The 144179-nt window shown below is 40.2% G+C and overlaps 6 protein-coding genes across 8 annotated transcripts; 4 read left to right on the top strand and 2 right to left on the bottom strand.

Moving 5' to 3' along the window:
* The first annotated feature begins 29047 nt into the window (after positions 1–29047).
* Positions 29048–83632, top strand: LOC117401950 (neurogenic locus notch homolog protein 2). Its single transcript, XM_059007214.1, has 34 exons — positions 29048–29344; positions 31454–31526; positions 50101–50243; positions 50673–51008; positions 53506–53628; positions 54260–54493; positions 55081–55236; positions 55576–55761; positions 59052–59165; positions 60472–60585; positions 62636–62869; positions 63189–63299; positions 63492–63684; positions 64571–64716; positions 65077–65190; positions 65334–65453; positions 65860–66012; positions 66325–66553; positions 66990–67191; positions 68127–68280; positions 68555–68739; positions 69436–69568; positions 70123–70374; positions 70933–71045; positions 71131–71675; positions 72982–73305; positions 73868–74022; positions 74136–74361; positions 75571–75661; positions 76313–76481; positions 77220–77524; positions 77787–77934; positions 78200–78297; positions 78415–83632. The coding sequence occupies exons 1-34, from the start codon at positions 29284–29286 to the stop codon at positions 79936–79938; spliced, it is 7464 nt and encodes a 2487-aa protein (XP_058863197.1). The 5' UTR covers positions 29048–29283; the 3' UTR covers positions 79939–83632.
* A 4618-nt stretch (positions 83633–88250) lies between these two features.
* On the top strand, positions 88251–101094 carry LOC117402043 (protein GPR108-like). 3 transcript variants are annotated; one of them, XR_009310156.1, is made up of 19 exons: positions 88252–88528; positions 89077–89196; positions 89806–89856; positions 90343–90428; positions 91149–91228; positions 91338–91456; positions 91533–91607; positions 92245–92349; positions 92513–92646; positions 93512–93587; positions 93786–93859; positions 94578–94695; positions 95209–95339; positions 96137–96180; positions 96504–96553; positions 96849–96932; positions 97437–97558; positions 98613–99670; positions 99704–101094. XR_009310156.1 is itself a non-coding variant. In XM_034002861.3 (18 exons), exons 1-18 carry the CDS (start codon positions 88427–88429, stop codon positions 98689–98691), a joined length of 1641 nt encoding a protein of 546 aa, XP_033858752.3. In that variant the 5' UTR covers positions 88251–88426; the 3' UTR covers positions 98692–101094. The 3 variants fall into 3 exon arrangements, 2 of the variants coding, with proteins under 2 accessions (XP_033858752.3, XP_033858751.3); XM_034002861.3 differs by having other exon boundaries at positions 88251–88528; positions 91149–91219; positions 98613–101094; XM_034002860.3 differs by having other exon boundaries at positions 98613–101094.
* Positions 101095–101216: 122 nt separating this feature from the next.
* LOC117970875 (retinol dehydrogenase 8-like) lies at positions 101217–107703 on the bottom strand. Its single transcript, XM_059007223.1, has 8 exons — positions 107304–107703; positions 106658–106721; positions 105591–105707; positions 104888–105049; positions 104337–104516; positions 103256–103349; positions 102825–103008; positions 101217–102138 (listed from the first exon to the last, which is right to left on the bottom strand). Exons 3-8 carry the CDS (start codon positions 105685–105687, stop codon positions 101908–101910), a joined length of 948 nt encoding a protein of 315 aa, XP_058863206.1. The 5' UTR covers positions 105688–105707; positions 106658–106721; positions 107304–107703; the 3' UTR covers positions 101217–101907.
* A 217-nt stretch (positions 107704–107920) lies between these two features.
* LOC117402004 (shiftless antiviral inhibitor of ribosomal frameshifting protein homolog) lies at positions 107921–118421 on the top strand. The gene is made up of 9 exons (XM_034002794.3): positions 107921–108221; positions 110348–110483; positions 112649–112698; positions 113147–113191; positions 115210–115257; positions 115960–116115; positions 116795–116898; positions 116993–117141; positions 117717–118421. The coding sequence occupies exons 1-9, from the start codon at positions 108192–108194 to the stop codon at positions 117965–117967; spliced, it is 969 nt and encodes a 322-aa protein (XP_033858685.3). The 5' UTR covers positions 107921–108191; the 3' UTR covers positions 117968–118421.
* Positions 118422–122715: 4294 nt separating this feature from the next.
* Positions 122716–127157, top strand: LOC117402091 (heme-binding protein 2). The gene is made up of 7 exons (XM_059007224.1): positions 122716–122826; positions 123804–123860; positions 124766–124841; positions 125541–125661; positions 125754–125893; positions 126273–126436; positions 126957–127157. Coding segments are annotated over exons 1-7 (642 nt in total). The 5' UTR covers positions 122716–122824; the 3' UTR covers positions 127039–127157.
* Positions 127158–142775, bottom strand: LOC117966884 (intercellular adhesion molecule 1-like). The gene is made up of 8 exons (XM_034913745.2): positions 142595–142775; positions 141430–141702; positions 140813–141136; positions 134859–135125; positions 129698–129970; positions 129077–129403; positions 127944–128231; positions 127158–127396 (listed from the first exon to the last, which is right to left on the bottom strand). Exons 1-8 carry the CDS (start codon positions 142644–142646, stop codon positions 127296–127298), a joined length of 1905 nt encoding a protein of 634 aa, XP_034769636.2. The 5' UTR covers positions 142647–142775; the 3' UTR covers positions 127158–127295.
* Between the last annotated feature and the right edge of the window lie 1404 nt (positions 142776–144179).

The raw sequence follows: 144179 nt of genomic DNA, 5'->3' as shown, positions 1-144179 counted from the left end.
GTTTTCAATAGTTTTCTCTACCAACCTATAGTTGAACGACCATATATCCTCAGTAATGTGCTTTCTTACTGTCTTGCAGAGCTCAAAGTATTCAATCTTTGACTTCAGAGCTGCTGTTTGTTTCATTTCCCTTCTTTTCTTCATGAGGTCTTTTGGTCGTGATCTTCTGGTCATATTTTGTAGTCTGTGTTCCAGTGATGTTTTTTGCTGTTTCTGCAATTACTTCAAGAGTTGGAAGATGAACTTGGAAGAATCAAGTGGGACATCGTAAGACTAAGTGAAGTACGGCGAAAAGGACTACTAGAACTCAAGAGTGGACATCTTCTCTTCTACCGAGGCACTACAGATGGACGAACAGGAGGCGTTGGATTCATTGTCCACAAGAGAATCAAGAATAACATAGTAGAGATTGACAGCGCATCAGAGAGGTCCGCAACACTGATAGTGAAAGTTTAATGGAAGTAGGAACTTCAGGTCATCCAAGTATATTCACCAACAACAAGCTATTCGGATGAAGAACTTGAAGATTTTTATGAAGAAGTACAAGTACTAAATGAAAATGGGAAGAGCCACTATAAGTTCATCATCTGTCAATTCAACGACAAAATAGGAGACAAGCAAGAAGACGAGAATTCGGTCGTCAGATTTGGACATGGTGACAGGAACGAGAGGGGTAACAGACTTGTCGAATTTGCAGAGAACAAGAACTTATTCATCAGGAACCCCTTCTTCCAGAAGAAACCCATCAGGAAATGGACATGGAGAGGACCCAACGGAGTGAAGAATTAAATTGACTACATACTCACCAACAAGAAACACACCGTACAAGATGTCTCAGTACTAAACAATTTTAACACAGGAAGTGACCATGGACTTGTAAGATGCAAAATACACCTAAACACAGCACTGGAGAGAGCGAAACTCATGATGATGAAATCCAACACAATCAACGTAGAAATGCTCCAGAAGCAAAGCCTGGTGTTTGAGCTGGAACTGAAGAATAGATTCATTGCTCTTCAAGATCTGCAAAAAGATGAAGCAATCGAGGTAAACAATCCATGAGGAAGTGAGGCAAGTATATATATATATATATATATATATATATATATATATATATTATATTTATATATATATATATATATATACTATATCCTGTGGGATTATATACTGATAGTATTCATGTACACAACTTCCCCAGCATTACAACAGATTAAGCCGATTGGAAAGGGATATAGAATCATTGTACAATAAATGCGGTATCAATCTGGTATCTCTGGTAACAGAACTGATTCATATTTCTTAAAAGCAGGAAAGAGTCGAGACAATCGCTTTTCTCTCATCTGACTGTTGGTGAGCTTTGGGTTTCTATACTTTTACAAAAGCTTGCATCTGTGAGCCACGCTGACAAATCTCAAGATCGGATATTCTGGGTCAACAGAACAAACAGACGTGTTTTGTTTATTTTGGCTTTTAAGCCTTTAAGCAAATAGCAGGCGTTAAATTGGCCTTTTTAAAGAAGTGGCATGCCAAGACTGAGACTTTAAAAGATCTTTGGAATTACAGTTCGGGTAAATTATTAACACTTTCAAAGCACTGTCTGCAGAAACTCCCAAATAATCCTGATTCCTCCCTCTATTCATGGCAACTGTCCCTGAATTGCGTGGTTGTATGAAACACCACCAAAAGTTCAGAACGCTCAACTAATTTCCCTTCCAAGTTTGCTTTGAACCTGGGCAATCCACTTAGTTATTTATGGATTTTATTTAATTTTATTCACTGGAAAAGCCATACAGGCTGAATTCAAAAGCAGCAAACAGCTCTCCATCCAAAGGGAATCAGGACACTCATCAATCACTATGTTACAAACAGCTTGTTTACAAAGGCGTCCCAGGATAAGGCAGGTGCAAGTTACAGCTGCACACAGTACAAGCATACAGCAAGCACACAGTTTCACAATACATGTGTCATTGTATTCACATCACATCCCGTGCAATCACAAGGCTGGTTCAAATGAGCAAACAAGCTCTTAAAATGAGAAAGTGACTCTTCCTTTAAAAAATTATACAATGTATTTTTGCACAGTATTTTTGCAGTGTTCCCCCATGCTTTTCCCATGGTTATACTGTGCATTTACCATAGTTTACCCTGGCTTGCCATGTTTATTAATATGCTCTACCATACCCTGCTATTCTTTACTATGCTTACCTATGCATCACCATGCTTTCACTGTGCTTTATTATACTTTACTGGTAAATAAGGGTTGGCAAAGGCAAAAACTTGTAAAGCACAGAAAAGAAATTATGCCTTCTGGGTTTTTTTTTCTTTTCTAAGCACAGGAATGCACTCATTGACAACAATATGCAGCAGGCAGGCAGGGAGGGAGGCAGGCGGGCAGGGAGGCGGGCAGGCAGGGAGGCGGGCAGGCAGGGAGGCAGGCACAGGCAGGCACAGGCAGACGCCACAGTGGGTTAGGTGTTGTTTTTCCCTGCCCTGCGAGGTGCCGGGGGGCAAGTTGTTTTGCAGCACCACTGCTCTGTTTGGCTAAGGCACGCAGCAGGCAGGCTGTGACAGGTGCTGTTGCAGGTACATCCACCTGACTCAGTGCGCGAGCGTGGGAAACGATCCTGGAATCAATAGAGCCAGAGCACAAACACCAGAGGGCTTTCTTAACTGCCTTTCTGTGTCAATGAAGATTTATAGGGCCAGGTTTACTAAGCTTTTACTCAGGTTAAATTGAATAGGTAAAAAAAAAAAAAAAAACATTAAAGGTACAGTGTCCCATTAAGTTTTAGAGATTTTTTGTACAGTTCAGGTAAATTATTAACAATATATATATATATATATATATATATATATATATTTTAAACAGAGAATTCAAAAGCAGCTCTATATCCAAGGAAAATCAGAATCCAACAGAATCCAATCTCTAGAAATACTTCATGAAGAGGAAAATAGTGAGTTAGCAGTTTAGCAATTAATTTTCTTCTTCATTACATATACCATATACATCTATGGCTGAAAGTTTTGCATCACCTACAATTTTAGGACTAAGACATAAATATATATATATATATATATATATATATATATATATATATATATATATATATATATATATATATATATATAAGTTTGAGAAAAAGGAAAACGGCTGTGTACCAAAATAATCAATAAGAAAAAAGAAAAAAAGAAAAGGATATTTCAGGTACTTAAAAAGGTAGAATAATTGATTACAAATCAATTATCAGGACGTTTCGGCTGAATACAAAAAAACTGTGCTTTAAGAAGTTGATAAAAAACAAACAAGTAGTCTTTTAAACAAAATTACAGAATGTTGATGATGATGATGATGATGATGATGACCTCAGAATAGAATGTTCATTCCAAATGGCTCCAAAGTGCCGAGTTTGAAAATAAGTTCACATTCCTTTTGTTTCCTGACAGCATTAGCTCCATAGCATTGAACCATCCCACAAATTGTGATGTCTTCTATAGTGTGGTCATTTCTGTTAAAATGTCTGGCGACAGGAAAGGTAGAGGTGTTAATTCGTATACTTCTCAGATGTTCCACAAAGCGATCAGCCAAGGATCGTTTTGTTTCACCGATATATAGCTTCAGTTACATTTGATGCAGCCAATGTAACAAGCTATTCCTTTACTAATGCAAGTAAAAGTATCATGGATAGTAAATGAGGATTTTGCTCCCTTAACTACTGTGTTGCTGTGAATGTATTAACAGGTTGCATATATATACAGGAACAATGTACCCATATAAAAATGTTTTGCATCTGAAAATGTATTAAGTAAAGAAAAGTAGAACAGAACAATAATCAGACAGTTAGAAGTATGCCGGACAAATGTGTTTTATTATAAACTCAGGGGCTAAACCTTAGATTTTATGGCCAGGGCAGCATGGTTGACACTAAACCATCTCCTTTACATGGCGGTCCCTTTATGACTGGGGCGGTGGGACTCAGACACAGGGGGGGGTCAAGCTCCTTTCCTGAAGGTCAGAGCAGGGGTTTGACCCCGGATCACTCTGCTCCCGGCCTCTTTGTTCTAACAGTATCGCCCCGCCTCCTCATAAACACTGCTAATTATGCGAAGTGGGCGGAGCTGCCCAATTTGGAAAAGTCATCTTGGGTTGTTTTGTGGTATTGTTTTATTCAATTGTGTAATTGCTCATTTGGCATAACAATCCACTGTGGAAACTGCATAACAGCCTGTTGCCTGTTTTCTGTCGCTTTTGCAATGCAGACTAATACAGCACTGCTGTCTGCACTAACAGGTGGGGAATTGATCAAATGTAGCACAACAGACTGACAAAGAGAGAATATACTGTGAATACTGTGAATAGATTAGGCATATATAGACATATAAATATAGATAGATACACAGACAGACAGATATACTAGATAGATAGATAGATAGATAGATAGATAGATAGATAGATAGATAGATAGATAGATAGACATTCACTTACATGATCATGTGACATCAACACACATACTGTATAGATAGATAGATAGACATTCACTTACATGATCATGTGACATCAACACACATACTGTATGTGAGGCATCAATCTTCAAATGTTGTGGAGGAACGGCAAACTTGCATCGTTCTCACATTGTAGCAGAAGGTACATCCGCATTGCGAACAAGAATTTGCTGTAAAATAAATATCTGCAGTGTAATTAAAATGAAACTCATGAGGTGTAAGCTACATTACATCATGCCGGTAGTATCAGCAGACCACGGGGGGGAGAGAGGATGGAATGACGTCACGGGTGACGTCTTGCTTATCTGTTGGTGTGATCTCTTTTACTTCAACAGTGGGTTGCATTCTCACTTCAACTTAATAAAATATCAGTCGATAAATAAAATATCTAAATCATGTTGAGATATATATATATATATATATATATATATATATATATATATATATTTTTTTTTTTTCTAGGTGATGCAAAACTTTTGGCCATAGTTGTAGGTTCTATATCTGTGTATATCGGTTTTGTCTTCTTTTAGTCCTGGTGCAACGATATTGCAGTGAATTTTGCAGTCCTGTCAACACCACGCTCTTCACTTGCAGGGCTTTTATATTTGAGTACAGTACTTCACACCGACCCCCACTGCTTCCACCCACATTCGGACAGGTGGCTCAGTGAGCACTGAATTCCCGTTTCCTTACAGCTTGACATGACATCGGGTCAGGATCAAAGCTGCAGGGGGTCGACATTACACACACTGCACAGGCCAAACAGCAGCAGCAAACCTGCAAGCTCACACTTGAGCCGCTGATGAGCAGCTGTATTCCTGCGAAGGTTAATACGACCAGTGCTAAAACAAGAACTTGAAAATGAGAATTCTGAGATTTTTATATTAGAATGGGGAGGGGGTGCTCCGTAGGGTTAGAATAAAGTCCGCCGGACGTAGCTCTGTGATGACCGTTCGGGGATTTTGGGAGGCCAGGCACAGCAGATAAAAACCAAATCAAAACTAAATATAAGCATCTAGTTTCTTCCCAGAGACTTCGGAAGGCTGTATCACTGTTTAGTGTTTTTTAATTTTCTTGCGACAGTGTCCAGCGATTGAATCACATTCGCGATTGTCTTTCCAGTGCCTGGTCAGTGGAGATAACAGGTGCTGTGGACATTCAGAAACACTACAGCTGGAACTGGGGGCCTACAACAAAGGTACTTTGTTACAACCCATTAACTCGCAAAGTATGGCAGATGTTAATAGCAGTTAGATTTCCACTGGTGCTATGGAAGCTGATTTTGCTGCTGAAAACAAATTCTTAAGAGCTACCCAGTCCCCTTTCTCAACACTCAAGGCCAGTAAAATATAAATATTTGTCTTTCTTCTGCCCTGATGTTAAACTACTGTCAGCAGTGGCAGCTTCTTACGAGGCTTGCCAACTGGCTCAATAATTCATGGATAGCAACTACAGTACAGATTTATTAGTAGGAATGGGGATTTAAAACAAGTTCTTTGAGATGTTTCAGATTGCATTAGGCTATGACTCGATAAACTCCTAATTTTACACAAAATGCCACTGTGGATCATTTCAGTGTGCCTGCGTTGGTTTATTTGTCTGTATCAAAATTTATAAAGATTGTTAAACTACTGGGAATGGTGTATTTTGTCATATTCATTAGTGGCTAACCTAATGTTCATTGAAATGCTTCTTGAATTATCTTATGCTAAGCGTAGGGTACCAATTGTTGAAGATGACACCCTGGGATCCTTCAAGAAGCTGCTTGATGAGATTCTGGGATTAATCAGCTACTTACAACCAAACGAGCAAGATGGGCTGAATGGCCTCCTCTGGTTTGTAACCTTTCTTATGTTCTTAATACATTAGTCTGCGACTGTAAAACACACCTACAGACAAAATATTATTAAATAAAACTCATTAATAATAACTGCTCTGGTGTATGGTCATCGTATTGTATTTTTCATTTAAGTGTTCTCATTCACCCCTGTTTTACAGTAAGGCTTTACGATATTACTATCTGTGTATAGGCTGTGTTACACAACAAGCTATATTAGGAACCTTGATTCAAACATTACAACTTAATAACAATTGCAGTGTTTGATTTTTTTTTTTCTTCTTTTTCTACAGTCTTGAGTCGACAGACAATAGATGAAAGGAAACGGATTATAGATGATAAAGCGGTTTCACGGGTGTCCATGTAAGCAGCTGTTGCCTGTGTTCAGAGGCTGGGTAGGCCTCAGGTCTCGGCCTACTCCAATGTTAAAACCAGCTGTCTTAGTCTTTAGAGTTTTGGGGCTGAGTTGTTCCCAGAGGCGGGGAGGAGGGCATGAGAACTGTCCCCTTGTCTCGGGATAAGGGGAGGGGGGAGGAAGAGGGAGAGTCCCTAAAAGTCTGTCTGCTTTGCACTCAATCGTTTGTGATTGATGGGCTGAGGTTATTAAAAGTGGCTGAAACTTTCTGCTACAAAACAATCGGGTCACAGCTGGGGTAATTGGGGGTTTGTTGTGCATTGAGATCGCTATTATCCACCCGATAGTTTATGCATATTTATGTATATGTAGGTATAATTTGTCCAAATGTAGGTCAGTAGTCCCACATTGATAATTAATTGGTTTCAGTTTAGGGTCATATTTTTTTTTTTAAGTTTAGGTCGATTTAGGCCTAGTTTAGAATAAGCAGTCTTTGTAAATGGTCCAGTTTATTGTTTACAGGCCATTGTCATGCATTCTCATATATACTGTTGGCCAGAAGTTTAGCATCACCTTGAATTTTAGGATTGAGACATAATTTAAAATATATATATTGGAAGCCATAATAGTAGTCCAGTATTTCAGGTTATATTTCGAAATATCACATTTTACAATTGTTGTCAGTTTTTTGTTGGAAAGTATATATGGAAAACTACTATGTAATTCAATATGTTAACGTAACATTATTCTGCAGGTTTCATTTGAATTTATGATGCAAACGTTTTCTGTAGCTCTCAATGAGACTTCTGCACCTGTTAACAGGTAGTTTGGCCCACTCTTCCTGAGCAAACTGCTCCAGCTGTCACAGGTTTGATGGGTGCCTTCTCCAGACTGCAAGTTTCAGCTCTTTCCATAGATGTTCGATAGGATTCAGATCAGGACTCATAGAAGGCCACTTCAGAATAGTCCAATGTTTTGTTCTTATCCATTCTTGGGTGCTTTTAGCTGTGTGTTTTGGGTCATTATCCTGTTGGAGGACCCATGACCTGAGACTGAGACAGAGCTCTCTGACACTGGGCAGTACGTTTCGCTCCAGAATGCCTTGATTGTCTTGAGATTTCATTGTGCCCTGCACAGATTCAAGGCACTAACTGAACTAACTGAAATTAGTTCATTCTATAGGGTGATGCAAAACTTTTGGCCACAGCTGTAGATCCCACAAAGGTTGTTGGCTGTAGAGGCACAAGCTTCCTCCCCCTGTCTGCCTTCTCAGTCACTAAATACACAACCCCTGCTGTTACATGCTGCAGACGGTACATTCAAGCTCTGTTCTAGCTCAAATAAAAAATGATGCTGTCTTAGACAATCCAACAGGATAAATGTAACTCTTTTTCAAGAGCTTGACTAATTTTATTACATATTTTCAGGGGGTTGTTTCTAAAAATAAAGGTACAAGATCTTATCACACCTAATATATCCTGACATTGATCTTTTCCATTTGCAAAAATGTTTTTAAAAATTGTAATGTTCTTAAAATATATCGTTACAGTACACTTTTGTCATTCAATTCACGGAACAAGAAAGCGTTTTTTTTTTTTTCCTTATGTATATTTTATTAGTTTTATAGTTATTTTTTGCAACACAAAAAGGTACCGGATCTGGGATCCCATTCGTCCTGACACAAATGTACCCCGGCTTATTGTTGCTTACATTCTTCAAAGTACAATAAACCAACCTCGGGACTTTGCTTATTCAGTGGAAAACTACTTGCTGTTAGGAACTGGATTCATATAGAAATTGACTTTTAAAGGAGCCACGAGGCCTACATGAACAACCGATAGGACACCCAACTTTATATTTTTCTCGTATATCTTGGCAAAATCAAAACAAAGACAATGAAAGCATGTTAAAAAAAACAGAGAAGCTTGGCAAAGCCATAAAAAAAAACATAAACTGAGATAAAACTTAAGTAAAAAGTTAGTAGACAAACGCTTTGGGAAGTGCCTTGATGAAATGTATTTGCTTACGATTGTAAGTCGCCCTGGATAAGGGCGTCTGCTAAGAAATAAATAATAATAATAATAACAATTGATGAGTGTTCACGGTTGAGTGTGTAAGTACACTTGACTTCCTTTCTTCTAAGTTTCGCCTTGTGTTTTTGACGTTACGCATGGTAAACGCAGAGAATAAGCTCTGAGAAACTGCTCAAATGACCACGCAACTATATGGCAAAAAAAAAACCTTGTTAATAAAAACAGTCGTCCTTGCTGCCTCGTATAAAATGAAAGGTCATAGATGTCCTGTACAATACTGGGAAAGAAAAACCAAGACAAAGGTTAAGTGACACTTAAAAGAAGAAGATGAAGAAAACAGGCCCTGGCGATTCTCACAAGCCACCTCCTTATGACCCACATGTACTTCCATTGCCCTGAGGCTGCTATTTATCTGCTTATGTTTCTGCTTCAGGTCTAAGATTGGGTTACACTTGTGAGTGTTGTATGACGTCACACGATACGACCACCTCATCCCTCACGACACAGCTCTCTCCAGTGTGACACATACCCACCTTAAGGAGCGTCACATGGCCTTTCACACATGACTAATCCGCAACACAACCCTGCAACGATATGCAAGCTTTCACAAGTCGTCACCACGTCATATTCAGTAATATATATGGCGTCCGGCCGGTCAGGCAGCTGTTCCAGTGGTCTTAAGCAAACATTTCACACGGAAATAGAGTAACGCGCGTGCTCCAGCAACTGGGGGAAAGCTTAGTGACTGCCGGTGCTGGCAAACCTGCAGCAGAAAGGATTTAATGAACGAAAGTGATGGAAAGCTACGTAGCAAACCCTTCCATAAGCGAGCCTCGCAAAACGTTTCTTGTTTCGGTGCAAAAAATGCCCGAAGCAGAACAACAAAAAAAAAAAAAAGATTACATAAATCATGACCAATTAAATCAATTTAAGATTGCCTTTGTATACCTTGTCTAAGTCAGAATACATACATTTTCTTAGTGGAAATATTTCACCTGTGTCAAAAAGTTGAGTAAATATGGCATTCATCACTTCAAAAAGCTCAATCACAGTTCTAAGGGAAAACTATAAGTCAAGCAGACTACTTCAGTCTTCATTGTACCCTGAAGCCCTTAGAGAAGTTTACCGCAGTAAAATCATAGTGTAATAAAGCACAGTGAAAGCATGGTAAAGCATAGGGAAGCATTGTAAAGTGATAGATAGTAATGCATATTAATAAACATGGGAAACCCGGGTAAATGGTAAATGCTTAGTATAACCATGGGAAAACTGAAAAAAAAATACTCTGGTAAACAAGACGAGAGCAGGGACCTGCCAAAACGTTTGTCAGCTTCACTTAGTTTCTTGCACTGGCCCAGAATGTAAATTCAAGGACTCCTACAGTGCATGCCCTTTATTTTTAGTATTACAGAGCACACTCCTTGCTGCATGTCTTCAGATGAATGGTTTGTAAAGATTTCTTCCACAGCTCCCTCGTCTCTTTGTTCTCCTCCTCTTCCAGGCCCCGTTGTTTACCTTGGTCTCTCCGGAGAGGATCATGTTCGGAGCTTGCGTGTTTCTGGGCAAACTACTATAAAACAGAAGAAAACCGATCTCCGCTGCAAAGCCAGGGGAAGGTGGCGGATGAGATTGATGATTTCACGGCAGGATCCATTACAGGGAAGCCAGACTCCCTTTTTCACAAGCCAGGAAGCTCCCCCCTGGGTTTAAAGAAGGTTTTTTGTTTTTTTTTATCTGGCACCTTTAGGAAATAAATTATAAAAAACGTCCCTCCCAACTGTCCATCATTTGCTTCAGATATTCCGCAACCCTATAGAATAATATAGAAAGTCCCTCAGCTGAGTCCATCTATTTATTGCTAATAATAGAATAAATATTGCAACTGGTGTATATCCCCTTTGGTCACAATTGTATTGTTTTTAGATTTTCTTTAAAACAGTTTTTGTGAACTCTAAGGGGTTTGAGAAATGAAAGCACACATTAGCCAAAACACAGTATATGCAGCTATGGGCAAAAGTTTTGCATTGCCCTTTAGAATGAGCTCACTTTGCTTCGTAAAGTCGAATGAAACCTGCTGAATAATGTTACGTTAACCTATCAAATTGCATACTGCTTTGTAGTTGTCCATACTACATATGGTTTCCAGTAGATTTTGCAATATCCTTTTGTAGTTTATTTGATATAAAAAGATCTAAATTATGTTCATATAGTTTTTTTTTAGGTTTTTTTTTTAGATTATGTCTCAATCCTACAATTCTAGAGGGTAATGCAAAACCTTTGGCTGTAGATCAAGCTGTAGGTTGTTTTGTATGCTGTATGACAAGGTAAAATAGCAAAAGACTAGCCAAACATATTGCTTGCATGTTCAGAAGCAGAGAAGTGTTGTAAAGCATGTTAAAAAACACAAACACACAGAGGGGTTTATGGCGGACTCAACGTACAGCCATGGGAAACTGGAAAGCTATTATTAAAATTCACTGTTATTTGGGTCATTAAACTCTGACTACAAACAAGGTCATTCAGTAAGAGATAGATTAGATTATTTGAACCATTGTGAAAAATAATTACACAAGGTGATGGCTTTGAGTGTCTGAATTTGAAAATGGACCAACAGTTTTTCATGGGAACTTCATTTTCATGGGAAAGTATCGACGTTCAGCAATGGATACACAAAATAAACTGCTTACATGTGTTCTTAATAAAACAAATTGCACTGACTTGCCATTTCATAAGCAGTACATTCCTTATATGTATATAGTAAAAGCATAGCAATGTATAATCAAGCACAGTGAAAGCATGGCAAAGCACTGGTAGGCATTGTAAAGCATAGAGAGGTATAGTCAAGCATATTAAAAAAAAACATGGCAAACCAAGGTACACTGTGGTGAATGCATGGTATAAAAAATACCATGCAGATTTACCGTGGTAAACGTTTCTAGGGAATGCTACATGCTGGGTGACACAGTGTTGTGCAAAACTTGCATGCAGCTATTTAATCTTGCTGTCTGTTTTAAACTTCTGCAAGCTAACTTTTTCACACAGGTATTTCTACTGTATGGGACACAGCTGTTGACCTTGATTCTGCTGCTAAGTCACTGCGTCATTTTTGCAGCTCTGAATTTTTTTTTTTTTTTTTTTTTTTAAAAAGGTGTTTTGTTCTATTGATAATGTTTTACCACATACAGAACAGATCATTTAAACTACTTTAATATATATATATATATATATATATATATATATATATATATATATATATATATATATATATATATATATATATATATATATATATATATAGCTATGGCCAAAAGTTTTGCCCCACCCTATAGAATTAACAAATGTTGCTTCATAATGTTAACATATTGAATGACACACTGCTTTGTAGTTTTCCATATACTTAACGAAAAAAAAAATAACAAAAATTGAAAAATTTGACATTTCGAAATCTAACTTGAAATACTGTACTACTATTATGGCTTCGGGTAGATTTTGCGATATCATTTTGTAGTTTCTTTGATTACATGATGTCAGATAAGGGGCACACACATACGCACGCACGCACGCATGCACACACACACAATGCCTTTGCTACATACTCATGCTACATACTCTCTGGGTATTTGTTTAAGTGTTTCCATACATTCTTTAAAAGCGCTCTATTTGACTGAGTGAAACCTGTTAAACCTTCAGTCGAACGCAGCGAGATTAAGGTTGCTCTTCTACCTTAGTAATTGGGTCAGGCATGAAGAATGTTTATTCTCAGAGGAGTGTATTTTAATCATGTCCTGGGACTGGGAAAATCAAACACATTTCTGTCAAGTTAGTCATTCATTAGGCTTGTGTTCCAGCTCCAGTCGTTTTTACTTCATCACTTAGACACAAAGGACAACTCTTTTTGCGTTACCCAGACCCCTTGCTTGCTAAATACCTCGGTATCCTAGGATAGATAATCATTTTCAGACGAGTGCAAAATTGTTTATTTAATAAGCAAACCGTCCCGGCGCAGTGGTACCCCCCCCAAAAAAAAAAACAATCCTTAAAGGTATTATATAAACTCAGGTGTTGGTTTGATCAGCCTGTAACCCACTAGCAATAGCCACAGCTGGATATTTTTTAGAGAATTTTATAGCACCAGGGAATCCACCTGGATTGCATTCACTAGCTTTTGTTTGAGGTTGGGAGGTGGTTGGTGCAATTCTGGGTGATTCCACAGCGCTGTAAAATGCTCTATGAAAATCCAGTTTTCATTGTACAGTTATGCCCAACAGTTTAGCTTCACCTAGAATTTTAGGATTGCGACATTGTTTTTATGAGCATAATTTAGATTTTTTATTTAATATCATGAAATCAAAGAAACAGCAAAATGATCTCGCAAGTGTGTATCGCAAACCATAAAAGTAGTACAGTAGTATTTCATGTTAGAGTTCATTCTACTTTATGAATAGCAAAAGATTAGCTGAGATGAGTCTCTTCATCTGTCCGAATGCATTTACAGAAATATGTGATTTTGCAAGAATGCAAAAGTTGTGGTTAAAAGAAAGCCGGACCGTGCTTACCTTCTCACAGGGCTGCTATTTTCACAGATGATTGAATGAACCTGAATCAGTCTCTTGCAGACGGATCTCTGGAGCTTCTGAGGGGTACACAGCATAAGACAGCTTTGTATCCATCTGCCAACGATGAAAATAATAATAATAAAAAGGCGAAATGCTATAGACTACAGCCAGCAAATGTAACCTTCCTGTGATATCATCCATTTGTACAGAATCAGACCCTGTGATGCTTCCAAAAGTCCAGCACTGTCTAGAATGAGTATTGCATCCTCCCAAAGTCATATTATTAAGGATTAGTAAAAGCCCTTTAAAAAAAATAACAGTAACTTAAAAATAATTACATGGAATCCAAGGTACAACCCATAAAATATGGATTATCCTTATAAAAATTTCTCATAGTGCAAGCATGGCAAATTGTAAAAACAGCATTGCTAAAGCATGGTAAATCAGAGGTAAGCAAAGCCCAGAGAGGTATGGTAAAGCATTTTAAAAATGAAAAATAAATATTGCAAACTGTAAACTATTGCAAATACATACAAGCATGGGAAGACTGCAGAAATGACTATGGCAAATTTTTATAAGGGATTGCAAGTACAACCCTATAGATATGCAGTGTTGAAGTCTCCTAATGCTCAGTGTCTATGTCAGAGGAATTAGCTGTGTCTGACAGCTGCATTGAATCAGACAAGCACAGCATACAGCTATGGACAAAAGATTTTAGGTTTGAGACATAATAAATAATATATATATATATATATATATATATATATATATATATATATATATATATATATATATATATATATATGAACATAATTGAGATATTTTATTTAACATCAGGTGATCAAAGAAACTACAAAATGATTTTGCAAAAGTCTACTGCAAACCATAATAGTAGTACAGTGTTTCATGTTCGATTCCGAAAATGTCACATTTTTAAATTGTTGTCAGTTTTTCATTGGAAAGTATATATGGGAAAACTACAAAACGGTATGTAATTTAATATGTTAACGTAACTTTATGATGCAAATTTAGTTCGTTCTATAGGGTGATGCAAAACTTTTGGCCATAGCGGTAGATCCCACAAAGGTTGTTGGCTGTAGAGGCACAAGCTTCCTCCCCCTGTCTGCCTTCTCAGTCACTAAATACACAACCCCTGCTGTTACATGCTGCAGACGGTACATTCAAGCTCTGTTCTAGCTCAAATAAAAAATGATGCTGTCTTGGACAATCCAACAGGATAAATGTAACTCTTTTTCAAGAGCTTGACTAATTGTATTGTTTATTTTCAAGGGTTAATGTCTAAACAAAAGTCAGTTTTTCATGAAGTATATGGAAAACTACAAAGCGGTGTGTAATTCAATATGTTAACGTAACATTATTCAGCAGGTTTCATTCGACTTTATGAAACAAGATTAATTAATTCTGTAGGGTGATGCAAAACGTTTGGCCATCGCTGTGCAGGAAGTGAAGTTCAAACTGGTCAAGGTGATAAAAATGCATTAGAATTGAAAGGTTGCATGGTAAAGAACAGTAAATAAAAACACATGGTAAACTGCAGTATTAATGTGCAGATTCAACTTTTATGATGGAATAAAAGGGAAGGACATGGATTCCAAAGCCTTTATGACCAAAAAAAAAAAACTTATTTAACCTTGGTCTGTGTTTTTCACCGGGAGAGCGGATTTCTCCAAAAATACAAATATAAAATAAACAGCAAACAAAATAAACCTGCTGTTCCCTGTCCTTCTTATCACCATGGGAAAGTTCCCATCCTTGGAAAAGTTGGATCTCAGCTGATCTTATCCACGGGGTGAGAATTTCCCATACTGTCCATGACAGAAATAATAGAGTATTGTCTTTGTTATCTCCATGAGAAAGAACAGGATTGTTTGGGACCGGTGATGTGGGTGCGAGGTTTCGTCTACGCAAATCCCCCAGGTGGTTGAAATGTGATGCGCTGTGATGAAGATAGCAAGGTGGCATCAGTGAATTCTGCGTATCCTTCTAAAAGTTTCATTTTACAATTGTCCGATGCCTGTACACATAATTCTACAATGCACTTACCATAGTTTACTCTGTTTTTTGTAATATGCTTTACCATGGCTCTTTGGGCTTTGCTTTCACTTAGCTTTATTACACCTTGCTTTTATAAGGAGGAGCCCGCTTGTACTGTTACGGTTGCTAGTTGATATTAAAGAGTAATTTCAGTGTGATTCCAGCGCTGTTTAGATCAGGGGTCTCCAACCCTGGTCCTGGAGAGCTGCAGGGTCTTCTGGTTTTCATTTCAACCGAGCTCTCAGTTACTTAATTGAACCAATTATTGGCTTAATTAGTTAAGGTTAACAGGTGTTCCAGATCTTTAGCAATTGGTGACGTAAAGACACCTAGAAAACCTGCAGGATTGGAGCTCTCCAGGCCCTGGGGTGGAGACCTCTGGATTAGATCAACTGAAGACAGTCCCAAGTCTTATAACTATACTTATAGCTATGCTTTACCATGCCTTAACTATGCTCGATTGCACTTTCCTATGCTTTTACTATGGTAAACTTTTATTATGGTGGGCTCACATTTCTTATCACCTAAATAGGTTCAGACTCATACAAAGAAACTAAGAGAGACTATGGCATCTTCAGTGCATGGGATAAGAATATCCAAACCCATTCTGCTTCTGTGCCAGGACGGAGTCAGGCAGCCATTAGCAGTCCTGCCCAACGCTCAATGAAGCAACCATCACAATATATACAGTAAAACTATTTTGTTGTCCATTGAAAAAGGAATAAACCTTTTCTCTGAAATAAACGCTCTGGAGCACTGCTTGCAGGCAACCATGGAACATAGGGGGATAATAGTTTTGCAGCTTCCGAGAAGTTTCAAAACTTTTGAGGAATTTCAAAAAAGTTCAGTGCAGTGCAACGAGAAGGAGGGTTTTGATTTTAATGCACCCAAAAAAAATAAGTGTAACATTCACGGTACAGTACTTTTACTGTGCTTTAATTTTAGCCAGCAGTTTTATATGGACAAGCCATTATACAAATTTACAGCAGTATTTTTGCAGTTTTATCAAGCTTTTCCCATGCTTATACTAGGCATCTACCACAGTTTACCCTGGTTTGCCATGTTTATTAATATGCTTTACTATTCTTTACCATGCTTTGTTCCACTTTGCTATGCTTTTACCATAGTAAACTTCTACAAGAGTTAGTTTATCATGGCTTGTTTTTTTAATATGCTGTACCATACCTCTCTGGGCTTTACAATTCTTACCTATGCTTTATTCCCTGTGCTTTTATTAACTTTTCAGGGAGTTGTCGGCACTTTCATTGGCCATACTGTAACTGTGAACAGTCTGGTGTTTGCAGTGCCCAGCGCTGCACTGATGTGGCTGCAGAGTAAACGGTGTGGCCTCTCCTGGGTGCGTCTGGGAAGCCCATTGCAATAGGAGAGCTGCTCGGAGAAGCCTGTTGCTTTGTACAGTCCGAGGCTCCTAATCCTTTTTGCACAGTGTGTACTTTCGGATCTTGCATTCCCACATAAATCACTGAACTTCAATGGTCAAGTCATCGCGTCCAACATCCTGTTAACACTTTCCTTTTTTTAACTTCTATTCTTTCCCACTGGCCTGACCAGCCTCTGTATGCAGAGAGTCCGTGATTGATAGAAAAACACATTTAACAAGTCATGTGCTAATATGTACTTAGCAAGCAATTCATCAAATGGGAGGACAAACTAATTATGGAACACTGTGGTCACATTAATAACATGTATTTTATGCTAAGTTGTTCTCCCAATCATATAACTTTGTAAATATGCATGGAAAAAAGTAATCTAACAAAACTGTGGTGTTGTTTTTATTTTATGATTATTAACTCACATTTGTACTTTCAGTATTTCATCTCTCAAAGGAGTTAGGACAGAGGGAAGGTGAGGGGGTGGAATGGGTTACCTAGTCATGTTGCTGAAGGAGACTCTTCTTCACACAGAGAGTGGTGAGGGGATGGAATGGGTTACCTAGTCATGTTGCTGAAGGAGACTCTTCTTCACACAGAGAGTGGTGAGGGGATGGAATGGGTTACCTAGTTATGTTGCTGAAGGAGACTCTTCTTCACACAGAGAGTGGTGAGGGGATGGAATGGGTTACCTAGTCATGTTGCTGAAGGAGACTCTTCTTTACACAGAGAGTGGTGAGGGGATGGAATGGGTTACCTAGTCATGTTGCTGAAGGAGACTCTTCTTCACACAGAGAGTGGTGAGGGGATGGAATGGGTTACCTAGTCATGTTGCTGAAGGAGACTCTTCTTCACACAGAGAGTGGTGAGGGGATGGAATGGGTTACCTAGTCATGTTGCTGAAGGAGACTCTTCTTCACACAGAGAGTGGTGAGGGGATGGAATGGGTTACCTAGTCATGTTGCTGAAGGAGACTCTTCTTCACACAGAGAGTGGTGAGGGGATGGAATGGGTTACCTAGTCATGTTGCTGAAGGAGACTCTTCTTCACACAGAGAGTGGTGAGGGGATGGAATGGGTTACCTAGTCATGTTGCTGAAGGAGACTCTTCTTCACACAGAGAGTGGTGAGGGGATGGAATGGGTTACCTAGTCATGTTGCTGAAGGAGACTCTTCTTCACACAGAGAGTGGTGAGGGGATGGAATGGGTTACCTAGTCATGTTGCTGAAGGAGACTCTTCTTCACACAGAGAGTGGTGAGGGGATGGAATGGGTTACTTAGTCATGTTGCTGAAGGAGACTCTTCTTCACACAGAGAGAGGTGAGGGGATGGAATGGGTTACAATCTGCATGGTGTTTACCATAATTTTACCTAACGCTTATAAAGTTCATTCACAGGGCTGGGTCATGGTATAGCGCACAAATGTTTTAAAACAATGTATTAAATTCTTATTTTTGTACATACAGGATTCAGCCTGATGGACGAAACCAAGCTTCGAAGGCCACTCTCGTTTCATCTTTCTTTTTGTATGTTTTGCTTTCCCTGAGTGGGCCTGGGATGTTTGTCACTAGCAGTGTTGAAATAAACACCAGCCAGGAGAAACACTGTGGGATGCCTTTACCACTGCCTTCTCTAAACAAACCTTCACAGAAACCCCAGAGTGTTTTCAAATCATAAAAACGCAGTTTTCTCAAGTACTTTAAAAGCAAATAGAGCGCCTTATTATTCTAACAGAGGGGCCAGTCGGCTATATTTCACACAGAAACACCGGGAGCACAGCTTGGGTATGAGACACAAGATGGACATGTCTTAACATGTTTTTTTACGTAAATGCATGTTTTTTTTCCCTACGTGGATAAACAATATTTTGTAGTAATAGGTTAAAATCGAAGTGAAATGTATTTTATTTTATTTTACATTGGTGCAACCCATAGGGGCGTATTGTCAAAGCGTTCCCTTGTCTTTAATGAACCTTTTCGAAAGAGGTACAGCACCTGTTCATTTGACAAAACCCGAACTAAAGAAAGTGTTTCAGGTTGTTTTAAGCACTCTCAGGGTGTGTTGTTTTTTGTTACTGTGATTTTCTTTCTCATTTACCAATAATAGGAGTTAATTAAAGGCCCTTAATATTTAATACAATGGAACTATACCAGATGTTTCAAAATAATGTAACATTACAGAATTAAGATCGAACATCTTGAAACATTAAGCGCTTGATTCTAAACGCTTACTCCAAATTGACATTATTTATACATCAAGGACAATCAGACCCAATAAAGTTGTTTTGGGGTTTTTTTTGGGTGTCAGTTTTGAGGAAAAATAAAATCATTGGAACAACAAGCGTTCAATTCCTTGTGGACCTGAAGGAGTTAAATGAAAAGCATGACCAAGGAATGGAATTCACTATTAATCAAACAAAACATAAAGTACATTTGCTTTTGTACTGTTTGCTTGCTTGCTTAAAAAAGGGTGTGAGCAAACACTGTATGAGGGTTATCGCTTATTACAGAAGAAATTCATTAGTGTATATATATATATATATATATATATATATATATATATATATATATATATATATATATATATATATATATAAAATGGCAGGAATTATTATTATCATATTTTCATTTTTGAAAGAATATAAAGGCCCGGGGCTTCGCAAATGCTTGAGATTTCAAACCAGGGGGGGGGGGGGGGGCTGGCTAATTTATCTTTTTTTTTTAACTGTACAGACAATTGCCTTTTCTGATTGAGCTGTTCCCTGTTTCTTACCCCTGTCTGATAGCTTCAATGGAAGCCTCATACACAGGCCTTTGTTTACGTCATGACACTAAGGCCTGAAGGATTTGGCCTGGGCGAGAATCTAGAGGCCTCAGACACAAACCCTTTTCCTGGCCCCTGTCATTCTGAAACCTGACGCTAACTTGCCGTGGCTGTATGGTGGCCTTCTATATATGTAAATAAGTCTTCTTTTCTTTTGTTACAAAAATTATAAAAGAGCAGCCATAAACTATGCAACGCAGTACAGATTCGAAACAATATCACACCCCCCCCCCTCACCCTTGTCATCTCCGGTCTTTTTGGTTTATAAACCTTACTGTAGTATTTTTTTTTAGAGGGGTGGGAGTGTGGGTTAGTACTGGGACCTAGAAAGCTGCATCCCCCACCAATACATTAATGAGTTACAATGAAAAGCTCAACGTGCTTTTAAATGGATATAATCACTGCAAACTAGAGGTTATAATACCAAAGGCATGATAATGCAGACACAAGACCTCTTAACCATACAGAAGAAAATGACCATTGCAAGACGAAAATCAGCATTACACCTGTTCACTTCTGTGCACTTTATTACAACAAGAAATCCCTCTGTAAAGTTCTTGAAAAGTGCTTGAGGGCTATTTATATTACGCATACATGCCAATAGTCTCTATATGGTCAGGACACTCCCGATTTCTTAGCAAATCTCCCGTGTCCCGATGCATAGGAAGAAAGTCCCGATATTTACCCATAGGAAGAGAAATCACTTATTCTGCACAGTAGAGTTAGTGAAAACCACACGCTGTGCTCTTCATGCGGCTGGCACATCTGCTGATCACTAACTTACCAGTACACAAAGGTAAGAACACTTCATTGTGTCTGTGTTTACTGTCATGCTGGTCATGTGGTGTTGAGTTGAGGGGGTACGTCTATTATTATATGATAGAGTGTTTTTTGCGTATGACCCCTCCCATGTGTATGGTGCGTATACCCCCCTCCCCAGGGGACAAGCGTCACGCTGAACACTTTCCAAATGTTGGCAAGTATGATTATGGCACAACAAAGTAGACAAATACTGTTCCTTTGTTTTTGGAAGGTTCAGAGTAGCAGTTCAGAATACAGTGCATTCATTTCTATGCATTCCAATGTGAAGAAATCTAGTTATCTAGTTATAGAATTTAGACAAATGTTTCTAAACGTTGCCTATCAATTCCATCCAGTATACTCTATATACCACAGAACCTAATTAAATGACCATTACATAAAAGCAGGTGAGCTCTTTTTTTAAATCACCCTGGAAAGCTAAAAAGAAATGAGAGTGAGAGGGAGAGGCAGAGAGGGAGGGAGAGAGAGAGGCAGAGGGAGAGGGAGAGGGAGAGAAGGAGGGAGAGAGAGAGGCAGAGGGAGTGGGGGAGAAGGAGGGAGAGAGAGAGAGGCAGAGGGAGTGGGGGAGAAGGAGGGAGAGAGAGAGAGGCAGAGGGAGTGGGGGAGAGGGAGGGAGAGAGAGAGGGAGGGATAGAGAGAAGGAGAGAGAGGGAGAGGCAGAGGGGGGAGAGAGAGAGCGAGAGAGAGATAGAGAGAGAGAGAGAGAGAGAGAGAGAGAGAGAGAGAGAGAGAGCTTATTTGCTTTGTTTACACTGGAACAATCTGAACTGCCTGCTTTTAATTTAATGAATTCTGAAGCTGCGTCCTTGCCCTATAGTTCAGGGAAAAGTTCCACCTTTCGCTAATAACCTGTAATTGTGTAAATTACACCCCCCCCCCCCCCCCTGTCCTAAGCCCTCTCACTCAACAGAAAGAGAAGCTGGGTGACACTTGTAATTTGTACAATTATTTAACAGAACCAAAAACAACACTCGGTGAGAACAGAACAAAAATAAATAAATGAAAGCAGTCAGCGGTGACACCCGAAACCTACAATTGCACAGCTGACCCCAGAGCTATTTACTGCCATGGCTTTAGTTCTTGACTCTTTATTACTTATTTTAACCATACACTGTATTAACCCTTTAAACAGCAGGCCCCTTTGCTGGGGGTGAGCTAGCAGTTTTTACAGTATTAATCTATGACCCTGTCTACCTAAAAATTCCTGTGTTTTTGGGATGCATTATTCTGGGAACTTTATCATGCTATCAAGGCTATAAAATACTTACCAACAAAAAAAGAAGCATATTACTTATTCAGTAATGCAACACAGTCACTGACTCAATAAATGATACCTTGGGAGGTGTAGCACCATTGTGATTGGCTGTAGTTCTAACTTTGTGGATTCCGATTGGTTTGCCACAGTGGTGAAGTTATGGTTAAAGTGCCTACTGCATTGCGCTATGCCTTTGCCGCAGTGCAACTTTGTCATGGTGTACACTGCAGTAACCTCCTTTACAGGGAAGTGCAGTTACCTGTGCAATTACACAGGGCAGCTTTAGTGCAATTTAAAGTGTGTTTTAATTGCAGTGTGTCGTGAAAATGGTGGGATTCACACTAAGGCTTTGGCTTTCCTGTGGAGTTTAACAGGTTCAGTCACGGAGACTGAACTGTTCACTCACCCCCTAAGAGAAAGGGTGCTCCCTCCAGTCCAGGGCAGGCTTGAGGCATGGAGACTGAACTGCTCCCTCCCTCCCTCACCCACCTAAGAGAAAGGGTGCTCCCTCCAGTCCAGGGCAGGCTTGAGGCACAGAGACTGAACTGCTCCCTCCCTCACCCAACTAAGAGAAAGGGTGCTCCCTCCAGTCCAGGGCAGGCTTGAGGCATGGAGACTGAACTGCTCCCTCACCCCCTTAAGAGAAAGGGGGGTACCTCCAGTCCAGGGCAGGCTTTAGGCTTGGAGACTGGACTGCTGTAAAGAAAATGACTTAGTGTCATTGGAAAGCGATTGCAGAATTGTAGAATCATCTGACAGAAGTGATACGATTATCAAAAACAGGATATGGTAGCAGTGACAAACCTAATCTTGTTACAAAATGTTGGTCAAAGGCAGTGGAGTATATAAATACCAAAGATTAAACATTAGATTAATGATTTAGTAATACAAAACTACATTTTGAATTCCCAGGGGTGGATACATATTGTTTTAACTTGTATGAACAGGAATAAGTGAATGCCCAAAGGATTTAATCAACGAGATAAGGCCTTACACTACTGCAAGAAGGCAGCTATGTCATATAAACTCAAATACAAACTGTAAAGAAGTATTATACTAATGACTTGTGTATAATATCATGAAATAATTATTATTTGTTTATTTAGCAGATGCCTTTATCCAAGGCGACTTACAGAGACTAGGGTGTGTGAACTATGCATCAGCTGCAGAGTCACTTACAATTACGTCTCACCCGAAAGACGGAGCACAAGGAGGTTAAGTGACTTGCTCAGGGTCACACAATGAGTCAGTGGCTGAGGTGGGATTTGAACCAGGGACCTCCTGGTTCCAAGCCCTTTTCTTTAACCACTGGACCACATAGCCTCCTAAATAATCAATTTACTTTCTGTATAAATATTAAATTTCAACAATTTTATATTGAAAAAAAAGAAGAAGAATATTAATCATGCTCTAGTCCCAACTTTGACAACTTGAAGTGAATACAGCTCATACAGCAGCCACCAGACCACACATGCGGACTTCCGATCGACAGAAGATAGTCAGACAGACAGACAGACAGACTGACAGACTGACTTTGTCCCTGTTACCAAGAAAGAAAAAGATATTCCATGTAGATTTTTAGATTAGTACACCTAATTACAGACTACTGCACCCATCCCAGATACTAGATACTATTGTGTGTTGACAGCAGGTGCATAAGAACTGCCCTAGGCTGTGCAAATCCTATGTAGCACAGCCCACGTGAGGAGAGAGCTGTTCTACAATGGAACTGCTTTGGAATTTCTGTTGGAATTTCAAATGGTTTCCAAAGATGGTCTTTTGTAAGTTGTATTTTTTTTTGTGGTCGGGGGGGGGGGAATCTATAAACACCACAAAAAACAACCATAGTTGTTTTGTTCCACAATCAAGCTTGATTCACAGGACAGAAGAGAAGAAAGCGCAATAAAAGGTAAATACGGGCCATCTTTTAAATTTGTGTTTGCTTACAATTCCCCTAAATGAAAGCTTTGAAGATGAAGGTGTTCTAACAATGGCCCGGACGGCCTTTTCTCATTCCCAAACGTTTGTTATGTACTAACATTTCATCATTTACATTTTTATTTGAATTTCACAATAAGTAGAGCAGACAGATACTAAAATCTGCTATCTTTTCTTTCCAATTGTACAACCCCACCTCACCTACTTAACTGAAGGAGGGCAGGAGACTGCGACCGTCACTATTGAAACAGCATGCTTTGCACAGTTTTAATATAACAGTGCTTTCACATTGGCCTTGTAATGCTTTTAATAAAGTTTAATATGCAGTCGTTCAGCTGTGTTTCTGAAGTATTCTCTTTTTCTGCAGTTTCAGAACTTTTTCCTTGCTTATACCCTGTTCGTTCGCTCTGCTTTATCAAAGTTAACTTTGTTTTTTTTTTTTTCTGTTTTCACCAGGCTTTACCATACCCGCTGTATCCGTGGTTTACCCTGAGTGAATGCTATCATTTCACTGTGCTTTTGCATTCTGATATGACACTTTGCTATACTTTTTCCAAGGTGCTGTATATCGCAGGAATTTGTATAAGGTTATTGCAGAAACTTTAAAAAAATGTAATTAGATTATTATTATTATTATTATTATTATTATTATTATTATTATTATTATTATTATTATTATTATTATTAATAATAATAAACATATTTTAATTCTAGTCCCTCCTGGCTGGCCTCCCTGCGTCCGCCACCCGTCCGCTCCAGCTCATCCCTCATCTCTCCCTACACCCCCACTCGACCTCTCCGCTCCGCCTGCACTAGAAGACTAGCTCTACCTCCGCTACGCTCCCCTGCCTCCAGAGCCCGCTCCTTCTCCACCCTTGCTCCGCAGTGGTGGAATGACCTTCCTACAGATGTCAGGACTGCCCAGTCCCTGACCACATTCCGGCGCCTCCTCAAGACTCACCTCTTCAAAGAGCACCTGTAGAACTCCTCTGTTTGTATCCTGGGACACTATCACCCTTCATGTAAATGTGCTTTATTTTGCTCTTATCTGCCCCCTATTTTACTACATTTAATCCTGTACTTCAGAATATTGTAATCTGCCAAGTGTTTAACCTGTAGTATTTTGTACTTGATCATACCCTGATGTAACTATCACTATTTAATCATATCCTGATGTAACTTTCACTATTATCTGCTGTATTATTGAATTGTGGTTTGTCACACTTGAAAAAAATTATTGTATTTCTTGCTCTTATTGTATGACTTGTATTGTAAACACTTTAATGTATTTGTATTTGCTTGCGATTGTAAGTCGCCCTGGACAAGGGCGTCTGCTAAGAAATAAATAATAATAATAATAATAATTCTAACATGACTACATGGCGTCACAGCGCTGTGCTTAAGAATTAAACCCACTTTAGTATTTACATACCTTACAATGTACTGTTTATTTAGTTTTTGTTTTGTGTGGGTGTGTAGCACTAAAATGTGTTCATAATCAGTTCCATAAGATTTCTGTTTAATTCTTAAATGTTTTGTTTTACACAGTGAGATCAACATCATGTTTGGGTTTCCTTCTACATAAGTTTTGCATATTTCCAATTATATTAGTTTTTAAACACACACACACACACACACACACACACACATACACACACGCACACACACACATGCACACACACATATACAGTGCCTATAGAAAGTCTACACCCCCTTTCAAAATGTTCACCTTTTGTTACCTTATAGCCTGGAAATGAATGGAGCAAAGTACAGAGAAGTCCTTGAGGAAAACCTGCTGCCCTCTGCAAGAAAGCTGAAACTGGGACGGAAGCTCACCTTTCAGCATGACAACGACCCAAAGCACACAGCCAGAGCTACACTGGAGTGGCTAAGGAACAAAAAGGTAAATGTCCTTGAGTGGCCCAGTCAGAGCCCCGACCTAAATCCAATCGAAAATTTGTGGCATGACTTGAAGATTGCTGTCCATCAACGCTCCCCAAGGAACTTGACAGAGTTTTAACAGTTTTGTATAGAAGAATGGTCAAATATAGCCAAACCTAGGTGTGCAAAGTTGGTAGAGACCTATCCCAACAGACTCACAGCTGTAATTGCTGCCAAAGGTGCTTCCACTAAGTATTAACTCGGGGGGGTGGAGACTTATCCAGTTATGATCTTTCAGTTTTTAATTTCAATAAAAAACTTTTTTTCCCTTAACAGTGTGGAGTAGATAAGTGGAAAAAAAACCCTCATTTAAATGCATGAAACTCTGAGGCACTGACACAACAAAATGTGAAAAAAGTTCAAGGGGGTTGTAGACTTTCTATAGGCACTGTATATATATATTGTTGAAACGTGTTGTGTTGTGTGTTTTTAATAATAAAGAATTGTTTTTAGAGGTAAAACATTGCCGCTTGCTTTTTACTTTCTTGAACATCAAGTCTAAAATGAATTAAGGATACAATTGAGCCACCCTGAGTGTGGGGCCCACCCAGTCTGCAAACAACAAACAAGTGGACTTTGGTTTGTCTTTTACTCAACATGGTTGATGTCTAAACAGAGACTAATATATATATTAGTATATATTATATTAATATATATTAATTTAATATAGGCATGTATAAGCTTGCACCGTTTTCTTTTCAAAAGGGAATTTCTTCACTTAAAAAGTCACCGTTTATAAAATGCTCTATCAACATTTCCCAATAGACGCTCGCTGGATAATGAAGAACCTGCTGTGTCGCGCTGGATATTTTGAAAACAAAAGTCACTTGATTGTATTACGCGTATGGCGACACCCCTGCCTTTGAAAGAAGAGGGGGAACCGCAGTACTGCTAACGCTCCCCACCCCCCGCCGGGAGACACAGCCTAAAACCGGGCTTTATTGTGATGCTAATCAGCCCTTTTGTCACGGAAGGCAAAGGCCTCTGTTTGGAATAATCATCGGCTACATACCTTACTACAGAACAGAGGGTGCATTGCAACGACAGCCTGCAACACTGTGTCATTACAGCGATGGCCAAAGGTTTTGCATCACCCTATATAATTAACTAATCTTGCTTCATAAAGTCGAATGAAACCGGCTGAATAATGTTACGTTAACATATTGAATTACACACCGCTTTTGTAGTTTTCCCACACACCTAACGAAAAACTGACACATATTGAAAAACCTAACATTAAATACTACTGTACTACTAGTATGTCTTCCGGTAGACTTTTTGCAATATCATTTTGTAATTTCTTTGATGACAAGATGCTAAATAAAAGACCTAAATTATATGTTCATATAGATGTTTGTTTTTTTTTAAGCATGTCTCAATCCTAAAATTCTTGGTGATGCAAATCTTTTGACCATAGCTGCACACACACACACACTCCTAGGTACACTCAGAGTTGTTGCAGAGAAACTCATTCAAGAGCGCGAGCCGAGCTCTTTCCTACAAAGCAGGCAGCTACTGCAGCAGATTAAAACGGCAGCGCGTCCCGTGTGCAAAAAGGAGGGCAGAAATGTAAGTGCAAAACTAACTAGGCATCGTTTACAGTGAATATAGGCAGGGGTGTAGTGCTGGGGAGTCGCGGCGCAGCGCCGCTCCACCACTTCTCTTGGGCAGGTAAAGCACCGCTTCCGTAAGTCACGTGTAGAATATTTAACTGTTTTGCTCCTATTACTATATGGAGATATCCATGTGTATATAACCCATACAAATAAGCAAAGACTACAATAACCGTAAGAAACCCTTGAGAGATAAATAATGAAAAAAGTTTGAATATAGCGCGCCTGGTCTGGAACAACAGGTGCGAATAATGTAGAGAGATGAAGGGAACCTGTATCAACGCTGTGCGGAGGTGCCAGCGTTTTACAATTAGATGTTATAATTGGAACAGTTCTTATTTTTAGACCCATATATAGGAAATGATGTAGATAATATAAGCTAAACATTTATTTAAAAGATACAGCTCAAACTGTGACATTACACATCTTTTTTTTTTTTTTGCAAACGGAGGCACTTCTGTTTCAAAACCTCAGTCTCATTCGCTCTGAAGCGGCTGCAATAGGACAGTGAGACGAGCTGATTCTGGCCCAAACCATGTAATAATAATAATAATAATAATAATAATAATAATAATAATAATAATAGCGGCGTTTTAATCATGTGTGTATTACTGTATGAAACTGGTTGTGAAAATATGTACATTATTTGTTTATTTATTTATCTTTAATATAAATAGCTGCAAGTCTAGTTACTTTACAATAATACCTCAATACCCGATTGTCTGAATTTTACAAATTGGTACACTTGTTTGCCCTTTCAAATACCGTAACTACTACTAATACACTGCGGTGTTGTAGGTTCAGTGATGCACGAAAACAGGTTTATCCATCCCTAACAAAACATTATCATAGAAACCGGATTTTGACCAGCTATATCCTTCAGCGTTATATATTCATCATTACAGTGTATCATAGGACTTGAATAATTATATATATACTGTATATATATATATATATATATATATATATATATATATATATATATATATATATATATATATATATATATATATATATATTTGAAGTAGGCTCAGACAAAAGCCCTTCAGCTGTGTAGAACAAAAAGTAAACACAGTGCAGAAAACCTGTTAATCTATTAACCTCTATATATAGGTTTTGAGGATATGTGGGTGGTGATGACATATAAGACTAATTTGTAATTGACTTCAATTTTTTTACAGGTTCAGATCACCCTAAGCCTAAAAAAAATGACACTTGTTGAAATGTTTATTAATAATAATAATAATAATAATAATAATAATAATAATAATAATAATAATAATAATAATAATAATAATGTTAGATGTTTAACTACAATAACTTACATATACACATTCCTTAAAAATGATATTAATAAAATAAAAAGTTTCCTTGTGTAACTATCATTAATATCATTGTTATAAACAAATAATAATATTATAGTTTTGGGCTGAGCTATAACGCCCAGGCAATAAACCAGGGAGCTGTAAAGCAACCATCTTCCCAGAGTCTATTTATTTCACTGGTTTGGGTTTAGAAATTCCACTCTGGTCTCTGGGGGCCAGATTATTGTTCTACTGGCTTTGGGCTCTCCAGGAAAGAGCTGCTAAGAAACAAAGCCCCGGCTTTTAAAACATAAAGTAGTCCCACCACTTTTTTTTCTTTTATACTAAATGAAATGCACAAACAAACAAACAAACAAACAAATTCACGATTGAGACCAAGATGTTACACAAACATTACTCTCAAAGTCACCCGTAGTTAAAACTATATATATAAAATGTGTATTTACGTCTTACGTCTTACTCATCGTTTTAAACTCAAAACTCCCTGACTTGTCTTAGGCGGAAGGATCTCATTGTGCCAGGCAAGGAGGCGGAGTGATATCCCACTTACGCCTGAACCGGAGTAAAGTAGGGGAAAAAAAGTTTTCAAAGTTCCATCAGAAGTTTTAGGAAAGGTTGGGTTACAGAGTCCGCTTGGAGGAGTAACAGGCGGAACGAACTGCTCGTTTTTGCTTTGTACAACTACAAAAAGAAGAGAGAAAAAGAAGATTTATGCTTTATGTCGCTGTTATCCACTACGTGATTTTGTTCTGGGAAATTTTTATTCTGCATGCATGTTTTTAATGGATGTATTATAACATTGTGAAGCGAAGAATCAGTTGTTCAAACCATTTAGAGCAATGGGGAATTACAGATTGTGGATTTTCCTGTGGATTCTGTCACTTTCTCGTGGCTGCAAAGGTAAACGTCACTTCTTAAAGATCTTTAAATCGTAGGATTAATACTGCTGTGCAATACATGTCAGGCGATCGTGCAACTTTTTTTTATAAATGGCCAATTGCTTGTAAAATATCATATTCATAATTGTGTGAGGTGCAAAATCTGCATAGAAGGATTGCTTGCAGCCCATCGCTTTTAGGTATACAGCAGCAAAAACGAGTTTGCACATAAGGAGGCATGCTTGTTTTCACGTTTGAGAAACGTGATTTTTTTCCCCGTTTGCTATCAAGCTGTAGCTATAACATCGAACCCCCTTTCTCTCCCTCTCTGTCTCATACGAATTGAACTGCAGCGTACCTAAAACCCAGCGCCTGTGTATCACGCACTTCTAAATACAACTTTGTAAAACATTTACAACTTATTTTTCTTTTTAATGTTTTTATTGTACAACAGTTTTTTTTTTATTGTAGTCGGCCGTACTTTAGCACTGTTTTTTGTTTGGGTGCAAGGTCGTACGGTCCAGGTATTCCTGACATTTCTTTCCCATCTCAACGGGATATAGAAATTGTTCATACATATATATATATATATATGTATATATATATATATATATATATATATATATATATATATATATATATATATATATATATATATATATATATATCTATCCTGAGGCTGTAGTAAATTGAGATTTCGTCAAAGCGCTACAATGTATTGTGTGCATATATATATATATATATATATATATATATATATATATATATATATATATATATATATATATATATATATATATATATATATATATATATATAATCCCCTTTTATTCACATCCACTTAATCTGCGATTTTCGACTGTCGCTTTCCCCTACAACTTGTGTTAGATGCATGTGCGAGTCTTTCCGGATGGTTTGGAATGGAATTTGTCTAGCCCTAAGGGGGGTCGGTACTAATGCTATGTTGCGGGCTAAGCGGCACCGTGAGAAAAGAATGAACTGGAGTGGCCGCCTCAACACACACCAGTCATCTCACACAAAGAGAGGCAGCCAGCTGCAGTGTCCAATGCGCATTACACTGCGCTCGCTATCCACCTTCGTGGATACAGAGACTCGAATCTTTATCGGACTCCTTGTTTTGTATTTAATATGTGTCTTTATTTTAAGCGGGTAAAAAGAAATAATTATTTTCCCATGCACTATCAGACCCCTCGGGGAACAAGGAAGGTCTTAACAAATGCACTTTGGTTTGGGGGTTTGGGGGAGGGTATTGGTGGGACGGGGGGGGGGGGAGTTAGGAGAATATATGTTGTGTAAAATAACACTTTGCCCAATATAATTTGCCTAAAAGTTTTACTTAACTCTCTCCTTCTGGAGTAAAATTTAAGAAACCAAAAAATAAATAAAAATAACAGTTTTTAAATAACTGTCTCATAATGTTAGAGTCTAGTCAGAAATACGTGTCTGTGTGAGCTGCCGTTAAATCGTCATTATTTCTGTACAACATAACTCAATAACTGAAATGAAGTGCAGTTTTTGGTGCAGTGGACACCATTGCTTTACTAACGCACCCGTATATTATTCCTCAATGGAAAAACAGAGCAAACACGAAACTGAAAGAGTCGCTGAAAAAGTCCATTCACTTGCTAATTCAATCACGGCGAGTTTGCAGTTTTTTTTCCACAATTGTTTGAATAGAAACAGCAGATCTCCAACGCTATCTCCTTCTCGCCCAGTATACAAACATAACTGTTTCCTTGTTTGTACAGTGTACGATTAATATAATGTAGCGCATCCCAGAGACGGCCTTTCAAAGGAAACTGCCTTTTCACAAGAACTGGCCCTTCTTAGCAAATTGACTCAATACTAGATTTGGAATAACGTTCCTTTGCAAAAAAAAAAAAAACGGGATACTTTTATACAGAAAGGGAAAGAAAAAAAGCAGTTTAAAAAGAAGGCTGTGATTTTCTGACCGTTTACTGTTGGTCTTTTACTTAAAGAGTCCTATACCAAATGCTACACACTTCCTGTATACTTAAACCCAACCCATGACGTTTTATCACTGGCTTTATGTTTTAATTTTTGTTTATAAATGACATTTTTTTTTTACCATGTCCTTTTCTCTTTGCAGGTTTCAAATGCCAGGATAATTATAAGCCCTGTGAAAACGGGGGTACGTGCGTTGAGAATCAATCAAGATGCGTGTAAGTGTTTTTTTTTTTTTTTTCCTGTTTACAACTAAAACGCTATTAATAATTGCATTGTTTACACAGTAATAACGTGCGGCCTGTGCGGTTCCTAAAATCAGAATTTGACTTTGGTGTTTACGTCACAATGGGGTCCGGAGGCGACTTCTTCCCGCCAGATCTGCGATCTCTACTCATGACTTGATTCAACGATAATGGACTGAATAGAGTTGTTGCACAGGGACTGGGTGGATGGGACGTGGGAAAGAATCTCAGTCCTCAAACAAGAGCCTTAGCCACCACATCAGCATATTGACTGTTGTGTCAATTAATGACTAGCGGAGGTGTGTGTTGGAGAAAGGAGTGAACGCCACTTCAATGAAGGCAATGTCGTTGTTGTTTGATTTTATCATGCTTTTGGTCACACATTTACCATAGATTACCCTGGTTTGCCATGTTAAGTAATCTGGTTTACCATACCTCTTGGGAAACTTGTATAAGGGTCTTACAATTTCCTCAGCATGTTTCCTCGCTATTTTAGCTCGGTTGTAAATAGACATGGCCGTCATGGCCGAAGTGAAGCACTGCACACCTGATTACTGTTATCTCGTAGCGTTTGCTATTATGTATTTTGTGGATGTCTTACTTGTAAGTGGAGCAGGCAGTGTTCCAGACCCCAGTTGGTGCAGATTTACGATAGAGCTATCTCACCCTGATGTGACCCTGTGTGTGCACCTCCACCCAGTTCACAAAGCAGCCACTGTAATATGATAACGGCTTAATTGCTTTACTTTACCTTACATAAGATTGCTGTTTAAGGGAGAAATGTGCCTGTTAGGTAAAGAAGCAGGGGTTGGTTTCAAGCTGGAGCAGTAATTCAAAACTAATGCTAAATTCAGGACTAATACAAGAACTTAGTGGTGCAAATACATGCTGTGTGAATGCAAACAGGAAATGCGCATGTACTGTCCCTGTTGGCTAGACCCTGGAGAATGTAATAAACTGATTAGTGGCAATGCGAATGGTTAAGGTCGTGGTATTGTCCTGTGGATAAGCACTGTATACGTTTTGTGATGAAGTTGCGGTTCATATAGTATTTATAAAAGTTTGTTCGAAACGTTCTTCCACAGACTAGCACCGCCCCCACCACGATCGATTATTATTATTTATTTCTTAGCAGACGCCCTTATCCAGGGCGACTTACAATTGTTACAAGATATCACATTATTTTTACATACAATTACCCATTTATACAGTTGGGTTTTTACTGGAGCAATCTAGGTAAAGTACCTTGCTCAAGGGTACAGCAGCAATGTCCCCCACCTGGGATCGAACCCACGACCCTCCGGTCAAGAGCCCAGAGCCCTCACCACTACTCCACACTGCTGATTATAGTGTGTGGTACTTTCCTTAACATTGCCGAAACCATTCTGCACTGTGCTTGGCTATATTACGTGTTTCCACACACAAGCTCGCACGCACGCACACACACAGAGAGCTTTTCCTTGAAGCACTGCCCCCTTCGCTATGCTTTGACCACAGTAGCCTTATTTTTGTATCCCTGTGCGTTTTATAATGGATGGGGCAAGGCTCACAAGAGCTGCTACCTTGAGGCACCTGAGTCCTTCTCCTCGGATTTCAATAGACTCAGTGATGGGGCGTGTTGTGTTCTTTCATGGGTGGAACAGTGAAGGTTTTGTCTGTCAGTGTGAGTGAGCGAGTGAGTCAGGTGTATTGGAGATAGTTGATCTTCTGGAATTCAAGCATAACAGGTGGATCAAGTATTGCCTGCAGCGACACACGCACGCACACACACACCTGAGACACACAGGTGACCAGTTCTTTCACCCTCCCTCCCCCTCCCCATTGTTAGGTAAAGGGAGGTTGGTTCGACAGTCATGAAACAGGGTCCGGATTCATTTTGTATTTTGCAGTGTTTGTGTCAAAGCGCCTCAATGCCATGCTTACGAAAAAGATGGCATGGCACTTATAGAAGGTTAACACAGTATTTTTGCAGTTTTACCAATCTTTTTCCATGGTTATACTATGCATTTACCATGGTTTGCCGTGTATATTAATAGGCTTCACCATACCTCTCTGGGCTTTACCATGCTCACTTTGTTATGCCTTTACTATGGGGAAACGTTTATAAGGGGTAACTTAACTCTGCACGTTTTAGAATTTTCCAGGTACTGCTTTACCCGTTTACTTAGCTGCAGAGTGATTCATATCCTGTATTATTTGAGCACTCTGCTTTATCACAAACTTCAAAGTCGTGTAGGGCCTGGTAGTGCACTGAGTTTACAGACAAGTCTTTTCGCTATTGGTTCGAATCTGGCTATGGTCACAATTGAAGTGAGCTTAGAGCTCTCCTGTGTGGACAGCATTTGAATCCAGGGGTTCCCAAACTTTTTTTATTTTATCGGAGGTTCGCTCCGAAACGCAGAGAAAAAGTAGCCCGACCGGTTTGAAAAGGAGCCAAATGAAATGGCAGGGCACAGAAAAGCAGTGGTTGCATTTCAAAAGGTTTCATTCAGCTGGGATAACGTTTCTGTAATTACACACCTGTGTTTGGAAAGTGGACTGAGAACGTCAAACAGACTTCATAATCAGGCCAGTGCCCATTCAAAGGGACAGATCACTGCTTTGATTTAGTGGTTGGCAAAAATGATTTGGGCAGGGCAGCTGGCATTGGCTGGCTTCTCCTGAGGTCCAGTAATTATTCATTACTGGACCTCACTGGAAGGTGTGTACGCACTCCCTCCATTATGTGGGCTTCTGTATTTGCCTTAGCACCCACAATCCCTGGAATCAGAACAGCCTTTCTGATGGAAAAATAAGTGCTATTAAAACTGTTGACATGGACAGTGAGGAAGGTCTTACTGTATTGTCATGTCAATTTACAGGTAAACTGTTGGAATGAACTGTTGCATTCTGCTCTTCTCTTCAACGCAGTACCAATGTATTTTTATAAGTGTTCGGTGTGCTGCCTCTAATCAAGCTGAGAATGTACTTCTCGCGCGTTCTTTGCTGTGTCAGGGGGTCTGTCACACAAAGAGTGCAAGAGAACGCGCACTATCAACTTGATTAGAGGCAGCCACCCTTAGAAACACATGAAGTCATTCAATCTAAATAAAAAAACAGACTGACGACCTGATATTAACGTGTTTAATCTGTTTTTTATAAAACCTGCTGTGCTTTTAAATGTTCAGAATGCTTTGCCATTGACATTCTGAGTGTGCGATCCACACTCTCAGCGACATTATAAGTGTAGCTGCTACATAATGGGTTCAAAGTGGGGACGTGACTTATACATTATAGATGATAAATATGTTTTTTTGAAAACGGAATGCAAAAGCTAGGACCTTAATGACCTGGATTGTAACAAGTGTAAGGAACAAGAAAAGGCAGTTCAGCCCCTCCTAGCATATTGATAGCCCCAGGACAGCTCTTCATACTGCAGTTTAAAGCACATGAAAGTGGTCCAGTGGTTAAAGAAAAGGACTCGATATCAGGAGGCTCCGAGCTCAGCCACTGACTCACTGTGTGTGACCCTGAGCAAGTCACTGAACCTCCCTGTGCTCCGTCCTTCGGATGAGACGTAAAACAAACAAGGTCCTATTGGAAGTGACTCTGCAGCAGCAGCAGTTGTTGATGCACAGTCTCTGTAGGTCGCTTTGGATAAAAGCGTCTGAAAAATGACTAATTAATAATAGTGATAAATATGGATCTAAAAGCTTAGCCTCAGCAAACTAAACCCAGCTCCACTAAGCCAGTCGGCTCTTGAGCTGTGGCTGGGGTACTTGTTTGTAAGGGGGGGGGGGCACGGATGTGAAAGCATTGAAAGAGAAGGTTTAAAAAAATTCGTTTGGGGCAGGTTGGGGACGTTTTAGAGGCAGGTGACGAAATACAACAAAAAAAATAAAAATAAAGAAAGTCACATTCTAGCACAAGGAAAGAGAGCACCCAGCTGCCCTAGTGCTTTACTTTATCAAGCTTCTTCGAACGCCTTTGTTGCTGGCTTAAGATTGCAGTTTATTATCTAAAATTAAGAGCTGATTATGCTTTTATGTTACATGGGATTAAGGTAAGTGATAAGCCTTGCCAGTTTATGCACAAATAACCTTTTGCCCTGTTTGAAAAAGGGGGGCACACCTGATAAGCGCACATGCAAACAGTTCCTCATTATTGTCCAGTCTTTGAGTGTTGCTCAGAAGGATTTAGAGTACATTTTGGGAAGCTGAACGAAAGCAAAGCAGGCAGGTTCATTTTTCTGAGCAGAGCACGCTGTGGCGTTGCAGTTAGTGATGGTATTTCTGTAACGGGCCATTTGCACCATTTGCAAAGCGTCACCAATTTGTGACATTTTTGTCGTCTCAGGTTACACCCAGATAAGCGCAGAGTACACAACAGTCAAAAGATGATAGATACCGGCAGGGCTGCTTCTCAAATTGCATCCCATAAGCCAATTTTCTGGTTTGTTTTTGTTTTATTAAAGTTTGCTACAGCTGATTATTTGTCTTGCTAAATTATCTTGATAAGCTAGGTGATGCTTTCGAAAAAAAACTTATTTCTACGTCACATTTCAATTAACCGTAACCCCAGATCACCCCCCCAATAATTAATGTAGCCCCGCTTTGTTCTGTTGTTTGAACAGGTGTAGTGTTATAAAGTGGTACGTCGTCACAATGTGGTACGTGTACCAAAACTTGACCTGTGTAATGTTAGAAAGTGGTACTCTGTGAGATTTTGGTACAGGTGCAATCAATTGTGATGTGATGTGTTTTCCTATTGTCAAACAGAGGTACATTTACCATTAAATATATATTATTTTTTGCAAACCATTAATTATACATTATTTTGCAAACTTAAACTGGAAATTTATCTAAAAAGAAAAAAACAATTCACGACGAACAAGACAAAATGAGAAGTTCACCGCAAAGTTGCAGAAATAAAAAAAATGTACAAGACGTGACGTATTTCATAGGATGAATATTCACATTCTGTTTTCTTGATGGTGGAAAAATATGGTAAATTCAATTTTAAAAAGATGATAAAGACCGAAAACAGCATAACATACCGGATTTGAACGGGCACGTCCGTGCTTTCTAAGCGGAAGTTCTTTAGAAGTTGTTTAGGCATGCGCAGCACGCTGGGTACCACTTTTTTATCTGCGTACCAGAAAATAACGACACCGGTTTGATGCACTTCTCCTTTTCAGCTGGCAGCCTTCTCTTCAATCCTTAATTGCGCTGTAAAACCGTGTTTACATTACATGTCACAGACACTAGGGGTACAGGTTTTCTCACAGCCATTTCAGCTGCACGTGTCTCAGAACACAAACACTGACATGAGGGCTCACATCCTCCTAAACATAACAAGCTTGTGTGTTACACTAACCGCGGCTCTGCACGTTGTCAGCTTAGTCTTTACAAAGTGTCAAGCTTAAAAGCAAAACCTCTCGGAAGCGAGAAGAGCGGTTACTTTGCACGCTTTAACTGGGCAGAGAACTTCAATTGCTCTCTTCACACCGAGTCTAGCTTTTATCTTATTTTTATTTTGTTTCTTATGGATGGTGATGCCAGCTTTAACCCCATTAAGTACCAAATACAAAATCACAAAGCAAGTTGTGTTTATTTAAGCAATGTGGTGCGTTACCTTTAGACTTAACAAAATTAGAGTACGTTATCATTACAATGTCGTAAACGAGGCAACAGGTAGAAATGCTCCAACAAATAGCCGGTCCTCAACTCAGTGAGGACAATGGCACTTAATAGGATGAGCGTTTTCAAAAAGCAGTTAGGTGACCATATGGCTCTGTGTTCACTGGGACAGTTTGGGACAGTTCAGGCTTTTCAACTCGCAACCCAGTGCATTCTGGTAAGAGTAGTCCTGCTTCTCTTGAAGGAAAGAATGGTACCCGAGACAGGTCAAACGTACCAGAATGCATTGGGTTGCGAGTTGAAAAGCCAATACTTTTAAAGAGCGACATTTACATTTGTGTTCGTGACACCCCACCTTCTCAAGCTGTCTGCGTTTCTGTTTTCTTTTTTTTTTTCCTGTAGAGGAATTTTAGAATTCCATTCCTGTTTTAGGAGGGTCTGCTTGTTTGTTAGCGAGCGCTGTGTGCCAGAGAGCGAGTGTAAATGTAATCTGCGTGTAAACAGCATTTGCTATTTATTCTTTCCTTGTCTCAGGAAGGCTGATGTTGTTTTGTTCCCAGCAGAAGAGACAAGAACAGAAACTTCTTTCCTAATCATATTTTGGCAAGACATATGGAAAGTTAACAGGCATAACTGTTTGTATATCTAAAAATAAAAATAAAAAAACTTAGCGAGGAGACGAAGATTCTGGTATTCGCGTATTATTAAGGTTAAAGTTTTGAAGTCACAAGCTGTAAAATAGTTTTCAAACTAAATAAGCAGTTTCTCGCGTCCCCTGTTATGCTGTCTATATTGCACAGCAGGGTTTGACTAATGAAGTGCTAAGCTGAGCTTCCACAAGGGTGGAAATACACAGACATACAAACACACACTTCTACTGAGGTTCATGCTCCATACCTTGGAGTGCCTGGTTGGTATAGAGGAAGTAAACTATTGTAAAAGCAAAGCAGTGTTAACATTTAGTGAAAGTAAAAGGATATGAAAGCACGGCAAAGAGCAGGGAAGAATAGTTGAGTACGGTAAACTGCAAAACAGTGCATTCTTTAAATCATTAAATTAGTTAATTCTATAGGGAGATGCAAAACATTTGGCTATAGCTGTAGTTTAACTATTTCTGACTCAAGTTTGCACCCAAAATATTGTGTTGAAATGAAATAGATATTGCCAGCGTAACAAAACAAACAAACTGACTTTTGTTCTTTTAAATGAAAGCAAGAAAATACAGCAGGGATTTGATGCCTTTGCCAAGAAGCTGTTTCATTGCCCTTTATAACATTCAAAACAATGATGTCATAATTAAAATTCCACAGTGTGCGAGCAAAGTCCAAAGGGAAAAAAGACATGGGAGTTTTATGATTCGTTCATTATGTGCAGAATAATTCAAATGGAGCAACTACATGTCAAATGCTTGAGGAAAAAACACAAGCTAACCGTATAAAATATACTGCAGTCTACCCCAGTATGGTAAATGCATATGAGATTAGGTTAACTGCAAAATGCAATCTTGCAAACTCGTATACCAGTGGGTATACTATAAAAATACAAGACTATTCTTTGTTGGTCTGCAGTCGTTTCATTGTTAGTCTGCAGTCTGCTTAACTTCATAATATAATCGCGCCACGATTATTTGCAAAGGGCTATTTATTGATAGGGTAGTACAACGTTATTGGATTGGAAAGTCCAATACTAATTTTCTGCTCCCTCCCTTTGCTTCACCTTCCAGTATGCAAGACAACGAAAGGGTTAACAATCCATGTAAATGGTCCCTGTGTTTCTTTTTCAGCACCGTACCAGAGTGTTTACTTAACAAACACACAAGACAGATCTGGGAGTTTGCCTGATCTTGCTGTGCTGTAAATACAGCCTCATTATCGTGACTATTTTAAAAGCATATTCCCATACTGCAGGTCTGACCCTGAACGCTCACTCATTTTATTACATGTTATGCTATTTATCGCTGCTCGCGTCGGGGAAACATTTGATTCCAATTATCCTCTGACTGGGAACAGCGGAAGACATACTGCAGCGAGGTCCTCAGAGCACCCATGAAAAGGAAATAGCAAGTTTACGAAAGAGATTGCTTTGGCAAAGAAAATATTTTCCCATCGTACCGAGGGATCTGTGGTCTGGGCTGGAGGTCTTGATGGGTGTTGCGATAGGGTCATCCTATCAGTAATATGACGGGTAATATTTGTCTAAAAGGATTACAAATGGGGCTTTTGCAAAGAGAACACTTTTTTAATTTTATTCTATCAATGGAAAATATCTGTCTTGAAAGCGCTGGTTTTGTGTGACCTTGACTTTAATAGCCCTTTACATTGGGCTGCTTTTGTGAATAAAGTTTGCATGTTGACTTGGGTGAAACTAGAGGGCAGGGAGGCAGTGTGGCTTAGTGGTTAGAGCCTACACATTAGTGCATAGATAAGCAGTGAGGCCTAGAGACTACAGCCGAAAGATTGTGAGGTAAGTAGAGTGGCTTAGTGGTTAGAGCCGAAGGACTGGTACATAGGTATGCAGTGTGGCTTAGTGGTTATAACTAAAAGACGTCTGCACAGGTAAGCAGTGTGGCCTAGTGGCTAGAGCCAAAGGATTGTGAGGCAAGCAGAGTGGCTTAGTGGTTAGAGCCGGGAGACTGGTTCATAGGTAAGCAGCGTGGCTTAGTGGTTAGAGCTGAGGGACTGGTACATAGGTAAGCAGTGTGGCTTAGTGATTAGAGGGGAGAGACTCACATAATTGCTCCTCTTGTATCTGTTGATACCACTTCCCCAGAGCGACAGTATTAACCAGTTCAAAGCTATTCTCTGCAGAGACCCAGCTTGTGTCCAATCTTCACCATTGAGTCCTGGCAACGCCGGCACTGCTAGCAGCCCCGAATCCCCTATGTGGTTCAGCGGTGTGGGCTGCTAATGTCAGGTTTTTACTATGTTGTGTCGTTTAAGATCAGAGCGTCGGGTGTTGCAGGAAAAGCAGCATATTTGCCAGAATCAGAATGTGAAGGCGTTGGTGGTTTTGTGGGGAGACTGTGCTGTGGTCAGGGCCAGAAAGGGTACTGGTTTGGATTCCTCTATAAAGGTCCCAAATAAGAATCAATAGTTTGTTGTCGAATGGTTTTAATTAAGCTCTCAGACATAGAGCTTTATTGGTATTATTATCATTATTATTTTTTAAACTGCACCACATTTCTTATGACTGAGTCATAGACCACCCAAGTATGATCAGCACTAAAGTTAAAGCCTCTGTTCTCAGGGTTTGCTGAAGTCACACTGGCTTTGGTGCAATTTCAGAGCCCCCCCCTCCCCCCCCCCGACAACCTGCATTCAAACCAGCGTGGGCTGTCTGTCCCAGATGTCTTGTCTTCTTTAACCTGTGTTGCAACTTAAAGCCAGGGTTAAATACCATCGCTCCATCCATTCATTCAATCTTTTTTTTTTCTTTAACAGTGCCAATAGGATCTGTAAATGTCACGAAGCAGACATAGGATTAAAGTCTCAAATGAAAGACAACACAATGTCCACCTCCCCATAGCATGCTGATGTATTGTCTGAGCTCAGACCTGAAGGGTACTGGAGGGGAGAGAGAAAAGAGACGAAATGCACCCACCGCCACCCCCCTTACACTACCCTACAGTACAGCGCGGCACTGACCTACCTTTGGGTGTGTTTTCCCACCTCATTCACATACTAATCAAGACGACCATGTTAATAACTTCGAGTTTAAAAACGGAAGCCTTTTCCTAGCGTTATCGTTTTTCCTAAATGCTTGGGTGTTTTGTTTTTTCCGTCAAAATATGTGTAGTAGTAACTCGACGGTACTCGCACACTTAATTTATACCTGCTTTCCTTTGCTGTCTTCCACAACAAAACCCTTATGGTCACGGACGCATTCTTCTGGGGTTTCTGTGTGTAGCCATTTTTTTTACATTTTGCCACAATTTGCAATTCTGTTTTAAATCCTCCACATCTTAACTGTAATACAGCTTTAAATCCCACGAACAAGCCTCCACCCTGATTGTAATCTCGTTTTAAATCTCGCAAGCGGAGTCTCCAATAGAAATGTAGGAATGTGCTGTCACTCAGTTGTTGGGGCGGGTTTAAAAGTATTCAGAACGAATCAGTGATAGATACAAGTTAGAAAGGAGGGACATTTTTTTGTATTTTTGGGAAATAGGGGTGTTTATTGTTAAATTTGTATTGTCTATACACTGCTTTCATTTTTTTGTATCGGGAGTGTTTTATCATGTTTTATTGGTTAACACAGAAAATCAGTAGCCTTAATTATAAGTAGTTCCTACCCTTGTGCCCTTAGTGCAACTATTGAACACCCAAATACAGAACCCCTGCATTGAAGATCATTTGGGGAGGTTTGGCTCAAAAAAACCCAAAGTTAAAAACAGGTTTGCCAACCCTGCCCTGCATCTGTTCATTAAAAGTTGTATTATCTGTGTTATGAAGTCATTCCCAGTTAATAGTTAGGGTGCAGTTGCTCTTTATTTCCAAATCTGGTTTTAGATCTAACTGCATTGCTTCAGAATCCTTTTGCAACAAGACAATTAGACATTCATTTCAGGAGTGTGGTTCAAATACAGTACGCAAGACTGACCCTTGTCTTCAGTTTATGATTTCCCTGAAACCAATATATGCCATTGGGCAACAGGTTTTTTATCTTCTGAACAATAAGTAACCATCCGTGGACCTTTGAATGCTATTACCTAATTTTAGACAATAAAATATGAAAAACAAGAAAAAAAAAGTTTTTTAGAGTTACGGAAAAACATTTTAAGTTATTATTTTTTTCTTTAATAATAATGTTTGTTTTTTTTAAAAAAAAAAGCTACAAATAAATCACTCAAAACCCTGGTTAATCTGTACCTGTGCACTTAGTGTTTTTATAGTCACTCCAAGCTAAAGATAAAAATCAAGATGAAAGAAACAACATAACATAAGGCACATATGCAAATGTTATTGAAGACCTTTACACTTTGAAGTGGAACGCCGGGCTCAATGGTAACTGGTGTCAGGCTTCCACTATTAATGTTATCAACAGCATCTAACTACCCCGCCTACCCTCTTAAAAATAAAAGCACATTACAAAAACAAGAAACAACGGCAGTACTAAAGAGATTACATTTTAACTTTAAAAATGAAGCCGCTCGGGAAAGGCTCAGCAGTGCCATTTCTTCCTCAGTATGTGTGAAACAGTGGGAGAGCCCTGTCGACTGCTCCCCACCCCCAATCCTTGCTCTTGGTTGGCATGGCGACCATGAGGCCTGTTTGTTCTGCTGTCCCTTAGGCCTGAAAATCTAGCTGAGCGCTGAGTTCACCACACACCAACCCCAGACAATGAAGTGCTGATTACTCTAGGCCTTTTATCTTGACACACAAAAAAAGAAGAAACTTGCCCTCCCCCAAAACCTTTAGTAAAGGGTGGATGAAGAATAAATCTGTTACTACTAATAAATCAATAACAAAAGTATTACCAATGTGTGTGTGTGTGTGTGTGTGTTTGTGTGTGTGTGTGTGTGTGTGTGTGTGTGTGTGTGTGTGTGTTTGTGTGTGTGTGTTAGGCTAAGGGTGAGGGAGAGGAAAGTGTATTTTTTTTTTTTTTTAATTTCTGTTGTGAAGTATTGAAAACAAGCCTGATACTCTCACAACAGAACCCTGCTTCCTGTGAGGCATAGGCCCAAAACTACAGCTGCAGTGTGTGGGGGATTGCTAATCGACGTTCTGTTTCCCTGATCTAGAACAATGTGGATTCTACAGTTTGAACACTTTTAAACTAGCCATATGTAGTCTACTTTAAAGTACTGTATAATGCACTTCTTAGCATTTTGTTGGCCCTTCTGTTGTCCTTAAGACTGAAGACGCCTGGGCACAAAATCTAAAGCAATGAGGGTCCAGGTTTTTGCCACATCATCTTTCAGTTCCTGCCAGATTGCCAGGGCTTCGTCTGATTCTCTGGGAAGCAGTATTTGGCTATCGAGACCTATCACAAATATCAACAATTGGATGGTTGATTCACCATTACTAAGAATAGGTTTATAACTTTGTGTAGACATTCTTTAGTGTACAAAAGTGCCTTATGTTGGTCACATATATATTTAAAAGAAAAGCTGATCGCTGTGTTAAAGATCAATTCAGATGAGCCCACCAAGGGCGTTTAAACAAAAGCAGGTACGGACTCTGCTGGGAGACCAGGGCAGTGTTGGTTATAGTCCCAGTTTCTCAAGGGGGATTCGAGGATGCTTAGTGGCAGGTGGGTGGTTGGGCTTGTTCTCAGTCTGGAAACTCTCCCGCAGGGAACATTCATGGGTCAGTGAGTGGGAGTGATCCACAGACTGTGAATTCAATTAGGGGTTCACTGACAGAGCGCACCTGAAACCCACATTGTTCATAACTAAGTAACTGCAAAGCAACCCAAACCGACAGAAAGGCAGCCAAGCAAAGCTGGCTCAGAATTGAGAAATAATCGAAGTGTTAAATAAATTTGGTGACCCCCCCCCCTGCCCCCTCTTTTGGCTGTTGAATAGTCTGTTTTTTTATGTCCTATCAAAATTTCTCCAATCTTAACCTCTTAACCTCCATACTCTATTGACCTAGCTGTCTGTCAAGAACCAAGCAACAATAAAAAAAAATACCATCAGTCAGCATCTGTCATCTGCACCAAGTTCTTTTGCAGGTGAACGGTGGCTGTGCTTTAGTTACAGTGGTTTTTAATGGACTATTGAAGGGGCAGTACTGTAGAGATGGATCGCTGTAGGAAACCTGTAACTCCAGAGACATAGGCTCTGTGTCAGCAACAAATTCTGCCTTTGCAAACTAGCTGACAGTCATTAGGCTGCGTTGTGGTTTATCTCGCTGCTCAGTCCTCCTGTCAAGATAACGGATGGCCCTTGGGTGTTAATTAAAGCACCCATGGGCGTCAAAGGTAAACAGTCACACCTCAAAGGGGGAGGTCAACATTGAAGTCTTTTTGAGCAAATCTGGTATCGGGATACAATGTTAACCAGCATTTGTATAAAAAGGTGCAATAAATTATTACAAACTCAACAGCCAGACTGTGTTACATGTGTCCCGCGTCTAGTGACCGCATTATCACATTTAAAAGAGGCGTAAAACACAAGCAAAGTTTAAAGTTCAGCAGCTACACCCAAAAAGAGTGGTGCAATATTCAATCAACCTGGGCTGAGGTTTCAGATTAATCTTAAAATCCCAGAGGAAGTGGATTTCATTCCCGTGACGAGCCTACACTGCTATCTCATCTTTGAGTTTAATCTCTACAGCCCCTCAGTGCGTTACATGCCCAGTAATGAAAACAATCAGCTTCTTTTTTTCAGCCCGTCATTCGGTGGCATGCTTGTGTGGGGAATCAAACTTCTTTATCTTTATCCTTTATCCTTGAGACGAGCACTAAAACATGAATTAATAAACTGCTGGCGTTTTGAGAGAAACGCACATTTCAAATATAATTACCATATTCTCAAGAGGACGGAGAGGTCAGCGGTTTGAAAAGCTGGACGACGTTTCAGTTTTAAGACAAAGGGAGACATGCACGCTACGCTTAGGAATGTGCTCCACTTTTGTTGTCTAAAGAACAAACAACTAACTGCAAGAGTTTCCAGACTAATTCTGTTTGTTAAAGCCGTTCTGTAACGCAAGTCGAACTGGCTAGAATGAAGAAATATCGCAAAAGTCTACCGGAAGCCATAGTAGTAGTACAGTAATTCATGTTAGATTTCGGAACGTCAAATTTTTCAATTTGTTTCAGTTTTTCATGAAGCTGAAAAAAAAAAAAGCGGTATGTAATTCAACATGTTAACGTAAAATTATTCAGCAGGTTTCATTCGACTTTGAGTTCATTGTATAAGGTGATGCAAAACGTTTGGTCAGAGCTGTGCCATTTCAGCAAAGGCAGCTGTTTTGATTTGACTCCTTCAACGTTTATAATTTTATTTTCATTTTTGAAAGACATTTCAGCAGCTGTTTTTGAACCCAGGTCTCCAGAACTGAAAGCAGTACATGAATCCACCTCCAGCTTTTAGGTTTTTGGAAACCTAATGCAATGGAAGATCTGCTAACTAGCACTAAGAGAGAGTTCTGAAGTTTACAGCGTCTGAATTCTGAAGGAATTTTTTAACATGTATTTTTTTAACGTTAGGATAAGAGCGACGCCAATTTGATTTACACCGCGTGTCAAATTAATGCTACGAAGAGAGGTTCCTCGTTAATGATGACAGATGTTAACATCTGCGGCACACAGCCCGCAGCTGTCAGGCTCTGTCTTTGTGCCGCTTCTCTCCAGACTTGTTGAATGGTGAAACTGCAGTTTGATTGGTGCGACGGTTATCCAAAATTTGTTGCACGGGTATTCTGTCAAAAGGCTTTGTTTTCGGAGTGGAAAAGTCCCAGAACGACCCTGAGCTACAATCATAACCGAATCCACGAAAGAAAAGGGGGTTGCTTGATAATCAAGGCAATCATGCCAGTACTTCTTTGTACAGCTTTAGACTTTCGGAGGCCTTTGCAGCATGGCAATAGTTTTAAAGAATTTGTCTGAAGCTGGCTGAGAATCATCACCGTTGGAGGTAAATAGCTGTCAACTCCACAAAACTTTTCAGAGCAATTAAAGGTTTAATGTGTGTGAGGGGGTTTCCTTAATAGCTTAGAGAAAGAAACTATCTAATTAGTCTCTGAACTTTTGAGGCATGGACTTCATGCTTGGTTAAAATACTGCACTCCATTAATACTTGTCTTTGCCGTATGTTTTTCTTCGTCGATGGCTACCATGCTGTACCGCTTTCCCTGTCATATCGATTTACTTCACTTTACTGCGTTTCGCAGTGCTGGGTTACAGCTTGTAAAGCACTAGGGTGATATTATAATGAGGTCCGAAGGGGTGCTGCATTCCGTCAAGGAACGTTTAAAACAAATATCTATTTTGCTACTGCCTGCCAGCTGCCTGTCCTTAATTGGTATCAACCCATCAGTTATTCAACTTATTGGCTTGGGGGAGGCGGTCATCAGTGCCCATATGGGCTATCTCTCTTTGTTTTAATCCCAGGTCACACTGAAGAAGGCAGAAGCTAGGACGTATTGTTCAGTTTTTAGCTTTCCTTTAACCCTGCCTATTATCATGAAGACCCCTGTGGTTGCAGCGTTCTATCCAGGCTGACCTCTGACCTCTGCAAAAACCGGAGGGGGATCCGTCGCACAAGCAAACAAACCAAACCTTAATCAAGGACTACAGTACAAAACAATGTATTGTATTTGCCGTCTCCGGGTGCATGCAGAATAAAACATCTTCTTCACATTACGGTTTTAAATACCAGTTGACACTTGATATTACACGCTTTACGGCATCAAAAACCCAAAGCAGGGTTGATGAACCCCTTGCATGCATTTTAAGGTATTGTACAGAGACATGAAGGATGAGGGTGCCTTGATCGAAAGAGTACAGTACAAACAATACGAAAAGCATTGCAGTCCTGCTTTTTAAAGGGTAATAAACCAGGGGATGCATGCATCACCCAGGGCTGCAGAGATTTGGAGATCAATACAGCGTTCAAACTCAGCTTTGGTTGGTTTAGTAATTATTATCCCTGCAAGATAATTCCGGGGGGTTGGGGGCACAAGGAAACGCAATGCAATTTGAGTTGTGAAACGTGGGATACAGTTATTGGCCACCTAGCGGCTATTGTTTGAAGAGGATCTGTAGTTCTGTACTGGGTTTGGAAGACAGCCATTGGAAATGCCAAGTCAAACAATGCTTGTTTGCCAGGACTCTGCTTGGACGACAGTGAGTTTAATCTCCCCATCTTGTCTAGTACTTCTTGTCTGTTTTATAGTTTGAACCCTCACCACCAGACTTATAGAATAATATTTTTTTAAAGTGTTCCATCTTTTTTTTGTAACCGACAATATACAAACAAAGTTTTGTTTTTGTTTCCAGAGACAACATTCAGGTTCTTTTGATTAAATTAAATTCCTAGTTGATTTAAATTTAATACCACTAATAAATAAAGCTATTGTGGGTGGGTGGTGGTAGGGGGGAGGGGGTTGGGGGGTGAGTCTGTCCAGTGTCGTGTAACTTGGGGGGGGGGGGCCTTCTAGTGTATAACTGCAATAATGTGCCCCCCCCCCCCATAGTGGATTAGGAGATTCCAGATTCCAGACATAGTTCATTTGCTTCTAAGTAAACCCAGCCATACCATGATAAATAGCAGGGGGGGACAGGGGTTACCATTCCTTTCTTTCATTTGATTGGTGGGGTGTCAGGCTTGCTCATTCGCCTGTGAGGAAACCATGGCGACAGGGATCTGGGCCTACAATAACATGGCTGGGAGTTTTCGGCGAGGGAGACAGGGATTACTGAAAAGATGACATGCCCGCTGGGGTGAGGGAGGGGGGTGTTGGAAGGGGGAGCCCCCCCCAAACCCCCACTCCCCCCCTACCCTTCTCTCTTAACCTGGGTGACATTATCATCACATTCAGACGGGTGACCCTTGGCTTTTGACCTCTCTGTCTCTTGTTGGATGTTGAATCCAAAATGGTGGTGGGAAGGCACCATGAATATACAGGACTAATGAAGACTGCGTCCTGCACGGACAGACAGCACTGAACAACAGAGTGCAGGGGGCACTTGTGTAGTAGGCTGCCCAGCGCAGTGTAACGCACTGGGGATTCCTGCTATACATGGGTTGGGCAAACGTGTGGTTGTGTATCGATGAAGCATTCTTATACACTGCTTAGTTTACTGATCCTGATGTTTGATTTTCCGGTCATGCCTAACAGAAAACAGAAAGCCACTGCAGCAGAAAGCGGATGACAAAGAGTCTACAGTCTTCAATTGTAACCATATCAGATTCACAAATCAAAGAAGTGCAATGCACAAGAAATCATTTAGATTTCCATAAAACCCGGGTTCTTAAGAAAAGACGGAGCTGCAGAAATATTGAGGTAAAGCCAAGGCATTGGGCATGGAGATGTCTCCAATCCGGATAAGGAACTAAATGATGATTTATGCACGATTATTATTTCCATGTGGTTTATTTTTGCTGCGGCTGCTCAGTTTCATGTGTTCCGCATTAAAACCGAAAAATTTGTCTCCAGTGCAGAAAGCACTTGGCTGTTCTGCCGCCAGCATTGTCACAATCCTGTGCAGTGTTAGCTTTTAAAGTTTATAATCAACAGGAAGCAAGAAACACTGAACTTTAGCCAGTCCTTTCAAACTACCAAGTTATTGAGTAATTAAAACTGCCTGTGCAATTACTTGATGAGTCCCCGTTTATGAATTTATAACGGAAATTCATAGTCATAACATAGTCTTTGATAGGAGTACAGCTATGGCTAAATGTTTTGCATCAGGCACTTTTTTCAAGAACCATGTCTTCAACGCCGTAACCACATCTCCTATGCTTTTGTTTTAGCCGTGCTTTGGAAGGGAATTCCTCTGTTTCTATCATGCTCAGCTGTGTTACAATTCCATGCTATACTGCACCCAGACAACTTGTGCTGAGCTCCCAGACTTCACCCATGAAGACGTACCCGTGAATCAGATCTGACAGTGCTAGTGACTTCCAGACAGACGTTTAGAGCTCCAGCCTGGCAAAACTGTTTTTTCACAGCTTAGCTCTTATGCAGCTGTTACCAAGTGTTCAACCAAGGGCTTGGGGGGGGGGGGGGGGCGGGGGCTTGTGGAGGGGGGGGGTTGGGTTGGGGCTTAATTTTGTTATTGTTGCAACTGGATACAGTTGTGACATTTAGTTAAGAGTACAAGCAAATTTCACCCCAAGTTAGATTTTTTCATTTTTTTATTATTAAAACTTAAAATAACCTTCCTGGGAGTGTTTTCATTAGTTTTATCTTGTTGAGCTACCAACAGTTATTACATGTGGGTGTTTAACCTAACTATAACCCCATCTTGTACATTTAGCGAAACACTAGCACACAGCATAAAAAATACATTTCCCAAATAATTCATTTTGACTGCAAATTCGGATCTTCGATTTAGGAACCACCCGGAATCATTTTGACGCTGTAAAGCTAAAGGGAGCGTAGTGCAAGCGCCCAAGTTTTTGTGTTTTTTCTTTTTTTAATTTGTGCTGTTACTGCCTCAGTCTAATAAGTAAAGAACGTGGTTGTGTGTCTGGAGCTAAGTGAGGAGATACAGCTGTGGTATAGTGGGAATGTTTTAAGAGCAGGTTTTAGATAGGGGGAGGGGGGGGGCTGACAGTGTGGGAAAATCCTCTTACCCCCCCCCACCCCTGAAACCCGATCGCCACACTTTGATAAGAACAAGCTGCCAGGATCAGTGGTAGTGTGCGTATGTTTCAGATCCAAGGAGGGACTGTCTCCTTCCTCTGTCCTGGAGTCCCAGAGACTACGGTGCAGGGGCCAGTAACTTTGCTGTCTTTCTGAACGCTGCCACAATCTGATACAATCGTGTGGGGAGGGTTCTGGAGATTTACAGCCTATTATTTGACACTCCACATCCGTTATCTAAACCTACAGCGTTTAAATCAACACTGACTCCATAAACTAGCCGTTCGAAAGGGACACTTGTCTGCTGTTAAATTGGCTTGGTTCCTGATATAGAAGCTTAATACAGCCAAGGACGCTTTTTCCACTTTATGGTGTTATGACTTGCCTTTAATAAGGGAATGTATATAAGGTTTGACTCAGAAGAAGTAAAGCACAGTGAAATCAATGTAAATCACTAAGGCAAGCATGGTAAATCAGTGTAGCAAAGCCCAAAGAAAACCACGGTAAAAGCACGGGTGTGAAAAAATTGGATAACTGCACATTTACAGTGTAGGTACATTGAACTGGGGATCTGGCTTCTTTTAAAGAAGCGATCGTCTCCTTATTGCGCTAGAGTTTCAGAAACGGTCTCGCTAGTTCTAAACACGTTGCATCCCTCTGTTCTCCATGCAGGTGTCGATCGAACTTCATCGGAGAACTCTGCCAGTTTCAGGACCCGTGCCACAGGTCCCCCTGTCTGAACGGAGCGCGTTGCAAAAGCTCAGTGGTGGACGGAGCCGTGCAGTACACGTGTACATGCCAGCGTGGATACAGAGGTAATTCAAGTACACATAATATACCTGTTTGACTAAATGTACTTTCTATTAGTATTATTATTTATTATAATTTAGCAGACGCTTTTATCCAAAGCGACTTAAAGAGATTAGGGGGTGAACTATGCATCACAACTGCGGCTCCTTGAGTCACTTACACTAGGACCTTGGTTTTACGTCTCATCTGAAGGATGGAGCACAAGGAGATTAAGTGACTTGCTCAGGATCACACGCAGTGAGAGAGCTGGGATTGAACCGGGAACCTCCTGGTAACAAGTCCCTTTTTTTAACCACCAAGCCAAAATAAGTAAAAAAAAAAAAAAGTATTTATTCCTGTTTAACTAAATATGTATTCCGTGGCATAAACCGAGCAACAAAGTCTTCCATATCTTGCTCACTGTGTCCCACATCCCGCACTCTCCTCTTCCCCAGGGCAAGACTGCTCCCTGGTTGATGCCTGTGCCACCAACCCCTGCGCCAACGGTGCCCGCTGCTCCAACTGGAACAACCGCTACAACTGCTCCTGCGCGCCCGGCTTCCAGGGCAAGAACTGCCGCAACGACGTGGATGAGTGCAAGACCTCCAGCGTGTGTCTGAACGGGGGCACCTGCCTCAACACCCCGGGGTCCTTCCGGTGCCAGTGCCAGCCGGGCTTCTCGGGACGGGGGTGCGAGATCGCCTCCATGCCGTGCGCCCCCTCGCAGTGTCTGAACGGGGGCACCTGCCGCCAAACCGGAGACCTGACTTACCAGTGCGCCTGCCTGCCAGGTAACAAGCCATTTCTTCAGTGCAGTTGTAATATCTGTTTTTACTGTGTTATTTCTTGATTTTAGCTTTGATCTTAAAGAGTAAGTAGCGGGGTTCCGAAAAATATAGCCTTCCGCGTCCCCACGTGTTGCTACAACTGTTTAAATAACGCGCCTGTCATTTTTAACAGCCTGTTTCAAAGCTCTTTTCAAAATTATTTTTGTTTCTACTTTAAATTAAAATGTGTCGTATTTCATCTGATGTATTTTCTTATGTCTGTATATATTCGTTTATGTAGTCATGTTATTTTATAATAAAGCACTCTGGGATGCCTTTATTGATGTGAAGTGCGCTGTATATAAAAAATAAAATTCCTTTGTCATTCGGGGACCACAGGGGTGTTTTAATGATCTAAACGAAGAGAACTCTAATAACCACAGAGGCAATCTAATGACCCGCTAACCAACTCTACTCTACACACAATAAAAATACAGAGAATTGAGGTACTCAGAAAATCAGCTATTGACATCCGACACTCAGCAGACCATTCCACAGACCCAATTATCTCATCAACATGTTTTACCAATTAGCCACAGGTTTAAATAAATATTTATATTGAAACAAGAAACTGGGCTGCATAACTTTTTAACCCATGAAGTGCCGTTGTCCTTAGTTGAGGACAGGCTACTTTGTCATTTTTTTGGAGCGTCTTTTTAAGTTTTAACTTTTCTCTTTCACTGTATTGTTCTGACATCTCATTTTGTCAACCGCCAAAGTCTAAATACAATGTATCAAATGACATAAATACAGCTTTGTGTTCTGATTCTTTTGAGAGAAAAATGTATCTGGTACATAATGGGTTAATATGTGCGTGAAAATTCTCTACGAACAGTCATGCTAAAGTAATGCTCCAGTACATTTAAACTCGTGATCTCCAGGGAAAAAAAAAAAAAATCCCATTCAGCCATGATCTGCTTATTTTCAGTGCAGTCCAGGGCAGCTCATAGAACGTTATTATGCATCTGTGTTTGGTAGAGCCCCCCTTTCCTGTCTGTTTAAAAGACACCAGATGCCGGTTTTGAAACGGTAAGCATTTATTTTATTGGATATCCGTCATCTCCCTCAGGTCCTAACAGGAAACATCACTCAGGCTGGAAGGAAGCAATTGGTAGCGTGCAGGTTATTAACAAGCAAAGGCGCTGAAAAGGATCACTTCGCTGCGTTCTCACACTCAAAACAGACACTCACAGACACCGCAGCTTTTTTATTTTAAGACGAGAGAGAGAGAGAGAGAGAGAGAGAGAGAGAGAGAGAGAGAGAGAGAGAGAGAGAGAGAGAGAGAGAGAGAGAGAGAGAGAGAGAGAGAGAGAGAGAGAGAGAGAGAGAGAGAACGTTTAGCTTGCTTCCAAAAGAAAATCTCAACAACTCACTACAGTATTATTTATTGATTTGATTTTCACTGAACTTCTTTCATGAAAGTAAAACGGAAAAACGTCTGCTGCATATCAAGTTAAGATAATCCAGCTGCTACTGTGAGTCAGTTCAAGAAGGTACAGAGAAGGGCAACTAGGCTGATACCAGGACTTAATGACAGGAGCGAGGAGGACAGGTTAAAATAATTAAATCTCTTCAGCCTAGAGAAAAAGAAGAGAAAGAGGGGACTTGATTGAAGTCTTTAAAATCATAAATGATCTAGAGAAGGTTAATCCAAGACACTACTTCAGATTTAGCATAAATGGAAGCTGAGTAGAGTTTAGAACAGAAGGTAGGAATCACTGTTTTACACAGAGAGTTATAAATGCATGGAATGGTGATGTATCTAAAACACTGGGAACATTTAAAAAAAGATTCAGTGCTTTTAAATTAGCTCCCTCCAGTAGGAGAGAAATGGTGCGCTAACAAAGGACGAGCCTCGACAGTCAAACATGTGCAGTGGGCTCTTACTAGTTCAATCCCCAGCCATCCTTTAATCCGAATCACGCAATAATAATGAAATGCAGGCTGACAACAGCCGTAGCAACCAAACTTCAATATCTAAAATGAATAACCATTTACGACAATCTCTGTATTTATGTTATTATTATAAATAAAATGTCAAGTCATTACTGATTTTTTTTTTAAATTATTATTATTATTCAACGTAAGACATTAAAACAAGCCATTTTCAGACTGGTATGGGATTCCGATCAGCACTCCGAACAAACCACAAATATGAACAGGGTCTGCTCCCCACACGAGTCTACTGTATTTAAGATTGCCAATACAGCTGCACCACAGCGATATACAATGCATTCATCCTGTGTTGCGTCATCTGGATATGAACGCCACCTGTTTCTAACTGTGAGATGGTCCCTTGGGGAGATCATTACAAACTGGTTTGACTTCCAATTTTCCCTGATCGGCTCCCAGTGAACCCTTAAAGGTCGTTTTCAGCAATGGCATTACAAAAGCCGTTATGGTGCCATGCCGTCAATCATTGCAGATGAAGTGAAGCATGTGTGTCTCTCCTTTTCTTCAGGGTTCGAAGGTCACAACTGTGAGAGAAACATTGACGACTGTCCGGGACACAAGTGCATGAACGGAGGGACATGTGTGGATGGAGTGAACACTTACAACTGCCAGTGCGCACCTGAGTGGACAGGTATGAGAGATATACCTGCATATACACTATATACAGCTGTGGACAAAAGTTTTGCATCCCCCTATAGAATGAACTCATTTTGCTCCATAAAGTCGAATGAAACCTGCTGAATAATGTCAAGGTAACACGTTGAATTGCATACCGCTTTGTAGTTTTCCATACACTTGGAAAAACTGACAGAAATTGAAAAATGTAACATTTAGAAATCCTGTACCACTGTTATGGCTTCCGGTAGACATCTGCGATATCATTTGGCAGTTTCTTTGACTACATGATGTTAAATAAAAGATCTCAATTATTTTCATATAGTTTATTTCCTGAAATTCTGGGTGATGCAAAGCTTTTGGCCATAGCTGTATATACATGTGGCAAATGAAAACAATAGGACTTTAGGAGGCTAGTGGTGCAGTGAGGTTCACTAGCCTTTCATGACTAGGTTCAAATCCATTTGGTGACCTCATTGGAACCCCTAATGGACGTTGATCCAAGTCTCAAACTCACCGCTCGGTTTAACTCAGTGAATGAGCTTGAGGTGTGCTTGCTTAGCTTTGATGGAACACTCAACAGTGTTCTAAAACTGAAGCGTTAATTCCGTTTCACAGTTCCAATTCCACTAACCTTTCCCTTGCAGGCCAGTTCTGCACCGAAGACGTCAACGAGTGCCACCTGCAGCCCAACGCTTGTCACAACGGGGGCACCTGCTTCAACACCATCGGCCGGCACACCTGCGTCTGCGTGAACGGCTGGACCGGGGAGGACTGCAGCGAGAACATCGATGACTGCGCCACGGCCGTGTGCTTCAATGGGGCCACCTGCCACGACCGCGTGGCCTCCTTCTTCTGCGAGTGTCCGGTTGGGAAAACAGGTGCGTCTCTTTCTCTTTCTCTCCCTCTCTTCTTCTCTTCCTCCGGGCGTTTCTCCTGGACCTGACAGAGTAATTGCTGGGTTATCCAATAATACAGCAGAACCTGTCATATCTCATTTAATTGGTTCCCAGGGTCTATCGGACATGTTAAAATCTCAGAGGGAGTCGTCATGCTACATTGTAGTTGTTTTATTAACGTCAAGGCATTATGAATGAACAATGTCAGGTACATCACTGTGTCTAAAACACCAAAATATGCACGTGTTCTATGCAGAGAAAAACCCATCTTAGCGTGCTTTCTCTGCCAGTCTATGCCAAAGACAGTTTTTTTTGTTTGCACCGTGTGTTGTTAACAACAAAAGCGGCCACAAACAAACTGGCTTTTGAGGTCGGCGAAAAAAATCTTGCTTCAGCTTTTTAACGGTACAGTAATTATAGTAATCCCTTGCTTTCTTGTTTTCTTTGAGCGGTTCGTCGGGTTAATAGAGGATGTCATGTCTTACAGGCTCTGCTGCACTGTGATGGTCTATTCAGTATCGCATTTCTGTTTCATTTCCTGCTCTGTCTGTCTGTCTGTCTGTCTGCAGGTCTGCTCTGCCACTTGGAGGACGCCTGCGTCAGTAACCCCTGCAACGAGGGCGCGGTGTGCGACACCAACCCCCTCAACGGCCGTGCCATCTGCACCTGCCCCCCTGGCTTCACCGGGGGAGCCTGCAACCAGGACGTGGACGAGTGCTCCATCGGTAAGCTGAGTCACGTCAGAAAGAAACGGCTCCTCTTTGTGCTGATCCTGTTAATATCGCGATGAGCGGTGACATGTTTTAGAAGCAGCGTCAGCGCCTGATCATATATACACCCTGAATTCATTCATTCACACAACAAGTAATAAGCGGACTTGAACGAACATTATTTTAGTTGGTCTGTGGCCTCCCCCAACCCCTACCCCCTATCCCCTACCCCCTACCCCCTACCCCCTACCCCTACCCCATACCCCAGAAACAACTGCTTTGATTGACTCTCTAAACTGTCTTTTGATTTTTCCCCACTGGGGTTGCCTGAGCTGTGCTTGTTTTGGGTTTCAGGGGCGAACCCGTGCGAACACTTTGGGAAGTGTGTGAACACCGAGGGCTCATTCCAGTGCCAGTGTGGGAAGGGGTACATGGGACCCCGCTGCGAGATCGACATCAACGAGTGCCTGTCCATGCCCTGCCAGAACGATGCCACCTGTCTCGATCGCATCGGGGAATTCACCTGTATCTGCATGCCAGGTTAGTGCCACCTTCTTTTATTATTATTATTATTATTATTATTATTATTATTATTATTTAGTCATTTAGCAGACACTTTTATCTAAAGCGACTTTCAGAGACTAGGGGGTGAACTATGCATCAACAACTACTGCTGCAGAGTCACTTAAAATAGGACCTCGTTTGTTTTACGTCTCATCCGAAAGATGGAGCACAAGGAGGTTAAGTGACTTGCTCAGGGTCACACCCAGGGAGTCAGTGGCTGAACCAGGATTTGAACGGGGAACCTCCTGATATCAAGTCCTTTTCTTTAACCGCTGGAGCACCACACCTTCTTCACATTATCCATCACGCGACACCACCACGCAGCGTATTGCGGAACGCAAAATGCATCCTATAGGAACCCGGGGCTGCAAAAGGATGTTATCATTATTATTTTAGAAAGGCTTTTTAAAACCTGCAAATGCTGCTCAGGCAGTGGTAATCTATCTCATACTCATAGGAAAAGCAGTAAACATTGGTAACGTACGGGAGCTGAATGCTCTGAGGAGACTGGAGAGATCATCAGGTAACGGATGGGGATTTTTAATTGGACCTTTTTTTAAAAAAAAAATCCTACGAGGTATATGCAGACAAGGTTAAAGCAAGTTACTGTTTCAAACATTTAAAGAGTACAATTTCAGAAAGGAAAGGTTGGGAAGCACTTCTGTGTTTTATGCTGGGGGTAACCGGTGCACAGCGCGGAATATTTTAGCAGGTGATGACTTAGAAATGAAGCCGCAGTGAAACGCCGGGTTTTGTCACTCCGTGAACAATCCGACACTGTCGCTGGGTAACAACCTCTCCTCTCTCTTGTGTTCTTGTGTGACTGTGGTTGGTTGCCGCTGGGCCCCTGGGCCCCTCTCTGGGTTGGGGTAAGGGCTTCCCCCTTGACTACACAAGCCTGAGAGGGGCGGCGCTGAGACAGCAGGGCCGTGTGTCGAATACTAATGTGCCTCTGAGTGGTGGGAATAGACCCCGACACAAAGAGACCACTCTCGCCGCTGTGCATCATCTTACCCCATATCGAGAGGGAGAAATATTCCCATCGTTAATTTGAGCTTTTCCTGACCTAATTCTGCAGGAGCCTGTGTACCAGGAAAAAAAGAAAGAAAGAAAGAAAGAAAGAAAGAAAGAAAGAAAGAAAGAAGTCGCCACAAAACTTTCTCTTCCACCTGTTGCTTATAAAATAACGAACTAACGTGAAGCATCGCTGTGCGAATATGTGTGATCTATTTAATAGACAGGCTGTTTTGAAAAATAAATAACAGTATTAATAATACATTTCCATTAAAGCTGTATATATATACTTATATATAGCGACAAAGCAAATATATTATAAAACGTATCGAAACTTAACAGAATATAACAATGCCTTATACTGTAAACTTAACACAATGGACATCAACTAGAGGTAGAAGCAGTTACATTAAAAATACTTATGTTACTCTCGAGGCGGGGGTGAAAAATGGGGTAAGCTTTGCGCTTGCTGAAAAATCGTGCCCGTCAAGTAAACTCGAGACTTTGTTAAAAGCCCATTTATTTTCAAAAAAAAAAAAAAAAAGCTTTTCAAGCACCCTTAGGAAACTTGTGGCTAATACCCTCGCTCTCTCTTTCAGGAACGCATTTCAGTTTTGCAATGTAAATGGTCCCCTTTCGCCCCTTTGTTGCTCCATTGAGAACCGAGAAGGGAATACTGTATATGAGCTTCAGCTCTTTCTCTCTGTGAGAGATGGGGGATGGGGGGATGGGGGCTGGTGAACAAAGCCCCCTCTAGTCCTGTAGCTCTCAGACACCCCCCCCCCTCCTCTCCTCTTTCCCTCTTCAGAAAAAAACCTCTTTACATCTTTCACTCTGTTTGAGTCTTGCTGTTCGGTGGACATCGTTGGCACTTGACTGACATCAGCTGCCAAAACTCAAGACCCACGCTGATCAGTAGTGCTTCCCCTCGGGGTTTATAAAGAAGATGCCCGCATGAGCTGGGTCTTCTTGCTTAATTTGTATCACAGGGAAGCTGTAAGCACTTGCAGTTCTGCCCATTGAGCCAATACCTTCTCTGTGTGTGTATTATTATTTATTTCTTAGCAGACGCCCTTATCCAGGATGACTTACAATTGTTACAAGATATCACATTATTTTTTTTTTTACATATAATTACCTGTTTATACAGTTGGGTTTTTTTACTGGAGCAATCTAGGTAAAGTACCTTGCTCAAGGGTACAGCAGCAGTGTCCCCCACCTGGGATTGAACCCACAACCCTCCGGTCAAGAGTCCAGAGCCCTAACCACTACTCCACACTGCTATATTTATATGCACATGATGTGTCTGTCTTTTGGTCTGTTTGCCTGGCTGAGCAACACTCAGTTAGGACACAGGTGATTGTTAGGTTAGGTGTTATTTACGAAAAGAAAGAAAGAAAGAAAGAAAGAAAGAAAGAAAGAAAGAAAGTCCAAAGAGTGAATGCAGTGCTGGTTTATTTTTTTGGCAAACTTACAGCTCTGGCCAAACGTTTTGCATCACCCAGAATTTTAAGATTGAGACATAATTAAAAAAAAAAAAAAAACTATATGAACATCGTTTTGATCTATTATTTAACATCAGCACTTAATTGAAGAAACTACAAAAGTCGCAAAAGTCTACCGGAAGCAATAATAGTAGTACAGTATTTCGTGTTCGATTTTGGAATTTTGAATTTTTTACTGTTTTTCATTAAGTAGATGGAAAACTACAAAGCGGTATGTAATTCAATATGTTAACATAACATTATTCAGCAGGTTTCATTCGACTTCATGAAGCAAAATTAATGTGATGTTATTTTTGCCCAGGTTCGCTGCTATAACTCTGATCTGATAAGCCGGTGCAGCTGTGGCCAAATAGAATGAACTAATTTTGCTCCATGAATTGAATGAAACCTGCTGAAAAATGTTACGTTAACATATGGAATTACACAGCACTTTGTAGTTTCTCAAATACTTAACGAAAAACTGACAAATTAAAAAACTAAACACGAAATACTGTACTACTATTATGGCTTCCTTCCAGTAGACTTTTGCGATATCATTTAGTAGTTTCTTTGATTACATGATGTTAAATAAAATATCTAAATTATGTTCATATAGTTGTTTTTTTTTTAAATGATTTCTCAATCCTAAAATTGTAGGTGATGCAAAACTTTTGGCCAGAGCTGGCGTTTGGGGTTGCATTGAAGCTCCCTGTGCTTCACCCTGCATGCAGTTTTAGGTTGATTTTAATGAGCTTGTGGTTTCCACAGGGTTCATGGGAACGTACTGCGAAGTGGATATCGACGAGTGCGAGAGTAACCCGTGTGTCAACGACGGGCAGTGCAAGGATGTCGTCAATGGATTTGTCTGCACCTGTCTGCCAGGTAAGTCTAATGAAGTTATGCCACCGCCTGGCTTCGTCAATGCGTTGCAAACGCATACAGTAAAGTCAGTCTTTTTTTTTTTTTTAACAGTCTGCTGTTGCATTCCGTCTTTTGTTTCCCTCTGAAAAATGGTGTGACGTTTTAGCTGTCTTCATCTTCACACGACCACCGCAAGCCTCTCCGGCTTTCTAGAAGTGGTTGTCAAAAGTGCAAATTAAATTTTTGCTTCTCGTACCATTACCTCTTTATTTCATGAGCCCTAGATGTACAAATCCTAAATGAATAAAATAAAATAAATAAAATTAGCAGACTAAAAGATTGGAGAGAGAGAGAGAGAGAGAGAGAGAGAGAGAGAGAGAGAGAGAGAGAGAGAGAGAGAGAGAGAGAGAGAGAGAGAGAGAGAGAGAGAGAGAGAGAGAGAGAGAGAGAGAGAGAGAGAGAGAGAGAGAGAGAGAGAGAGAGAGAGAGAGAGAGAGAGAGAGAGAGAGAGAGAGAGAGAGAGAGGTTTCCAGCTGGGGTCAGGGTGGGGTCAGGGTGCAGTGTACCTCTTTTAGCTCTTTGAAGACGTTCTCCAGTGGAGCTCGATTGACAGACAGGACCGGGCCTGGGTAACTCATGGCTGGGACAATGAGGCTTTTGTCCCCAGACAGCGATCCGGCCCCGACAGGCAGGCAGAAGAAGCAGCAAGAACAGTCCTTTAATGAGAGTCAGCCCTGATTCTTTCTATATCCAATTTACATCTGGGGCAGACACCACTAACCCACAAACCAACCGCCTGCCCTCCCCCTTCTCTGCCCATCTCACAATACACGGAATACAGCTATTGAGACTGAAACAGACTTGAAGAAAGTTCAGAATAAACCATTGTCAAGCGCGCCTGTCTTATATACTGTGTCTTATCATGTAGGACTAATGTGTTGACAAATAATATTGTCAGTACAATTGGATTTTTTTTTTTTTTTTTTTTATGGAATTATTTTTTGACATTACTATTTGCGTCTTCCAATGAGAGGGTTCAGATATTTCCATTTTACTATTATGAAGTGCTTATTTTACCTTCTGTTACCATGTGCTTATATTATAGGACATTACTAGAAAGCTGTGCAAGGCTAACTGAAATTAGGAAACTATAGATCATATTCACTGTCCCCAAATGCAAGTTTTACACCATGTGTCTAAAAAATAAACGCAGACATCGATGTTAAAAAGCTTCATTTTTTTTAAGAGCTCCTAGTTCTGTAACATTGACAGTTTTATAATAATAATATTACTACTACTAATAATAATACTAATAATTGTTGCACAGGTTTTACAGGCTCAATGTGTCAGATTGACATCGACGAATGTGCCAGCACACCGTGTCAGAACGGTGCCAAGTGTTTCGACAGACCCAACGGGTATGAATGCCACTGTGCTGAAGGTGAGTTATTGGTCCTGCTTTAAAGTTACCGTCATTATAAAATACACCGAGAATTTTAGGATTGAGACATAATAAAAAAATAAAATAACAAAAACTTAATTTAGATATTTTATTTAACATCATGCAATCAACGAAAATACTACAAAAAGATATTGCAAGTGTCTACCAGAAGCCGTAACAGTAGTATTTCATGTTAGATTTCGAAATGTCACATTTTTCAATTTTTCGTTAAGTACGTGGAAAACTACAATGTTATGCAATATGCTAACGTAACATTATTCAGCAGGTTTCGTTCGACTTTGTGAAGCAAAATGAGTTCGTTCTATAGGGGGATTCAAAACTTTTGGCCACAGCTGTAGGTTCTGTAAAGTCACACTTTTTATGGTGAATTTCAGTTTGCTTAATTGGTTTGACGAATTAGTTAGTCCGTGTCTTATAATTAAGTTCAAATTTATAACACTTGTTAAACACACCACAGTTCTCTGTATATGTAATACATCTCTGATGTCAGTAGCATTGCATGAGAAGTAGCAGCATTGTTTAGCTAGTCTGGTAGGTAGCGTGCAGTGGGTGCATTTTAATTGACAGCCTTTATTGTTCTTCATGTTGCTTGGGTCAAGGTTTCGGGCGAGGGGAAGGTAGGGGAGAGGGGTGTGTGTGTGTGTGTGTGTGTGTGTGTGTTGGGGGGGAGTTAAGGAGATGGTGGTTGGATTCTAATGTGGTCTTCTGAATTGGCTGCACTTGTATAAGAGATGAGCTTTAAGAAAACGTCAGGGATTTTTTTTTTTTTTTTTTTTAGAGGGGTCTGTTCCTAGCTGCTCTCTATTCAACAGATAAAGCTGCATTGTTTGCCAAAGTCTACTTAGTATTCAGAGTGCCTTAACACAGGCACTGAGGAAGCCTATTGGATATGATGGGCATTGTGTTCACGGAATATTTAAGGGGAACAAGAGCAGGTTTGTGAGTTTTTAAGCGAGACCCCCTTGGTGGCGATTAGGGGGAAAGGCTGAATGAGAGAACTCGTTTGACAGGACGTCTCTCACAAACAGGAAATTAATAGCGCTGTTGTTTTGTGAAAGAAAGAAAATAAAACACAAAATGAATTCTGGAAGGGGATTTGTGTTAGTTTGCGTTTTAATTCAAATTTAGGATACTTGTGAAAGCAAAACAAATTGTAATTGTTTTGCAGGCAACAAAAGAAAGCAGATTGCCTATTGTTTATGAGTAACTGCCTCATTTTTTTAAGTTATAAAACCCCAGTCAGTTTTTTTTTAGTCAACTTTAAAATGTTTTAATACCACTATTTATTAATTATGTCCACATTTAAGTTTAGCGTAAAAACGTAGTAATTAACACAATACAAAGCACGACTGTAGAGTATGTACAGTTATGACTCACAGTTTTGCATCTCTTAGAATTTTAGGATTGAGACATATTAAAAAAAATATTGAACATGTTTTAGATCTTTTATTTAACATCACGTAATCAATGAAACTACAAAATGACATCACAAAAGTCTACCGGAAGCCATAACAGTAGTACAGTATTTGATGTTAGATTTGTCACATTGTTCAGCTTCATGAATATCAGACTTTATTTAAAACATTCTTTAAAATAACTCTTGAGATTTGTTTTTGCTTCAGCGTTTACCAGAACTCTGCTAAGAAGCCGATTTGCTTCAGCCAAACAATCAAAATAAAGTAAATAAATAACTTCACTTATCGCTCTTGCATTTTGAAGGCCAGAGAAACCTCAGTATGTAAATAAAGTGGACCTTTATCAAAAAATGATTAACAGTATTCCAACTCGGCTACACCCTGAACAGGCCAGCGTCAGGGAGCGCAAACACTGAGTGTTTGAGTTCTTCCGAAGCTTCTTCGGCTTGAAATATCTCAAAATCGCAAAGCTAAATACCAACGTGCAATTATAAGAAACCGAAAAAGCAACCAGCTGAAACGTTTGTGTGCATGCCTTCGTTTTTTCTTCCTGCAGCATTTCTTGCTTGCTTGTTTGCTTGCTTGTTTGATTGATTTGAACTCTGCCTCTCCAGGTTTTGAGGGCACTGTTTGCGAGAGGAACAGTAATAACTGTGATCCGGACCCGTGCCACCACGGCTCCTGCGTGGACGGCATCGCCAGCTTCACGTGTGTCTGCGAGTCAGGCTACACGGGCTACCGCTGCGAGAACCAGGTGAACGAGTGTCACAGCAACCCCTGCCAGAACGGGGGCAAGTGCATGGACCTGGTCAACAAGTACCTCTGCCACTGTCATCCCGGGACGTCGGGTAAGACGCACGCACACGTTACCAGCTGTCTTGGGAAATACTTGCAGCCCTATAGATTCAGATTTTTACAGAAAAGTTTGCGGGTCTTACATTTAATAAGGTTTTCGAATTCTATTCTTGAACACGTTTACTGTACTGTGTTTAATTTTCTTTCTACACAGCCCAAGAAGGGCTTTTGTCCAAAACGTCCTGAAATAAACTTTTTGTGTACATCCAAAAAACTTTTCCTTTTCTTAATATATATATATATATATATATATAGGTAGGTGTGTGTTGCTATACTCACCTTTGTTGCATATCCTGGTGTTTGTAATTTCAGGCACTAACTGTGAGATTAATTATGACGACTGTGCCAGCAACCCTTGTGATTATGGCATCTGCCAAGATGGAATTAACCGCTATGACTGTATCTGCAAGCCTGGCTTCATGGGTGAATAACTGCATATTATTATTATTATTATTATTATTATTATTATTATTATTATTATTATTATTATTATTAATAATAATAGTTCCAGATGATGAAGTGCATTCGGCTCTGTGAACCTTTACTTTTATAACACAAGAGACAACAGTTTGGACGTTTCTTTCCTTCCGTAATGTCTCCACCCGATCCCTCTAGGCCCCCTGTGCAACGTAGAGATTGACGAGTGCAACTCGAACCCCTGTCGCAACGGTGGCACCTGCGTGGACGAGGAGAACGGCTTCCGCTGCCAGTGTCCAGAGGGCTTCCACGACCTGCTGTGCTACTCCGAGGTAGACGAGTGCAGCAGCAGCCCCTGCGTCCACGGGACCTGCCACGACGACGTTAACGGGTGAGAAAACTAGTCACAGTTTACCACAGTGACAGTGAACTGCGATGGGCTTTACAGACACACCCAGGAGTGGCCACACCGTTTACTCTGCAGCCACATCAGCGCAGCGCTGGGCACTGCAAGTACCGTGCAGTTACAGTGGGAGCCAATACAAGTGTCATCACCACCCTTAGAAAAGTCTCCCCACATTGCAACGTATAATAATAAAGCATAGGGAAGGCATGGTAAAGCATTGTGAGGTATAGTAAAGGCAAACTATGGTAAGCTACGGTAAACGCATAGTGTAACCATAGGGAATAATTTAAAAATACCATGGTTACTGCCCTATCTCCTGGCTTTCCTGTGCATTTCCATTGGGGGTAAAGGATGGTTAACTGGGGGAAAAAAATAAGTGTACCTTGGTATACCATTATGGGAAGCAGTGTGGAGTAGTGGTTAGGGCTCTGGACTCTAGACCAGAGGGTCCGGGTTCAATCCCAGGTGGGGGAGACTGCTGCTGCACTCTTGAGCAAGGTACTTTACCTAGATTGCTCCAGTAAAAACCCAACTGTATAAATGGGTAATTGTATGTAAAAAATAATGTGTAAAACATAATGTAATTGTATGTAAAAATAATGTGATATCTTGTAACAATTGTAAGTCGCCCTGGATAAGGGCGTCTGCTAAAAAATTAATAATAATAATAATAATAATAATAATAATAATAATAATAATAATAATAATAATACCCTAATGAATGCATTGTATAGGAGTTCAATGTAGTGTTGAAAGCATGGGAAGCGTGGGTAAGCATCGTATAAACCCCAGGGGCACGCTCCAGATTTAACTCAGTAAACTCATTTATTATAATAATGATTGATCACTGTCGGGTTCCTCTCCTCTGCAGGTATAAGTGTGACTGTGAGCCGGGCTGGGTGGGGATGAACTGTGACCTCAACAGGAACGAGTGCCACCCGAACCCCTGTCTGCACGGAGGCACCTGCACGGACCAGGTCAACGGCTACACCTGCAAGTGTAAAGAGGGCTTCAGAGGTGGGCAGAGACTCTGTGAGCCTGGCTAGGACTGGCCTAAGAACAGACAATAAACGAACAAGCTGCGGACAAAAAGAATTGCATCCCCCCTATAGCATGAACTCATTCTGCTTCCTAAAGTCGAATGCAACCTGCTGAACAATGTCACATTAACATATTGAATTGCATACCCGCTTTTGTAGCTTTCCATACACTTAACGAAAAACAACGGAAAAATGTGATGTTTCGAAAATCTAACATGTAATACTGCTGTACTGCTATTATGGCTTCCGGTAGACTTTTGCGATATCAAAACCTTTGGCCACAGCTGTATTCCCCCAATACGTTCGCATTAACCTTTCCAATCATTCTCAATTACAGGGAATTTGTGTCAAACCAACATCAATGACTGTGCCTCGAACCCCTGCCTGAATAAAGGGACCTGCGTTGACGGCGTCGCCAGTTACACCTGTCTGTGTGACCTGCCCTATACTGGTGAGACAGTGGGTCTTGATTTGAAACCAATATCAGTTAGTTGTTGGAGAAGGCGCTTGTTTTAGTCTGCTGTCTTTGTTTATTGAGACGGCTTGTAATTGGCTTGGTTTCTTGCATTTTAAAAACATTCGATCTGTCTGTAGGTCGCGACTGCACGGACGTGCTGGCCCCCTGCTCCCCCAACCCCTGTGAGAACGGAGGGGTCTGTGAACACAGCCTAGACTACGAGAGCTTTGTGTGCACCTGTGCTCCGGGCTGGCAAGGTAAAGTCCCAGATTAAAAGCCTAGCAAGGTGTAATAGAGAATAGAGAATAGCATAGGTAAGCATTGTTAAGCACAGAGAGGTATGGGAAAGCATCTTAATAAACAAGCCAGGGTAAGCTTTGGTAAATGCATCGTATAAGCATGGGGGTAAAACTTCAGAAATACAGTGGTAAACTTTTAATGGGAAATTAGATGAGATTTTTACAAACCTGTCCAATAACTGGCAAACTAAGTAGGTTTAAAGCTTGATTGCTCACAGAAGACAGAGAAATATGTTCTGGGGGTCACACACACAAAAAAAACATGCTAAAGTTTTTTGAAGCGACAGTGGAACTTTATGAACTTGTGGCTAACTTCTCCCCTGCCAGCTGTGTCTGATCTGTCTCTTGCACCCTGGTTTTCTAGGTCAGAGGTGTAACATAGATATCAATGAGTGCGCCACGAGCCCGTGTAAGAATCGGGGTACCTGCGCCAACACCCTCGGGGGGTTCACCTGTACCTGCCGACCTGGCTTCACCGGGGTCAACTGTGAGACTGACACCAACGACTGCGCCCCTAGTGAGTCGAATGAAACCTGCTGAATAACATATTGTGTTACATACCGCTTTGTAGTTTTCTAAATACTTAACAAAAAAAACTGATTAAAACCAAATTAAAAAAATGTGACATTTGGAAATCTAACATGAAATACTGTACTACTATTATGGCTTCCGGTAGATTCTTTGCAATATCATTTTGTAGTTTCTTTGATTACATGATCAGATCTATATATACTCAATCCTACAGCCACAGCTTTAGATTAGCTCTCTGCACTGTTACAGTGTGTGCCGTGCTTGGCTGCATTCTGACCCCTCTTGTTGCTCTCGACAGACCCGTGTCTGAATGGTGGCAGCTGCGTGGACGGAGTCAACTCCTTCAAGTGCACCTGCATGCCGGGCTTCACGGGCACCCGCTGTGGCGTGGAGATCAACGAGTGCCACAGCAACCCTTGCCGCAACGGGGGCACCTGCACAGACTACGTCAACAGCTACACCTGTACCTGCAAGCTGGGCTTCGCTGGCATACACTGTGAGCTCAACATCCCTGACTGCACTGAGAGGTAAGGAAGCAGCACGCGGTCATGGCTCGCTTTAAATACAGTGTTTGTGGCTTTGCACAAAGTTTGAAACCGTTCTGGATTTGCTGTCGGCGGTTACCTGTTTTGCAGCACACGGAACTGAATGTAATGCCTCAAAAACTATACAAAGCCGCGTGTTTAGGAACAGGGCCGACCGTTTCAGTGATTAACCCCTTAAGGTAGGAATTGAGTGCTGCTTCAAACGGTTTCTTCTCAAGACAAATTTGAGAGCGACTCGAGTATCACGAGGAGGAAACTGACCATTTGGATGACTCGATCCAACCTGTCAGTACATTTGAAACCCTGTTTTTCGTGCACCTCATTACAAATATAAATGGATTTCATAGAGATAATCGTTGACACTGACGTCTGCTTCTTCGATTTCTTTACATTTTCACCCTTCCATTTGTTTTTTCAGTTCCTGTTTTAACGGAGGGACCTGCTTCGACGAGATCAACGGATACACCTGCCACTGCCGGGCCGGCTTCACGGGCTCAAACTGCCAGTTCGAGATCAACGAGTGTGACTCCCAGCCCTGCTTGAATGGGGGAGTGTGTCTGGATGGGTTAGAGTCCTACCGCTGCACCTGCCCACTAGGATTCACCGGCTCACGCTGTCAGGTAAGAACAGCCGCTCGCCTGCAGGGTTTGGGGTCAATTCCTGTTTCTCAATTCCATTTTAAAATCAATTCCAATTCCAATTCCATTTTAAAATCAATTCCAATTCCAATTCCATTTTAAAATCAATTCCAATTCCATTTTAAAATCAATTCCAATTCCATTTCAAAATCAATTCCAATTCCAATTCCATTTTAAAATCAATTCCAATTCCATTTTAAAATCAATTCCAATTCCAATTCCATTTCAAAATCAATTCCCAATTCCATTCCATTTTCCAAGTCAGTGATCAAAAGTTCAATAAGCTGTATTCTGTTAAAATGAGCCTCTCACAGTGGCAACAAATGACTTCAATTGAAGTCAGTGTTTGTTAGTCAAGTAAATTGACTTCCGATGCAAGCAGTTGAAAAATATCAATTCCAATTCATTCTAAGTGTATTTATTTATTTGTATTTATTATTAGTTTAGTACAGTGTAGATTTTTGCTGCACTGCTAAAGTGTTTGGCTGCAATTTCTTGACAAAATTACATTTTGCAATTTTTTGCACCGAAGGAAAAGCTGAATCTGACCCACAGTCGAATCTCTCTTGATCATAACAGTCAGGCAATAAAATGATACTGCCACCAGCTCTCCAGGGAACCAAGAAATACTCTTCCACCGTACTGCGTAACCCCTTAAGATACACAAGGAATGGAGCGCTTGTTGTTCAAAAGGCTTCTTCTTAAAATACATTTGAGAGTGACTATCACGAGGAGGAAACTGACAATGCGGATGATCCGACCTGTCAGTACATTTTAAACCCTGTTTCGTGCACCTCGTTGCAAAAGAAGAAAGTTATCCACATTTTTATTTGCGGGACACACATGTCCCTTGTACCTTGATGCTTATCTCAGTGTTAAAAGACAGAGTGATCGACGGGTGTTTGTTGATCTTTCAGAACATGGTTGATTGGTGCAGCAGGTCACCTTGTAAGAACGGAGGACGCTGTCGACAGAAGGACTCTGTTTACATGTGCGAGTGTCCAAGCGGCTGGACGGGCCGATACTGTGACATCCCGAGCCTCTCCTGTGAGGCAGCTGCGTCCCAGAGAGGTACGACCCCCCTCAAAACTTTTAAACCAAGCCTTTTTATTTCATTTCTTAACCCTCAGCAGATCCGTCAACGCAATACGCATCACTACAGAGCTTTATGATGTTTGAGGGCAAGTAGATGTTTGGCCAGTTTTAACCCTGTAATGCCCAAGCATTTTTTAAATGAGAAAAGCTACTTTGTTTATGTAACTCGATTCTGTTTCTTGTACACAGGCGCTGGCTACATCTGTCTTGTTTAGAGTTATTTAGTGTTTTTTTTGTTGTTGTTGAGCAGGTTTGGGAATTGACCAGCTTTGCCGCTACGGGGGTCACTGTGTGAACGCAGGCAGCACGCATTACTGCCGCTGTTCGAAAGGATATACTGGCAGCTACTGCGAAAGTGAGATCAACCAGTGTGAGCAGAACCCCTGCCGCAACGGCGCCACCTGCAGGAGCTACGTGGGAGGACACATTTGTGAAGTAAGGCATGCTAACTCTTAAACACTCAACAGTGCGGACTGTAAAAGTCTTTAATATTATTTAATTATTATTATTTATTTATTAGCAGAAGCCCTTATCCAGGGCGACTTACAGTCGTAAACACATTTCAAGAATCACAGTACAAGTATTAATACAATTAAGAGCAAGATAAAATACAATGACTTCAGTTCTAGTAAGTACAAAATAATAATCAATATCGGAGCAGATAACAGTGTCAGTGATAGTTACATCAGGACACGATTAAATGCAAAATACTACAGATTGAATAACACTAGTGGCAGGTTACAGTGCAGTACTCTGTAAAGTACAGGATTAAATGCAGTAAAATAGGGAGCAGATAAGTGCAAGTAAAGCGCATTAAGGAAGAGTGATAGTGTCTTTAAAAAAAACTTAACTGTCAATACATTCACTGAGCAAGACTAGCAGTATCTTTCTATGTTTTTGAAGACACTGGTCATCTTATAGGAGGTAAACTTACAGCTGGGGTAAAACATTCACTTTTAGAATTTGTAAATCTAACTAACCCTTTGAATCATAAGTCCTATAGCTGTTAAACTAGCTGGTGAATTATTAATATATATATATTTTTTTACAGTAGATAGGTAGATAGTCATGTTCCGAAATGTGGTACTGAGTTTAAATTGATTTATTTATTGTCTTCTTTCTCTCTTCAAGTGCATGTCAGGCTACTCTGGTGCCAGCTGTGAAACTGAAGTGAATGAGTGCCAGTCTCACCCTTGTCAGAACGGGGGCACCTGCATCGACCTGGTCGGACACTATATCTGTTCCTGCCCCCCCGGGACGCTGGGTTAGTTATGCAATGAATAATGAATAGGGCTGGAGTTTCTACTTGCATGGCATGTTGCAGGATCTCACTTGACACCACTTGAAGAGCAAATGTGCAGATTGGAGTTGTTTGCCGGTTAAATGCAGAGCCACAGGGATGGAACTAAGACACCTGTTGCATGGCAACATGGCAGGTAACACGCCTGTGTGTGTCTTGTTAGTAAAACCAGGAATGGATCAAATCGCTATGCAATGGGAATCTGATTTCCATCCCTGTAGAGTCTTGAAGATTAATACAAGAGGTGACCAATCCCGGTCCTGGAGGGACGTTCCACTCCAGGTTTAACAGGTAAAATGACACAATGAACTACTTCAGGGTCTTGGTTCAATTAAACCATTTAGAACAGAGGTTGGAACAAAGACCCGGAATGGAACTTTGGGGGCAAAAAATGTTTTTGGTTCTTATTAAGTCACCTGGACCTCATCTGTGGGACTGTTGCAACACGCAGACCCATCCACTGTCCCCGCTGGGGTGAAGGTTGAGATTTCTTTTGACGGTTTTCGTTCTTTACGCAGGAGTGCTGTGTGAGATCAACGAAGACGACTGCTCCCCCAGCTCGGGCAGCCGAGCCCCTAAGTGCATGAACAACGGGACGTGTGTGGACAAGGTCGGGGGATACAGGTGCAACTGTCCACCGGGGTTCACTGGGGAACGCTGCGAGGGGGACATCAATGAGTGCCACTCGAACCCATGCAATCCCTCCAATACCCTGGACTGCATTCAACTGCCCAACGACTACCAGTGTGTCTGCAAGCCTGGCTTTAATGGTATGAGAGGCAGAGAGCTTCACGACAATGCAACTTCTTTTCATATGTTTTATTTATTGACGTCTTTATCCAAGGCAACTTACAGGTGTTACAGGGCAGCACAGGGTTACAATGCAAGATTAATATTTAAAAAACAGTGTAGTTAACAGTAAGTGCAAATAATAATACTACAGAATACAATATGAAGTAGGGTGCAACAAGTTAGGATTACAACAATTTGTAATCCCAAATCACTTATACCGCTATGGCCAAAAGTTTTGCATCACCCAGAATTTTAGGATTGAGACATCTTTTAACTATACGAAAATAATTTAGATATTTTGTTTAAGTATATGGAAAACTACAACGCGGTATGTTAACGTAACATTATTCAGCAGGTTTCATTTGACGTTATGAAGCGAAATGAGTTCATTCTGTAGGGTGATGAAAAACCTTTGTCCAGAGCTGTATGTAAATAACTCTCTATATTGAGACAGGATGAAAGAATAGGAATGATGATATTGTGTAGCTTTTTGTTTTTTCTAATTATTTATTAATGAATGATCTACTCTCCTGCAGGACGAAGATGCCAGAGTACCATCAACATGTGTGAGTCTCAGCCCTGTCAGAACGGAGGAAAATGTTCAGGAACAGTCAACTCCGCGCTGGGATACAGCTGCATGTGTCAGCTGGTATGTACGCTAGCTTACGCAGTTTTTTTTTTAAAACGCTTTTCGTTTTGAGGTTTTCATCTTTCTTCGTGACTTTATTTCTTAGAACTACGTGGGGCCTAACTGCGAGAGGAGCCTGCTGTCATGCCGGGAGATGTCCTGCTACAACGGAGGGACCTGCGTGAACACGCAGCTGGGCGCCCGCTGTAACTGCGCCCCAGGCTTTGCCGGGCCCGACTGCCAACTACGGGAGAACGCCAGCTGTGCTAGCCAGCCTTGCCGCAACGGGGGCACCTGTCGAAAGGACGCCACCTTCCCCTTCTTCCAGTGCCTGTGCCGTCACGGATTCAACGGCAAAAGGTGCGAGCAGAGTCTCACACGCATGCTCCTGCCCCTGCCCACGCCTGAGCCCTCCTGCCCGCTGGCGGAGTGCCGGGGCAAAGCCGACGATGGTGTCTGCGACAGGGAGTGCAACACGCATACCTGCCAGTGGGACGGGGGAGACTGCTCGCTCACTGCGCACCCCTGGAAGAAGTGCGAGGCGCAGCAGTGCTGGAAGGTGTTTAACAACAGCCTGTGTGACGAGGCGTGCAACACCCCCGAGTGTCTCTACGACAACTTCGACTGCAAGAAGAAAGAGAGGGCCTGCAGGTAAGGGTTTGCTCTCCACTCTGCGCCCTAGTTCCGGCACTCGAGGGCCGCTTGTAAAAGGAAGAACTCTTGTCTTGTCTGCGGTGCCCGCTGTGATGGCGCTCCGTTCATACAGACCACAGTTATAATGCCTGGCTGGACATGTGTTACTTCCTAGGGGGTTTGAACTGTTCAGACTTGTTACGAAAGTTCCCTTATAAATACCGCGGTGCGGTATTTTTTGCTGTTTTCCCATGGTTGTACTATGCGTTTACCAGAGCTTACCTTAGTCAGCCATGTTTAATAATATGCTTTACTGTACTTTGCAATTCTTTACAATGCCTACCGGTGCTTTACCATGCTTTCACTATGGTTTTACTGTGGTAAACTTTTATAAGAGAGGGGATGACACTTTCATTGGCCATCGCTGTAACTGTGGACAGTCCGGGGTTTCCAATGACCAGCGCTGAATTGATGTGGCTGCAAAGTAAACAGTGTGGCCCCTCCTCAGTGCTTACCTATGCTTTATTACACTGTGCTGTGCTTTTACTATGGGGAAACTTTTATAAGGTTTAGTTTCCCATGGTTGTTTTTTTAATAATGTTTTTGTTTTTTTTTAATATGCTTCACCATACCTCTCTGTGGTTTACAATGTTTCCCTATGCTTCACCATACCTCTCTGTGGTTTACAATGCTTCCCTATGCTTCACCATACCTCTCTGTGCTTTACAATGCTCACCTATGCTTCACCATACCTCTCTGTGGTTTACAATGCTTTCCTATGCTTCACCATAACTCTCTGTGCTTTACAATGCTTACCTATGCTTCACCATACCTCCCTATGCTTTACAATGCTCACCTATGCTTCACCATACCTCTCTATGCTTTACAATGCTTACCTATGCTTTACCATGCTTTCACTGTGCTTTATTACACTCTGCTATGCTTTTACTAAACTTTTATAAAGGTTTAACCAGTCCAGAGCAGATTTGGCACAAACCCACATTATTATTATTATTATTATTATTATTATTATTATTATTATTATTATTATTATTATTATTTATTTATTTATTTATTTATTTATTTATTTCTTAGCAGACACCCTTATCCAGGGCGACTTACAATTGTTACAAGATATCACATTATTTTTACATACAGTTACCTATTTATACAGTTTGGTTTTTACTGGAGCAATCTAGGTAAAGTACATTGCTCAAGGGTACAGCACCACTACTCCACACTGCTACATTGACAGCATACTGAACACTGACTGCGTGGAAGGCTTCGGTGCTCTTAACACTGTTTTGGTTTCCTTCTGTTCTAGCCCGATCTACGAGCAGTACTGCATTGACCACTACGCGGACGGGAGCTGCGATCAGGGCTGTAACAGCGAGGAGTGTGGCTGGGATGGGCTGGACTGCGCGGGGGGCGTGGCCAAAAACCTGGCGGAGGGCGTGCTGGTCATCACCGTGCTGCTCCCGCCCCAGGAGCTGCGCCGAACCAGCACAGACTTCCTACAGAAACTCAGCTTCATCCTCCACACCACCCTGCGCTTCCGCCAGGACGAGAACGGAGAGGACATGATCTACCCCTTCTACCGGAGCCAGTCCCGCATCCAGAAGAGGGAGCTGGAGCAGGAGATCATCGGGTGAGCCCCCCGTTCTGTCACACCCAGTCGCAGCATTTATTATCCAGGCTGTAGCCGTGGCTTTGAGGCGTTTACCCACTGACTCACTGTGTGTGACCCTGAGCAAGTCACTTAACCTCCTTGTGCTCCGTCCTTCGGATGAGACTGAGGTCCTATTGTAAGTGACTCAGCAGTTGTCTCTGTAAGTCACTTTGGATAAATAGGTCATTAATTAATAATAAATGGTTTAACCAGTTCAGGGTATATTTCGTGTGGACCGATTTTAAACTTTCAGGTAAGAAGCTTCCTCTGATTTTTCCTTACTCGTAAAGGATTGACCGAAATTGAGTGGTCACTTGTGTAACGGGGTAACAGTTCTGAATATAGTGCTGGAAAAGTATCACAAATGAGTCTGAATGGACATGCAAACCGGTCGTCTCCAACAGTTTCTAAGACAGAATGGGCAAAGCTGACGTTTCAGTCGTTCAGGTAACTTCCTGACAACACGAACAGCATCACAGGCAACTCTGTAACACAGCTGCCTTTACCCAGCTCGCCAATGACTTTCTCCCTTCTGTTGCAGCTCCATTGTAAACCTGGAGATTGACAATCGCCTCTGTGTCACCGGCTCTGACCCATCCAAGTGCTTCCCCACTGCGGAAAATGCGGCCGATTATCTGGGAGCGTTATCTGCCGTGGAAAGACTGCGCTTTCCCTATCCCCTCAAAGAAGTCCGGGGTCAGTAATCCAGACAGTTGCGTTTTTGTTTGTCTGAAACCATTTAACCAAAAAAATAACTGGGAATTACCCAAATAACTCAATCTAACATCTCTCTCTCTCTCTCTGTACAGGTGAGAGGATTGAACCACCAGTCGATCCCGAGTTGAATAAGCTCCTCCCCCTGGTGGTGGTTGCCGCGGTGATTCTCCTGGTGATTCTCATCCTGGGCGTCCTGGTTGCTAGGCGCAAGCGGGAGCACAGCACCCTGTGGTTTCCGGAAGGGTTCTTCCTGAAGAAGGAGACCAGCAGCAACAAGAACCGCAGGGAGCCGGTCGGACAGGACGCCTTAGGGATGAAGTAAGGAAATAACAGTGTCACAGAGGACCCGGCTAATACAGACTGCGAGCTGTTCCTTCTCTGCCTGATGCGAAGACGCTAGTGCGTGCTTTTGTCTCGACTCGATTTGAACTCGGCTGCTCGGGTCTCAACTAGATCAAAATCTGTGACCATATAACACCTGTACTGGCATAATTGCATTGGCTGCCTGTTAAGAGTGGGATTGATTTATAAGCCCTTGAATGGTTTGGCTCCAAGTTACAGACCTGTGCATAACTTGCGATCTGCAGCCTCTGGACTCCTAAGTGTCACCAAAACCAGGATTTTTTTTACACTGGTATTTGCGCCTATTTAAACTTTATTTGTTTGTATGCGTTGATGTGTTTTACATAAAAGGCGCTATATAAAATACTGATTATATTTATTAAGAATAATATCCTGAAGCCTGTCTGCAGCTTCATAGCCAGCTCCTATTTCTTTAAAAAGGAGAAAATTCAGCATGTGACAGAATTAGAAAGAAGCAAATTGAGAGCTTGGAAGACCTTGAGTTGTGGTACTTCGGTAAGACTTGAGTTTCAAGAATGTGGCAACCCCACTGATTCAAACTCCTTCGAAATAAAAAACCTAAATCAGAAAAATAAACCTAATTTAACAAGCTAGTAGTTGGACTGCAGGTAGCTGCAAACTTTTTTTTTTATTTGCAACAGTTTTTAACTTTGTTCTGTTGTTTAAATAATAAATTATTGCACCCGTTTCCATCAACTGTGATCAATGTTGGGATATTTGGGAAACTGATCCCAGGAGTAGCTCCCAGTAATGGAAGTAATTGTATTATAAAATACAGCTATGGTCAAAAGTTTTGCATTACCTTAGAATTAAAGTCGAGTGAAACCTGCTGAATAAAGTTACGTTAACATATTGAATTACACACCGCTTTGTAGTTTTCCATATACTTCACGAAAAACTGACAAAAATTGAAAATTTCGAAATCTAACATGAAATACTGTACTACTATTATGGCTTCCGGTAGACTTTTGCGATATCATTTTGTATTTTTTTTATTACATGATGTTAAAAAAGATCTTAATTATGTTCATATAGTTTTTGTCTCGATCCTAAAATTCTATGTGATGCAAAATTTTTGGCCATAGCTGTGGTCGATGTTTGATATTAGCTGCACGATCCGGTGAACAGTTCAATAAAACCAGTCCTGTTTTTTTTTTTTCTTAGGAACATGCCAAAGACTGTGGAGCAGAGTTTGCTTTCCGATCACACTGAACAGTGGCTGGACACTGACTGTCCTGAAGCCAAGAGACTGAAGGTAAAAACATTGGAAATGTTAATTTACACTGATAACGCAGAGCTGAAACATCTATTCAATGCATGTTTTATTTTTGAAGCTGCTGTGTCTCTGACGGCAATGATCTTAAAAGTTTATTTGACTGGCCTTCATCTAAACAGTCAAAAGATCTAATGCAATAAAAAAGTGCAGAAAATAACTGTAATTATTGCTGGATTATTGCAATACCAAATTTGTTCAAGATTCAGTGCAAGCAAATACATTGTTAGTTTTTGAACTAATCGCTGTCTTCACCCCTGACCTTCAGCTAAAAGCTTTCCGTTTCAGCAGCCAATTAATAAAAGCTGGCTAGTTTTTACAGTACTTGCTATTTCAACATACAATATGTCAATTAAAAGCATGACTATGATATACAGGAAATGGCATGATGGCCATTGTACAGTATATATTAATAAACAGAATATAAATCTGATATCTGATTGTGGTGGTAATTCAAAGTAATACAGTATGTATGTTTATATATACACTGTATGCCTGCAAGTTTAAGTAAATTGCCTTCATAACAGCTACTGAGTGCATTTCAGTGGTCTGCAGATACAGCGGCTAAAACTAAGAGTGACTGTCAGGGAGAGTTGATTGCTAAGGGCTGACCGCAGTCTTGCCGTGTCACAGGTGGAGGAGCCAGGGACCGCTTCGGATAACGAGGACGCAGTGGACTCTCGGCAGTGGACGCAGCACCACCTGGCCGCGGCCGACATCCGCATGCCCCCCTCCATGGCGCTCACACCCCCCCAGGGGGAGTTTGACAACAACTGCATGGACGTCAACGTCAGAGGACCCGGTGAGAATTCCTTTAGTTCTTGCCTTCCTGTTCGGGTGGCAGCTGGGAGACAAGCCAAGTGAAATAGCTCTCATTTAAAGCCGTGCAGTATGAAGTAATTTAGGAGTTAAAGAAAAATACAACAGCAGGTGGAATTGCAGAGAGTTATACTGTCGACTTTGTTACCTTAGCTAAATCAGTCAAAATAGGGATCTAGTTGCTTTCAAATCCTGTGTTAGATAAAATGCCACCACTTCTAGAAGAGACCACAGATCATATTTTACTCCAGTCTTTAATGAACTCCTTTTTTTGGCACAGGGAGGAAAAACCTGTTAATATGACAAAGCTAGAACCAAACCACTAGGTAATATAATCTCCCAAGCACCCTCATGTTTCTCATTTGGTAACATTAATAAGAATTTTTCATTGTTCAAAAAAACAGCGAATTAAAGAATGGAAGAAACGCTTTGAAACTGGTGCCCACATTTCAAGCAGAACCAAGTTTAGCTGTAGTTGTGTGAACATCCGCTGTGTGCGGTGAACAAAGGACACACAGGTCTGAGTGACAAACCGTAATCTTTCTATTGATGCAGAAAGCAGATAAAACCTTAAGATGAAAAAAAAAATGTTAAAGATAATCACATCACCTGTTTTTTTTGTTTTTTTTTTAAGCTGGTGTCACAATTATTGAAGTCTGATCGTTTCCCTGTTGCTTTGGTTTCTTTATGTATTTATTTAATGTTTCGGCTCTCACTGCAGACGGATTCACGCCGCTTATGCTGGCCTCTTTCTGCGGCGGTGGGCTGGAGGCCGAGGTCGTGGAGGAGGAAGACGCAGACGATTCTTCAGCCAACATAATCTCGGACCTCATCTACCAGGGCGCCAGCCTGGCGGCCCAGACCGACCGGACCGGAGAGTCGGCCCTGCACCTGGCTGCCCGCTACGCCCGCGCTGACGCCGCCAAACGCCTGCTGGACGCCGGAGCCGACGCCAACGCCCAAGAGAACACGGGCCGGACACCGCTCCACGCTGCCGTGGCTGCAGACGCACAGGGAGTCTTCCAGGTGAGATGAAGTAGAGACATTTTGCTTTGAACACAGTAAACCGCAGTGGGATCAAACGTGGATTCAAATCAGAACAGCTCTTTAATACTGCAAATAAATCATAATGAGGATAAAGAAAGGTCGGACTGGATCAAAAAGCAGCGCACTGGTTGCTGGCCTTGTGAACGGGCTGGAAATCCAGTGTTGAAAACGGAGCCGCCTTGTGGTGTCTTTAAGGATCGGTTGATGCTGACACTGTCTGTTTTTTTTTTCGTTCTTTCAGATCTTGATCAGAAACAGAGCCACGGATCTGGACGCCAGGATGTACGACGGCTCGACAGCTCTTATCCTCGCAGCCCGTCTGGCTGTGGAGGGCATGGTGGAGGACCTCATTGCGTGCCACGCCGACGTCAACGCTGTCGATGAAATAGGCAAGTCAGCCCTCGCTCGTGGAACAAGATGGTATACCCTGCCTAGCATGAAAGTTTACCACTGTGGTAAAAGCCAAGCGAAAGCAGGATAAAGGCGAGCACAGTGCAGCAAGTATGGGGTATGATAAGGCATTGTAAATGCATAGTAGAAACAGCACCTGCAAAATCAGCATGCAAACAGCACTGAACACCACTGTATGTACACACTTTATTCTGCATGCTTTCGTACGGTTGGGACTTACAGTGTTGTAATTCTGTCCTGTAGGTAAATCCGCCTTGCATTGGGCCGCGGCCGTGAACAACGTGGAAGCAACTCTTGCGCTTTTGAAGAACGGAGCAAACAAGGATATGCAGGACCTCAAGGTAACAAGATCTGCCTTGCTTTGCTTCCTTTGGGCAAACTGCTTCTGCCCAGCTTGCAGATCTCCTGCTACATGCTACTGTATGTGCCTCATGATCTTTGTCCCTTCTCTCATGCAGGAGGAGACTCCTCTGTTCCTGGCCGCTCGGGAAGGCAGTTGCGAAGCTGCCAAGATCCTGCTGGACCACTTTGCCAACCGGGAGATCACGGACCACATGGACCGCCTCCCCAGAGACATCGCGCAGGACAGGATGCACCACGACATCGTGCAGCTGCTGGACGAGTACAACATCGTGCGCAGCCCCCAAGGCCACGGGATGCAGGGGCACCACATGGCAGGAGGCCACACCCTGTCCCCGCTCATGTGCCCGCCCGGCGCGTTCATGCCAGGCCTCAAACAGACGGGGCAAGGGAAGAAGTCGAGGCGACCGAGCGCCAAGGGGGCAGGCCAGCAGCATGCCAGCCTGGTGCGAGAAGCCAAGGAGTCTGCCAAAGCCAGGAACAAGAAGCTGTCGCTGGACTGCCAGGGATCGTTGATGGAGAGTTCGGTCACCCTCTCGCCCGTCGACTCGCTGGATTCTCCTCGCGGGGGCTACGTGACGAACCCGGCTTCACCGGCCATGCCGTCGGCGGGGATCTTCCACCAGGCTTCGTCTATGTCAGTTCCCACCACCCCGGTGGTCCGTGGCCTCCTGGACGGGCCCTTTGCCGTCTCCCTGGCGAGGCTGAGCGATATCGGAGAGCTGCCGGGTCCAGGTCAGAACGCAGCCATCCTGTCGATGAATTCCATGCAGCCGCGTGTCTCCATGTCCTCGGTCAACGTCGGCACGGGGCAGCCCAACTACGTCCTGAATGCCGGCCAGCTGGGGCTGAACCTGGGTATGGTGAGCCCGGTGAGCGTGCCTTTCGACTGGCACACCCGCATCCCCACATCCCAGTGCAACCAGCAGGTCATCAACCTGGTGCACCCCATCCAGACCCAGGCTGGCATGCATCAGCAGCATCAGCAAGCTGTTCTCCAGCAGCAGCAGCAGCAGCAGCAGCAGCAGCTGATTCTCCAACACCAGCAACGTATGTTCCACGGATCTCAAGTCCTGGTTCAGCAGCACAGCCCGGTCAAAATGCAAACAGTGGCCGAACAGCAAAAGCAGATGAACCAAGCCCAGCAGCAGCAGCAGCAGCAGCAGCAGCAGCAGCAGCAAATGCAAACCTTGGTCAACCAGCAGAAATTGGCCCGGCTTGGTTCAGCCACCCCACCAGATGCTCAGCCTCCTCCTCCTCCTCCTCCTCCTCCTTCTCAAACTCCGACTCAGCAGCAGCAGCCACAGCCACAGAACGTGTCCCAAGCCCCGCAGTTCTTCAAGCAAATGAGCAACCCACCCGCGGAGGATTACCCGACCCCGCCTTCCCAGCACAGCTACGCCTCGACCCACGACGCCACACCCAAGCATTACCTCCATCTGCAGAACGAGCACCCCTACCTGACGCCCTCCCCCGAGTCCCCCGAGCAGTGGTCCAGCCCTTCTCCTCATTCCATGTCTGACTGGTCAGACTCCACCCCTAGCCCAGCTGTCGTTGGTCCAGCCCACACCCAGCTCCCCCACATGCAGGAACTGAGCACCAAGGTGCAGGTTTTCGCATAAAGAAGACCTACAGCAACAAATAGGGAGGGATACGTCTCTCTATCGTACAGTACAGTAAAACCTGTTTTTTTTTTCAGGTTTTACGGTTATTTTTGTATCCTCCTTTTTCTTTGCATTCTTTTGCAAGCAAAAAAATAAGGGTGGGGGAAAAGATGTTGTTGTCTTAAGGAAAAGACATTTTTTTTATTGTATGAAGTAAGACTTTTTGTACAGAGCACGCTCTGGAACTTGAAAAAAAAAAGAGAAATGAACATGAAATATGAAGAAGAAAGTTCTCCTGTAAAGAAGAAATGTTTTTTTTTGGTTTTGTTTTTTTCTAAAAAGAAGTTTTGAAGGAAATTTCTTAATGTTCTTTTTTATTTATTACTTTTTTCCTCATGATTATATAATATCACTGCCTCCTTTTCTCTCTTGCCTGTGTAAATATAAGATGTAATGTTTTCTGCGTCTCTCTGACGGTTCGTGAAAGTGGGTTTAGGATCTTTCCAATGGGGCCTTTAAAACAATTGCTGATGTCTTGTTTTTAGCAAAACTTAGCTCACACTTCATACACGCTGGGCAGCAGTATTTAAGGAATGCTAGATATTGCAAGTATCTGTTTTATTCTCCCAACTTTAAAACACTCCAGCATAAAGAAATAAAGTCATGAATAGAGAATAAGGCGTCAAGTTTAGCCACAGCTGATTTTTTTAGAGCATTTTACAGTGCTAGACAACACTCAGAACTGCCTTAACCATCTATCCATGGTTACCCCAGGGTGCATAGTGGGTGCAATACTAATGTATTCCCTGGTGCTGTAAAATGCTCTACATGTCCAGCTGTGGCGTACGCTGGCTAGGGTGTGTGCAGACCAAATCTACCCCTTAGATTCTTTCTGAAAATACTTCCGTTTGCAGTTACAGACGAACAAGAAGAAACAGATACTCCCAATCTCACTCACACATCTTCTTCAAGTAGCGCAGTGCTTTTCCCGATTGTACAAGAGAAGCCAACACGACATTTGCACAACACGACCAAGTAATGTTGTGATATTTCTTTTTTTTTTTTTTTTTAAACTGCCCTGACCGTTGTTAAGACAGTATTAAATACTCGCTGGTCGCAAGGTTAATCACTGCCAATTAATACACTGTGCGATCGCCTTACCATTCATTCTGGCAAGAAAACAGCTGAGGTTGTGTAAGGACAGTTTTTGGAAAAGGGAACGGGAAGCCTGTGAAGTCTCTTAAATGTTACACGTTGCTGTTGGGGGGGGAAAAAAGAAACAATTAATTGAAGGCAAGGGCGAAATCCACCAGGAGGCTAGAAGGTGTAGTTTAATGTAGAGGGATTGCTATTAAAAAAGTTATTTCCCCGTTCCCTGTCAAAATGTGATCCAGAGGACAGCAGTGTGACGAAGGCGTTTTTAATCAAGGACTAACAGAATGTTAGCGCTAGTGTGTGTTTTGCGCCCCCTTGTGCTTGGAGGTATTGTTGAACAGCGCGATAAAGCAGGGATACGACACAGTTCGGCCGCTTTCCTCCTGTTGCGTGGTTTACAGTTTGTTTTATCACAGCAGAAGCAGGGGCGCAAATCTTCATGGTCTCCCTAGCCCAAGAGCCCGGAAAAAAATAAATAATCAAATCAGATAAAGAAAGCATTCCAGTGAGAAGGCGTAGCCCTAGAATTAGGTCTAACGGTAAATAGTTTGAATCCATATTGGAATTAAGTATCTTAAATAGGGAGTCCCTCTTAAAAAAAGAGTTTCAGCTAAAAGGGAATAACATTTTGCAGCCACTACCCATCTGCCATTATTATCACCATTTTTGTGTTTTGTTGTTTCACAGGAGAACTGTACTTAACTAAGCTTATAAACATGGCTGCTATGTTCAGTGTTTCTCACCAATTTGTAAATTGAATTAAGCATTGCCGTAATCAGTCATCAGTATTGTAGTGTAGATTTCAGTGTGTTGGTCCTGATTGTCTTCTTGCCATTGTCTCCGGTTTTATTCAATTCGGGGCCCAAGTGAAATGGCGTCTTGTGAATGTTTACAAGGGAATTGGGTTTAAATAGTTGCTGCTATGCAGCCCCGCCCCTCTTAAGACATTATTAATGAGCCGCTTTTTCAATCAGCCAATCCCAAAGCACCAATGGGAGGAGTAAGCCCAGTGCCACACCCACAAACTCACAAACTATAAAACAGATTTTTTTTTCTCTCTTAGAGTTGGCATGCAAGAAGGGCAACGCGTTGATTTTTTAAAAAATTTTTTAGGTATTATCATTTGTATTATCTTATTAAAAATGGTGGTTGGAAGATCACAGTTGTCTTGCTCTGGGACTACTAACTTGGACTATGTTTGGTTAAAAAGGAAACAAACAGCTTGGATGCAGCATTGAAAAAGATGGAAAAAAAAGGAAACACACACACCCACATTCCTAACTGTTTTCCTTTGCTTACTTGTAAGCAAGCTGGTCTGTGTATGCTTCTAAGTCACTAAAGCATGGATGCTTTACCAAGGGAGCTGTCCTGCATCCAGATTTTAACACACAAAATTTTGGGGGCCACCTCATTACTGGACAATCATTCCTTGCTGCTAATTTGTACTTCCGAAAGCATTGTTTTATCCTGTGTGATGAACTGTGCCGGTATTGTAAACGCATGGTGGGTTCAATCACAATAACAGCGCAGCTGCTATAGGATTTCTGTCATGTTACATACTGGTGCTTTAGCAGCACAATTCAGTCATTTTAATTTCATTTAGGTTTCAGTCACTGTGCATAACTGAACCATGTTAAGTGCCCTATCTATGTATCTGTTTTATAATGCATATATGTTTTTTTTTTTTGTTTCCCCAAAGTTTTGGCAGGACAACTTCTTAAACTCCATAGAGTTCACACAAACTGTTTTAAAATTTCTAAAAAAAAAAAAAATGTAAATAAAAAGAGGGTATAAACCTCTGGGGATGGAAATAGGTCTCTAATTGCAAAGAGGTCTGATCCATTGCAGATTTTACTTTGAGTTTTGATCATTACAGCCGCAGTGGCTAATCACACAGTACAGCCCACAGTGGATCATGTAGCTATGCAGTCAGAGTTTAAATTATATATATATATATATATATATATATATATATATATATATATATATATATATATATATATATATATATATATATATATATATATATATTTAATCACCTCATTGCGTTCTCATTTAAAACTTTGAAATAGATTTTGGGGACTTAAAAACATATTTGACCAAACCAATGTACATGCAAGTATAGCTCAAAAAACTCCATGGAGACATTCCTCTGCTTCTGTGAATTATTTTCATACTTACTTGTATCAACTACCTTTTCAACGCAACTCCACAGAAAACAAATGCTCCGTGTACATTTCAGAATTCATGATCTTAGTTGTAAATACACCGATTTGAAGTAGTTTATTTACTGTAGGAGTCTTATTTGTGTTAAAAAAATGTATGTACTAAAAAAAAAAAAAAAAAAAAAATCCTATTAGCAATATTGTGAAACTGAAGATGTGACCAATATTTTCTTGGTCTTTGTATTATTAGGACAGTTATAGATTATTATTTTTATTAATTCCAATACTTGTTAAAATGTAGTTAAACTTGTACAGAAACCCCTTTTCACAATGTTTGTATGCAGCTACAAGTTGTAAAGTTACTGCTAATAAAACTGTAGGTAACTACAAAACTCCTTTTTGTGGCTTCATTCCTGGTCTGCTATTTGCTAAAAAAAAAAAAGTATAGTGTGCATTTTTTAATTTAACAAAATAGCCTGGACATATATAAAGTAATTATAACTAACAAAATCATTCTTAAGCCATTCTGCACTCTCTTTAGACACAAATGTGGAGTTCTGAAAGAAACACATGCTATAGCACACATGCATTTTAATATAAAACATGATATCTGGTACTAGTTTAGGTTCAAGGAAGCTCTCAGTTTCTTTGCCTTATTCTCGGGTTATCTGTTTGCACTTCTACTCCCTGTGTCATTTCACCTCAGCAGTGTCTTCTGGGTCAAAGCATGCTACTGGCTGAAAGCATGCCAGTCAATAGGAGAAGCAGCGGATTGGTTACTGACAGTGAAGGGGTGGGGACAATTTCACTCACCAGGTGACCCAGAGAGCACAAGGCAGTCTAAAAGCAAATAGATTTCTTTAACCTAGTGTAGCAGCACATATCATGTTGAAATGTGTTGACGCGTGTTTCTTTCAAAACTGCACATTTGAGACCTATACAATGAATAGATGTGCATGGCAGGGGCATTTTATGGAACTATTTGGTTAATTACAATTACTTTAACAAGGTTGCTACCTTATGAGCCTATTGTGAAGATGCAGCCCGAGCTCTTTAAGCGTCTTCCATGTGCATTTATTTTAGTTTTATGTAACCAATAGCGGGCAGCAGTGTGGAGTAGTGGTTAGGGCTCTGGACTCTTGACCGGAGGGTCGTGGGTTCAATCCCAGGTGGGGGACACTGCTGCTGTACCCTTGAGCAAGGTACTTTACCTAGATTGCTCCAGTAAAAACCCAACTGTATAAATGGTAATTGTATGTAAAAATAATGTGATATCTTGTAACAATTGTAAGTCACCCTGGATAAGGACGTCTGCTAAGAAATAAATAATACAAGTCTGTGGCAGAGCAGGGCTCTGCCCTTAGAAATACTGGCAGGGAAGGAGTTAAATTCTCCTCCCTGCCCAGATTGATTGCATCAGGTGGGAGCAATCAACCCATTAATCATTCAATTAAGGACTCAGCCACCTGGCATAAAAGGAGGCCTCAGCCGCCCATTTGGGAGAGAGAGTTCTGGAAGGAGAAGAAGAGTGTTTTTGTTTGTGCTGTGTTATTGAATCCAGTGAAGGCGACGCCCAGCCTGGAAGCCTTAATTTGTAAGTTTTGTTTTGTGTATTTTGTGTTTTGAAACCTTTTTGTTTGGCCCTCGTGCCTGTTTATTTTGTATTTTTGTTTATTAAAAAGCTTTATTTTGAACTTTATACTGTCTGAGTCTCCAGGTAGCGTTGTCCCACTTCTGAGCACCAACTGTGACAAGGATGACCAAGGTTTGAGACTCAGACAGTAAACAAAACTTACAAATTAAGGCTTCCAGGCTGGGCGTTGCCTTCACTGGATTCAATAACACAGCACAAACAAAAACACTCTTCTTCTCCTTCCAGAACTCTCTCTCCCAAATGGGCGGCTGAAGCCTCCTTTTATGCCAGGTGGCTGAGTCCTTAATTGAATGATTAATGGGTTGATTGCTCCCACCTGACGCAATCAATCTGGGCCGGGAGGAGAATTTAACTCCTTCCCTGCCAGTATTTCTAAGGGCAGAGCCCTGCTCTGCCACAAAGTCACACACACACACACACACACATTGAAAACAATATTATTACATGAATAAGAATTACAAACCTTGTAAGTGTGAATTAACACATTTACAATCTATCAAAAGCAACTGCAATTTGTAATCCAGCATTGGGGTACTCAACAGAAAGCATCCTACTTCTGTTTTCTGCATGTTTTATCACAAATATAAAAATGAAAAATACATTTTGAAAAAAAAAAGGGCTTAAGCCCCTATTATCTACAGCTAACATGCATATACTGGTATTCGTGATCGATGTTCATTCTAAAGTTTAAACACTAGACTTTTAAACGTTGAACATCCCTCTTTCACAGCACGATTGGACATCCCTCTCCTCTAAAGTCGACCCTCTGTTTTTTAAAATGCTTCAGATGGAATAGGAAGACAGCTCCGAGTTATATATTGCATTACCTCATCGTTCCACTAGGTGTCTCCAATATTCCATGACTCAGCTTGGTCTGTTTCAACGACAAGGCGGTACAGTATTATCAATTCCTAAACCTGGAATAAAATAATAAATAAGTACAGCAGAACCTGTCATATCTAATCCTTTAAGATAGGATACCCTCTACCACCCGCGAATTATTATTATTTATTTCTTAGCAGACGCCCTTATCCAGGGCGACTTACAATTGTTACAAGATATCACATTATACATTATTCTTGCATACAATTCCCCATTTATACAGTTGGGTTTTTATTGGAGCAATTTAGGTAAAGTACCTTGCTCAAGGGTACAACAGCAGTGTCCCCCACTGGGGATTGAACCCACAACCCTCCAGTCAAGAGTCCAGAGCCCTAACCACTACGCCACACTGCTGCCCTTATGACCTATTTGTCATACACCTGCTGCAACCAACTGAACGCTACTTGTGGAAACAGCAACGCGTATTTTAATATGGGTCTAAAACAGTAAATGCAGCTCGTAGTAGGACAGATTTAACTGTGCTGCAGATAATAATAATAATAATAATAATAATAATAATAATAATAATAATAACCTTCATGACTTCCGCCGCCTCCTCACGACCCCCCTGTTTAGACTGGACTTGCAGCTCTCTTCTTGATCTGCCCCTCACACTACAATGTACTGTATCAGCCTGACGTAAGACCCACATTACTGGATCCTCAGCTGACGCACTCTCCTTGCACTATTGTGTCATTGTAGATATACACTGTTGTAATCCTACATGCTGCATTCATATTTCGTATTGTACTTTAGTGTGCAGCAGTGTGGAGTAGTGGTTAGGGCTCTGGACTCTTGACCGGAGGGTCGTGGGTTCAATCCCAGGTGGGGGATGCTGCTGCTGTACCCTTAAGCAAGGTACTTTACCTAGATTGCTCCAGTAAAAACCCAACTGTATAAATGGGTAATTGTATGTAAAAAAAATTATGTGATATCTGTATAATGTGATATCTTGTAAGTCGCCCTGGATAAGGGCGTCTGTTAAGAAATAAATAATAGTATAATTGCACTTACTGTAAACTATACTGTATTTATTTAAATATTGACCTTGCATTGTAACCCTGCACTGCGCTGTTACACCTCTGTTGATATAGATAACCACATTTTTTATATAATATACTGTAATTGTGTGACGTTTGTGGAAAGACTTGGGCTTTGACGTAAATATTTAATTAGGCAACATGAGAGGTGTGGCCGCGCCCAAGACAAACAGAGTCGATTGCAGCGTACCAGAGTTAGTCCACTTGATGCGTAGCGGATTAAGCTGGTTCAGTCCACTTGCTTAGACTAAAGTTAGTACACTTGTTAACTCCGATTGCAGCACACCAGAAGATAATCACCACAGGCGGATCATCCGCTAAATCAGACTAAACAAGACCTCGACTGCAGCGTGCCAAATCGGACGTCAGATGATCCTGTTCAGGGGGACTAATTTAGTACTATGACGTATAAGACAATTTAATACGCATGCTCGTCCTAGGTTTGGACAACGCCATTATTCTCTGAAATGACGTCAAAAAATTGAAGTGAAAAGCCTTTTGAACCTCAGTCTGAACCCTTTGAAGCATTTGGTTCAGTAAGGTTCGCTCTCCGAGCCACAGAACTATCCTTAATAACACTGACAGTTGCACTGTGCAATGATATAATGTACCTTAATATGTTTTTTGATACACTATATTAAGCAATTCTTAATGTTCTTAGGTAGACAGCGAATGTATCCGGTAGTTTAAATAAATTACTATAGCAATGAGGCACCTTTTTCCTTTCTAATTTATTATGGTTGAGGAACAAAGCTTTCTGAAGAGATTGGTTTCGTTTTTTCATTGAAATATTGCACACACTTGAATAAAGAGCCGCACAACAATGTATTTAAATAATAAAAAGCACGCATGTTTGATGTATTCAATTTAAACTGAAATGTCAGTGTAATGTGTATTAAATATAAACAACACATTTATAACTTAACGTTATAGTGTCAAGCAGAAATAGGCTACCGGCAAGTTAAAACATGCAAGTATGATCCGCGTGCGGAATGTGCATAAAAATGGCATTAGCAATATAGGTGTACTTTCACTTAAATCACACCTAATGGAATAAAAACGCGTTTACCATTTTATCATTAATATATTAATTTTTTGCTTATTTCATACCTTTTCATATTTCTGACTTTTTTTTTTTTTTGCCGGTTCAATATCTTCATTATAGTTTTTTTTTTTTTTTTTTTTTTTTTTTTAATCAAATGCTGTGTAATAAACCCATTTTCAGGATTAGCTGTTTGGTACGCTGCAGAATTTACTAGACCGAATTTTACACCACTTGATGCAAAATCGCTACACTGCAATCGATCCACGCTTTTCAAAAACACTCATATCACGTGGTGGACCACTTACCGCTTTTTCAATTGGTCAACCTGAATATCAATCTTGTATTGGTGCGGGGCGGGGTTGTGTTTCATCACATTTCTATTGGCTGACCCCGCTGTCAGTTTGCCCGTGAGGCGGGACCTTGTTTCTGTGTTGCTGTGGTGACGTGTAACTGCGGAGCAGGAAGTAACTGGGAATAGAGGAAGCCAGGCGACGGGAACGATAATAATAATAATAATAATAATAATAATACAATTGAATAATTTGCCTCGGGGCGGGAGGCGACCATGGCAAGGAACCGTGGTCTGCTTTGGGGGTGCCAACACGCCTTTGTTTTGTTCGTTTTGGTCGGCTGCTGTAGTGCGAGGATACATAGATTAAAGTTGAAGGTAAGACAGTTTTTTTTGAATATATCTGTGAAGGCCTTACGCGAACCGCGTTGGGTAACGAGATAGATCGTGGGAGGCTGGCTGTATATTCATGATCGTAACATAATACGTGGTCCGGTGATGTGTTTTCTGTGATGTGTCGTTAGATGCCAGTCAACTGTTTAGAAAAATAACCAAGCGGGCTATTCAATATGTAACGCAATCTATATTAATACATTGGTATCATTATGTTGACATATGTGTGTGTGTGTGTTCAAAGTATTGGCTTTTCAATGCGCCGGCACAGTGCTCCCTAATCGCTTTGTAAAAGTTAAGGCAGACCCGGCTATGACTGTGCATGTCAGAGTTAGTGCGAGGTTAAGTTTTTGACAGTTGTGTATTTCACAGAAACAGTCCTAATAATAATAACATTTAAAACAATCGATTCCAATAGTGAAAATGAATTCATACCGAGGTGGCTGTTTGCATGAATGGCAAATGTTTTTCTTTTTTAAATTAATGACAGCAAGCGCTCGTTTTTTATTTTATTTTATTTTATTTTTTTTCAGAACGAGAGGCGGTCCATTATCCACCTCAATTCGTTTGGATTTTACGCCAATGGAACTCTGGATGTGAACGTGAAGAGTCTTACCCTGACGGGTGAAACCATGGATTTCGAACAACAGCCTGTAAGCAAGTGACCTGTGGTTGGGCACACGTGGCATTACATTGTAGCTTTAACCCCTTACAAGGAATCAAGCGCTTGTCGTTCAAACGGTTTCTTCTTCTTCTTCTTCTTCTTCTTCTTCTTATTAGTTTATTTAGCAGACGCCTTTATCCAAGGTGACTTACAGAGACTAGGGTGTGTGAACTATGCATCAGCTGCAGAGTCACTTACAATTACGTCTCACCCGAAAGACAGAGCACAAGGAGGTGAAGTGACTTGCTCAGGATCACACAATGAGTCAGTGGCTGAGGTGGGATTTGAACCGGGGACCTCCTGGTTACAAGTCCCTTTCTTTAACCACTGGACCACGCAGCCTCCAAATACATTAGAGAATGACTCAAGTATCACAAGGAGGAAACTGACCATTTAGATGATCCAGCCTGTCAGTAAATTTTAAACTGTTTCGTGCACCTCATTGCAAAAATAAGAGTTAGTGTGCCTTACAAGGTTAAACTGGGATGAGATTCAACGTAAATGCCTAGTAATACGATGTTCACAAGTCAAATGATTGTGATGTAAATACTAAAGATTTTGTAAAGAAATTTAACATTTTAATTTTATTGCATGGCAGATTGGATTCAGCCTATCAAAATCCCGTGTTGGTGGAATGATGTCTTACGCAGTGAGTATGCACCTTGTCTTTTCCTTTGTCTGCTGATTTGCTTTAAAACTAATGTCAAAAGTTGCGCAGATTGCTGCCATCCCAATTGAACATTTTCATTAAGAATAAAGCAGTACAAAACGCAAGACATTTCACCTGACTTCTGAAAAGAAAATTAAAAAAAAAAAACTGTGATTAAGTTATGAACTGGCTTAGTAGCACTTTGCAATTCCTTGGCTTGAAATTGGGCTTTATTTGTTTGGTGTGACTCATCTTGCAGAAATCTGTACCCTGTTTGAAACAGCAATGTTTATCCACAAACAGTTAGCAGCCCTTTACCCGAGTCCTAGCATCTGAGCCACACCTCATAAGCTACGATCCACATTTTGCCCACAAAGTAATTCTGATTGGGAAGTCCCATGACATCCTGTATATTAACAGACTGAAGCACAGACAGACTCTCTTTCTCGGGGTGTAGTGTTTTATATGCTGTTTGTGTTCCCAAAGGCTGAGGAGTCTGACGCGTGTGTCCTGACCAAACCGACTGGCAGTGAGCCTCTCGTCCTGTTTCTCATTCACTTTAAAGACAGCAGGTAAGCCTTGAGTTGTTACATTACTAAAAACACAAAGTATAAAATGTCGGTAAAACATGAAATGTTTGCTGGCAAGAAATATTCGTCGATTTTGCTTTTGTTAAAAATCCGTAAAAAATTAGCACGATTACTCAGTGCAGTTTATACACTGTATATGATGAGTTTACAATGCCACACATTTGTTGCTGTAAATGTGTCCATAGTGAGACATCCCCATAATGAAGCTGCCACAGATGTTTCCTGTTTTTCACCCCAGTGTTCCTCCGATTTCTACCCAAAAGACTTTGAAAGTGTTTGCAGCAATTTAGTTGTATCAAGCACTGATAAATTTAACAACATAAATAAAAAGCCTTGCACATGAGAGATGGGTTAACTGCACATCATTGGCAGCAGTGTGGAGTAGTGGTTAGGGCTCTGGACTCTTGACCGGAGGGTCGTGGGTTCAATCCCAGGTGGGGGACACTGCTGCTGTACCCTTGAGCAAGGTACTTTACCTAGATTGCTCCAGTAAAAAACCCAACTGTATAAATGGGTAATTGTATGTAAAAATAATGTGTAAAAAATAATCTAATTGTATGTAAAAATAATGTGATATCTTGTAACAATTGTAAGTCGCCCTGGATAAGGGCGTCTGCTAAGAAATAAATAATAATAATAATAATAATAATAATAATAATAATAATAATAATAATAAATAATCATGGTTTTTGTTTTGCACAGTGTTCAAGTCAAGAGGTATGGTGACCAGAAGAACATCATAACTGGTCAAGCGAAAACACTGGATTTGAAAGATGCCACGGGTTTGTTTAAGAATTCTCATGCTCAAAATCATTGTGATTTTATTTTAGCTTTTAGGTGTAATAATAAAAAAAAATACCAGGTAGCTGAATGCTTTCTATCTAATTCCAGGTAACAGAGTTAAAAGAGTCGACAAACCCAAACAGCCTGCTGTCAATGCTTCTCAACCCATACAGGTTGCAAACAAAGATGAAGGAGATAAGACAAAGGCAGATGAAAACACTCCCAGGGTAAGTAGAGAGTAGAGACAGTGCCATAGGTTTTCTTTCCAGTGTTTTTGGTTATTAAATCCTCTTTTTGTTACAGGTTGAAAAAGGAGGGAGTCGGGATGGAGATCTGATATTGGTCCTGCAGAAAACTAACAGCTCTTACAACTTCAGTGTAAGCTTGGCTCCTGTTTGCTTATTTTCTGCTCTCTAGGGGTGTTCCCATGGTTGTAACCCCATTCCTCTCCTGTTATCACAACTGGGTTCACTGGTCTGGTTACTGAAAAGTAAATCTATTTTATCAAATATGGAAACCCCTTCATAATTTTATAGATTAAAGGACATATATATGAATAATAAAATACATTTAAGCAAGCAAAACCCTAACTTTGATATTATTATTATTATTATTATTATTATTATTATTATTATTATTATTATTATTATTATTGTTGTTGTTGTTTTATCAAATGATTACCTCCTTCATAATTATCGATGAAAGTTTTTTTTTTTTAAGAAGTATGATTATTTTAGGCTGTTGGAGAGATTCTTTTGAATCTTTTGAGAGAGCGAGCCATTTAAAAGCAGCAAACAGCTCTGCTGTCTATCTCTCTATCTATTTATATGTTTTTAGTTATGAATATATATTTTATATGATAAAATACATTGAAGCAGTTTAAGTTTTTTCTTTGCTAAATTGTGTGTCTCTCGTATAAAAACATATTTTCATAACTTCGATATTATATTACTGTTGCTGATGACAGATCAGAAAACAACAGTTTTGTTTTTTTTCTCCATTCTTTCCTTCTCAGTTCCAAATTAAGATCGTCTCCCAGTCCGAGGAGGGAATGTATAACCTGAACTTCCACCGCTGTTTCAGCAAGCTGTGGGACAAGGAAAACTCCTTCAGCATTGACGTGAGTCTGCCGTTTCGTTTCCTAAACTCCAGGATTAAACACCTTGAAATGCTAACATGCTAGGAGTGTTTGCAGCCAAACAGAAGGAAGACACTGTGCTTGGTAACACAAGTCGTCTGTTCTATTAAATCTGTGCTTGCCTGTACTGTGTGTCGTTCTCCAGATTGAGATCACAGAGAGGAATCCTGGAGGCTTTCTCTCAGCAGCTGAGATGCCCCTGCCTTTGCTGTACATCTCCATGTCTGGATTTTTCTTCGCTGCAGCTCTGCTCTGGGTGCACGTTCTTGTCAAACACAGGTAAGAGGAATCCAGCACATGGTTTACAGAAGGGACGCCCAAACCCAAAAGCACATGGTCTACAGAAAGCATCTTATAGATTGTTCATTCTATAGGATGATGCAACACTTTTTGGCCATAGCTGTACATATGCTTTATGAAAAGCCTAAGAGAATACAGTATGCTAAAAAATATCCCTTGATAAAAAGATTAGTCGTCATGCAACGGCATATATGCACTGCTCTGGCAGTGTAACTCCACCTCCTTATCTGTGTGGGAAAAATGCTGATCTTAATAAAAGGGGCACTTTTTGCAGCATATAGAGGTTTTTATTTCCTTGCATACTGCAACTGGGCAGCAGTGTGGAGTAGTGGTTAGGGCTCTGGACTCTTGACCGGAGGGTCGTGGGTTCAATCCCAGGTGGGGGACACTGCTGTTGTACCCTTGAGCAAGGTACTTTACCTAGATTGCTCCAGTAAAAACCCAACTGTATAAATGGGTAATTGTATGTAAAAAATAATGTGTAAAAAAATTATGTGATATCTTGTAATAATTGTAAGTCGCCCTGGATAAGGGCGTCTGCTAAGAAATAAATAATAATAATAATAACTGTAGTTTCTGATATTGTAGCAGAATGCAATAGGTTCCAGTTTCCCTAAGCTTATTTATATATTTTTTTCTCAGTTGCAGTGCACACTCTTTCTGAAGAGAATTAAACAATTCACCGTTAATGTTCCACAAACAGAGATCAGTAATTTTATCATGAATTCAAGCACCCCTCAGACATCCACACACTTAGAGAAGTGACGTTTGCAGTAGATCTGTTTTTAATTAAATGCGTGACGTGTTCGGGATTTCCGTGGTTCTTCCACCTTTGTCTCCGCAGGTTCAACGTGTTTAAAATTCACTGGCTCATGGCGGCTCTGGCATTCACCAAATCCATTTCCCTGATCTTCCACAGTGTGAGTACGCAGCTTTGAGGAATGCACAACACTGCACGCCAGTGTAACACGCTGTCCGAAAGTGTATTGTTAGACTGTAGGGGACAATTTTCCCAGTGCAGTAATTAGTTTCCACTGCGATTTTTAAACCCTCGTCGCTCTTACTAAATGCAGTGCACCTCATTGCAATGCTAACCTGAACCACGATTCTGTTTGCAGATAAATTTCCATTTCATTAACACTGAAGGACATCCCATTGAAGGCTGGGCAGTGATGTACTATATCACCCACCTGTAAGTCAAACCATGCTTTCTTTGCATACAGCGCTTGCTGTATTTAATGTTTTGTTCCTATGAGCTGTTTTCTGTATTTCTTTTTATTATTTTGATTAAATAAACTCAAGTTGTTGGAGGCATTTATTTTTATCTAGCTTTATTATCAGAATAAGTATAGGGATGAAAGTAAGACTCCCATTGCATAGCAGTTTGATCCATTCTTGGTTTTGCTGTGTTTTAACCTATTAGGCGCCAATGTCCTCACTTGAGCACTGGCTACTGTGTAATTTTGTGGAGCATTTTTAACTGTGGCAGCATCTACCTGTTATTAAAATTGCTCTTTAACTATATTGTCATGATACATTTTCTTAACTGCAAAAGTAAATGTATCAAACTTGTGTTGTGATTCTTTTTTTTTTTTTTTCAAAGAAAAATGTATTTGTTACTTAATGGGTTAATAAGACACACCTGAGCTTGTTACCTATACACACTGAGGCTAATCAAGCTCGTAGTAAAACCTGGAAATGGGTGAAACTGCTGTGCAACAGGAGTCTTACATCCCTGAAATAACCGAATATGCAAAAGTAAATGTGTGAAATCTAAACTGTGCAGGGAACAGTCTAGCCACTAGGTGTCAGCGTTTCTCCATTGAAAAAATATTTTTCGCTGTCCGTGTTAATGCCTCAGTAAAAATGAATGAAACCATATTGATTAGTCTTTTTTGATTGGCCCTCAGGTTGAAAGGAGCCCTGTTGTTTATCACCTTGGCCCTTATTGGAACGGGCTGGGCTTTTGTTAAATACATCCTGTCTGACAAGGAAAAGAAGATATTCATGATAGTCATCCCTCTGCAGGTACTGTTATCTGTGCATGCCCTCGGCAACAGAATTCAATTGCAGAAGCCAGGAAGAACGTCTTCAGTGGGGTTTACTGTGACTTTAAAATATAAATGGAGTTGCATTGATATTCAGTCAGCAGCAGTAGCTGAGTCCCTTGTATGTGAGCCTGTCACATTCACATTATATATTTAACCCTGTAATGTAATGCCCAAATGAGAAACTTTATTTATGGAATTAGATTACATTTCTTAATGCACTGAAAAATTCTGTCTTGTGATTTAAAAAAAGAATAACGCAGAGGGGGTCTAAGCATTGTAGCATATGTGATACAGAAATGGGCATGACAGAGTTAAAACCACTCTGCCAGTACCTTCTAAAACTATGGGTGGGGAGCGTTCCTTTGAGCTCTCGAGTCAGATCAGAATTTCAATTCATCGTTGAGTTCAGCGTGATGTTAACTGTGCTTCAGCCCTGCCTGGTACGTCCACCCCAGTTCTCTAATGTTTCTCCCCATGGTCGCTTCCTCAGGTGCTGGCCAACGTTGCCTACATCATCCTGGAATCCACAGAGGAGGGGACCAGCGATTATGACCTGTGGAAGGAGATTCTCTTCCTGGTTGATCTGATCTGCTGTGGAGCAATCCTTTTCCCTGTGGTCTGGTGAGTCCAGGCCACTCGTTTCTGTTACTCGGCATGTGTCTGTTCGGAACGGAAAAGTGAGCTACTCTTGCTTCACAGACCCTGATTTTAATGCTAATCTGGGTCTGTCTAAACTAATTGAGCGTTGGCTAACCTACAGCTATGGCCAAAGGTTTAGCCCTGTAGAATGAACTCATTTTGCTTCATAAAGACGAATGAAACCTGCTGAATATTGTTAAGTTAACACTGAATTATATGTCGGTTTGTAGTTTTCCATTTACTTAAAAAAACATTTTTAAAAAATGTGCCATTTCAAAATCTAACATGAAATACTACTGTACTACTATTATGGCTTCCGGTAGACTTTTGAGATATCATTGTGTAGTGTCTTTAATTACATGATGTTAAATAAAAGATCTAAATTATGTTCATATAGTTTATGTATATGTATGAGTGTGTGTGTGATTTTATATATATGATACCCAGGATAGACACTTGAGTTGCAATAGCTTGCTTTTTTTTTCCTTCAAACTATACATGCTGTACACATTAAACAAAAGTGAAAAAACAAAATCATCTTGCAAGGACAGCAGAAGCACAAAATCAATAACTTTATCCAGCCCTGTCCTTCGCTATACTCTTGTTGTGTGTTATAAACCCATCACATCCTCTCTGCTAAGTCAATTCCCAAAAGCACTCATACCCGCAGATGCATTGTAGAATAATTCAAACATTTACTGTAAATGCAGGTTTAGTTTCAGGAATCTCCAACGTGGGTGAAGTAAGCGTTGATTGTGTTTCTGGGTTTCATTTGGCAGGTCGATACGGCACTTACAGGAGGCTTCCAGTACAGATGGCAAAGGTAGGTTTATATTCTTCATTTAAAAAAAAAGATTCAGATGTTAAATTGACAAATCGCAATGGAAAAGATCTTCCTGGGTCAACATGTTACTGAACACTCTCGTTGTGTTGAACTGGTATTGCCTTTACAAAAGGGTTCTGGTGATTTAGTTTACAATGTTTATTCCTTTGTGTGAACAGTCCCAATAGCAGTAATGAAATCACTTAGCCAGGTAAAGACTGCTCTGCTATAGAGTCCGCTGTGCTTTAGTCCTCTGTTGTCCTATTAGATCTGAACACTTTATTTTCTTTGTATTTATTATTATTATTTTTTTTTACTTCTAGCTGTCATGAACCTGGCGAAATTGAAACTCTTCAGACATTACTATGTCATGGTATGTAGAGGGTGTATTATTAATGATTTAATTACAGCAATGGTAATCCAATATCCCAGCCCCAGATTGTCAGGTTTTATCGCCTGTTTATTTAACTTTTTTTTTATCGTGTAAAACATTCTACAGCTCTTTGCATCGCCCTGTAGAATGAACTAATTTTCCTTCATAAAGACGAATGAAACCTGCTGAATAATGTGACATTTCGAAATCTAACCTTTTAGCATCAGACTTGTGACAATGAGACAGAATGTAGACGACATCCTAAACTAGACTTGCATTTCTCTTCTCTCTGCAGATTGTGTGCTATATCTACTTCACCCGCATCATTGCTATTCTTCTCAAAGTGACCGTGCCTTTCCAGTGGCAGTGGTTCTATGAGGTACAGTAAAGGGCTGGCCTGTCATGTCAGAAATGTTGCATTGGAGGCTTGGTGGAACAGTGGTTAAAGAAAAGGGCTTGATACCTGGAGGCTCCTGGTTCCAATCCCAGCCACTGACTCACTGTGTCACTGAACTCCATGTGCTCCATCCTTCGGATGAGTAAAACAAACGAGGTCCTGTTGGAAGTGACTCTGCAGCAGTAGCAGTTGTTGATGCATAGCTCACCCTCTAGTCTCTAAGTCGCTTTGGATAAAAGCATCTGCTAAATGACTCATTAAGAATAATGTAGACTCCTGAATAGATCCTACTTTTCAAATGCGTGCAATTTAAATGTGCGGTCCGGTTCTCGGATGTTATCCTTGCACTTTGTATAATGACTGCGTGGGGGAATGGTTTGGGACATGTTTTTGGTATCCAAAACCTGGTATTGCAATGAAGTCGCGTAGACAGACCTACCGCCTTCAGTGTGTTTTGAATGTGATGGTTGTTTTGCTAAATTGCAGCTGCTGGTGGAAGTGTCCACACTGGTCTTCTTTGTCCTGACTGGGTATAAGTTCCGGCCAGCCTCCAATAACCCCTACCTGCAGCTGCCCTTAGACGAGGAGGATGTGGAGATGGATGAAGTGTAAGGACAGCGTCCACAGCATTGCCTTTTTTAAAAAAAAAAATATTTTTTAAACTCCTGGTGGACAGCACAGCGCTCAGACAAACACGCGTTTTGCATTCCATTTTGAATTGGCTGGAAATCAAAAATGCATTTTATTTTATGTTAAAAATATATATATATAATAAACTTGGTACGCCATCAAATTACCTGCTAAAGAAAGGCTAGCAAAATCTGGGGTTGGTTATGCATTATACAGCTCTGACCAAAAATGTTGTATCGCCAAGAATTTTAGGATTTAGATTCATTAAAATAAAAACTATATGAACATAATTTAGATCTTTTATTTAGCATCATGTAATCAAAGAGACTGCAAAATGACATCACAAAAGTCTACCGGAAGCCAGACTAATAGTACAGTACTTCATGGCAGCAGTGTGGAGTAGTGGTCAGGGCTCTGGACTCTTGACCGGAGGGTCGTGGGTTCAATCCCAGGTGGGGGACACTGCTGCTGTACCCTTGAGCAAGGTACTTTACCTAGATTGCTCCAGTAAAAACCCAACTGTATAAATGGGTAATTGTATGTAAAAAAATAATGTGATAGCTTGTTACAATTGTAAGCTGCCCTGGATAAGGACATCTGCTAAGAAATAAATAATAATAATAATAATAATGTTGGATTTTGAAATCAATTTGTCAGTTTTTCCGTTAAGTATATGGAAAACCACAAAGTGGTATATAATTCAATATGTTAGCGTAACATTATTCAGCAGGTTTCATTCGACTTTATGAAGCAAAATGAGTTCATTCTAAAACTTTTGGCCAGAGCTGTACATGATATATCTATTTTTATACAGTCATTTAGAAATGTACGTTACTTGAACAAATACAAACATGGCCATTTTTGCCACTTAATACAGTCAAGCATTGCCAGCGTGGTTTGAATATTCAATGTATTTGATCCAGGACTAACATTACAATAAAAACTGTGAAAAAATAAATGAAATAAAAAAAGCATGCCTTAGATTGATTTCAAATTTCCATCTGATTTTTTTTTTTTTTTTTTTTTTTTTAGGGTCACCGAGTCTGGCGTACTGGAAGGAATATCAAATGTGAAGAAAACCTCTAACGGGAGAGAGAGGCTGAGAGATTAAGAGAACTGTGACTCCACTGACCCAGGGACTAAGAGCCTGTGAAGACAGACTGCCTCAGTCTGTGCACACACACGTGCTGGATTATTCCCATTGTTTTTCTTCTCCTTATTATCATTATTATTATTATTATTATTATTATTATAATCATTGCTTTCTTTTTAAACGGATCCAGGTTTCCACAGACTCGAAGCAGCAGAGGCCCACAGATCTGGCCTCGGAAACTCCTTTTCTGTACTGTTGTGCTGTTTCTTAATAGATCAGTTAGCAGAGTTTTCCTGCGATGAAACTGTATTGGTGTGAATATGTGTGTGGAAAAGTAAGCAGTAACCCTGATCTATACACTCCAGAACTTTTTTTTCCTGGTGGGGCATCCCATGTTTTTGTCGCACTTTGTGACTGTATTAATTCAACCTTGGATGATCTAGAGATCCAAGTGCTGAGGATCTCTGTTCTGGTGGCAAGCAAATAGATTATGTGAATGTTTTTAGAGGTACATCTTGATGAGCGTGGTTTGAAGCATTGACTGTTATATATATATAAAAAAAAAAAAAAAAGTGTTGAGGTCACAGACAAAACCACCAGACACCTTGTTCTTGTAAACTGCATACAAAAAAAACACAACCAAGTATGTTATATTTACTATTGCTTTTAAAATTGTGATACAAAAACACTTAACTTATTTCAGCTTCTTTCTTGTCAGACTTTGACACTTCATGCAGTCTAGCTTTATTTATTTATTTCGGTAGTGATTTCTTGGGTTTATTTTACTCCATTTAATGATATTTGTTTTGGGGAACATGTATTTTGTAACGAGGAAACATGCTGTAAATAAAAACAAAAACAGGTTATGATTAGTTTTGGGGAGAACACATAAGTAAATCACTGTGTGGACCAGTCATTTTAAGTACAACAATCTTAGTAAGAATCTGGATGTAGTCTGTATTGCTGTGCCCTATAGAGCCTTACAAAGATACTCAAGGTTTTACCCTGTCTGTGTGTCCCTCGCTGTGAGCTGTGCTGTGGCTCATCAGATCACACTGCCCTGTTCATTTACTTGATTGAAAGAAAGAGTTTCCACAGAAACAGCAAAAATCATTCTTGGAAACAGTAGCGAGATTTAAATACTGATGCAGTACAAGCTGTTTTGTATGTACAATACTATGCATTCTGTAAAATATATATATATATACTGTATATATATATTATATATAATTATAAATATAGTGAGAAAGACAGTGAGATTAAAAGTTTTTTTTAATATAAAAATATAAAAAGCATTCAACATCATTCACCGGAAAGTTTTCCACTTTTTTTTTAAAATGTGAATTGGAAGACCCTCTCTTAAACTTCATGCAGGAAGTCCCCAGTGCACAGCTTGAATTCCCCGGTTCACCTACCCCTTTGAAAAGCCTGTGAAGACGTGGGTTTCCCTCCGAGTGCTCCTTATTGTACAGAGGCATATAAGAAAATCGAATCTGAAGCTAAAGTACTCTTGGGAGCTACAGTGGGCCCATTCTTAGCTAACAGGAGATCGTTTTGTACTTCAACAGTACTGGGAAGGTGCACCAAGCTGGCATCATTGCGGAGATGTGTGGTCTCCCATTTCAAACAGCAGTGCTTCCAACAACATGAGTTGCTAAAGCAAGGGTATGTACATATTCTTGTAGAAGACAGTACTGACGATTTACCCTATCGTATGTATCTTTGAGTTTGTGTCTTTGGGTGGTGTAATTGAGAAGACGGTGGGGGGGTTTGGTTGAAGTGATAAATCCACCTTTTCGTTAGTGTTTGTTTTGTGTTTAACGATCATAGTAATCTGGTATCAAATAGATTTTTTTTTTTAGTTTAACTTTTGCTTTGATTAGCGGCGTTTATACTCTGTTTTGAAGATGTATATTTCTGAAACATTCCTAAAGTTTTTATTTTAATTTGAAAGTTTTTTTTCTCTATCTTTCGTTGCTTAATCCTGTCTCTTCTTTATTGTCAACGTTTTTATTTACGGTATGTATTCCACTTTTAGGATGTGTTGTTTTTTCTTCTCTGTTTATTTAGGGGAAGCAGGCGTCAACGGTTTAATAGCTTTATATTTTATTTGAAAATAAGTCTAACTGCTAATGATGTGTGTGTGAGTGTGATTGTGGTTTTCCTTTTTACTTTCCAAGTTTAAGAAATTCTAACCGTTTTGTTTGGATGTCAACAGAGTTTTATTACAGTGTCTGTAGCAGTGGTATCCACATGCTAATTCGTGTAAAGTATCACAAGTTTATATATACAGAATTTAAAAAAAAAAAACTTACTGTTGTATAACTTGTGGATTTAAATTTTGAAAAATGCTCCAAAGAACAGTGCATTTATCAGTGTAAAAGTGTTGAAATAATAAAAGCATCAACCAAAATGCTTGTTCGATAGATTGTACATTGTTTTTCTTTGGTGACTGATCAGACGCATGTGTAGGTACGATACTTGCCTGTTAAATAAAACACAAAGGCTATAGTCAAAGCAATAACAAACTGAAAAAGTCATGGTAAGATCGTGATGCATTTATTAGTACAATGGTTAATGGTCCACTAATGATTTACAAATGTGGCCCTAGGTTTCTCATCTGTTAAACGACAGTGCATTTCAGATCTGTAATATTTACAAAATGCAGCTTGAAATAAAAGAAGCTCCAAAACTCGCTCAAACAGTGTGGGATTTTTCTTAAAATACTAAACTTTATCCAATTTGGAAAAAATACTGGCTTTGAAGAAAAGAAAAAAACTTGTCTAAGCAGCATAAAAAAACACATTAAAATCAAATATCTAAAAAGACGTTCATTGAACTCTGACCCAAACAACAGAGATGGAAATAAGACTCCCATTGCACAGCAGTTTTACTTGGCGTTTAATAAGACACACCACCTGAGCTTGTTACCTATACACACTGTGGCTAATCAAGGTCATAGTAAAACCTGGACTGGATGAAACTGCTACGCAATAGGAGTCTTATTCCCATCCCTGAACATGCCTCCACACACTAAAATAGTTCAGATCAACCACATCCAAGCTGCCTAGGACACAGTGACTGAGGATCTACCTCTCGGGAGACACCACTTGGACTCCCAGGGAGAGAGCAAAAACCAGGGCCAGCTCTGGTCTGGATCGGAGTCGAGACTCACGGCTAAAACTCCTAAGGCTACAAGAAGTGGCGATTTTTTTTTATTTTTTTTTCCCCCAATCAAGCGGGCTTCTCCGGCTTGGGTTCCTTGCGACTGCGTCTGTGCAGCAGCCGGAGCAGCGCCAGGCTGGCGTTGAGGACGCGGTTGTGCTGGAAGGTGATCTTGTAGAAGGCATCGAGGGGCAGTCTGCCGCTGGGGTCAGCCTGCTTCAGGGCGGTCAGCGGGGTGTACAGCTTGTTAGTCTGGTGACGGAAGGGAGGGCTGTCAGAGGTGATCACCTTCAGGGTGTGCTGTGTGAGGAAGAAGAAAACAAAAGTGTATTTGTTTGAAATAAAAGTTTTTGCACCTTTTTTTTTTTTTTTTTTTAACAGAACTGAAAAGGAAACACATATCTGTGGTTATCCAGTGCCTTATACTGAAAAAATAAATAAAAATGGATGTAGATATATAAATTAGTGTGCGATTAGTTTACAGGTCTGATGCTTTGAATGGGTTTATCTTTCCTATACGGCTAAGAGTGCTCTGCAGTATTGAGTGGAGTTCTCTTTCCTATACTTCTAGAGCATTCTGCAGTGTTGAGTGTAGTTCTCTTTCCTATACTACTAGAGCGCTCTGCAGTGTTGAGTGGAGTTCTCTTTCCTATACTACTAGAGCACTCTGCAGTGAGTGGAGTTCTCTTTCCTATACTACTAGTGTTCTGCAGTGTTGTCATATTTCCTTCCTGTACACAAGTCTGCAGCACTTAAAGAGTTAAACTGACAAGGCTGGCTATATGCTTAAGCACTGATATAAAGCACTGGGCTTTTATTTAGAAACTTACAATAGTGGGAAATTTGGTCTTGTGATGTTTCTTTTTGCTACGGATTAAATTTCCACGGGGGGCAAAATTGAGCTGGTAGAAGAATTCCTTTTTTTGCCAGCTGTGGAGCACTTGGCCCCCAACCTGCAGCGTTAGAGAAGACTTGTTTAAAATTACCTCTGCAATGTCTTGTGGGGTTTGTCCAAGGGCGGTGAAAATGGCCTTGGAGTATGGGAGGTAAATCTGCTTAAATATTTTAGCCGTTTCCTCATCCGTGTCCGAGAGATCCATGTTGGCGGCGTCTTCATAAATCTTATTCTCGAATTCCGTGATCACCGGTCCCGGCTCAATGAGACTCATTCTGTCGGAGAGAGTATGCGGTTTAGAGCCAGTGCTTGCATTTAAGCGTTTGCTGTCATCACCGAAGGCTTTCACCAGAACTACTTACAGCTCTGGCCAAAAGTTTTGCATCACCAAGAATTTTAGGACTGAGACAATCAAAAAAAAAAAAGCTATATGAACACAATTTAGATCTTTTATTTAACATCATGAAAATCAGAGAAACTGCAAAATGATATCGCCTGGATCAATGGATCGTCTGTACTTACTTTACATTGAACTTCATCGCTTGCACTGCCAAGCTCTCACAAAACCCCTCCACAGCGAATTTCGAGGCAGAATAAACATCGTTGAACAGAAGACCTGAGAAAACACAGGAGAACACAACTTGTTAACGAAGGGAAGAGCACTGCAGGGTATTTTTTGGTCCACTGCACAGCAATTTGTGACATTTTAGATTTCAGCATGACGTTTATTAGACTGACCTTATTATACAGGCAACTTACAATCGTGGCTCTCAGGAAAACCTGGAATGTCTCAATACGCTATGCAAGGTTATGAAGGTTATCCTGGCCCATCCCTTACTTAAATACAGCCCATGCTCCTACAAAACATAAAACTTTTTAAAAGTTTTTTGTTTTTGTTTTTAAGTTAAAATTAATTATAACCAATTATAGAGGAGTAAAGATACTGGAAAAAACGACTGAAATAAAAGACTGCTTCCTGTCCTATCTGATCTCCTATAGGTTAACATTGCACACGTTTGTTCCACCATTTACTAAAACCTTAAGAACGAATTACAACCAGTTTTGGAGCACTTATTCAAACTAGACCCAATACCAGTAAAAAAGCACATATGTTAAATGTGTTCTGTATTTCTCGCTCACTCTGTGTCACACAAACCACACAAGAGAAAGTACACTCTCAAATTAGAGGAAGCCACCGAACACTTCGAAACACATTATATGAAGTCATTAAATCTAAATAAAAAACTGATGAAAAACTGATATTAAAGTATATAATATGATTAAATAGAACCTGTTGTGGTTTAAAAGCTTTGAACCCTTTCAGACATTCAGAGTGTGAGAGCTACACTTTCAGTGACGTTAAAGGCGCCAATGGGGAGGTGACTTACAATATCCGATGCAATCACAGTGGGTTAGCCGCCTGTCAATTCTCAGCCAGCGCACATTTTGTCATCTCAGACCACCGCTAAAAACTGTTTGGTAGCGCTCCGAGTTGCCCAGGAGGAGCAGAACGGAGCACAGTGGCCCACTTACTTAATGCACCACGTTAAATCAACGTCTGCCAGTGAACTTGATGGCTTATAACGGTTAAACCAAGGCCCACCTTGGATGCCCATGACGCTGCTCATCACCACGATGTGCCCTGACTGGCGCCTCTTCATGTCAGGCAGAACCTCCTTCACCACTCGCGCCAGACCGAAGAAGTTTGTATCGAAGAGGCTCTGCATGGATCCGATGCTCTGGCATTCCAGGGGTCCGATCATGCCCACCCCGGCATTGTTCACTGGGGAAGATGAAAAGCACGGGTACCACTCAGCTCCGGGTTCTCTTGTCAAGAGTCCATTGCCCGCGCTGCAGTGCATTGTGGTAATTGCAGTCCTGCTTGAATGCATTGAGATGCAGGACTTGATAGTTAAAAGATCCTGAACTGAAACTAATTGAAATTGACCCTAACTGGGCACTGCTGCGTTAAAAAAAGGAAAAGAAACATTATTCAAATCACATATTTTTTTAGTATATATATATATATATATATATATATATATATATATATATATATAAAAAGTTAAAAGTTGTGATTGTGAAAAAGAGTCCCTATCAGAGGTCAAGAACCGTTTCTGGTTCCACTGCAAGGACACGCTGTGGCTCTCGTACCCAGAACGTCGACCTGTCTCTGGGGGATGCTGTTGACACACTCCTTGATGGACTCCTCGCTGCGGACGTCCATCTCCTTGATCTCCAGCGTGTTGTTCAGCGCGTTCCCCGCCGCCTGCTCCAGACCACCCCTCCTGTCCAGATCACGCATGGTGGCGACAACTGCAATCCAACACAACAGAGCTCACCGGGGCTGCTGGATTTCATTTCCTAAAACGCTTAGGGCCGTTTCACACAGGACAACCTAATCTTACTTTTGGTACGGTAGTCCAAGACCAGTGCAAACCAGGATCTGTTAAACTCTGGGATCAAACGAAATGAAACAAGCCTTCTATTAGAGGGCTTTTGCTGTTTAGGGACAGACTGCCAATAAATGCTGAATTAATAACCCTACTGTACACATCCCGCTATTAAATCATCCCAGCAGACCTCTTCCTTTGCAGCACAGTGTTTAACAATGTGTTTCATACTTGGGAAATGGTTGAACCCTAAACCATCACCATCCTTATGCAGTATGCATGTTAACTGGGGTGCAAACTTGAGCCCACCTGACAAATACAAAAGACTAATATGGCCTGTGATCAAACCATTTCTTAAATCTTTCAAAATCATTTATTTTACCCCCCCCCCCCCACACCGCTTTATCTCCAGCTTAAAATGCCCCGATGTGTTGCCACCCTCCCGCCCCCGTGCCAGCTCTTACCCCTGAATCGTTTCAGCTCATCCTTGGCCAGGCGGACGGCCACAGCCAGGCCGATCCCAGAGGAGCAGCCCGTCACCAGAACGTTCCTGCAGGCCATAGCGCCGCCCTGTTGGCAACCTGCAGCGAAACAAGCCAGGAGAAAGAGCCTGGTTAAAATAACAATTAAAAAAAAAAAAAAAGGTCAAATTCAAATCTGTAAATCTGAGAAGAGTACATTTTGCAGTTTACTATTCTTTTACCACTTCACCATGTTTATTTTTAACATGCTTGTCTGTGATTTTTCTGGAGCATGAGGACTGTACCGAGTGATAGAACGGCACTGTGCATTAAGAGCTGCTGGCAAACCCAGCTTTATCAAGTGTGCTGGAACAAGCTGATCTCCTTACTGATATTTTAATCCTCTTAACCTCCCTGGGAAGCTGAGGGCTGAAGTCTGGGGCCGACAGGGGGCTTGCAAAGGGGATTAAAGGTGTTAAATACATTGCAATGTAGGAAACAAGCAGGTCAACCCACGGTGAGGTTCAGTAAACACTTTCATGCTTCTGTTCAGTGTGTTGAAACAGTTGCAGATCTCTGCTGCTCAGGTCATTAAAATTGTCCTTTTGTGTGACAAAAGGACAATTTTACTAGTTGCTACTAGTAGTGACCACACTGCTCCCTACACTGTATATATTTCACACATTTACTGCTGTATATTCAGGTATTTCAGGGATGGAAATAAGACTCTGTTGTATAGCAGTTTCACCCATTTCCAGGTTTTACTATGTGCTTCATTAGCCTCAGTGTGTCTTATTAACCAATTTAGTACCAAATACATTTTTCTTTGAAAAACACATCAGAACACAAGCTGTATATGCAATTTGATGCATTACATTTAGTTTTAACTTTTGCAGTTAACAAAATTATATTAAGTTACTTTTTAAAATCTGATCAAACAGACTATCTGAAATAAAACTGAAGCACACCGTTTTATCAAGATTTGTTGTACTTCCTCGTGATAATAATGCTGAGTTACGCCGTTTGCGATCGGAGCTAAACGATGGGAATAATATATGTGACTGACTCACCTTTCAAGTGCCTGTGGTTTTAATGAGAGGGTCGCTGTTCTTTACAGGTGACGAAGTCAAACTTCTGCAAAAAAAAAAAAAAAATTAAAAAACCCACGAAGATTAAATGCAATGCACACAATACTACAGAAATGAATAACAATTAAAATATGACCATAAATAAATGACTTTACCATAATCATGTAAAATCGATACAATTCATGCTCACAACTTAAATCAATAATAATAATAATAATAATAATAATAATAATAATAATAATAAACTTCAAAGTAATATGCTATGTTTACATTTTTTTAGCAAGCCAGTGTGCACAGTGACAAGCACAGCTCAAAATTGAATACGCAACAATATTAAAATCCAGATTTTTAGTTCGCAAGAACAAACTTGGAGTATCTGCTAACCACGGACACAACGTAGTGTTTTAAACTATAGTATTAGTTCTGAATTACTGCTGGCGTTTTATTTAGTGTGCAATACACTGTACAGTCAGTCAATACTGCAAATACTGCCAACCCAGGCCTAGAGGTGTTCACCCAAATAGCACCAACATAAAAAAGATGCATACATAACACGCACTGTTGCTTTCTGCAGAAAAAAAAAAAACAGCTTACAATTCACAAAAAAAGAAAACTCCCGATTGCTTACCCAGTTACATCTTACAGAATCCCGTGCTTCATAAATCTTTAACTTGCTGTTTCCCGTATTTTTTTTAATGGAGTTTGTTTATGCACTTTAAATATAGGGCCAGTCCTCTTACTCCATAGCGAACGTGTATTAACACAATGCATAATTCATTCAGTCCAAAGCTCCTGCATCACAGACCGCCGGCTGGACACAGCCAGCTGAGCTGACACACATTCGGAGGAAGGGTTGACCCCTCAGGTCTCGGGACCTCAGTCGTGGGGCATACAAAACGCGGCATTATGGGAGATGTAGTTCTACAGCAATGCTCAACGCGTGTTGCAGATTCGGTCTGTCTAGAAGCCGTGTACAGTACTTCTTGCAAAATCCCTGAACACATTGTTGGGGGAAAAAAAGCAATGGAGCTACTAACCTTACTCTGTGTCTTCGTTTAGGTTAAATATTCAAATCCCAAAAAGGGGTTCTAATTGACATAAAGATTTGTATAATGTATTTACCATGTGAAGCGAGGTAAAACTTGGGTCCCCACAACTAAACAAAAAATATAAAATAAATAAATAAAGCTTGGAAGAGCTTTGTAAACAAACAGGACTGACGGCGAAATGAATACGATTCCGTGGTGCATCGTTTAATTTGTGTGTTTATTTATTTAGCTTAAGTTATTATTTTTTTTACAGTATTCTACAGTAGACAGTGGAGTTTGTTTACGCTCTAATCCGCCCCCTGGCGGCGCTATGATGGTTCTGCAACACTTCTTCCGAAACTGAAAGTATGAAAAAAGAACAGTAAAAACCAGGAAACTGCTCAGTCAACAAATGAAGAGAAAAAAAAGTAATCGGTTATCTATCTAAGACAGTACGGTACGCCGAATCGTACAAACCACTCGCAAATATGAGTCGAAGTCTGCATGACGAAATTGAGGTAATGTTGTTTGCTTGATTATATGGCCTGTTTAATTAAAACAATCCAGTTCGGTTTCTGTATTTTGCCGAGAAGCTGTATTTCCTATACGTTATGAAATACACGCAATATAAAGTCCGTAGGGTACCAGAACAGCGCAGTTCAGTTATTGGGGTTTGCAAGAGAGTGCGCATTTTGGCACAAGGTTCGTCTACCGCGCCTGAGAGATCGTCTTTAGCAACCGTATACCTCATTTAGGATTTGTTAAACCAAATGCTTAATTGTGCTTAATTGTAATTTACACATAAATCAGCGGATGATGAACCACGTCGCTTCATAAACACAGAGGAATGGTTTAGGTTTGTAAGTCCCTATAGCTCGTGTTGTTTACCAATGTTTTCACGCTGCGTTTTTCTGTCTATACAGTTTAACTTTTCTTTTTAAAACATTTGAAACAGTAAACTTTAAACAATAAAATTACCTTTGTGCCCTCCTTGTGGAAATAAATATAGACATCAATAAAAAATAAAAAAAAACCTAAATACATTACCAATAACTTTGTACACAGTTTTATACCAAATGAATCACGCTATATTACTGATTCTAAACTGACTCTCGCAGATCTATTTCAGTGTTCCAAACTCTTGGTCACACGTTTTACTAAACATTTTAAAACTGATAAACAGTGTTTGGAAGCTAATAAAAAGAAAAACAGCATTAGCATCATTTTAATAGCAAATCTGTATTTAGCTGAAGTATGTCAATTGTGGGGAAACCCTCAACGTTTCTAGAAATGTATTTCAAGGGCAATTCTCATCCCTCTCATTTAAATCTGCATTATGCCACACTCGCGGTAGCGGTCAGCGATGCCTCAGGGCAGGTGTAGTAAAGGGATCAGAGCCTGGATTCAGATGTAGATATTGGCTACACTCATGACAACATCGTCCCAGCAATTTATTGTTTTGATTGACTGCCGCAGGAATGTATTTGGGTCTTTCAATTAGCCAGACAATAATGTTCATGCACGAACCCGCATGCACGCACGCACGCACGCACGCACACTTTTTAAACCAAAGTTACGGCACTTGTTAATGGATTAAACATACCCGTATATAAGTTAACCGTGGTTCTGTTGCAGTTTTACCCAGCTTTTACCATGGTTTTGCTATGCTTAGCATGCGGGTGAATGCTTTATAAATATGGCCTTTGGTCGAGTCTAGGGTGACCATATGGCACCAAGTTCACCGGGACAGCTCGGGACAGTTCAGGCAACTCACGCCCCCCAGTGCATTCTGGTAAGTGTAGTCCTGTTTCTCTAAAGGAAAAAAAAAAACAAGTGAAAGGTACCTGAAACAGGGAAAAGGTACCAGAATGCACTGCGGTGAGTTGAAAAGCCTGAACTGTCCCAAAGTGTCCTGTGGGCGGCATTGTGGTTTTAAAGAAAGGGGCTTGGTAGCAGAAGTATCCAAGTTCAATCTCAGACACTGACTCACTGTGTGCGACCCTGAGCAAGTCACTCCTTGTGCTCCGTCCTTCGGATGAGATGTAAAAACGAGGTCCTATTGGAAGTGACTCTGCAGCAGCAGTTGTTGATGATGCATAGCTCACCCCCTAGTCTCTGTAAGTCGCTTTGGATAAAAGCGTCTGCTAAATGACTTATTATTGGAGGCCCGTGAAATAATTTTTATTAAACATTATTCACTTTTTTTTTTGTCACCGTCAGCTGCATGCATTCCCTCATGTTCAGATTATTTGCAGCGTTGTTTAAAATTGTTATGCGTGGTTTGGGCATTTTAGAAACCAAACATCGCTTCTCTTTCATCGCAATTCTAATTCCCAAACGACTCGCTTCAACTTATACGTCTGCGCAAGTGCTAGAGCTTCTGTTTCCCTTCAGACTGTGTCTATGATGGCAAGTACTTATTTAAAGTATTTTTTGCATAAACCTCCCGATTTAAAAATGTAATTCTGTGTTTGCTTTATCATGATTTTTCATTTTATTTCGTTTTATATTTGCATTTAGTTTTATTTCGTGCTATTTCGTATTTGCGAAAAAACACGGGGCTCTACCTATAATTGATAAACTGTCCCGGTGAATAAAGGAGTCACATGGTCACCTTGCGTCCGTCCCTTTGTTTCCTCCCCAGCTGGAGAAAAGCATCCGCCGCCTACGGGAGAAATTCTATGGCAAGGTTACGGTGGAGAAAGCAGCGGTGCTGATGCGGCGCTATCACAACAACCACGACCTGGTCTGCAAGGACATCATCCTCATGAAGGACCTGAGTGAGTACCAAACGTCAGCCAATCAGAGGGCTGCACTTGACAAGTGCACCCAATCACAACACGTCCGTCATGGGCGCTCACTCAGAATCATTGGTGCTGTCGCATGACTTTCCTTAAAAAACCTTCAGAGATAACGTTGGTTGTAGCCTGACAAATGGGGTGCTTCTGTACACAAAGCTTTTTAATAAATAGTGCAGGTCAGTTTTCTGTAGACTGATTTCTTGGGATCGCCATTTGTTTCCCTGGGAGCATGATACAGTAAAAGTTAAATGGGTTAGGGAGGCAAAACCAGCAGCGATTGTTTCTCCTCACTGTGCTACAGCGCACCCTGCTGGACAGAGCTCAGAGCGGACACCTGCAGGGCTTGACCTCCAGGGGGCGGTAGCTCGCTCACATCCGCTCTCGAGTTCCTGGGTGTGGAAGAGGAAGCTGGCTCGGTCGTGGGATCGGAGGACGCCCGCTGAACATTAATTTCTCCTGAGCCGTGTGCGGAATTGCTGGGGTGAGGGGAAAAAATAAGTGGACGTTCTAAACTGGGGAGAAAATCAGAGGTAAAATAATTGGGCACACACACACACACACAAAAAAAACATGATATCTGATACTACGCTGGATTAAAGAAATCTCTGTTTTCATCAAACCAGAAGCCATGTTTTAAAATGAAAATACAAGTTTGTAGCAGTATGTGTTACTCTGAGAACCGCACGTCTGGTGAATGGAAGTGGAAAACACTGTAGGGACCGGATCAGCAATGGCTTGCAATGAAAATCCTGCCTTGTTTGTGTTAGAGGTGTTCCAATATTTAAAAAAAGCTGGATTTATCAACAGGCTAAACAAAGCCTGTTTTTTTTTTTTTCAATGAATTGTAAAGGGATTTTTGTCGCTCAGAAAGATTCCGAAGTGTGCACTGTCTGGTATGTTTGTCTTAACAGAGTGCCAAAAACTTACAACACAAACAAACACGCTCAAACTTGCTTTGATTTCCCCATAACTAAATAAAACCTTCAGTTACACAAAAATGATGACACCGTCAACTTACTGCAGTTCAAGATCAGCTGTAAATCATTGCAGACCGACTACTCAATGAATATACTGTAGTGTTCTGTATATACTGGGGGATCACTAGTTCATGGAGCAAAGGGATCTGATGTAGAAATGCTATACAGACAATATACACCTGTGGCCAAATGCATCACCCTATAGAATTAACTAATTTCATAACGTCGAATGAAACCTGCTGAATAATGTTAACATATTGAATTAGATACCGCTTTGTAGTCTCCCATATAAAAACGACAAAAAAATGTGACATTTCGAAATCTAACATGAAATACAGTGCTACTAGTAGGCTTCCTGTAGACTTTTACAATTTCATTTTGTAATTCTGTCACTTAAAATTCTAGGTGATAAACTTTTGGCCATAGCTGTACAGTGTGCAAATTGCCTCCTATTTTCTGTGACTTAGGCTATGTAGACACACAGGCTAAATAGGATTGTGAGTTCACCTTTTGCCCTTAATACGGTTTGTATACACACACAGTTCAGTTACAAAAGGCAGCGACAACCGCACTAGTTAATCCTTTTCAGAGTAAGTATCGTATTAATTCAGTTCAGTTAGTTAACGCGCACTAATTGTGTGTGTGTGTTTGTGTGTTACAACCGGATTAACACAACCGCAGTTGGTGCTCCGTGGATTTCTGCGCAACTAATGACGTCATTGTTTATCAGACATTTCCGTGTGATAATGGCTAATAAAAAAAGTTATATATATATATATATATGTATATAGGTGCCTGATAAGCCAAGGGAAATGATCTCCTGGTTTTATAAATATTTAAAAACATAGAGAGTTGTCAAAAACCACTGCTGTGAAGCACCTGCGATTAATGTCTCTCTACTGTACTTTTTGTGCCTCTGCCTATATAAAACTTTCAAACGAGCCATTAAAAGAGTCGTTTTTTTTCTAATTCGTTATCACCATTGTTAGAAATCAACGTCACGTTGAAGCTTATATAAATGCAGTTGTACTGCTTCAAAACTGCAAACATATTTAGTTCGTATGTAATACGAAGTGCAATTCCTGCCACTTATTGTAACGTTCAGCCTTTTCGTAAATAAATAATAATCTCTGCGTACATTCAAATATTGTTTCATTTTTCTTTCAGATCTTGATGCGCAAGACAGGGATACCTTGATGAACGACGCTGTGGTTCGGGTACAGTAAATCAACAGTGACAGTTGATTACAGGGCTCGTTGTGCTCAGGAGGGAGTCTGTATTGAACTGCAGGTTCTGTACTGTCAGTAAATCACCACAGAGCTAACACATTAAGAGAAGCAGGCATTGCATTACATTTACATTACATTTTCTTTAAATTCTCAAATTAATAATTGATACCCGGGTAGTGAAAAGAGACCCGAAGGGTACCCGGGTTTTCGAGTACCCGTGCCGACCTCTAACATATATATATATATATATATATATATATATATAATACAGGCCTAAATTATTTAAAAAAACAAAACAAAGCAACAACTAAAAACGTTTCTTCCACCGATTACTAGTAAACTGTCTGGGATTGATTAAATGGTTAATACTGTGCTGTTGCATAAACGTGTTCCTGGTACCGCCTTTAACATTTTCTTTGTGTGTGTGCCTTTTCAGAATGTGGTGGAGAGAATCCGAAATGCAGACCGCCAGCCCTCGCAGGTACTGCACCCCTCTGTGTGCGTTTCCAAGTGTTCGCTGGCTACCTCTAATCACACCGAGAGTGTGCGTTTCGTGCAATCTTCGCTGTGTCCAGCAAGTCATGTTGTTGGAACATTTTATTTAGATAGAAATGATCTTCGAATACAACCTCACAGAATGGGTTAAAGATTGAGTCAGATCCTGGTTAAATTCCTAGTTAGACAGTAAGTTGATAAAGATCTTTCTGGTCACTTTTGTCTTTGCTAGGACAAGGCTCCAAGACATTCTGAAATAGGTGTTGGCCTCTCCTTTGATGTCCAGTTCTAACAAGAAAGGCATTTGCCATTTAGGGTGGATCATTGTTTTTGTGTTAGAGGTACCAACACATTGTTAAACATATTTACAGACTAGATATAAAACCGGTTTTCTTAGGAGGGTTATAAAAACTACTTCGAAGAGAAACTGGATTGAACCAGATGCTTGGAAGCTAGGGTTAGGACAATGGACATTTAACCAAGTGATGAGAGATTTGTGTCTTTGTCTGATTTGTTTAAAGAATAATCACGATGTCTCTGAAAGACTGCGTTTAAACTGAGAATACTGAAATGTTTGTATTGCTCTGATCCATGCTTGGAGAGAGGATACCTGCAACCTGCTGTCACCATGTAACCTTTAAGATGCCTGGTTGTAACTTTGCAACTCAGAACTTTTATCTTCAATTATTATTATTATTACTATTATTATTATTATTATTATTTATTTCTTAGCAGACGCCCTTATCCAGGGCGACTTACAATTTATTTTTTACATACAATTACCCATTTATACAGTTGGGTTTTTACTGGAGCAATCTAGGTAAAGTACCTTGCTCAAGGGTACAGCAGCAGTGTCCTCTACCAGGGATTGAACCCACGACCCTCCGGTCAAGAGTCCAGAGCCCTAACCACTACTCCACACTGCTGCCCTAAACAACACTTATCCGGACTCGAAATCAAGAAGCCAGCGACTTCTCTTTCGCTGCTTCTTTTATTGGCTTATCACAACACGTCTGTCATGAAAAGCGAAAGGGCGCTTTCAGCTTGCTTAGAGATAGTCACCGAGCTCTTTGAAACATACTGTAAGTCCTTAAATGTAAACAAAAAACAGGAAAAGCTGATATTAACGTCTTTTTAATCTGTTTATATCGAACCTGTTTTTGTTTAAACGTTGTGAAAGCTTTGTCATTGACATTCTGAGTGCAAGAGCTACACTCTCAGAGAAATTATAAGTGTAGCTGTGTAATAAAGAGCAGCATGATACAGCACAGGTAAGAATTGTAAAGCCCAGAGAGGTACGGAAAAGCATATAAATAAACATGGTAAACTTTATATAGTAGTATAACCATTGGGAAAACATGGGAAAAGTGCAAAATCATAAATCGCAGACCTGTTGGGCCATCTAATAACTAACAGGAGAGACCCAATGGCAGTGTGCAGCATTATTATTATTATTATTATTATTATTATTATTATTATTATTATTATTATTATTATTATTATTATTATTATTATTATTAGGGGGGTTAATTGATTAATCACACCTGTTGGCTTTGATCGATTAAAAAACAATTGGTCGATTTAATCTTGTCTTTTTCGGTGCACAGAAAATACATCTTGAAAAATGGCGGAGGGTACTTCCAAACAAGGTCTATATATTTCTATACTTCTAAAGACCTTGGCAAAAGGGCAACTGGAAGGTATACCCAATATTTCACAATAACTCAGAATGAATAGAAAAAAAGACTGCAACTTGCAAAATTTCCTTTCCCGGCACCACTACAAGTTTACTGTATCATCTTAGTCTTATTTTCATTTGTCAGTTTTACGTTAAGTGTATGGAAAACTACAAAGCGGTATATAATTCAATATATTAACGTAACGTTATTCAGCGGGTTTCATTCGACTTTATGAAACAAAATGAGTTACTTCTATAGCTGTAGAGTGGAGAAAGGTCTGAGCTGTTCCCTTCATCAGTGTAAATGTTATTATTTTCTTTAACAGAACGTCAGACCCCCTGGACCCAGGGCTCCAAATGACCGGGACATCCAGGTAAAAACATACCTTTCAAAACCTTACTGTTTCCTAAATCTGAAGGTACCGGAACGCCACAAAAATATAGACTTTCTTAAACAAGAATTATTATACGAATTTACATATTACTTGTGTACTGAACTTTTAGTAACACAAATAATAGGTCATGCATTCATCTAATTTCTACAAGTATTTCCACAAAGTGTCTTTCTCCATATTGTCAGGATGCTTTACTTTATTTACGTGCCTGTGTGTCAGTGGCAGAACGACGATGTCTGAGGGTTCGACATGGAAGATTTGTTAGCTCTGTGGTACTTTACTAACAGCTCAATACAGACTCTTTCCTGAGCACAACGAGCCCTGTAATCAACTGTCATTGTTGATTTACTGTACCCGAACCACAGCTTCGTTCCTCAAGGTATCTTCTGCACCAAGCTCTGAAAGAAAAATGATATTTCCATATGCGCAGAGACCAAAAAGTACAGGAGATAGATATTGAGGCAATATTGAGCTATTGAAAGAGTCCCATACTGTTTTCATTATTTGACCATTCTTTTCCATAAACGCTGAATAAGAATATGGCAGTGTTGAAGTATAATTTGCTGTGGATCTTGAACGACAGCGTCCTTGGTACTGTAGTTATGGGTGAGGGACGATTGCATGTAAACCCCCTTGCAGAGACGTGTCCCTTCACCAAGTGTCGCTGTGCCTCGCTTGCAGGAAATCGGAGAGGGGCTGCGCGTGCTGACCCTGACTCAGAGGAACCTGCACATGTTTGATAACGCCCAGAGAAACCTCATTCCCTCAGAGGACTGCCAGTTTGCCTGCCAGGGATGTGACAAGGTCTGGTGGAGGCGAGTCCCGCAGAGGAAGAAGGTATTGTCCCGAGTGTGCAGCTCTGGCCAAAAGTTTAGCATCGCCTAGAATTTTAGGATTGAGACATCATTAAAAAAAAAAAAAACTACATGAACATAATTTAGCTCTTTTATTTAACATCCTGTGATCAAATAAATGATTTTGCAAAAGCCATAGTAGTACAGTAGTAGTAGTTTTTGTCAGGTTTTCGTTAAGTATATGGAAAACTACACGGGCAGCAGTGTGGAGTAGTGGTTAGGGCTCTGGACTCTTGACCGGAGGGTCATGGGTTCAATCCCCAGTGGGGACACTGCTGCTGTACCCTTGAGCAAGGTACTTTACCAAGATTCCTCCAGTAAAAACCCAACTGTATAAATGGGTAATTGTATGTAAAAATAATGTGATATCTTGTAAGTCGCCCTGGATAAGGGCGTCTGCTAAGAAATAAATTATTTATTATTATTACTACAAAGCGGTATGTAATTCAGTATGTTAACGTAACACTATTCAACAGGTCTCATGAAGCATAAACAGTTAATTCCATAGGGTGATGCAAAACCTTTGGCCATAGCTGTAGAGTGGCAATGTATTGGTAATCATATAAGAGAAAGTGTATTTGTAATCATATGAGAAGTCAAACATCAGATAGGGGTATAGGGGAGCACTCCTAACCACTCTGAGAAATCTCTGTTTTCTGCAGGTCTCCCGGTGCCACGGCTGCGGAAGAAAGTACGACCCCGTGCCGTACAACAGCATGTGGGGCGCGGCAGAGTTCAACTGCCCCGGCTGCCATCGCTCCTTCAGGTACAGACAGCCTCACGACCTGGGCATCGCTGGCTTGTAGATGAATGGGGGAGTGGTAGGGTTTACCGTCAGTGTGTTTGTTTGTGTTCCTCAGAGGCTACGGGATGATGGGTGTGTTGTCTCCGTGCTATAACTGCCACATGCCCGTGGGCCCCTCTCGAATCCTGCCCCCCAGGAGGACCCCTGGACCCCGGATGAGGAACCTGCACAGCTGCTGTGCTGAGGACTGCTATAACCGCAGGAGTGAGTGATCCTTCAGCTTTGCAGGGGCTGGTAGCCTGCAGAGTGTCAGCAGAAGTCTTTTTCTATTCCGGGTGATTCATTGACTTCCTCGTTTGCATCCAATCCATTTGGGGAGGGGGGGGGGGGGTAGGTCAGAACAGCTTTGGAAGTTGAACAGCTTTGGACGTATTGAGATCTGCCATCTTTTGGATCGTTGAAATAGCCACCCCACTCTTTCTGCTGCTCGAGGGTTTTTCAAAAAGTTCCACAGGGAGGCAGTTTAGCTTCACTACAGCTGGAGTTTATCTCTAACTTCAAAATCTCTCATTGAAAGGTTATACTGTACATGCATGTGGCAGCAAGCAGCGCCTAGTGCCTCCCTTCATCAGAGGCAAGAAGGCACGAGCTTAAAGTGCCCTGATTTTAGGGCTGTCTCGTTTTTATGACGTACCCAAATTGAGGTCAGTGAATTATGAAAAGGGTACGATTCACAGGGAATGAACCGAATTGATTGTTGTATTAACACGAAGGAGCTCTGTACAAACGGGGCAGCCGTTTCAAATTTCAACCCCCTCCCTAACCCTCTACTCCCGCAGACCCTACTATTCCTGGTGCGGAGTGCGTTCACCCCCGCAGTCGACGCCACAACCACAAGCCCATGGTGGTGCACCCCAGCCCCCTGCACTGTAGCTCAGGTTCCACGGTGGCCACCTGTCTGAGCCAGGGCAGCCTTCTGGAGGGGGACCTGGACGACCTCATCATGGATGACCTGACTGAGGAGGAGGAGGAGGAGGAGGAGGAGGAGGATGAAGATGGAGGGGAGAACGGAGAGCCCAGCGAGGGCTAGACTAGAAAAAAAACACAGTGCTGGGGAAGAGGGGGCAAGAGGGACAAATCTCACAGCAGTCCAATTTAAATTCAGGGTTTTGTACGTATCAGGTCCTGGAAGCAGAGGGCCATGAATAAGCCTGTATTTTTCTTCACTGTTATCGCGGATTTCCGTGAAATGCATCCATCGCCGTGTAATATGTACAGCCTATATTTTTGCATCACCCTATAGAATGAACTAATGTTGCTTCTTAAAGTCAAATGAAACCTGCTGAATAACGTTACGTTAACATATTGCATTACACACCGCTTTGTAGTTTTCCATATACTTAACAAAAAACGTTAAAATGTGACATTTTGAAATTTAACATGAAATACTGCACTACTATTATGGCGTCCTGTAGACGTCTGCGATATCATTTCGTAGTTTCTTTGATTGCATGAAGTTAAATTAAAGATATGATGTTTATATAGTTTTTTTTTTTTGTTATGCCTAAATCTTAAAGTTCTAGATGATGCAAAACTTTTGGCCATAGCTGTAGTCCCCCGTAAACACAGCAAATGTTTGCCTGTTCCACTGCATTTAGCAACCTGGCAGCCAGTTTAGTTTGCTTACGGTAAATGATTGAACACACACTGCACAGAGCTGCGCAATTTCTTTAAAGTGTCTTCAATGAAAAATACACAAGCTGCATCAAAGATCAGAAATATTTCTGCTAAAGATCGCTCTGTCCAGTACAAGAAGGGGACATTTCACGTGTTTGTTGTTATTTTTTTTTACATGTATTTATGTTTTTATTTTGTTTGATAATTCACTGATGGTGAAAATAGATTGTCTTTTAAAGGGGGACGTATAAAACATTCTGCAATTAAGCATTTACTGTTTTTCAGGTGAGCAATTAAATATTTAGGAACATCTGTTGTATAATAACACTAACCCTATCCCTATCCCTGATACAATTGTGTACTTAAATATACTATACAAAGAGATTTACACATTTAGTACATTGTAACTATGCATAATAACATTGTAATGATGTGTAAGTACACATGTATTTACTCAGTAACTACTATGTAAATACATGCACAGTATATGTAAGTACACAATTGTATCTGTAAGGTTTGTTTTCTTCTTAACAATAATAAGTCTTCAGGTAACTTCAGTCAAAAGAGTTTTATTCAGGAACAAAGCAAATCCGAAGGCAGTACACGGACGCGATTGCAGGATAATACTGTAGGCAAAGCTACAGGTCTCAGCAGGTGAAATCTTAAGAAACAAAGCTCCAGGTAAACCTGCAGGTCTCGAGAGGTGGTCTTCAGCCCTGAAGCAACCGTTCCAGACATTAATATACTGGGCAGGTTACTGCCCACCAGCAGTGGAGCCACCTAGCGGGAGTGGACATCTCCTTCCTTCACCAGTGCACCTATTGATTTCCAATCAGCTTTTTAAGTAGAAACAACGTATTCATAAACAAGGGTCATCCTCCCGAGGTCACAACTGCTCTTTGAGCCATTAAAAAAAAAAACGGTTTCTTATCCCGACTCTCGGACAACAGAGGCACCACAAGGACAGGACAGCGCTAAGCAGCATATTTAAAAAATATGTAATCCCCAGGAAATCACACAATGTGCAGAAACCTTAGTCAGAAAAGGGTGAAGGTTAGAGATGGGGATAGGGTCGGGTTAGGGTTAGGGTTAGATCGTGCAAAAAGATCTACACATGAAGTGCATTGTAACGATGCATTAACATTGTAATGATGTGTCAGCACACGTGCATATGTAAATACACGGTCGTTAGAGACACTTCATGTGAAGGGTTACCTTTTGGAGTATGTGGTTCTGTAGTAGAGAGAAATGATCACGCCCTCAACCTTATAAGAACACACCTAAGTGCCTGTGCTTTAAATTGTGAGTGCCGCGCTGTTAAAAAATAAGAATTGGTTCCATGCTTAAAAACCTGTGACGCAAGAACGGATTGCGACCGCACAATCGTCAAAGGGTTGATACATTATCACTGTACGAGTTTAGCCCTTTAAGGGAAGACCATAATGATGTCACTGTGTCAGATGTTCAAGCTTTTACTAAGAGTTAGTATCGGGCTCAAAATATCAAACCTGGCAGGACCCTAAGTGGAATACAAAACGACAACGGCTTGCGTGCAAATAAAAACAATAACAGGCGGGTGTAAAACGACGGGTAAAAGCTGTTGTCCTTTGGTGCCGTTTTGAATGGGAGCTTTGTTCTGTGCAAGATTAGTTTCAGAGTTCACCCAGCCGTGGATTAACAGCCGTGTCAGGTATTGCATTTACAAGGGGGTTTATTGAAGGATTGCTTCTGATCCCAGCTGTTTGTTCCTTGCCTTTGTCACTTCACTTTCTCGTAATGGGGTTCCCATGCGTTTTTGACGAGTTGGTGTACATTTCATGTCTCATTTGTCACTTCACAGGTATGGAACGGAGGATTTATCTGGAGTGTATGAATTATAATCACGGGGGAACAGACTGTTCAACCCATTACCAAATACAATTGTCTTTGAAGAAACCAGAACGCAAGCTGTATTTGTGTAATTTGATGCATTCTAAATAGTCAATATTTCTTCACAGATTTTCATTTTTTTAAAATCCTTTGTTTTGGCTACAAACTGCTTTGTCCTATTTTGAGGACAGGTTAGACATGCCCGTAATCAGAGCAGTGAAATTCCACGCCGGTGTTCTGCCCTTTTTTTTTTACCGCCTGCCACTCTTTACTTCCTTCGGGAATTACGCATGTTCTTTTCTGCCTTTGCACCCTGCTGATGCTCAAGACATTTACTGTGCCAGAAATAGCTACCCAACCCAACCAAGAGTCGAAAAAGATTAAGTTAAGATATTTCTGTGGCTCTGATGGAAATGCCCGAATGAAAGCCACTCCAGTTTGATTGAAACTTGTAAAAATATATGTATGCATGAGTTTTGAAGTTTCACGGTGACTGTTTGTGTGGATTGCTGAGGTGCACGTATGCTGGGCAATGACACAATCTGTTTTAGTTTTGAAGATTTTATCAGCGGTAAAAATGGCTATCCCTGGACTCCGCCATCTTGGCGTGCTTGACGTAAGGCTGTAATACAAGTACATGGGGGATAATAACAGAGGGTGTATGTTATAGAGATATAAATCCCGGATCGGGTATAATATACAAGGGTAGCAAATTCTGGCAGGGAGGCATATTGTGGCAGTACACCGGCTATGAAGCTCTACACATAGAAAACTGAGCTTTATCATTACTGCGGGTCAGAAAACCAAGACAGATATCATTTAGGCTTCAGTTTCTTATTTTATACTGTCATAAAAGTACCCGAAAGGCAATATTTGCAGATATAACAGGTTTTTTTTTAGACTTTAACAGTTAACAAAATTAGTTATCATAACAATATAGTTAAAGAGAAAATTCAATTAACAGCTAGATGCCAGATAAAAATGTCTAGCATTTTTGCACAATCTAACCCTAACTCTATCCCTAACCATTTTCTGATACAATTGTGTACTTACATATATCGTGCAGAAAGATTTTCCCATTAAGTACATTGTAACTATGCATAATAACACTGTAATGATGTGTAAGTAATCATGCATTTTCTAAGTAACTACTCTGTAAATGCACAGTAGAGACAGTGGAAATGTTATAGAAATCTGCAACAACAAAAATGACAATACAACACCACAAAATAATAAGTAGTGTCGCTTGTATCTAATATATAGTCATAAGAATGTATTAAAGAAGCAATGTCTTGGGGGTTGATAAAGTAATGTTTCTATTTGACTGTATTGTGTCTTTATTATTATTATTGTTACTGTTATTACTACTAGGAGAAAGTAAAAGCGATTTGTGTTTGCAGTGCGACAGGGATGTTTCCTAAACATGTCATTCAAAATAAAATCTCGACAGTGAAAAGAGAGAAAATCTTTTATTTGAAAGGATTGAATGGGGCTCCACAAACATTGCTGCGTTTGATTGAGGTCACCGTGTTTTACAGTCTTTGGCTAAAGAGTTAGATACTGTAGACAAACTTTTACAAGGGCTGCGCTATACTGTAGCTTGCATGCATTTACTGGGTAACCAATGCATGCAGATAATAGCTATCTAACGCTGATGTGAATTAAGGAAAATTCATTTTAACACCACAGTTAGCGCTCCTTTAATAGAAGAGCAAGGTAAGGGAAGTTTGGTAACAGACCCTAAGAAACTGCACTGTTTATTAAGAAAATGAGATTAGCAGTGGAGCAATGGAGTATATAAATACCAGAGATTACCCATGAGATTCTTGATTCAGCAATACAAACATATATATTTAACTCCTAGAGTTGGATACATATTGTTTGAACAGGAATAAGAGAGTGGCTGAAATATTTACTCAACGAGATATGAGAAAGTCAGTTGTGTTATATCTTGAACACATGATCTAGAAATGTGTTATAGCCTTGATTTTTGTATAATATAATGAACTAATGGATTTACTGTCTGTATAAATATTCATTTTCAAAAATAATAATGTGTTATTTCACAAAGCAGAAAGTGAGATAAAAAGATTAAAAAATGTATTACATGTTTGCATTTTCTGCTTGCACCGGGCTGCCAGATTTAGGTAACATGTTACTTAACAAAAATTAATACATTATAAAACAGTTTAAAGTTTATCTTGGCAAGATTTTCTACAGTTAGATAACGGCTGAAACATGTGTTCGTCGTGGGCGTACCCACCGTCCCACTCCTGCTGTTCTGTCTTTGTATGACTGCCCAGCTGTATAAATACAGCTACAGTTCGTCCATTCAGCATCTGAGAACACACTGCATCACAAGAGGATCCCCTCCACGCTGTGACCACAGAGCGCTGCTGCAATGTGAGTACAGCACACAGGCTTATGCTACTGAAATACTAAAAGAAACTTTTGTGAATTCGATGACAAACGACTGCCAGTTTTGTTTTCCAATCAAATTTGTTTTTGGTATTGAGCACTATGCAGTAGTTCTGGAGTTCCAGCGTGTCTGTCTGTCTGTCTGCCTGCCTGCCACCCTGCATGTCTGTCTGTCTGTATGCCTGCCTGCATATCTGTATTCCTGTATGTCTCTCTGTATGCCTGCATGTCTGTCTGTCAGTCTTTCTGTCTCTCTGTATGCCTGCCTGTCTGCTGTCTGTCTGTCTGCATGTTTGTCTGTCTGTCTGTCTACCAATCCAACTGTTTTGTTTTTCTTCCAATTTCTGTATTGCCTCGAAATACTTGACAGAAAGAATTTCGATCCCTAAAAATTATGCTGCTTTTTATTGTATGAAGCCAAACTGTCAGCCAAACTGTGTTTTATCTGCATTGTTTATTCCTGTGGCAGCTGGTGGCATATCGGTTACCTATGGTACGTGGAACAATTAGTACCGAATAAACAAGAATAGAAAGAATCAATAATTTGCCATAATGTGATATTTTGATGAAGGAAGTCCCATTGAACCTAAATGAAACAGACACCTATTCATGAGCCAGACTATCAGATGTTTCAACAGTGCCGACCAGGTCAATGTGATTGGGATTGCTATGGATCAGTGTCTCTGTCTGTGTCATTTGCTCATGTTGCAATGCCATATGATCCTGGCACACAGCTCTCTGGAGGGCAAACTGGCACAAACTGGGTTAGTTCTTCCCTCTCCACAGATCTATGCTGTTTAATTATTTGATTATACCTGTCTAAAAATAAAAAGTTAATGCACTCTGTTTCCATTAATAGAAATGAGAAGTTTAACTACCCAGTGATCAGGGGGGAAAGAGTGAAAATTGAACCGAAGCTAAAAACATCTGAATAATATACTATTTACATTTCTGTTCCTTAGGGGGGCCCTTGGATTTGTGTTGTTTTCACTGCTTATTGCAACCCAAGCAAACATCAGGTATGTATTGTGGTTTTATTGATAATGCAAATAGAAACTGTAAGTAGGTGTTTTAAATAGATTATGCATTGCAAAGTGACATTAAAGGGGTGCTTTATAGCTTCTGTATTTTCCTAGTATTTAATATCTCACTGACGTGTGTTCTGCATTGAAGCCTGTGCAACGCTGATATGCTTCCCTAAGCTTTGTTTCTGCAGAATCCCTTTTTAAAGTTTCCCATAGCAAATGTAAAAGTGTGAATAAACACAGTGAAAGGATGAGTAAACACTGTAAAGACCAGAGAGGTATGGAACAGCTTAGTAAAAAAATAACATGGTAAACTATAATAAATGCATTGTATAACCATTGGAAAAGCACAGGGGAGAACTGCAAAATGATTTGCTGCAGTAAACTATTATAAGGGATAGGGTGTCTTTTGAGGAAACAGAAAAACATAAACAGAGAATCATACAAAAGGCACAAAGTAGGATATTAACGGGGTAAGAAATCAAACATGGTTGATGCTATTATAGTAGGAGATTCAGTATTTAAATGTAATCACCAAACGTTTGCTAAAGGTGTTTAAACCCCCTGCAAAGTGATTAAAACAGTCATTGTACAACCGGCAAAATAAAACTTCTGTGTAAGATCAGTGTTTGGGTGATGTAAAAAAAAAAAAAAACAACAGAAGTTTGTGATTATCAACATATGATTGCATGTCCACTCCATTCATTGATAGGCTCTGAATTCAAGCTGCAAATGCTATCATTTTAAATTAACCAGTGTTGTTGTTTTATTTTTCTTTCATTGATCCGAAATGCCATTTTAATGATTTGAGATTAATCCTGGTCCAGCATGTTCTCAAGGAAGGGGGTTATCCTTCCTGAATGTGTTTCATGCCATTTCAATCTTCATTTCCCATACAGAGCCACTGCTACTAAGTGTATAGAAACTAAAGAATGCTCGGCTTATGAGGTCATCTGCACAAACGCTGATTATGAGGTAAGATGGAAGCGCCAGCTTAAAGGCATGCCAACTTTCACATTGCAAATGTATTTCTTGAGCCAATAGAGTACCATTGAGATACACATCTCATCAGCAAAGGGGGTTCCGGCAGGAAAACCACATTATAAAATCAATGAAAAAAGTAGCTGAATCATTCAAACAGGACACAAACAATCAGAGAAACAGTATTACAAAAATAGACACAATTCCGTTTACACAATCCTGGTCATAGTCAGTGTTTGCAGGATTTGCAACCCTGGTCAGATTTATGTGTGGGTCTGGCTTTAATATTCATAATGGTCTTATTATTAGCATTATTAAACATTATCACAATCAAGTTTCTTGATTGGTAGATCTGCGCTTGCTTTCTATATTTGAATGTTTCCAATACAATGCTATAAATGAAGGGTTGTGCTGAATCTTGGTTCTCAATCACCTCATGTGTGCTGTAGTTAAAACTGACTCAAGTTTCCTTTCTGCAGTCAGACCTACAGGAGGAAATAGTCAATTAACTGGATGGGCCATCCTTTATTTAGGGGGTGAGGGAGGGAGCAGTTCAGTCTCCATGCCTCAAGCCTGCCCTGGATGGACGGAGCACCCTTTCTCTTAGGGGGGTGAGGGAGGGAGCAGTTCAGTCTCCACAGAGGGATAATTGTTGGCACTGCTTTTGAATTCTTCTTTGTCTCGTTCACGCAGGTACGCCATTACAACGCTTCCAAGTGGGTCTCTACGTCTGTCCAGTCCTACTTCATGGAGATGGCTGCCTATGATGGCTTCAGAAAGCTCTTCAAGTACATCAAGGGTGCTAACGCAGACGGTAAGAAGTGACAGAGCGAGACAGAGGGGCAGTGCGGCCACGGTGCTTCAATTACAGTCTTGGTTTTCGTTTCTTTGTGTCTCTGCATGCAGGTGTACATATTGACATGACCTCACCGGTCCTGATTAAGAAACCTGAGGCAAGCAACATGTGGGAACCAGTGACCTATACGATCAGCTTCCTGCTCCCGGCAGCCTATCAGGACGCAGCTCCAGCACCGACCAATGGAGATGTGAGTCTGCACTTCTTGCATCATCTGTAAAACAAGCATGTTGGAAACAATATGGAATTCTCTACAGCAGAGCTGCACCAATCCAGCCCTCAAGGTCTGGATCCCACCATGTTTTATAGGTCCCATTAAAGAATTAACTGATTAAGACCTGGAAGCAGGTTCGGTTGGTTCAGGTCAGTAAATTTAGGTTAAAGGTGGAGCAAAGGTCTGGTGCACCCCAGCTGTACAGCATATTCCTCTTGTACTTAGAGGTGCACTAACCAAAGCATCAAAATACAACAAACCAGGGAGTCATTTAGCATAATCTGGTGACTGGTGAAGAGTTAACTGTGTAGATTAGATAGATTTTTTTTTTAAATTCGCTGCTCGCTTGTCTCAGGTGCACTTTCTTGAGATGCCAGAGATGCATGCATACGTGAAGTCCTTCGGAGGCTGGATGTTGTCAGTCAACACCAAGCTCTACTCCATTCTGCTCTCCAGAGAGCTCAACGCTGCCTCTGCCTCCTATAACACCACCTTCTACTACGGAGCCGGATACAACAGGTGAGCGACCCTCTGATACTTTGTTTCCACTGGCACGTCCGAGCCAGGAGGGCCCCGGGTCATCATGGTATAGGTGCTCTTCCACTGGCTGTTTGTCGAAATGAGCCAGAACCAAACCGTGAAACTCTGACCTCACCACACATCTGAATCGGAGCTGAGCAGAGTCTTTGTGTAATCAGGTGTACAGCGGCAAAGAGATATTAAAGAGGTTCTGGCTACTGAAATCCATGAGCCTTACCTGCAAAGCACTCCTATTTAATTAAGCAAAGCGGTGATTCAGGCAGGGAACTCACTTTAACCTTAGAACAAATCTCGTAAACATCAAGCCTATTTTATGCGCTTCTGTAGCAGTCTGTTTATGATCATTATGATGACGGTGCAGCTGCAGAATATGGCGCCTCTGTGGAAGACTGCGAATTCTGCGGGAGCCGCCTGCAGATTCCGCGATTTCCGAGGAATTGTGTTGTCAGCAGATTTTTTGACTGCTTCTAGTCATGGCCTTGCTCTGTTTTTGTTTCAGCCCTAGGACAGTGTTTAACCGGAAAAATGAAGTGTGGTACATCGCAGAGGGGAAGCCCAAATGCAGCGGCCAGCAGACCTAAAAGATCTAAATTATGTTCATTTTTTTTTAATTCTGGGTGATGCAAAACCATTGGCCATAGCTGTGTGTATATTATTATTATTATTATTATTATTATTAAATAAAAAATATACAAACAGATTTGATTTCTAGAACATTTTTTTATTTCACATAAAACAATGTGTTTATAAGCATAAATTAATTAACTTTTTCTTTTTCTTCTTCTTATTAAATATGTTTTGGCGTGTCTTCTTTTCCATCCTGGCCAAGTCCAATGGCTCAAGTCACTCTTTTTCTGTAACATATGAATCCGACCACGAGGCCTGCGAACACCAACACCCCCACTCCAACAACAACCCAAAAGACAAATCGACCTCGACCTAGCAAGGGAATACAACCAAAAGAATTCATGAATCACGACTGTATTATCTTGCCTTTGTGTTTCTGCGCAAGAGGCAAAATAATGCGCAAAACAATGGGTCATATTTTCAAAGCGTTTTCCTCGATTCTTTAATTCCCTTTTTGAAAGAAGAAATCATGTTAATGTTATAAAATGAGAAACAAAAACACCTTACCTGCAGAACCATACCCAGAGCTGATATACGGCCGAGGTCAGATTTAGGTTTCAGGCTATAGCTGGCAGTGTTTATATGACTCCTGTAAATCTTTTTGCACGATGCATGCAAGTCCCCAATTGTATCAGAAAAGGGTTTGGGTTTGGGTTTGGGTTTGGGTTTGGGTTTGGGTTTGGGTTAGGGGGTAAGGTTTAGGGTTAGAGTTATATCGTGCACAATGATTTCCACATTAAGTACATTGTAACTATGCATAATAACATTGTAATGATGTGTAAGTACACATGCATTTACTATGTAACTACTGTGTAAATACACAGTAATCAAGTGCTACCATATATTTAAAAACAATTACCTCCTGTAATTATAACTTGATCTTTAACTGCAACAGTGATGTTCATCATCTTGTCCCCATATCTGTTTTTAGCATGGCAGGTATAAAAACCAGAATTGCTCGACGAGGCTCTTGTGATATTTACAGTAGACACTCCATCCATCCTTATCTCCTGTACATTATCAGCTTTGGGGTATATCCACTCATACGTGGGGGCTGGGTTCCCATCAGCAGAGCAGTTTAAAACTATACTGCCCCCTTCATGAACTTCAACATTTTCTTCAGCAGCGCTCAATAGACTGGGCTTGTCTGAAAACAAAAAAGAGGGTCAGTGATTAGATTGCAATACATAGAGCCATGCCTCCTGGCCAGAGAGCAGTGTGCATTGCTGTGTAGGGTTCATGTTTTTTGATGGGATTTATATGGGGCAGTTGAAACCAGGTTTAATTGATGCGTCTCGGTTTTGAACAACCTAGATTGAGTGAGAGGATATTTTGTCAGCTTCATCACAGTCAAAGTGGCTGTCTAGTGTTTGTCCTACTGTAAAAAAAACGTTCCTCTATAAACTGCTGTGGTGTTGTACCGCAAAAAGACAGTAGATGTCACTATAAACATATACTGTACTACACAGGAAGTGAAAGAGAAAACATAACGTCTGTGTTACTGACTTCACCGTTCATGCTGCTTGCTGCTGTGTTGCTGAATAAGACCTGTTGGATTAATTTACGTTTCCTCTCTTCTCAGAACACAGCTCAATGACTTTTTTTGTCTGTATACAGGAAGTTTGAAATGCTTTTAAACCTGTTGCCACGGTAACCGGCTTGTTTCGAGAGAGGAGGGACAGGGGAGGGCAATAAACTTAATTTTAAAAAAAATAATAATAATGAAATAAAATATTAAATAAATAAATACATAAAAGAAGTTTAAAAAAAGTCAACAAAAACAATGAAATACAAATTTTAAAAAATAGAAAGACGTAAAAAGATTTTTTTTTTTTTTTTTTTTAAAAGGACGTATTCTGTATATCGGCAGAAGTACATCCTGAATTCTATCAACAACGCAAAAACGTGCGTTTATTTTTGTTTTCATGGGTAACAAACACATATGACTTTTATTGCTCTAAAATACTGATGAAAAAGAATTGCTCAACTTACAAAATACTGGTATTTTCAAGGGAGGAGAGCGTTTTTCTGGATTTGGTTTCGGTCCTCCGGGTCCCAATTGAAGCTCTGCCACACAAGTGTACTCCGCTCCATTGTCGGCTCTGGTTGGTGTTACTAGTGGGAAGGGGACTCTTTCATTTACAGGAAACTGTGTTGAGTTATGAGTAAAGCTTCTATTCCCAAGCTGTTCATCTCCCTTATACAGCTTCACACTGAGATATCTGATAGGAGCCACATCTAGGACCTGGCACGTTATATTAGATTCTTCACCGATCTTCATAAAGTCAGGAGCGATGAGGGAGACGCTTTCTGGAAGCTCTGCAAATGAACATACAAATTTGACACATTTGGAGTCCGCTATACGAGTAACATTACAATCTCAGGCTCAATTGTTTTTCTTTATCCATATTAGCCTGGTTAGAGACGAGGGAGGAAAGTTTTTTTGAAATCTCTGGAAATGAAAATGACATTTTTAAACCATTGTGATGCATTCATTATTGTTCTAGTTGATTAGCTCAAGTGAGCAGTTCATTATAATCAGTTATAATGATTTCTAAAACAGTGTAAGCAATGGACACACAATGAAAATTAATGTTCTATGAAGTCACTTACTGTAAATAACCAAATCCAGTTTTTTTACACACTGACGGGGTTCATTCATGTAGTTTATAAAGCATTTTGGCTCTGCATCCCAAACAGTGAGGCTGCTGACTTTCCAAACTGCTATTTTACTATCTGGTTCATTCACAGGGGAAACAGAAGACTCCCAGCCAGCCTCTAATACATCTTCACGTGTTGTGGAGCAGTTGACAGTCACTGGGTCTCCAAATCTCACCACGACTCTAGAGGGGTCAATATTCACATCACAGACAGCAGAAGCAGCTCCTAACATGAAAATGAATCAAAATAAAATACATTTTTAAAATGTGAATGTTTTTACACATAATTACAATGTTATTATGCACAGTTAGAGTATACTTAACGATATAACCCTAACCCTAAAGTCCTCCAAATACCGACACGATGCGGTTTTTCATTGGGCTACACTATACTTTCACAGTGACTTGATCATACACACCAGAAGCGATGCTACAGGTCTGAAAACTGCCAGATCTATACGACTATTGCAAATTGCTATTGACAAAACTATGATCAAGACTGGTACATATTCGACAGCATGATATGACACCATGAGTGTCTTCTCTGACGGTATTTCAACTTATATGTTAATAAACCATACACACCAGGCTTATCTTTATAATTGTGATGACCTTCGTCATAAAGCTCTGGGTATTTTTTTCAACGACAAGGATTATTAAATTGGATACTGCTTCACCCTGCTGGACCACAGAATTGAAGCTGTTCTCTGATTGGTCAGTATCCTAGTTGTCGCACGACAAATCGCAAAAATAGTATTCAGTCCTATTTAATTCCTGTCGCCCTGGTGTCGCCCCGCGTCGCCTGGCATGTCGTCTGTGTGAAAGATACTTATCAAAAGTATAGGTTCCATTTATTTGGTTGTATCTCTGTACAGTTTCACTTGCCTTAATCCTAACCATTTTCTGATACAATTGTGTACTTACATATATCCTGTAAACAGATTTAAACATTAAGTACATTGTAACTATACATAATAACATTGAAATACACCGTATAATTAGATAATAATAAATATTAAAGTTAAATACTTTTTAAAATGATTTGTCTGCTTTTACTCTGAAGGGAACATGATTCCACAGTATGTCCATTTAATTCAATTGTTTTTAAAATCTGTTTTGTGTATTTATTCTCGTGACCTTTTTCATTACTTCTTGTACTCTATAATTACTATGTTTACTGCAACCTGTAATAATAGCAGTTTTGTTTCACTCGGGTTAAAGCAAATGTGACTGACTCCAGAAAAGTTGTATATCACAAATTAATTGGTTCTTCATTAATTATCATCGTTAATATCCTTGACAGTAGCTTAATCTTTTCCTATTCGGTTGTTTTACTTGTCTTTCATTAAATTAATGAATTTTCACCACAGCCGAAAAATTATTACTATGATTTTTAAACAGTAATTAGTATATTTTAATAGCTGGAATCAGCTGGCTTCATTAAATGTATTTTTTCTTGTTAAATGTATTTTTAATGCACACTTGTTGAAGTTATATTTTATAACAGACATTATAATGTATTGAATTGTTTTCTGCATTGTCAATTAATAAATGTGTTTTAATGGAATCATTTTGCCCTTTTAATGTTTGTTCTATACTGTCTCAACTTCAATGTATCTCAACTTACCCCCGTCTCCCCTATATATATATATATATATATATATATATATATATATATATATATATATATATATATATATATATATATATATAATGAACATAATTTAGATATGTTAATGTATTCATGATGTATTCTACACAATGATATTGCAAAAGTCTACCGGAAGCCATAATTACAAAATACAGTCTTTCATATTAGATTTCAAAATGTCACCTTTTTTCAATTTGTGTCAGTTTTTTGGTTAACTATATGGACACCACAAAGCATTATGTAATTCGGTATGTTAACGTTACATTGTTCAGCAGGTTTCCTTTGACTTTATGAAGCAAAATGCGTTTATTCTTTCTGTGCATGCAATGCTTTTGGCCAGAGCTGTAGTCTTTTAGTGACGCACCCTTTTGTGGTTTCATCTCACTCACTGTTCCATACCTTACTGTTTCAATTTCCTGCACAAAATGGAGGCAAAAAAATGACAGAAAAAGTTGTTCAATTTGCCTTTTGTTTGTTTGTTTGTTGTTGTTGTTTTGTTTTTGTTTTGGTTTTGTTTTTTCTCAAAAAGAGACTTGTTGTTAGGCAATGTAAAACTAAAACACGCACACGCCATGTGAAAAAGAGGCCACGGCTTCTAAACGTACTGAAAGCTTACTTGAGTTTTTTTGGGTGTGCCCGACTGAGGTCGTGTTTCTGGAGGGAGAGAGTCTTATGTCTTCATTTACAAAGAACTTCCAAACATTACATCAAGGATGGAAATAAGACTCCTATTTAAGAAAAATTTCACCTATCCCAGTTCTTAAATACAAGCTTGATTAGCCACGTTATAAAGGTAACAAGCTCAGATGTGTCTTATTAAACTCAAAGTTAAACCAGGGATGGATCAAACCGCTATGCAACAAGAGCCTTATTTCCATCCCTGTATATTTAAACACCTGATATTTGCATATGTACGGTAACAGAAAGAATATAATTATAAAACACACCTAAAATCTAAAATGTAAACGTTATATAACTTACCTTCTGGACAGAGAACCAGAACTCCTAAGACAATCAAAGATCCAAATTCCATTTTGTGTTTGCTTATAGCTATACAGTCTACGTAAATACATACGGTGTGTATATAGCTATGTGTGTAGCTGTTCGGCGAGTGCTTTACAATGCAGCAGGTGTAGGAGTGAGTGTTGCTCTGTCGCTGCCTTCCTCAATTTCACAGGAAATGTTTTTATTTCTTAAAACCGAATTACAACAGGAAGAGCTGACAGAATTTATCACACTTTGTAACTTTTTGGAAAAAACAAACAAAACGAAACTAAAAGTCACAACAAAGTTATTAATCTGAACAAAAACTCATTGGAAATGTGAAAAAACGCCAAGTTATCAAAAGTTTTTATATCTCCACATTAAATGGCAGAGCACTTTTCATAATTTGGCGTTTTTTTCACATTTTCAATTAGTTTCTGTTTCAGATATCACTTCTTTTTTCAATTAATGTTGTTTTAAAGTTATTTTCAAAGTTTCAAGATGCGATATGTAACGATTCCGGTTCTCGCAGGTAGGGGTGGGGCGTGAACCCGGGACCTCCGACACTGAAGCATAGCACCGATACAGCTTGTAACTGATCAGCGGCAGTTGTGGATTCATGAAGAATGCTCGGCTTATGAGGTCATCTGCACAAACGCTGATTATGAGGGAAGATGGAAGCGCCAGCTTAAAGGCATGCCAGCTTTCACATTGCAAATGTATTTCTTCAGCCAATAGAGTACCATTGAGATACACATCTCATCAGCAAAGGGGGTTCTGGCAGGAAAACCACATTATAAAATCAATGGAAAAAGTACGTGAAGTCCTTCGGAGGCTGGATGTTGTCAGTCAACGCCAAGCTCTACTCCATTCTGCTCTCCAGAGAGCTCAACGCTGCCTCTGCCTCCTATAACACCACCTTCTACTACGGAGCCGGATACAACAGGTGAGCGACCCTCTGATACCTCGTTTCCACTGGCTCGTCCGAGCCAGGAGGGCCCCGGGCCATCACGGTATAGGTGCTTTTCCACTGGCTGTTTGTCGAAACGAGCCAGAACCAAACCGTACAGCGGCAAAGAGATATTAAAGAGGACCTGGCTACTGAAATCCATGAGCCTTACCTGCAAAGCACTCCTATTTAATTAAGCAAAGCGGTGATTCAGACAGGGAACTCACTTTAACCTTAGAACAAATCTCGTAAACATCAAGCCTATTTTATGCGCTTCTGTAGCAGTCTGTTTATGATCATTATGATGACGGTGCAGCTGCAGAATATGGCGCCTCTGTGGAAGACTGCGAATTCTGCGGGAGCCGCCTGCAGATTCCGCGATTTCCGAGGAATTGTGTTGTCCGCAGATTTTTTGACTGCTTCTTGTCATGGCCTTGCTCTGTTTTTGTTTCAACCCTAGGACAGTGTTTAACCGGCACAATGAAGTGTGGTACATCGCAGAGGGGAAGCCCAAATGCAGCGGCCAGCAGACCTAAAAGATCTAAATTATGTTCATTTTTTTTTAATTATGTCTCAATAGAAAAATTCTTGGTGATGCCTTTGGCGATAGCTGTGTATGTATGTATGTATGTATGTATGTATGTATGTATGTATGTATGTATGTATGTATGTATTATTATTGTTGTTGTTGTTGTTGTTGTTGTTAAATAAAAAAATATACAGATTTGATTTCTGGTACAATTTTTTTATTTCACATAAAACAATGTGTTTAAAAGCTTAATTAACTTTTTCTTTTTCTTCTTCTTATTAAATATGTTTTGGTGTGTCTTCTTTTCCATCCTGGCCAGGTCCAGTGGCTCAAGTCACTCTTTTTCTGTAACATATGAATCCGACCACGAGGCCTGCGAACACCAACACCCCCACTCCAGCAACAACAACAACAACAAAACAGACGAATGCATCTCGACCTAGCAAGGAAATACAACCAAAAGAATTCATGAATCACGACTGTATTATCTTGCCTTTGTGTTTCTGCGCAAGAGGCAAAATAATGCGCAAAACAATGAGTCATATTTTCAAAGCGTTTTCCTCGATTCTTTAATTCCCTTTTTAAAAGAAGAAATCATATTAATGTTAAAAAATGAGAAACAAAAACACCTTACCAGCATAACCATACCCAGAGCTGATATACGACCCAGGTCAGATTTAGGTTTCAGGCTATAGCTGGCAGTATGTATATGACTCCTGTAAATCTTTTTGCACGATACATGCAAGTCCCCAATTGTATCAGAAAAGTGTTTGGGTTTGGGTTTGGGTTTGGGTTTGGGTTTGGGTTAGGGGGTAAGGTTTAGGGTTAGAGTTATATCGTGCACAATGATTTCCACATTAAGTACATTGTAACTATGCATAATAACATTGTAATGATGTGTAAGTACACATGCATTTACTATGTAACTACTGTGTAAATACACAGTAATTAAGTGCTACCATATATTTAAAAACAATTACCTCCTGTAATTATAACGTTACCTTTGACTGTAAGAGTGATGTTCTTCCTTGCGACCCCATATCTGTTTTTAGCATGGCATTCATAAACCCTTGCATTGCTAGACGAGGCTCTTGTGATGTTTACAGTAGACACTCCATCCTTCGTTATCTCCTGTACATTATCAGCTTTGGGGTATATCCACTCATACGTGGGGGCTGGGCTCCCATCAGCGGAGCATTTCAAAACTATACTGCCCCCTTCACGAACTTCAACATTTTCTTCAGCAGCGCTCAATAGACTGGGCTTGTCTGAAAAGAAAAAAGGGGGTCAGTGATTAGATTGCATTACATAGAGCCATGCCTCCTGTCCAGAGAGCAGAGGGTTCATGTTTTTTGATGGAATTTATATGGGGCAGTTGAAACCGAGTTTAATTGATGCGTCTGGGTTTTGAACAACCTAGATTGAGTGAGAGGATTTTTTGTCAGCTTCATTCATCACAGTCAAAGTGGCTGTCTCGTGTTTGTCCTACTGTAAGAAACGTTTCCTCAGCTAAAATATTCTAGAACAGCGGTGTCAAACTGCAGTCCTCGAGGGCCGCTGGGTCTTCTGCTTTTCATTTCAACTTAAGCTCTCAATTAACAAAAAGTATCTAATTATTTGTTCAATTGGACATCTTTCATATTTTACAAGGTCTTTTAGAGTTGATGATTTAAAAAATGCACTTGGAGAGTCACTTGATGCAGAAAGTCGGACGGGCGTGAGACGTCAGCGCTCCGCTCAGTATTTTATAATATAATACTTCTTGGTCAATTTTACTTATTTTTTCTAAATAAAAGTACATTTTGTGTGCGATAGAACATGAGTACGCCAGCTTCAACCAAAAAAAGGAAAAAGGAACCACTCCAGTAGCTCCAAAAAAGCGACAGAAGTGCTAGTCTACGAACAGCAATGACGGCTCTGATGAAGCGCCTTACACAGAACAGGATATCAGTCAAACCATTAGTTTGAACGAACTACAGACTATCAAAGAACTTCTTCAAAACCTGCTTGAAAATAATACAAAAACACAAGAGAAAATATCAAATCTGGAAGAAAGGGTAACTGAGACGGAAACTCGTATTTCTTCCATAGAAGACATTAACAACCCCACAAAGCATGACACCACAGAAAATACAAAAGAAATAGAGACTGAGAGGTAAAATAATAAACCAAGAGAACCGTAATAGAAGAAACAATATCAGAATTATTGGTGTGCCTGAAAAAAAACGGAGACAGCGAATTTGGTGGACTTTCCTTGTGAACTACTTTGTGAAATTTTTGGGAGGGACAAACTTGAGAGACAACGTCGATTTGAAATTGAACGCGCACATCGTACACTGAAACCAAGGTCTGCTCCAGGAGAGAGACCCCGCGCACTTATTATGCGGTTTCTGAGGTACCAGGATAAACAACTAGTGATGGAACTTGCTAGACTGGCGGCAAATCAACTGCAATATCAAGGGCATCACATCAGCATTTATCCAGACTTCTCACCAGAGTTACAGGAAAAAAAGAAAGGATATGTAAATGTGCTTTATTTTGCTCTTATCTGCCCCTATTTTACTGCATTTAATCCTGTACTTCAGAATACTGTAATCTGCCAAGTGTTTAACCTGTAGTACTTTGTATTTAATCATATCCTGATGTAACTATCACTATTTAATCATATCCTGATGTAACTATCACTATTATCTGCTGTATTATTGAATTGTGGTTGTCACACTTATACTTTGCTTGAACAAAAGTTATTGTATTTCTTGCTCTTATTGTATTACTTGTATTGTAACACTTGAAATGTATTTGCTTACGATTGTAAGTCGCCCTGGATAAGGGCGTCTGCTAAGAAATAAATAATAATAATATGATTTGAAAATGTTATTTATTTCTTAGCACACGCCTTTATCCAGGGCGACTTACAATTGTTACAAGATATCACATTATTTTTACAAACAATTACATTATTTTTTTACACATTATTTTTACATACAATTACCCATTTATACAGTGGGGTTTTACTGGAGCAATCTAGGTAAAGTACCTTGCTCAAAAGTACAGCAGCAGTGTCCCCCACCTGGGATTGAACCCACGACCCTCCGGTCAAGAGTCCAGAGCCCTAACCACTACTCCACACTGCTGCCTGAAAATATCTGCGTGGCAAGAATATACAGTATGGAACTGTGTATCCAGCATCCTCCAAGCTTGAAAAAAACTTTTTTTTCGCTCTGTGGAGGAAACGTCAGCCTTCATGAAAAGCAAGTTTCCAGATTTTCCTGAAATCCCCCATTATCACAAGGTCTACTATTTCGATAGATAAGCACATATAGACTACTATCAAAAATATGATGGAAAAAATAAGCATGGTAATGAAATGAACCTGTTTGTGTGTAACTTAATTTTAGGGAGACTTCATTTAACTTAGCTGCTGTCTGAATGAAAATATATGCGTGTATGTATGTATTTGTATGTTGTGTACAAACAATAACGTTAATAGTAGCTATATCAATGTGTCATGTGTATCTGTGTAGGCCTACATCTGTTTATGAATTTATAATTACACAGACATTTAAATACATTCTTGCAAGATTAACATTATAACTAAGCTCACTCTTTCGATCTGAATGTTTTATGGCAAACTAATGTATTTAGTTAATATTTATTTTACTGAGCAGGAGTTTGTTTTCGATGGGTGTTTAGATGTTGGTTAACACCCTCAGTGGATACTTTTTCTTTCAACGTTTTTCTTTTAGTCTCACTAGTTCTTTGTTTATGTAATATTTGAATGCTGTTTGAAAACGGACTTCAACACAGACTAAAGGTGGTATCGTGGAATGTAAAGGGATTTAATCACCCTATTAAGCGACATAAAATATTGTCCTGCTTAAAAAGCTTAAAATGTGATGTAGCATTGCTACAGGAAACTCACTTGTTAGAAGCTGAGATTGAGAAACTAAAAAAGGAGTTGGGTGGGCCATGTTTTCTACTCCATATATAACTCAAAATCCAGGGGAGTTGCTATATTAATTAATAAAAAACTAAACTTGACATGTATTGACAAGTTGCAAGATACAGAGGGATGTATTATAGCCATTAAAATAAATTTAGGTAACCAAATGTTTATTTTATCAAGTATATATGCCCCTAATTATAACCAGCAAGAATTCTATAAATCGCTAATGCAAAAACTAAATCCATGGAGAGATATCTCATGGATAGTTGGAGGGGACTTTAATGCTACCATGGATGACATTGTTGACCATACATCGAAAGATATAGGTGGATTTAAGGGAGTAACATCAGCTTTAAATAATGTAATTACTGAACGTGGCTTAGCGGATATATGGAGATTATTAAACCCCTCAGAAAAAGACTATTCTTTTTTCTCAGCTGCACATAAAACTTTTTCCAGAATTGATAATATATTTATATCAAAATGTATTGTTGCAAATGCACTAGATACGTCTATTGATACTAATGGAGTTTCTGATCACACCCCTGTCACACTCTTACTGGATTTTGATAATATATCTATTAAAAAAGAAAAAAACATGGAGGTTTAATAATTCTAATTAGAGACACAACATTTAAAGACTACATTCAGTCAGCAATTAAAGAATATTTTGATATTAACAGTAATGGTGAAACAAATCCAAATGTTGTATGGGACGCCTTTAAAGCTTATATCAGAGGTAAAATAATTTCTTATGCTTCAGCAAAAAAAAAAAAAAAACTAAATACCAAAATTCAAATCCTTGAAAAAAGTATCAAAGAAACTGAGGCTAAATTTAGTATAGATCCAACACCAGCAAATGACACTTATTCGACTTAAATTTCAACTAAACAACATACTCACAGAAAAAACAGTGTTCCACTTGAATAGAATAAAAAGGCTATATTATGAACAAGGTGACAAATCTGGCAAAGTTCTGGCAAATTCACTCAAAAAACTTAGTGAGTCTCGATGTATAGCAGCTATTAAAAACCGAGATGACCAAGTAATTACTAATCCTGAAGAAGTTAATAAAGGATTTTATAAGAAACTCTATTCTGCAAATAACATTAATGATAAAATGCGTATCGATTCATTTCTGAATAAAGCTAAACTTAAAGAATTAACAGAAGACCAAGCTAATTGTCTTGAAAACCCAATTTCTTTGTAAGAAGCGTTGAGGGCTACTGACAAACTCCCATGCAATAAAACTCCTGGAGCAGATGGGATATCAGCAGAATTTTATAAACTTAAGGAAATTTTGGCTAACAGACTAGTTAATGTTTTTCAATATGCATTTGCTACCCAGCAATTACCACAATCTAAGAATTTATCTCATATTACATTAATTCATAAGGAAGGACCCCAAACCGATCCGATCCAAACCGATTTGTAAAATATTAGCCTTCATTCTAGCTCAACGTTTGTCCATTGTAATGGAAGAAATTATTCATCCGGACCAAAAGGGCTTCATGAAAAAAAAGATTTTCGTCAGATAATGTTTTACAACTTCTAACTGTTTTAGAAGCTTTCAAAGATCAAGGTCAACAAGCTTTAGTAATACTTCTAGATGTGGATAAAGCCTTCGATAGGGTGGAATGGAATTTCTTATATGCAGTGTTAGATCGTATGGGTTTTAAAGGCAACTTTATACACTGGATATCCACATTATATAAGAGTCCAATAGCTTCTGTATACACTGGATATCCACATTATATAAGAGTCCAATAGCTTCTGTATACACTGGCACTGTTTTATCGAAGCCCTTTAATATTTCACGTGGAAAGCGTCAGGGATGTCCGCTTTCACCATTATTATTTAATTGAGTAATAGAAAGCCTGGCAGCATATATACGAAATGACAAGTCTATAACTGGTTTAACAATTAAGGAAAATACGTCAAAGGTTCTGCTATATGCAGATGATTTATTAGTTACACTAAACAACTCAGCAAATTCCCTTCCTAGCCTTATGAAAGCCATTGAAGATTTTGGCTACATATCTGGTTACATGGTTAACTAGTCCAAATCTCAAGCATTACCAATCTCAAAAGATTGTTTTCCATCTCTTTTTAGAGATGATCAGTTTCAATGGCCACAAAAAGGTATTAAATACCTTGGCTTAACAATTAACCAAAATTATAAAACAATGTATGATTTTGGAGCGAAGCTTTAAGCCTATTGATAGAAACATTTTAGATACCATCTTTTTATCTTCATTAAACATGTATGAAATCTATCTTAAAATATACTATTAGTTGTTTTCCCATGAACTGGTGAGTTATGTATTGCTATCAACATATATTTTGATGTATAATCTCTATGTATTTATGTTCCAGATGAAATCCCTGTTTTAAATTGTTTTAAACTCCTGAATAAAGTTTTATTCTGAAAAAAAGAAACGTTTCCTCTATAAACTGCAAAAAGACAGTAGATGTCACTATAAACATATACTGTACTACACAGGAAGTGAAAGAGAAAACAAAACGTCTGTGTTACTGACTTCACCGTTCATGCTGCTTGCTGCTGTGTTGCTGAATAAGACCTTAATTTACGTTTCCTCTCTTCTCAGAACACAACTCAATGACTTTTTTTTTGTCTGTATACAGGAAGTTTGAAATGCTTTTAAACCTGTTGCCACGGTAACCGGCTTGTTTCGAGAGAGGAGGGACAGGGGAGGGCAATAAACTTAATTAAAAAAAGAGAGAATGAAATAAAATATTAAATAAATAAATACATAAAATAAGTTTTAAAAAAGTCAACAAAAAACAATGAAAGACAATATTATAAAAAAAATGAAAGACGTAAAAAAATGTTTTTTAAAAAGGGCGTATTCTGTATATCGGCAGAAGTACATCCTGAATTCTATTCAACAACGCAAAAATGTGCGTTTATTTTTGTTTTCATGGGTAGCAAACACATATGACTTTTATTGCTCTAAAATACTGATGAAAAAGAATCGCTCAACTTACAAACTACTGGTATTTTCAAGGGAGGAGAGAGTTTTGCTGGATTTGGTTTCGGTCCTCCGGGTCCCAATTGAAGCTCTGCCACACAAGTGTACTCCGCTCCATTGTCTGCTCTGGTTGGTGTTACTGGAAAGGGGACGCTTTGATTCACAGGAAACACTGCTGAGTTATGAGTAAAGCTTCTATTCCCAAGCTGTTCATCTCTCTTATACAGCTTCACACTGAGATATCTGACAGGAGCCACATCTAGGACCTGGCACGTTATATTGGATTTTTCACCGATCTTCATAAAGTCAGGGGCAAGGAGGGAGACGCTTTCTGGATACTCTGCAAATGAACATACAAATTTGACACATTTGGAGTCCGCTATACGAGTAATATTACATTGTCAGGCTCAATTGTTTTTCTTTATCCATATTAGCCTGGTTAGAGACGAGGGATGGAAGTTTTTTTGAAATCTCTGGAAATGAAAATGACATTTGTAAACCATTGTGATGCATTCATTATTGTTCAAGTTGATTAGCTCAAGTGAGCAGTTCAATATGATCAGTTAGAATGATTTCTAAAACAGTGTAAGCAATGGACACACAATGTAAAATAAGTTATAAGAAGCCACTTACTGTAAATAACCAAATCCAGTTTTTCTGCACACTGACGGGGTTCATTCATGCAGTTTATAAAGCATTTTGGCTCTGCATCCCAAGCAGTGAGGCTGCTGACATTCCAAACTGCTATTTTACTATTCATTTCATTCACAGGGTTAACAGAAGACTCCCAGCCAGCCCCCAATACATCTTCACGTGTTGTGGAGCAGTTGACAGTCACTGGGTCTCCAAATCTCACCACGACTCTAGAGGGGTCCATATTCACTTCACAGACAGCAGAAGCAGCTCCTAACATTACAATGAAGCAAAATAATAATAATAAAAACATTTTTAAAATTTGAATGTTTTTCAAAAACTGATTTGCACTATGATGATGCATCCCCCTTGAGCAACACGTGGTACTGCATATGAAAATGATCCAATAATAATAATAATAATAATAATAATAATAATAATAATAATAATAATAATAATAATAATAATAATAATAGGTGACACTTTCCAAAGTATATGTGTACTTACACATAATTACAATGTTATTATGCACAGTTAGAGTATACTTAACGTTATAACCCTAACCCTAACCCTATACTGTCTCAACTTCACTGTGTCTCAGCTTGCCCCGTGCATGGGTTAAGTTGAGACGCTTGCTTGTCTTCAGGCTATGTAAAACTAAAACACGCACACGCCATGTGAAAAGGAGGACACGGCTTCTTCATTTACAAAGATGTACAACTCCCAAACATTACATCAGGGATGGAAATAAGACTCCTATTTAAGAACAGTTTCACCTATCCCAGTTCTTAAATACAAGCTTGATTAGCCACGTTATAAAGGTAACAAGCTCAGATGTGTCTTATTAAACTCAAAGTAAAACCAGGGATGGATCAAACCGCTATGCAACGAGAGACTTATTTCCATCCCTGTATATTTAAACAAAATTCCTCCATTTATCCCTACCACTCCATTTCAACAGAATATACTAATAATAATAATAATAATAATAATAATAATAATAATAATAATAATAATAATAATAATTGTTCATTACCAAAGCCTGCTTAATGCTTGTTTGTTTAGCTGGTACAACCTGATATTTGCATTTTTAATGTACGGTAACAGAAAGACTATAATTATAAAACACATCTAAAATCTAAAATGTAAACGTTATATAACTTACCTTCTGGACAGAGAACCAGAACTCCTAAGACAATCAAAGATCCAAATTCCATTTTGTGTTTGCTTATAGCTATACAGTCTACGTAAATACATACGGTGTGTATATAGCTATGTGTGTAGCTGTTCGGCGAGTGCTTTACAATGCAGCAGGTGTAGGAGTGAGTGTTGCTCTGTCGCTGCCTTCCTCAGTTTCACAGGAAATGTTTTTATTTCTTAAAACCGAATTACAACAGGAAGAGCTGACAGGATTTATCAGGATCACGTTGTGCCTTTTTTTTAAAAAAAAAACTGAAAGTTACAACAAAATTATTAATCTGAACAAAAACACATGGGAAATGTGAAAAAACGCCAAGTTATCAAAAGTGCGCAGTCATTTAAAGTGAAGATAGAGTGGAGGTTGTCCCAACGGTTTCTTGAAACTTGGCTTGTGTTTTTTTTTTTTATATATTTCCTTTAAATGGCTGAGCACTTTTGATAACTTGGCTTTTTTTTTATCACATTTCCAATGTGTGTTTTTCAGATATCACTTCTTTTTTCACTTAATTGATATGTATATAGTGTTTATGAAAGGAGAAAAACACACATAATAAAAATCACAGGACCAGAAAGAAATAAACAACTCAAAAATACCATGCACAAATATCCTTGTCACCCTATACGCATGCCAGCGTCAGTGACACACTGTCGCTGGAGGTGAAAAGCGGTCAGTGCCTGCTGGCGCTAGTGTGTAACACCTGTAACATGTTAAACCAGCGCTCAGTGCCGCACCGCCGCGGACCAGCAGCCCATTGCAACCTAGCAAGCCAATATAGAAAGTGTCACATGACAATTGTTCGTGTGGTGTTTTAGCTTGCTGAAATCATCTTCTTTAGAAACTTTATTTTTATTTTTGATGGCGCGCATTGTAAGTGATAATCGTTTTAGACCTTGAAACACGCATTTGCTTCTATGCCTGATCCCACATTTCCCACAATTCTTTTCAACGTCCCGTCCCTGCCTATTGGCTGAGCGTCGCAGAGCTAGCGGGGACGGCACATTCAAATTTCAAACTGCACAGACAGACACGGAGCATTTTGCTTATTTGTTTTTAAGCTACTGACTGTCTCTGTTGAACCGAATACTGTTTTGTTTTTAGCCGTATTTTTATTTTCATCGGCAGACGCGCTCTGGATGCAAGCACAGTGCTGACATGTCATTTCCTAAAATTATATTAAGCGAGGTTTCGGGTAAATATATAAAGAAAAAAGGGAGTGTGTATTTGAGCATGACCATGTACGGAATTAAAATGAATGGACTATAGAATAGTCTTTTTTTGTAACAGTTTAATTGGTTTAAAAGCAAACAAGATTATCCATAAATTAATGTTAACAGAAAATACATATAAAAAGAGAATTTCGACAAAAGCTGCCTTGAAGCACTGTCGCTGCTGATTGCTTGTTTCTACGCGCTTTGAAAAGGGAGTCTCGTCTTCCAGAATATCACTTACAATGCGCGCCATCAAAAATAAAAATAAAGTTTCTAAAGAAGATGATTTCAGCAAGCTAAAACACCACACGAACAATTGTCATGTGACACTTTCTATATTG

The sequence above is a fragment of the Acipenser ruthenus genome, chromosome 34 (assembly GCF_902713425.1).
Source record: "Acipenser ruthenus chromosome 34, fAciRut3.2 maternal haplotype, whole genome shotgun sequence".
NCBI lineage: Eukaryota > Metazoa > Chordata > Actinopteri > Acipenseriformes > Acipenseridae > Acipenser > Acipenser ruthenus.
Note: the sequence above shows the minus strand (reverse complement) of the source record. Positions and strands in the feature narration are given on the sequence as shown.

What these genes read in the sequence shown, in the direction of transcription:
- LOC117401950 (XM_059007214.1), top strand. Translation starts at nt 29,284, where the DNA reads ATGGGGAATTACAGATTGTGGATTTTCCTGTGGATTCTGTCACTTTCT. An exon ending in CGTGGACGAGTGCTCCATCG is followed by an intron (nt 55,237 to 55,575) that starts GTAAGCTGAGTC and finishes TTTGGGTTTCAG; the next exon opens with GGGCGAACCCGTGCGAACAC. An exon ending in CAGGACGCCTTAGGGATGAA is followed by an intron (nt 74,362 to 75,570) that starts GTAAGGAAATAA and finishes TTTTTTTCTTAG; the next exon opens with GAACATGCCAAAGACTGTGG.
- LOC117402091 (XM_059007224.1), top strand. An exon ending in GCAACCCAAGCAAACATCAG is followed by an intron (nt 123,861 to 124,765) that starts GTATGTATTGTG and finishes TTTCCCATACAG; the next exon opens with AGCCACTGCTACTAAGTGTA. An exon ending in CAGCACCGACCAATGGAGAT is followed by an intron (nt 125,894 to 126,272) that starts GTGAGTCTGCAC and finishes CGCTTGTCTCAG; the next exon opens with GTGCACTTTCTTGAGATGCC.
- LOC117402004 (XM_034002794.3), top strand. Translation starts at nt 108,192, where the DNA reads ATGAGTCGAAGTCTGCATGACGAAATTGAG. An exon ending in CAGACCGCCAGCCCTCGCAG is followed by an intron (nt 113,192 to 115,209) that starts GTACTGCACCCC and finishes TTTCTTTAACAG; the next exon opens with AACGTCAGACCCCCTGGACC. An exon ending in GGCTGCCATCGCTCCTTCAG is followed by an intron (nt 116,899 to 116,992) that starts GTACAGACAGCC and finishes TGTGTTCCTCAG; the next exon opens with AGGCTACGGGATGATGGGTG.
- LOC117970875 (XM_059007223.1), bottom strand. Translation starts at nt 105,687, where the DNA reads ATGGCCTGCAGGAACGTTCTGGTGACGGGCTGCTCCTCTGGGATCGGC. An exon ending in TGAGCTGAAACGATTCAGGG is followed by an intron (nt 105,050 to 105,590) that starts GTAAGAGCTGGC and finishes GTTGGATTGCAG; the next exon opens with TTGTCGCCACCATGCGTGAT. An exon ending in GCGATGAAGTTCAATGTAAA is followed by an intron (nt 103,009 to 103,255) that starts GTAAGTACAGAC and finishes TCTCTCCGACAG; the next exon opens with AATGAGTCTCATTGAGCCGG.
- LOC117402043 (XM_034002860.3), top strand. Translation starts at nt 88,427, where the DNA reads ATGGCAAGGAACCGTGGTCTGCTTTGGGGGTGCCAACACGCCTTTGTT. An exon ending in ATGTACTATATCACCCACCT is followed by an intron (nt 93,860 to 94,577) that starts GTAAGTCAAACC and finishes ATTGGCCCTCAG; the next exon opens with GTTGAAAGGAGCCCTGTTGT. An exon ending in TGATAGTCATCCCTCTGCAG is followed by an intron (nt 94,696 to 95,208) that starts GTACTGTTATCT and finishes TCGCTTCCTCAG; the next exon opens with GTGCTGGCCAACGTTGCCTA.
- LOC117966884 (XM_034913745.2), bottom strand. Translation starts at nt 142,646, where the DNA reads ATGGAATTTGGATCTTTGATTGTCTTAGGAGTTCTGGTTCTCTGTCCA. An exon ending in CTTGAAAATACCAGTAGTTT is followed by an intron (nt 135,126 to 140,812) that starts GTAAGTTGAGCG and finishes TTTTCTTTTCAG; the next exon opens with ACAAGCCCAGTCTATTGAGC. An exon ending in ACTGGATTTGGTTATTTACA is followed by an intron (nt 129,404 to 129,697) that starts GTAAGTGACTTC and finishes GTTCATTTGCAG; the next exon opens with AGCTTCCAGAAAGCGTCTCC.